At 35.3% G+C, this 144,179-nt stretch overlaps 2 protein-coding genes across 2 annotated transcripts in view; one reads left to right on the top strand and one right to left on the bottom strand.

Annotated features, from left to right (window-relative positions):
- Window positions 1-42,944: 42,944 nt before the first annotated feature.
- Window positions 42,945-111,166, bottom strand: LOC137408032 (PR domain zinc finger protein 1-like). Its single transcript, XM_068094422.1, has 16 exons — window positions 111,069-111,166; window positions 92,614-92,859; window positions 90,006-90,094; window positions 77,437-77,538; window positions 67,988-68,107; window positions 64,524-64,791; window positions 51,418-51,603; window positions 50,602-50,847; window positions 48,194-48,303; window positions 47,414-47,581; window positions 47,054-47,161; window positions 46,580-46,722; window positions 45,047-45,223; window positions 44,190-44,326; window positions 43,806-43,960; window positions 42,945-43,613 (listed from the first exon to the last, which is right to left on the bottom strand). Exons 2-16 carry the CDS (start codon window positions 92,855-92,857, stop codon window positions 43,455-43,457), a joined length of 2,412 nt encoding a protein of 803 aa, XP_067950523.1. The 5' UTR covers window positions 92,858-92,859; window positions 111,069-111,166; the 3' UTR covers window positions 42,945-43,454.
- Window positions 111,167-143,269: 32,103 nt separating this feature from the next.
- Window positions 143,270-144,179, top strand: part of LOC137408031 (uncharacterized) — a 4,785-nt gene continuing 3,875 nt past the window's right edge. Inside the window, exon 1 of the mRNA XM_068094421.1 lies at window positions 143,270-144,179. This exon is cut by the window's right edge and continues 329 nt beyond it. Within this exon, the coding sequence (XP_067950522.1) occupies window positions 143,270-144,179 (910 nt within the window).

Here is a 144,179-nt window from a genome sequence, read left to right as displayed (position 1 = left end):
TAGTATTACTAATAATAATCATAATAATAGTAATGTTATATTATAACAACAATAGCAATTATAATAATAATAATAATAAAAATAACAGTAACAGTAGTAATAATAATAAAAATAACTTAAAAATAAGGAGACATGGCAATGGATGAAGAGGGGATGTCTCAAACGAGAGACTGAAAGCCTGATCATTGCTGCCCAGGATCAAGCATTAAGAACCAACTATAGGAAGGCCAAGATAGAAAAGTTAAAAAGCTATCCAAACTGCAGATTGTGCAAGCAGAAAGATGAAACAGTGTCCCACATAGTCAGCGAATGCAGTAAAATCGCACAGACAGAATATAAAGGGCGGCATGACAAAGTGGCAAGTGCAGTGCACTGGAGCATATGCAAGAAACATGAGTTGCCCCACACAGAAAAATGGTACGACCACCCTGCAGAAGCTGTATTGAAGCATGAGAAATTGAAGCTGCTTTGGGATTTCAACGTGCAGACAGACAAGGTTATTGAAGCTAGAAGACCAGACCTGATACTAATAAACGAAGAAACCAAATAGTGTCAGGTCATAGACATAGCGATACCTAGAGACACAAGGGCAGTACAGAAGGAAAACGAGAAAATTGGTAAATACAAAGAGCTTGAGTTCGAGATAAACAGACTGTGGAAGGTAAAGACAAAAGTGATACCAATTATAGTGATTGGTGCACTTGGAACAATATCAATGAGGCATATAGCATACCTGGCCAAGGTAGGAGTGAACATATCTTTTGATACTATACAGAAAACAGCCATCTTAGGGACAGCTCACATATTGAGAAAGGTCCTCTGTTAGTGGAAGTGAGGAATCGTGTTGGATCGTTTGGCCTTTTGTTAAAGCCCGGACTCGACACAGACTAAAACTAATCACCTACCACCACATGACTGTGAAGAAAAACTCTTACAATAATAATAATAATAACAATAATAATAGTAACAACAGCCACAATAATAGTAGTGATACTTTCTTATATGCACAAAATATCTTAAAATATGCAAATACGCATTAAGTTTAAGCCCATGGTTGAAAGCGTGGCAAAATAAGGGTAATAGGAGACACAGCTAAAGAAGCCACAAGGAAATGCTGTAATTGAAGTGATTAAGATTGTCTACATGCCTATGAAATTTATTTCATAACAAATGACTTTTTTATAACTTTGAGCAATGTATTCATGCATAGAATGGCAATCATTTTTGTGTTACTAGATGTCTTAAACAATTCTTTTTATGATTACGAAATATCACAGCCGGTATAAATGATAAAAACGGTAGGTTTTTCCTATCAAACTAAATTTTGTCAGGAGTGTATTGCTAAACATTTTAGATGTGCTGTGCGTTTTCCAAAAATGTGCTAATTTGATGTTTCAAAAATTTTAAAAACTTAGCAAAACTTATATGTATTCATTTTTTATGACTGCGAATAAAAAATAATTGAGTTGTTTAGAAATGGTAAAATCGCTTCTTCTTTCAATATACATTACTTCTGCTTAATTCATGAGCTATTCTGTGATCAGCTGGTAAGATTGGTAATTATTGGTTTTTGAATACACAAAACTACTGAAAAAAAGTTGGGCAAGAAATAAATCTCAATTTATTCTACAGTTGGTTATAACGATAGAAAAACTCTTATTCTATAAATGTTAAAAATTATCCCTTTTAAAAGTTCTGTATTTGGAAATAGCCATACGCAACAATTTTTGGTTTTTGTTTATTTTTAACTTTTTGATGTAGCTAATTGAAAAAAGTTGAAAATAGTTATAAACAAGTTGAAAAAGTTAATGTTTTATAAACTTATTTTATGAAAAATATGCTAATAAAACTTACTTTTATACAATAAGTTCTATGAAAATAAAACTTATTTTTATTTTACCTTACAACATCTATTATTTCAATTTTTAAACTTTATATCATAAAAAGAGTGTTTTGTTGAAATAAATTAGGAGGAAAAATGAAACTCTAAAGGTGTTTAAATTTAAATGTGAAATCATTAGCAAGTAATGACTAAATATAGTCTGTTTTGCTACAATTACAATGAAAAATTATTTGATATACGATTAAACGATTTTAGTTCGTTTCAGTGTTAACATCATAAAACGAAAATATTGTATAAAAATATAGAATGGTATAGAAGCCCATAGTAATTATCAAATGCAATCACTGCTTGGTAAAAATGGTAGCACATGTTATCGACCAATAAAATGAGACAGTGATATTGAAGTTTTGTGGAAACGTGTGAGACAGGCAGCATTGGACCGAAATGCTCATTGCTCATCAAATAACGGATGTTTACTTAGGATATCTCCATTTGTGATAGGATTTTTTCAACGCAGTAATAATCACAGATATATTGATACTAAAGGGAAGCATTGATGCACTTTGACTCGAGTCATTTTGCTTATTGAAAACAGAGAACCAAGTCCATTTGTCTATGGTGACAGTTAAGAGCTCATTCAATTTTACTAGTAGGATGCGCCGAGTCAATTCAATTCTACAGTAAGTACAATATACCAGAAAATCGATTCAATTCACTTATGACTTGAGCTTGCGCAAAATGTTAGTATTTTTTATCAAAAAGTATCGATATTTTTTTAACAATTGCTTTTGTTTTTTATGTTTGAGGTGATCTGATTGCCAGGATGTTTTAAGATTTAAATGGATAAAGCTTGATTGCAATTAAAACGCTAATATAACAATTGCAAAGAATAGAAAAATATTGATACTTTCTGAGAAAATCTACAAAAATTTAGTGTAATATAATTATTATTAATTATTACTCCAGCAAGCATATTAACTCTAATGCCTATTTATAGTTAGAACACAATACAGTAGGGGTTTGAATGAGTTTTTACAAAGAGTTTGCCCCTCAGGAATGTGAGCATTTACCCCAAAAAAATTCATTGCTTTAAGAAAACTATTTACTCTGTTTGAATGTCTAACCTTTTGTATTCTGAGAAGGCAGCATCGTAAGGATGGCGGAGTAAAAGCACGCTGCGAACGGACAGCGCACAAATTCCCTTGCCTATCCACCACGGCTCGTGTGACTTAAAGAACAGACAGCGGCTAGTTGTCACATGCTGCAGACTTTGATGCTCGGGCCCTTTCTGCCGATCGTAGACTTCACACTCGGCGTGTCGCTTTTCTCTCGGCCACGTGTACACTAAAATGAGTTGATTAAAATAGTTTCTGGTTGTACAGATGCTCGACAAGAAACATAAAACTATAGTTTTACTAGCTACATTGAGCAAACATACACGCCAATCAAACCATACTTGCAATAGTGAACCTGGTGAAAAATTTCAAAGTAGTAATAATAATTTTATTATTATTTTAAAAATAAACTACATATTAATTATTAAATTTCATATTCTGATAATAAACAATTCAAAGCTGTAAATAAAAGCAGTTATACAATTAAAGTTGTACCAAAAGTAAGGATACAGATCCAAAATGGTCGCTTACTAAAGTTAGACTAAAAATTAAATCTAACGTTTTATGAATACACAATATCATTTCTCATCTCTTTCTTATGAATAAAAACAAAATTACAAGTCAGTCAGATTAAATGAATCTGTGTAATTATTCATGACAGTTTAAACTTACTGCTAATTGCTGTCAACCACATGATCCAATCATTTCCACTTCCTGTCGCACCAGATATGTACTGCAGAGGAAAGGTGAGGGTTTCTTCCTTTTCATGAGTAGACAACTCTTGGCATTCCTCCTTAGATACAGTTACATTACGGCATACTGAAATATAGCTGTCGAGGTGCTTTACCTCACTTTCAGTTGGCTCATGGCTGCTGCCTGCACAAATACGCTTGTTTTATATCATAGAAACAAAATGATATATTTACAAACTTGTTTAGTACCTGTATGAATATACCATTTGATAAGTCTATTATCAACATAAAAAAACAAGATTATCTCGTCTTGATGGAACATTTCATATGTCTGCACAATAATAATGGCATTTGCAACTTCAGTAACTATTGCTACTGACTCTAAATCAGTTTTACTTTATGAAAAAGTTTGTTATCTTTTTTGAAAAAGCATTTTTTGAAAACAGTTCCTAGTTCGAGAGTCACATAAAAGGAAAAACGTTAATTCTATAAATCGATCTTAGCCTTTGCTTCTTAAAATTGCTGTCTCAGTGTAAAGAGGTTATGCAATATCACTTGGTAGGTCTACGGTCCTTCTTTTGCCCCGCTATGATTTGATTCCATGTGAGCTGTTATATTGTTAGAATCATTTATCACCAAGTAAAACTTTTTTATGTGAAAATATAGCTTTCTGATGAATACTGAATGTTTTAATTTTGGACATTTAGCAAAAACTTTCATTAGTGGAATTTTATAGCTTTCTCTTGCAGTCAGTGACGGTAGCTGAGACTCTCATTGTGGCTTACGTATATGATGGTAGATCTTTAATCAGCTCAACTAGATTTTAAATAAATTTAAAATTTAAATTAAACTTTAAATATATTTAAGTTTATATTTAAATATAAATTTAAGTATAAATTTAAATATAAATTTAAATGTAAACTTTAAATTTATATTTAAATTTCAATATTAATTTTAAATTTATTCTAAATTCATTGTAAATTCCACTTTTTTAATTTCTTTTCAGCTACATCTTTATAGCTGAGTCTAGGCCTTTTTTAATTTGGTTTACTATTGCCCTCCTTGAAGTGACCCCTACCCTAATCCATACTTCATGCCATGATCTCGAGCATTACTTACGGATAAGTTGATGAGGAGAAACTTTGAATTCTTTTTGCAGGGCGATGAGGCTGATGAATATGACCAAACAGACAAGTATAGCACGTTTATAATGAAAACGCATGCTACTCCCAGGTAATGATCTCCTGAAAAATAATTATATTTGCTAGATTAGGCACAAACCTTTTACATTATGGATCGCTTAAGCAACTGGCTGTACAAATGTAAACACAAATAACGACTAAGCTAGGCTGTCAGATAAAAATAGGGGATGAATGAACACCTCGTTCTTCCTATCAACTGAGTCGAAGGATTCAATGGCTAATGCAGTCAATCTACCAATCCCAGACTGTGTTGCTTTTGTGTTTTTTCTCATATTGGTATTAAACTGACTTTGAGTGGACAAGATTTTAGTGTATTTGTGTATGGTAAATATCTCCTACGCTAAAGTTTGATTGACTATTAAGGAATCTTTGAATTTTCTATTGGGTACCCCTGAAAATTGTAAGGGAATTGTAGGAGAAAGCCCTTGGTAATAGGAGAATTATGGTAGTTAAGGATAAACTTAGTTAAAGCATAATTGACCCTTTCCAGTCTATTCTGCTGGTTTTAAACATAAACTTGCAAAAAACTTTAGTAGATTTTCTCAGAAGGTATCGGCATTTTTTATCACTTTTTGTGATGTTTGAGGTGCATGATCTGGCTGCCAAGATGTTCAAAGATTAAAATCGACAAAAGTTGACCGCAGATTAAACGCTCAGATCAAGGAAAAGTGAAAGTGCGATTATTGACGTCTATAATTGAAAAGAGACGACAGAAGAGAGATACGTAACGCTGCACCTTGAACACAATAGCCGATATCAACTATAGCAACATTAGCAACTAAAGACGTCATTATGCACATCTTTTTCTTCAGAGCAGTTTAACCGCGATCAAGTTTTGTCGATTTTAATCTAGAAACATTCTGGCACTCAGATCACCTCAAGCATGAAAAATAATCACAAATGATAGAAAAATACCAATTCTCTCCGATAAAATCTACTAGGTTTTTTAAGGCAAGTTTATCTTTAAACACATATCTTTCACGGTGACAGCAGTTGAAGACCTTTGCTATATTAGCAGCATATCAACGCAGTATCTGAATAAACTATGATCAAAACTTGCACCATAGTTTGCCTTTTCTTAGTAAATATTTAAAAAAATTATGATGAATAATAAAGAAAAAGCATTGTAACATTAAGCACCCAAAAGTACTCTGAAAACATGCAAATTACCAAATTATTTAGAACGTTTCCTTTAAATACAGAAGCAAACTTTAGCCTTAAAGCTACTTTAGATTAAAAGATAAAGATTGGGTAGTGCAACTGGGCTCTCTTCTTACTCCTAAAAACAAACTGAACAAGAAAGATATACATACAGTTTGTTTTATAAACCAAAGCAGTATGTTGCTCTAACTTTGTATACACCTCGTGCAACTTACCGTATAAAACAGGACAATAGATATGAGTGACCCAATCAACTGTTTATATATGAGCAATTTTTCTTGTGGTAATCAATAGTCATATTTTACAACGTGTTTTCCAAAAGGTACCACACCAAGTAAACTAACTAAAGAGCATTGTACAGAAAAAACAAGAACGAACAAAAAAACTATTCTCTAACTAAAAAAAACTAATGAATGGACTAACTAATATAATAATGTTAGAACTGAAAGCATAAAATATTATGTAAAAAGCAAGCTTGAGGATTGATATGAGTATTGTTTAAACAAAAGCGGACAAATATAAGCTCTGTAAAAATAGTTATGTATGATGTAAAAGTGCGGATCATTTTACACGTAAATGAAAACTTTCCTAACAAATACTATGAGAGGATTGAAGCTTTTAGAATGGAGCCTATGGTACTGAGCCCAGAGCCCAAGCTGAGCACATTTGCTCACTTTGCTGTAATGACAATTATATTGATCAAAAGTTTGCTAGAAACAACTAAGGCTGTCTGCTTCTAATCAGCTGAGATGATGAATGCTGACTGATATCTTTTAATACTGTAAACTTGATAGACATTAATTTACCCATCAAATGCAAACACTTTTTTTTGGTCAAAGCTCTGGAGGCAGACTTTTCAAAGTTCGAACTACAACTGTTCATCTCCAAGTTCATTCTGTTTGTTTTAAAAATGACCTCACCTAAGATTTTAGTAGATTTTATCAGAAAGTATCGGTATTCGTTTATCATTTGTGATTGTTTTTGATGTTTTAGGTGACTTGCTGTATTGGGAGGAACTTTTAGTAGGCCAAACATGGACTTTGTTTAGTAGTTCACTGTAATCGATTACAAAGCGTACGATCGTCACTACATTTATCGCAAGTAATATCTACAATTGACGGAGTTCTCATCACCTAGCAACACGATTGAGTTGGAGGCTAGCGAGCATACTCATTGGATAAGGACTTCATTGTGTGCAGAACTCAAGCAGACTTGTGAAGCAACGCTATGCTAAAGCATGAAGAACACCGCGACGTACACACATTGTCCAGTTTTAAAGTATCAAACCTAAGTCAGTAGCTGTTGGTCAGTTTTCTTAATTAGATCGAACTCTAAAAGGACCAGTAATTTTTCTAAGTAGAAACTAACTTACTTATTTCATCTAGCTTTGAAATTTATTATAGTTATAAATGTTTTGTCAATTTACACGTATAATCTACTAATATGATTGACAGCACGATGTGTTAAGATTAATAAAGAACCAGAACATATATCTTACCATCCGTTGATTTTACTGGATATGTACAGAGCTATCAATACAGTGAAAAATTATCACGCCAGACAGAGACAATCAGCACATCATGGACAAGCAGCTACAGAAGCTCAGAGAACAACGCATCAACTTTCTCACTCGGGTGAACACTATTTCAACTCAAATTAAATTAGCTATAAAGAGACATAAACCAGTCGACGACGCACTAGATAGCCTACTGGAAAAACTGACGAAAGTGCTTGCAGAATAATCAGCTGCAAACACTCTTTATGATACGCTGCTGAGTAATAATGTAGGAGATAATTTTTCTTCATACAAATTGACTGCGGGTAAATCTGTATCTGAATTCATGCAAAGTGCTCAGACAGAATATGACAGTGCTGTAAACTCTATAGTAGAATATGAGAGGTCTATTAATTCTCAGTCAGCTTCGAATTTGAAGCTTGGTATTCATTTATTGTTAGAACGTAATGATTTTATGCTTGAACAGCTAGATGGTATTGCTAATAAGGATGTCAGTCAATCTCGGGCTGCTTTGGTTTTTGTAGAGATAGACGGTTTTATTAGTAAACTGCAAGATAGTGTGCATAGCTTAAACGCTTGTAATAGTGCTGAAGAAAATAGCGAATTATTTTCTGATGTAAATAGGGGTATTATAAACTTAGAGCACAAGGTTGTAGTATCTAAGCAAATGCTTAGAGCACAAGGTTGTAGTATCTAAGCAAATGCACTCTCTACTTACAAGTTCAAAGCAGGTAGTAACGCCTCAGGCTAATCAGTCACAATCTGAAAGTTTTGCAGATCACACTATTACACCAGTCTCACTAACAATAGCATCGCCTACCACTACTTTTAACATTACCACCACTTTCGGTGGCGACAACTCCACCTTTCTCACTTCTGTATCATCAAACACTCTTTAGATTCTACACTGCTTCCCGTCAACCAGAAATCAGTAATCGGAACCCTAAAAAATACTGGGAAAACTGTGACAAATAGAAGAAGTGACTGCACCAGAACTGATAAAGACCAAATCCAAGACATGTTAGTCAGAAAAGAGGCTCATAAACTTCCACCAGATAAAACCCAGAACTTGAAAGGTTCAACTTTCTACATCAGTCATATGGCAGTCGAAAATCGAAGGCTGTCGACATCTCAGTTAGAACTAAATGCAGCCCTGGTTGCAAAAAAAGGGCAAGAAGTCATAGAAAAGGAATTGAGGTTTGATTTTGACAGAGTTTGGAAGCATTGGAGCAGTCTTTTAATGTCAATTATGATTATCCAAACTGATCCGGACAAGAATGGTATCATTCGGCGAGTAGACTTACAGTATCAGAACTTCAGCACAGGTAAGGATTACAAAACTTATACAAGTACTTCTGTTGTCATGCATAAACTTGCCCTGATATTTCCAACAGAAGAATAGTAAGTATCACATACAATAATGACATATTATCACATCTAGTTGTAACTGATACCACATCTGAACACACACATTGACACATACTGGTCGAATAGCATATCTGCATTTTGATTATAGTAGTTTGTTTAGGTTAGACACCCGTCAGACATTCCCTTGTGTTTATTTGCTTAGGTATTATCACCTTGTGCTAGTTAATGTTTAGTATTTTCCCATGTTTGACCAACCCCTACCCCTTCGATGTATTGGGAGGAACTTTTAGTAGGCCAAACATTGGCTTTGTTTAGTAGTTGACTGTCATCGATTACAAAGGATACGATCGTCACTACATTTATCGTAAGTAATATCTACAATTGACGGAGTTCTCATCACCTAGCAACACGATTGAGTTGGAGGCTAGCGAGCATACTCATTGGATAAGGACTTCATTGTGTGCAGAACTCAAGCAGACTTGTGAAGCAACGCTATGCTAAAGCATGAAGAACAGCGCGACGTACACACATTGTTCAGTCTTAAAGTATCAAACCTAAGTCAGTAGCTGTTGGTCAGTTTTCTTAATTAGATCGAACTCTAAATGGACTAGTAGTTTTTGTAAGTAGAAACTAACTTACTTATTTCATCTAGCTTTGAAATTTATTATAGTTATAAATGTTTCGTCAATTTACACGTATAATCTACTAATATGATTGACAGCACGATGTGTTAAGATTAATAAAGAACCAGAACATATATCTTACCACCTTTGATTTTACTGGATATGTACAGAGCTACCAATACACTTGCCTGCCAGGATGTTTCAAGATTAAAAATTGACAATGCTTAGAAACGCTGAGAAACAAATACATGATGAAATCACACTTCTAGTTGCTTTCTTTGTTTTAGTTGATATCGGGTAGGCTACTGCGTTTAAGTTCCGGCATTACGCGTCTCTATTCTGTCGATATTTTTGCAACTATAGATGTCATATTAGCACTTTTTCTTGTTCTGAGCGTTTTAACTGTGATCAAGTTTTGTCGATTTTAATTGTGAACCTTATTGGCTGTCAAATTACCGAACGCATTAAAAACTATTGCAAATGATAGAAAAATACTAATAATTTCTGATAAAATTTACTAAAATTCTGTGCAAGTTTATCTTTAATGATAGTTTAGGGATGGGATTCAGTAATAAGTTTAGACTGAGCTCTTATTTCGTCAAAGGGGTAAACCTATGACCTCAATTATACTGTACTTAATTCATTTAGTGCTTTCTCTGAAGTTACTCAAATCAACCATATAGCTGTCTGCCACCCAAACAAACATATTGCTACATCCTGTAATAAAGAAGTTTTATATAGAACTTTTATATTATAAGTTTTTAACTATCGGGAAATGACAACAAACTGTAGCGAAAGGTAACATTGTTAATAGTATAGCGTATGTTTGTTACTAACAAGTTGAGGGTAGCATGAAGTTGAAAGAACTAGACACAGACAGATGGTAGGAAAAGCTAGAAAACAGAGTTGCATGGAAGTCAGTGATATAAGCTAAACTTGAAGAAAGTCATAGAGAAAAAGAGACAGAGAGGAAGAGAGAAAAAGCGAAAAAGAGGGAGAGAGAGAGAGAGAGAAAGTGAGAGAAAGAGGTGCTTATTATCAAGTCTGTTCATAAAAAGATAAACTGGTACTAAATATACAAAATTTACCTGCAGTCCATTAAGTGCTAGGGCATCTGTCTAATTCAGATGCAGTTGCTAGTGGTGCAGCACAACTCGTACTAGTAATGTAAATGCTATTTACTAACTGAACACGAATTTGCGTTCTTATGGTTATGAAACAAATTGATTTGAAGCATTCAAAGAACTGAATGAGGCGTGCCTTTGTTGAGGAGCAGTTTATATTTACTAGGATGATAGGCTGTACGTGTACTTGCTGCGTGAAGTTTATTATTAGCAAGAATATTATTTATATTGTTTATTATTATATATATATATATATATATATATATATATATATAAAATTGTTTCCTCACCCCGGATACCCCGTATGGGTGGTAAATTCTGCTCTAACTCGGGTCTCCTACCAGGGACCTGGGAGTTTGAGCACTGGCCTCAAGATCTTAGCTGTTCCCAATAGCGCACTTTTCTGCAACTCACCTGAGTTGATTGTTGTTGGTATCTGGGCAAGCCACATTTTATGTGCCGGTGTTATTGCGCCTAGTGCCCCAATGACTACTGGGATTACAGTTGTTCTTACATTCCAGCATTTTTCAATTTCTTCTCCAAGAGGGAGATATTTCTCTACCTTTTCTTTTTCTTTGCTGGCTATATTGTAGTCATTGGGTACTGCTATATCTATTATAGTAGCTCTCTTGTTCTCCTTGTCCACCACCACTATATCTGTTTGGTTTGCTAAGACATGCTTGTCAGTTTGGATGTAGAAGTCCCAGAGGATCTTAGCGTGGTCATTTTCATTGACCTTACCAGGAGCTTCCCACCAGTGTTGTGGTTTATTAAGGCCATACTCATTACATAGACTTCTATACACAACACCTGCGACATGATTTTGTCGCTCAGTCTATGCGTTCCCTGCTAGCTGCTTGCATCCACTGATGATGTGTTGGATGGTCTCAGGTGCATCTTTGCACAGTCTGCATCTAGGATCGTCTCTAGTGTGATAGATTTTCATTTGGAGTTGCCTTGTTGGGAGCGCTTGCTCCTGGGCTGCCATGATTAGGGACTCTGTATTGGCCGTTAGGTTTCCTTTGTTCAGCAACATATATATATATATATACATATATACATATATATGTATATATATACATATATATGTATATATATATATATATATATATATATATATAACTAACTAGAGTGTGGAATAGGTTAATTTTACTTATCTTTATTCTAGATTGATGTTTTATTCTGGGGTCACGACAGGTCTGTTTCGTACTGGTGCACTCTTCAGGTGACTTGTGTTGAAGACTTGTGTTGACTTGTGTTCAACACAAGTCACCTGAAGAGTGCACCAGCACGAAACAGACTTGTCGTGACCCCAGAATAAAACATCAATCTAGAATAAAGATAAGTAAAATTAACCTATTCCACACTCTAGTTAGTTATATATATATATATATATATATATATATATATAACTAACTAGAGTGTGGAATAGGTTAATTTTACTTATCTTTATTCTAGATTGATGTTTTATTCTGGGGTCACGACAAGAATAAAACATCAATCTAGAATAAAGATAAGTAAAATTAACCTATTCCACACTCTCGTTAGTTATAACACTCCGCACTTTTTAGAGCGTAGAGTGCTGTTAGCAGTAGGCCTGACAACTTATCTATTATATATATATATACATATATACATATATATATGTGCATATATATATTTTCTGTACACAAATTTGTTTACAGTTCAACCAAAACACTGGTTATCTTTAATACTTTATTTCTTTTAAATATTTAATATATATGTACATATCTATACAAAACCACAAATTTTTATATGTCAGCTATGTATATATACTTATTTTTATATTTGATATAAAAATAAATATATATATATAATAAATATTTTATATTTATTTATTTTATATACATTCATACATAGATATATTTCTTGATATACAAATCACAGTGTTTGTCTTTTTGACAAACACTGTGTCCAGTTACAGCAATTAAAATCTAGCTATGAAAAATCTGCATGGCACTAGATTTGATCTTGGGACCTCCAAATCTAGAGGCAGGAAACTTAAAGGTTGAGTTGCAACAAAATTTACATTACAGTTATTTGGTATCAAAATGTGCACCATGTTTTACTCTGTTGTTTTGTAGGTTCAAAATATGTGGAAATGTGATTAAAAGCTCTTAATAGCTCTAAAACAAACAGTCAAAAAAATGGCCGAAGGTTGGAATCCCTTATTTTGATGATGTATTCAACTCGACATGGTTATTGTTTTGACACGTAAAATGAAAGGCCAATGAAAGGCTCAATATAAAGCATTTCGTAGCACTAGTTTATGACAAGCACTTCAGGTTCTACAGGAAAGCTTCATCAAATATAGATGCTCGTTTTTTTACAGTTTCGTTTCACCTTGGCCTAATCATCTAGTCGTAATCTGATCATGTGACCCATACTTCCCATCAAATGGCGCAGACAATTTTTGCAGCATCTTTCGAACATCACAGTTGAATAACAAGCTTTTCATGTTTTTTCAGAGAATGACATGCACCCCCCTCAAGCTAAGGTTAAAAAGTTTAAATGATTTTTAGGCTAAGTTTTGAGATATTAGAGCTCAAAGTGACAGCATTACAATGATAATAAAATATAGACACGTAAGGATAATAAACATGGTTTTAGTGAACGCGTGAAGTATATTTGTAACAATATTTTGAAGAATGAGGTTGCATGAACATGCAAACAGAAGCACATCTTGTTCAACTACGTCCCATTTGAGCCGTTTGGAGAGGGAAGCCAACCTACGACCGCTTTCGTGATGGCGGCGATTAACTGTTCGTTGTTAAACTTTTAGGAGCTTGTAATCACATTTCCACATATTTTGCACCTACAAAACCACAGAGTAAGACATGGTGAATCTTTTCATACCAAATAACTGTAATGTGAATTTTGTTGCAAGTCAACCTTTAACCACTAAGCTATGCGAAATACAATAGATTTATTTGACAAATAGTCATTACATTGGTTAAGATACTTATGTTTAGAGCGCTTGCTTGAGGTTAATAACTAGCACTGTTGACCGTTACGCATAATGATTGTTAAGCTGGCCTAAAACGCTAGCATTGGTTTTGTAATGATTTTAGTAAAGATCTAGCTTTTTGAGTAAGTTACTCAAGTTCATTAGAAAAAAATCATCATGCTCCATTTCGTAAGGTGAAAAAAATTGTATTTCAGGGTAATCAAATCTTGAGGGTGCATTGTATTGTTTTAGTAGAGATTTTAATAAAAATCTAGCTTTCTAGGTAAGTTACTCAAGTTCATTAGGTAATTATTCTACTACCCATACAGTCTATATATATCAATCTCGCAGTTTGTTGTCTGTCCTCTGTCTGTAGGTCCTCTATCAGTCGTCTGTCTGTCATTCGGTCTGTCCAGTTATCCTTCGTTTTTCGTGACGTCATTTTATCGTTGTCGGCCATCTTCATAGACAATTTTATCGTTAAAAACACAAAGCTTTTGCAATGAACTTTTGAAAACAATGCTTTTGTTTACCATTTTTTTAGTGTCAAAACAACACCAAAAAGTACTATTAAATAAATAAAAAAATGATTGTTTTCTACAAATATGGCAGCTTTTTTGTGAACGAGTGCATGTGCAAACGGCTTGATGGCATCAAAAAAAACGATGGATAGTGATTAGTATCCAGCAATAAAAAATCCGCATCATAGAAGAGTTGATCTCGGGGCTTCCCGTTCACCAGGTAATAAAATAATCTATTGCGCTATGCGAGATGCTATAGATTTATAGGTCGATATGAGTCATCATTATCTGAATTAAAATTTGCATAGCAAATCTGCATCACGGCGATATGTCACTAAAGCTTGCTCTCACGGCTCTTATTAGTAAGTTGAGCAATATGAATAATAGCATACTCAAATTAGCCGCTACTTACAAATTACCTCATCCTGTCGTCATTTTAGGAGTTATCTTTTCCTTAATTTTAGAAAGAAAGATAAGCCAATCAGAACATGGAGGAATCCACCAATCACGTGACAGAAAAAGATATTTTGAAATCCACCATCTTGTTTCAATTGATATCTACAGCCTGATGACTGCGAAAGCACGAAACTGCCAGTAGCTAACCAAGATACATGTTAAGTGCTCTATCTAATTCTTTACTAATTTATACCGCTCCATTCAGTGTTGAGCAATGTGGTGTTAGTTTTACTTATGATAAGTTTTAATATATACACATATAAATACATATACATATATATCATGTAGCCCTTCAGTTATGCAAAGCTAGAGATCAGATGTCTATCTGTCGCGCAGAGCTTGAGACACTGTGGTATGCCTATAGAGGATTTCTTTGGGAACTGCAAGAGAACCAATAAGAGGTGAGCTATGTTCCGGATGTACGCACACTACAATGTTTTTTTGCGTTGAACATTGTTTTATGACCCAAAACATATTGGCATGCTAATCACATATTTTATTGAATATAGGCCTATATCTGAGACAAATTCAGAGACTCCCTTTTATGTCAGCCCTTTGGTTTGTCGTATTTATATGATTCATCATTTTACTTTGTATATTCCGAAGGCTTACTGTCTGCGTGGAAAGAGGATATTTAAATATAGGCTGCAAAAAATCCTAAAAGTTCTCTACTAGCTTTCAGAAAGTTTCTACATATTGATCGGGCGTTTATTCATCACCGCTTGAGAGTAAAATTAAAACTAAGAAAAGCTCTCGATAAATGAAAATGATAATACTCGATGTGTACAGATTTGAAGTGGCTAACACACTTCACAGCTCAATCTAAAATATTGATCACTCTAGTAGATCCAAACAGAGTAGACGAGATTGAGCTTTGACTGGAAGAAAATTGAACCATTCTAGAAATTATCCAACAAACCACTAGATTCTTTTAGATAAAAGTGAATCTAGCTCGAAGGTTATAGGGGTAACCATTTTACGAAAGCGACAAGTTCTGTCATCAACCAACTTTTGACTTGCAGAAAAATAATGCGAGTTTCTCATCATGTAACCTTTTCATCATTATTAATTTGTTTATTATTACATTTAATAACATCAGTTTTTATTGCTAGAACTTTTCAACCCTGGAGCATTTCCTTTCGATACTCTTAACACTGTCTCAAAATGATGGCTGAGAACCAACTTGTTAATCAATAGTTATCTACTCTCAACTTTCTATCTGTTGACATCATTATGTAACTCGCTGCCAAGGGTGCTAGAATTTTATCAGCAAATAATATTGCAGTTTTTGCTGAACATAATTTCAAAGCAAAATAAATTTATCAAGCACAAGTAAAATGGTGCTTCTATAATATCGCAGACAAAGCGGTTTTTTTTGAAAAACTTGGCAAAATAACTGACATACTAACACGAGGTAAAGAACTCAAAAAATGCAACGTTAGTTAACTATCATTTGACGATTGGCTTGTAAGACCATTAGCCAGGTTCTGGAGAAAAACTTTTTTTAAGAACTGTTTTAAAGACTATATTATTTGAATAACGTTTCAAACAAGTTTAGAGTTTCTCTTGGTAGGTTATTGGCTTTTAAATCGATGACTTTAACAACAAGAGATCTGACCTAAGAAGCCAGTCAGCAACATGAAACATGTCATCATTCAAACATGTATTTCTCCAAGAGTTCGAGGAATATCGCAGCAAGTCGTACCAGCAGCCATCAGAGAGGACTCCAACCGCAAGATGCAGTGAGTCATTATCATAATTTGTAGTGTTAGTTTCGGTTTCACTTGTTGTTTTTCTTTAAGTTTTTATATGTGCTCTGTTAGCACATATAAAAACTTCATCTCTATCATCCATTAGAGCATGCCCTGTGCTCTAATGGATGATAGAGATTTCTTTAATGAGTGATCAGTAAAATTCAGCATCGATAAATCTTTTTACCTCAAAACCTCAAAGGGAAGGCGTGACTCTGTTCTTATCATTGGGCACTAAGTTGCAAAGGAAAAAGCATTGCTGCAGCATCTCGCAATGCAATAACTGGAGGGCTGCGTTATGTTACAAAAGCATTAGCCCCCTCGACTCATAAATTTTTTTCAAAAGCTTGAGGTACGCTCTTTTGATTAGAAAAGTGATAAATTTCTTTTGAGGCATTTCTGACCTAGCTACTAGCAATCCTATTATAGTTTTAGACAGATCTGTTCAGCAGAGAAAAAGGCTGACTGTAATCGTGCAGATAAACATTTGAGGCGTGTGCTACTGTCAAGGATATCTTTGTTCCAAAACATTGGTTATGTTTGTAAGAAGTTAGAATAAAGTTTTTGAAGAAAACATCAACAAAAGACAGTTGTGTGAGCTTGTTACTAAGCTCTAGGGTTTGTGGTTTGGGTAAATTCACTTATTATTTATGAAGCAAAAACTATTTAATTAACTTTGGCGTAGAAACAAAAAACATTTGTATCAAAGGGATGAATGTTTTTCATATCAATGTTTACTGTAATGAGAGTTGGGCCCATATGTCTGTCTCAAGCAAAGGTAACAGGTTGGAAAAAACTGATTCCTTCTTACAGGATTCGAACCTATGATTTTCAGCATCGTGGTCCAAAACTCTGACACTTGCACCAATGTACTTCATTCAGCCACACAAATGATTGTGGAGCTGGTTATTACCTGTGCTTTATCAGCACACCTGATGATCTCTCACCACATGCCAGACTACCATGGTGCAAATCTTTACTATAATAGTAGCCATGTTTGCTTAAGAACTATAGAAAAAATATTGCCTCACACTGTAATCAAACCCTGGATAACAGATTCAAAGGCAACAATTTTACCACTACACCACTCTGTACCACACCGTACAACTTCAAGGGATAATCATTCTGATTACTTATGGTGATTTCTCGCAGTGCACAGGACTGGCAATGGGTACTAGTGTTGGGCCGGTATATAATTTAATGCCGGATAGGATATCCTTGCACTTTTTTATCGGTTTTCACGGTGTCGGTATTTTCGGTATTTACCATCTTCGGTATCCTTTGCCAACTAAGAAAGTTTGGTATTGTCGGTATTGTAGTTCGGTATATGGTTTTCAGTATGTGTTTAACTTCAGCTTACCTATTGCCCATTTTTATATAACGCAGGTGGGAATAAATCAACTATAAAACGTATAAATATATCAAACGTATCAAATATCAAACAGGGGTTTTATCAAGTATAAAACGTAATATACATTTCATATTTGATAAATTATAAAATGTATATTACGTTTTACATTTTATCAATGTAAGACGTAATATAATACTAGATACCTATAGGTAAGCGTGGTAATGTTCGTTGAAGAAAGAGTTATAATATAATTCGCATGTGTTGTGTTTTCAGAATTTCTGAGAAAAAAGTTTTGATTGCCAATGTGCGCTGAGAGACTCTTTTTGATTAGCGTGTTTGCCAAAGATGCTTTTTCTCATTCATTTTTCTCATTTCTTTCTCATTCCGTTACATTTCTTTCATAAGCAGCTCATTGTGCGGGAGATTCTCCCGTGCACACGTCGATGGTAATGCTGTAGCCCGTCAAATACAACAATCTATCCAGATAACCATTTACCGATAGGCTTTCACGGATAAATACCGATCATATCAAACCGGCTGCGGATAACTAGCTGTCACCGAAAATGATTGGTTTTCTGGATACTGATAATCCCTTGGTGTCGGTAAGAGCCGATAACTCCTTACCGGCCCAACACTAATGCGTACTCAGATTAATAATAGCCATGAACACAAAACTATGGCTACTTATGGCTATTATGTTGCAAGAGCAGAACTGCTATGAAAGTAATGTTTTCTGCAAACGTTATACTGAAGGTAAAACCAAGATATGCCGATTCAAATTATCAACATTTCAATGTTTCAGGGTAAAAAGAAACTGGAACTTAAAATAGACTTGGGGCTAAACGCTGGCTCATCTAATCACACAACCATAACCGCTGCTTCTAAAGGAGAAGATCACTATGCTAAAACTAAAGCTAAAACTAGCCTACCGGCAATCAGACAAAAGACTATCAGGCTTGCCTTCACGAGAAATAATTTTCGAACTTCTGCCAAATCTAAAAGGTAAACTTCTTATGTACTCCAAATAAAGCAAAAAAGAATGGCACTAGTTATCTACATAAGTGGCATAAGAAAATTAAATATCGTTTATACATGTAACTGTAGGCTATTAGACTTCGTGAACTCTACTAATTAGTTTTTGCAAGCTCCTAATGAAATACTGTTTTAACCTTTTTGATTTCAGCACAAAAACAATTGCTGTCAAAACATTACTTGAAACTTCTAAACTGGAACATGTAAGTACATGTAAGCACATGCAATTACATGTAAGTGCATGTATTTACATTTAAGTACATGTACTTACTTTCATGTACTTGTAAGTACATGTACATGTACTTACAAGTACAAGTACATGTAGTTACAAGTACATGTAAGTACATGTACTTACATATATTTGCATGTATGTACTTATGTAAGTTAGTACATGTAAGTACATGCACTTGGTTACTTGTACTTGTAAGTACATGTGCATGTACTTACAAGTACAAGTGCATGTACTTACATGTAAGTAAGTACATGTACTTACATCTACTTAAACTAGCTAAAAATCAATTTCAAAATCTTTTGTTTTTTGCTGACTAAATTTGTTTCAAAAAATCGACCAAATTTTTATTTAAACATTTTCAATTTGCAAATGATTGCGACAACTAAAGCAAATCAAGTTCAGCTCCACGTTTTTGCCCATAACAAGCTTGCACACGGTAATAGCCAAAAAGAATGAAGAAAGCATTTGTGCATGTAGCATGATTTGCTCATTTGTGAAAGAAATCGCTAATCACAAAAATCATCTGATAACATAAAAGGAAAGCAACTAATCTAGACTCAGTTAAATTTACAAGTTTTGTCTGAAAGCTGTTCCTTGCAACCTTAGCTTAATAGAAAGAATAATAATAAGAATAATAGCTTAACAGAAAGAAGCTAGAATACAGTTAAACACTTGACTAAATATCTTTAATTATATAGCAGATTCATAAAATTCAAGCTTATCATGAGCATCAATTTTTGTTTTGTGTTCTAATTTTATATATTTTGGTTTAGGTTTCACTTAAAAAGTGAAGAGATGGTTAGAAATCAGCAACAGAAGCAACAGCTACCTGCAGCGCCTGTCAAGAGAGGTACAGCTGTCTACCACTACCACTACAATATCACAGACTCTATTGTCAACTTTAACCAGCCTCTTATAATTAAGGAAAGGCCAGCTCTCAAGTAAGTGAACCAATTTATATTATAAAAGGTTTGTGCATGAATTAATAAAAAATGCACTTCAAAGATGATCTTACACAAAATTTTAGTCAATTTTATCAAAAAAAGTCGGTATTTTTCTGTCATTTGTGATTGATTTTTATGCTTGAGATGGTCTGACTACCAGGATGTTTCAAGATTAAAATTGACAGAAATTGCTCGCGATAAAACACTCAGATGAAGCTCAAGTGCGATTATGACATTCATAGTTGCAAAGAGACCGACAGAATAGTGATGCGCAATGCTGCAACTTGAATGTAATAGTCAATATCAACTATCGCAAATGATAACAACTAGTGACATCACACCGCAAGTACTTCTTTATGAGCTTTTGAACCGCGATCAAGTTTTGTTGATTTTAATTTTGAAACATTATGGCATTAAGATCATCTCAAACATAAAAAACAATCACAAATGATAGACAAGTACCGATACTTTCTAATAAAATTCACTAAAATTCTTAGCAAATTCATTTTTAAGACATTTTTCCCATATGTTAAACTGTTAAATACAACCTCCCACCCCAAAGCTATGAAACCATAGATATTAAAAATTGCAAGGATTCACTTAATTCAAGGCTTTTTTATTCAAAGCCTCAATTCAAACTTAATTCAAACAACTTCAAAGCCTTCAAACTTAATTCAAGACTTTCAAAACTTTTGGTACGTAACTACGCTGGTCTAAAAGCAGATGTTCGTGAAACTGCGGTGTTGATTTTCAACGATGTATCACGGATCATTGTTTTCTGAGTTCAAACATTCATCTGATGGTCATCTCATCATTTTTGCCACTTTCCCCTTTTATGTGAATTTAATTTATGTACCTAAAGATTAAATGTTTGTGTCTAAAGAATTTTGGTTAAAGAATAAATTTTTTTTACATATTTCCACCATAAAATCAAAATGAGTCAGCATTTGCTACAAAGCAGATGTTTAAAACTGTCAGTCTAATCTACTTTATAAACACAAAAAGCATATTTAAACTATTTCTCACGGTTATTTGGAATATTTTAGTATACTGTTCTAATAGCCAACTGCAGTCCGCAGAAAATATATCTAAGTATTCTAATGCATGCTACAGTTTTTTGCTTTTACTAGGCATCGGCAGCAGGTGTCACTGCCACTAGTGGCTGCACAAAAGAAGAGCGACAATGCAACAGGGAATCTCTATGTGACCTCAAGTATGTGATGGTTTCAGATGTACATGGATATGCAAAAATATTGTTAGCACGCTTTACAGAGGGAGATAATCGGGAAATCTTTTTGTACATCTACAGTGTGATTGCTACTCAGTTTGGTGACAAACCCTTTCTACAGAATGACACCGTATATTTTATATTACTTTATTGGTAACAATTTTATTTTAAACAGAATTTTTTTACAAATTATGCCATACAAAAATCACTAAAAAAAAACAAAAAAGTAGGCAGCAGTTAGGCAAGCAAATCAAATAAGTTTCTTATTTTGATTTCTTTGATTTATTTGATTTTGGTTTCACAGTTGATTTCTTTTAATATTGTAACTTTTGGTTTCAAACAAGTGGCAACGATTTTGGTGTTTTGTAATAATAAAATGGCCTTATTTTTTAGGTTAGGTTTCAATGATACAATATTTATAATCTCAAAATTGAAAGACTCTTTGTACAAAAAAGTTGTTTTAATTGATGATAAGTTTCAATGATGAAAATTTGAAATAACAAAAATTTATTTTTAGCATTGTCACCTTTTAGAGCCTTTTTCCAATAATTTATAGTTTATTTTAGTAGAACCAAAAAGAATATAGTACAGTATTAAAGATAATCAGTGTTTTAATTGAAGTGTAAAGGAATGTAGGCAACTTTAACTATTTTCTTTACAAAGCTCACATATATACATTCTAGTAAAACATTCTATTTATTCTCCTGTCTAGCAAACCATTGTTCTTCGTTTCTCCTGCTCATAAAAGGTAAGTTACACTATAATGTTAAGAAGACTTGTATAAGGTAGCCTGCTTCCTAGAGCATAGGTAAAAGTATGATGACGCTCTTTCTTAGACATCCACTCTGTAACTAATGTTTTAGTCAAGTTATAGATAATTTGCTATATAGTTTTTGTAGGTAGTTTTTGAACAATAATAATTATTTCAAGTCTTTTTTCAAATTAGAAACATGCTAAATATTTTTTTGTAAAGGTACAAAACAACTAGCCTTTGGCAAAAGACAATGTTTATTTTTTTATAATAAATAAAAAATATGTTTTTTCTTTGATTAGTGATAATTTAAAAGAGTTACCAAATTTGAATAAAAGGTGTCTGTTTCAGCAAAGAGCAACCATATTCAGCTTCCAACACAGTTAGAGGACATCAGTGGCTGCTCTACTAGGAATGGTTACTCACCGCAACAACCTCTAAATGGCAAGGAGAGGTCAAGGAGTAGAAATGAGATTAACAGTTTATCTAGTGGTTAGTGCTCTAGCATTAGATTTATTTCAGGTGTATTCTGTGCATAGCAGTTCAGTTTAAAGTTGTTTGTTCTTACTGCATTCTCAATTCAGTTACTACACTTTATTAGAGCACAGGCTAGCATAATACTTTCATAGTAGCTGCAAAGGATTTCCTCAGGCACCTGTTATGGTTGAAAAAATGAAGAGGTTGCTTTGGGACTTTGACAGAATCTGAACGTTTGCTTTTCAGCTCCTACTTTGACCAAAGAACTTTTCCAATAAGTTTGCTCTGTATCACATGAAAATTAGTTCAAAATATTTGAGAGATTGTGGCTACCAAATGAAAAATCTGTCAGCAACCCAAATGTCTTAAATGGGTGCCCAGTTCCATTTTGTAGTTAGAGAAAATTTGTAAGATTGAGTATTTTTCTCACTACTTTTGTCTTTTTAGGTCAAGTTTGTAGGTCAAGTTTGTAGGTCAAGTTTGTAGGTCAGAATTGTAAAACAGTGGCCCAACTTATTAAAACTTTTTTATAGGCAGACCTCAGTTGACATTTGTCTGTTTCAAAGCAGTTCACGGAGCAAGCTAGGAACGCAGATTAAAGTTGTGTTGGTGGTTCTTCATCCATCGTGTTTTTTGACGTCATCAAGTCGTTTGCGCATGCGCTCGTTCATAAAAAAGCTGCCATTTTTGTAGAAAACGATCGTTTTTCTTTGATTTATTAGTACTTCCAAGTGTTGTTTTGATACTATAATAAAAAATTGCGAACAAAAACATCGTTTTCAAATTATCATTGCAAAAGCTTCGTGTTTCTAACGAAAACATTGTCTATAAAGATGGCCGAAAACAATAAAATGACGTCACGAAAAAACGAAGGATAACCTTGCATAACCTTGTATATTGCCTGAATGAGATTATAAACCGATATAAAAACTAAAGATTTTGAGTCATTTTATAAGACCCGCAAATACTTGATATAAATAGTGATGACTGTCAACAGGTAAAGATGCCACTGAAGAAAATGTTGACAGCTTGGAAAATGATGCACTCCTTCAGGACTTTGTAGGCTCAGATAGCTTGTCTCTTACATCTTCTGAGGGTGAGCTACATCAAATATATTTGGAGTTGTGTTTTCATGGTCTAGTGTACTTATATTTTACTCTTTCGTTCATATTAGTTGTTGCCCGTTATAAGTTTTTTTTACTATAAAAATTAATCTTTTACAACATTCAAAATTGTATACGTTGTCTTTTAAAGCTTGTTATTGCTGCTACACCTGTACAATTCAGCGTCTTCCTTTTATAATGTTAGAATGTCTGTGAAGCTTTTACTAGAACATTAAAAGTTTGGTGTTTCCCACATCGGCGTTTGATTGAATTTGTGATTTGTTTATTTTAAACTGTACATTTCTTTACTTAATGTTTGTAGATCAGCTCAACAACATCTACTTCAAGCCCAACTTCTCAGGTATTATCTGCTCTTGTTAAGTTGCACATTTACATCGCTAAATGAGGTAATTTTTATGTGTAGACACTTAGTGAAGATCAAAGATTTAACTAAAATTCTCCTAAAACAAATAACTTTAATGTCTAGTAAAAAGTTTTCAAATTGTTGACAAATTTTCTATCTCTAAACTACATGCATGCGTGTAATTTAAAGATAGAAAGTTTCAGATGCATCTGAAATTAACATTGTTTTTAATATAAAATTTGTAATCATCATATATGCGGCTGTTTCTTGCAATATTTAAAAAATCATAAATACATCATTTATTATTTGGCTTTTGCATGTTTTGAAAACTGCATCTTACATAATAAAAAAAAATTTTACAACAATTAAATCGCTGTTACAGGCATCTCAATGTAGTTCTCTGTTACATCATTCTGGTTGTTGCTCCACATATTGTCATGAGGTTTCCCTGTTAAGAATTTAGAAAACTACTAAATCTTTTATGGCTTAGTTTCCTTTTACAGTATTTCCTATCTGGATCTACAGCGTCTACCACAATGTAGTTTCACTTGAAGATGAGCTTACATACAATTTTAGTAGATTTGTTAGAAAGTCTTAATATTTTTTTATTATTTGAGATTGTTTTTGTTGTTTGAGGTGATCTGACTGTCAGGATGTTTTAAGATTAAAATCAACAAAACTCGATCGCAGTTAAAACACTCAGATTCAAGCAAAAGTGTAATTATGACATCTAAAGTTGCATTTCAGCAGAGAGACCTTTGGCAAAAAGACTGGAAGAATAGAGACGCATAACTCTGCAACTTGAACACAATAGCTGATATCAATTACGAGAGTGACAGGTCTTGACAGTTGAGTCGAGACCTGTCAACTAGTTGAGTAACAGTCACTCAACTAGTTGACAGGTCACTCAACTAATAACGCAAATGCGACACATATTTTTCTTCTGAGCATTTTAACAGCAATCAAGTTTTGTCAATTTTACTCTAGAAAGATTTTGGTAATCAGATCACTTCAAGCATTAAAAACAATCACAAATGATAGAAAAATACCGATATTCTTCTATAAAGTCTACTAAAGTTTGTCTAAGTACATTTGAAGAGTGCGCAATAGTTACTATATTCTTAATAAGATTGTGATTGCACAAACTCATTTCATCAGAATATTGAGCCGTTATATTTACTATTTACTAGTAAATTAGTAGCTTAATGTTTATCTTGAAAGAAAATCCAGTAAAAATATAGAGAATTTCACTTTAGGTCCTCTTGGCTCATCTTCACCAAATACTCTTCAGCATCAGGTGTCGGTGGAAGAGAGAGAAGTTAAAATTAAAAACCAGAAGCCTCAAAAGATGTCAGAGATGTTATTGGAGCGTCATCAGAAACAGGTCTAGTTTGCAATGCTAAAGATTTGCTTTTATCAATACAGTTATGATATTGCCACTCAATCTATATTGCTACATTATGTATTTACATTTACATTGGCCTGAGATCTTTTGAGATGCTATTCCCTGCTAAGTGTCATATACCTCTGCTTTGTTAGAATACAATAACTCACATGAATGCATTTAAAACTGCAGAGGATGTCTGATGCTGGTTTTGTTCATGAATGATTTCCTCACTGGAAATTTCCATAACTTTATCTCAATTGCTAATTAGCACATTTCTCCAAAATTGTTCAATAATTTATATGCTTTAGCAATTTTCTCAATATGATGCAAATATTCAATTTAATTTTCTTATTATTTTGCTAGAACAATTTGGATGCGTAAAATTTTAATACACATAATGTTCCTGTTATGTTACTGATAGACTTGAAAGAATGTTTTTGATGATGCTACTAAAAAAACAACATACTTGTAGTAGTTCTAGGATATTCTGCAATTCTTTAGAAGGCGCAAGAAGTAGAAGTCTCTCTCAAGCTATCATTTGCAAAATGGGAACTGAACATAAAATTTACTTTGAAGTTCTTTTTTTAGATGAAGAAAAGATTCCGGCAGCCGGAACTCTCATACGTTGACCACTTCCTCAAAACTAAAGATGTTGAAGGATTTCATGCAAGATTAACTGAGAGATTTAGTTTACTATCCAGTTGTTCATGGTCGACAGAGTCAGATAATGAATGACTAACCTTCGACTAACAATCGACTAACATGCAACTGGCTATCCCACTGTCAAGTTAATGGCTATCTAAGAAGAAACTACTGGCTATCTGCCAAAAAATTACCGGCTATCTACTATCAAATTACTGGCTACCTACTGATAAATCCCTACTAACAGAGGGCAAATTATTGAGTGCAACTACGGTTTCATTTAAATGTACATGCGCTCATGAACGGATCAGGCATAGAAGTCAATATGAACACTTTTCAGTATGTGAGCATGAACGATCCATTGTTGTGGAGTTCGGTATTTAGACAAACGATGAAGCTATCTAGAAGGGATGATACTGTACCATTTTTATATATCTGTAGTAACAATGATTTTATTGTACTATATTATTATATATGTTATTATACTATAAATACCCTTATATTAACAGTAGATGAGACATTGCATTCAAAATACAATATATATACGTAATTTATATATATAATGTATATTAATATAACAGATTAATACATATAGACATTACATTCAAATAGCTGCACACATCTAGCAAGTCATAAAACATAGAAAAGGAATCAGCAAGGAAGAGCAAGGAGCCTAATAAACAAGTCAACTTATTATTCTCAGCTAAGCAGGTAAGCACAACTCCTACCCTGCATACATTATTACAAAATGTATGACATGACATTTATTACAAAATATAGAAGTGAGAAAACTGAGCAAGCATTTAATCATTGGATGGTACAAACCAAACTCATTTAAAATGAGACTAGACAGGTTGTGCACAAAACAGTCAGTGTGAATTGCAGTAATCAAGATTTGTATATACAAAACATAAAACATACCACAAGCTAACACAATATGATACATTTGTCATGTGATACATCAATGACAATAAATTATGATACATAAATTCAGCTATATGAAAAAGATACAATATTTTTTTAAATGTGTTGAGTCCAAATATATAAACAAAAGCTTTGTCAAAATAAATCTGCTTTTTGCTAACCATTAGTAAAAATTAAATTTAGATAATTTTGGATTTACCCTTCTCCGTTTGCTATAAGTAATTAGTGCATTCAAGTTCTGCTAATTAAATTTTCTATAGCTGTTATGCAACAGTTCGTGTAAGCTTATATCATCAAACTAATTAAAGCTAAAGTTTATATCGTAAGATCTTCGTGTTTCTAGGTTAATTAAAATTGAAAAGTAAGGCGCTTGCATAAGATTTAAACTATTTTTTACAATAAGTGAAAATATTTGGTCTAAAATTTGAGAAAAATGTTAAAATGTCATGATATAGGTAGTAAATCAGATTAATTAAAAGTTAATTAAAGCTAAACTTGCATTGTGTGTCAGTAAAACTTTACAAACGTTTTTGAGACTATCTGTCTAAAATTGTTTATACAAAAGGTTAGCCTGTGCTCCTGTGCTTTAGGAAATACTCTGCTGCATATGCTGACCAACGACATTGTAGCTAAAGAGTATGAAAAACCAATCCATTGTTTTTTTTACATCATCACCCTGTTTGCACATGCGCTCGTCCACGAAAAAGCTGTCATCTTTGTAGAAAACAATCGTCATTCTCTTGATTAATAGTACTTTTTGGTGTTGTTTTGATACTAAAATAAAAAATTTCAAAGCAAAAGCATTGTTAGCAATAATTAATTGCAAAAGCTTTGTGTTTTTAATGATAAAAGTTGTCCATAAAGATGGCCGACAACGATAGAATGACGTCACGAAAAAACGAAGGATTGGACATTGCTGTGCAAAGAAATGCTAAAAGTATTTAAAAAATTTAATTGGATAGTTTTGAGAAAAATAAGTGAAAGTACTTATGGCTTGTATTACAGAAAATTGCAAATTTTGTTTCACTAAAGCTAAGACTTTGAGCGCTCTGTACCATTATAATTTCTCAAGTTAGCTAACTTGCGAAATTCTTAAACCCTTAAGACTTAAGACTCGCAAGGCTTGAAACTTCACTTAACTCTTAAGACCTTAATTAAACTTTACCAACTCCCAAACTCATTTAACATTTCAGCTTCTTAGAAGGTGCGATTAGCATTTTATTGATTTTTAAGTAAATTGTTGAAAGAGAATTGCTCGATGCCGTCAGCGTCTCAGTAAATACGTATTTAGATAATGACGGATGAAAGGAGGCAGCGATGTCATACAACTGAGAAGCATTCTATTAGCATACAGTACTTGCTAGCTAAAGTTCTTGAAGCACTTCTATGTATCTTTTCGACTTATCGTTATATCCATGAGGAGTTGTGAAAACAGACAGATATCCGAATAAAACTTTGGTAAAAAGTGATTATTTTGAGTAGTCAATCTTGTATTGATAGTTGATAGGATGGTGTATATGGGAGTGATTTAAAGCTGGTATTAGTGATTGTACATTGATATAGCGTAGTGTTGTTTTGAACTTCATCTGTAGCATAGCTAGCTATGTATCAGCAAATAATCAGTTTTAAAAACTCTGTATACTAGTCAGTAGTTAGGAATACAAGCTCTGTACACTAATCGGTAGTTAGGAGTACAAGTTCTGTACACTACTCAGTAGTTAGGAGTACAAGCTCTGTACACTAGTCAGTAGTTAGGAGTACAAATTCTGTACACTAGTCAGTAGTTAGGAGTACAAGTTATGTGCCCTAGTCAGTAGTTGGGAGTACAAGCTCTGTACACTAGTCAGTAGTTAGGAATACAAGCTTTGTACAGTAGTCAGTAGTTAGGAATATAAACTCTGTACACTAGTCAGTAGTTAAGAGTACAAGCTCTGTACACTAGTCAGTAGTTAGGAGTACAAGCTCTGTATACTAATCAGTAGTTAAGAGTACAAGCTCTGTACACTAGTCAGTAGTTAGTAGTACAAGCTCTGTACACTAGTCAGTAGTTAGGAGTACAAGCTCTATACATTAGTCAGTAGTTAGGAGTATAAGCTCTGTACGCTAGTCAGTAGTTAGGAGTACAAGTTCTGTATACTAGTCAGTAGTTAGGAGTACAAGCTCTCTACACTAGTCAGTAGTTAGTAGTACAAGCTCTGTACACTAGTCAGTAGTTAGAAGCACAAGCTCTGTACACTAGTCAGTAGTTAGGAGTACAAGCTCAGTACGTTAGTCAGTAGTTAAGAGTACATACTCTGTACACTAGTCAGTATTTAGTAGCCAAAGGTTGGTTGATATGCGAGTTGATGGTTTCTTCCAGGTTCAAGCTGCTGGAATACAAGCTATGTGATCAACATGTTTTCTTGCTTTACCAACCAGAAACGCCAAAAAAGTACAAAGATAAACTTTCTGAAAAGGTACTAATTTATGTAATTTAATCCCTCTAACACACAATAGAACAAACCAAAGCAACAAATAAGCAAGCATACATGTAGCTATTAAAATTCAAGATTCAACCAATTTGAAGATAGTTTGTTACTTAACATTTTATTTTGCGACGAGTGCTGTCCGTAAACTCAGCTGCCAGGTCAGAATACCTGATTGCTAAACCAGTCATAGTTGCCGCGGTCTGTAATACTATCTAAAAGCTTTGTTTAAAGTGTTCACAAAAATATGATCAGCTCATGTTTTATATTGTAATAGTACAGGAATTACATCAGCTCTGTGCAAAAAGGCGAAGTTATCTGATATAAAATCAACACAATTATTGAATAGGTTTCATCGAACTATTTTACACTGCACTTGCTGTGGTTTTACTTGTTCTTTGTGTTGGTGCGATATTGAAAGCTGATATAAGGAAGTTTGATTAATCGTTGCAATGGTAATTATGTTCCTTTCTTAAAAGGCAGTTGGTCTAGCGCTAAATATAACAATATAGCAAACATGATTTATTTGTGGAAGAGTATGCTTCAAATATCTCTAAGCGCAATGGCTCATTATCTGCTTTCGCTTGGCAGCAAACGAAATTAAGTAAATAGCTAATATAAACAAGGAAATAGCTGCTATTTTTTATTTATTTTAAAATTATACTGAAGGAAAATATATTAAATGGCTTATTTTGTATAGTACTAAAATTATATGTAAATAAAATGCTAAACACAATACAATTTATTGTTGAATTTTTGTGAACAATTCCAGAGCCTATTAATGACAACTCACTGCTGTTGAAACAAGATTGAACTTTAACAAGTTCTGAAGAAAGTTAAAATTTTTACACTCCACTTTAGCTTAAATACGAAGTTTAAAGTTGTCTTCTTTTTAAAGGAACAACGGCTAATTAAGATAGCATTGCTGAAATTATCCAATGCCAGATAAGTATCTTTTAACTTTGCTTAAATTTTTCAATTTCTTTTATTTGCATAAATTATATAACTACATTGGTACTTTGATTCTGATCTAACCAAAGATATGAACTGTTAAAGATAGTTTCATTGGTTTAAAACTGTTTAAATTTTGGCAAAAGCGTAATTAGCTGAGAATTACTGCTAAAGACTGCAACTGCCTTCAACTACTAAAAAACAAACTTTATGAAATTGTGAATATGGGAATTCTTAACCTATATGATAAAATTAGGTACTAAACTTCAAAATACATTTGGTAATTGATAAGACGCAAAATGGGATTATGATTTTTTACATGTTACCAACTTACTTATTACTGAAAACAACTTACACTTCCTATAGAACTTATGCCTACTCTAATTGGTATAACTGAGCTTTCTATTAAACACACAAGAAAGAGCACTGATTCTACTAAACAGATTGACATAAACTAAATGTTTGTTAGCATTATTTAATGAAGATGTACACATGAGAGACGCATGCATGTGGCCTCATACAGCGACCTGGAATTGATTGTTTACACGCTCAAAGCAATACTTTTTAGCTCAGACTGCATTTAGATAGCATAAAGGTTACACTGCTGGAGACAGCAGTTGACTCGTTCATCGCTGATCACTGCCTCTACAGTTATGAGTAAATTATTTTCTAGACGAAAGACGCGTGAAAGACTGAGAAAAACATCAACAGGTAAGCCTTACTATTTGTTTTTTTTTGTTGAACGTTTTTTTCCTTTTTTGTTTTTCCTGCTAAAATCTTAGATTTAGGTATACATATACTTGTATTGGGCAACCTATAATCATTTTTATAGAAATAATGTTTTACATATCCTGCCACAAAAAAATAAAATAAGTCAATAAATAAAAAGGTATTGTCATGTGATGTCATAAACGCAAAAGTTAAAATTCGCATAAAAAGCCTTAAAAATAGTGTTCTATTCATTAAGCTGTAACATATGGTCAAAACCGAGTGAAATTTTAAGCTTTATTTGAGTGTTATTAAATATGATATGTTTATAAACTATTATATGTTTTGAATTACTAGTTTATTTGTTTTTAATCCTTAACGTAAGTATTTCTTTCGTTTTTTTTCTTTTGTATTAGCTAACTGACGTCTATTAGATGCCAGTATAGAGCATTACATAGAGTATTTGATACCAGAGGCCTTAAAGTTGCTGCATTATAAAGTTTATACTCTCACTTATAATTCCTTTCACATACTATTTGTAGTTACTTTTTGTATGTTATATTATTACAATACAGTACTATTTATAGCAAATTCTCAAAATTCAATTTTTAACCTGGTATAGCTACTATTTACAGACAATCTATTTAAAATAGCGCAGTCAGTACTGGAAAGGAAAGCTATCAGCCGTTGTTACTCGCCACGCAGAAACAGTGTTTCTTGTAGTCCGACTTTGAACTACGATTCAATATAGTAGGCGAGGTGAAAACTTAACATATTATTTTTAATATTTTAAAGGATAGATAATTACCTAAGTTTTATATTTAAAAGATATTATCTTGAAAAACATCAAAAACTAAACTATGAGCATTTCTAAAAAATATCACAGTTCTATGGAAATATTTTTCTAATTTCAGTAAAACCCTGGGCTTCGTAAATATATATACTGCTGTTTTGCTTACAGGCAAACTGCAATTAGCTTATACATGTATCTTCAACTTATATTCTTTTCATAAGCAATTTTATTCAAGCAAAGTTTTACGGTTTCATAACTTTCGTGTTGGCTTTGAACAAAAATTCTTACTAGTTAGATAGCGTTCAGGCCTGGTCAAGTATGCTGACGACAGCAACAGAGGGAGGCTAAGTGGCTCCTGCCATCACTTATCATGATGTCTATAGTAATTTCTAGTAACTGCTGGTTATATTAGCCTTTTACTGCAATCCGTATACTATATCATAAAACTCTGATTGTATTGTAATATTTCTGGATACTTAAGAAATAATATATATGATAATTAAACTGCTTCAGAAAAGATTGCTACGTATGGGTCTCGAACTCGTGACCATTATGTTAGAATACTGATACTTTACTTCTTATGTTAATTGACCATTTCCTCGCATTGCAGAATAATCTGTCCTAAAATAATTTCTTGTAAAATTTTTAAAAAGTTTTCCTGTGAAAGAAAGATATCAGCAGACTCTATAGCTTATTAAATGCGCAAAAGCAGCTCTACTCCCAGTAATGCCCGGCTCGGTTGGCAACCCTGAAACTTGTACTTTTCGTATATATAAGCACCGATCTTTCAATTAGAAATTCAAGAACCCATATTTGCATGTATTAAAGGCAATTGCCCAAAATGAACGCTTTCATAGATTTTTTTGTGAAGCAGTTGGCATTGAAAAGGAAAAAAACTCCGAGCATCGCTGGGCTTCATGGTAGTTCCTTATAAACACCTAAAATGCTCAGCTGAATGTAGCGAGTTCAAATCCTCTAGGCTGTAATATTTTTCCAACTTGTAACCCTGCCTTCTGACTACGTGTTCTAAAACATTGGAGGGTCCAGTTGTTCGGTTGCCGGGCTGGTAAACCGAATATCATGAGTTTGAATCTAGTAGGAATAGGAAACAAAAATTTTTAGACAGACGACAGACACGCTCTTATTATAGCAAAGGTTTTTGAATATATATGGCAATATGAATTTCACTTGCTCAATAAACTGCAAATTAATATATTACTTTCTCGAATGTGTTCATAATAAATCAACTTTTTCCAAAGAACCTTTTTCTGACAAGTAAAGCAAACTTCCTGAGTAGAATAGTAAAAATTCATTTCTAGTGATGCAATCTTTAAGTTCAATGCTTACTGTCATCCTCAAGTCAAACATCCTTGACAAAATAACTTAATTTATAGAATAAAGCTGCTGCAGTATTCATACTTCGCCGCAAGGCTTGCATGATCAAACGGTAGAGAAGTGAGAGATATATGCAGCCACACATTCGATGGTAGATTCAGCTGTCAGCTATTCTAAAATTATCAAAATGATATGGCTGCTGTCACCCGCCCGAAGTGTTTTAACCCTCTAGAGACCTTTGATAACCCTTTTACATGTTTCAAATGTCACTCCAGTTAGCTCCATATTACTAGCCGGCTTCTATCAATCATTCAAAATGTGATGTGCCTGTCTGAAACGAGCTGTCAATACAGACATTTGGCTAGTTTCACTTCGTGAGGCACTTTTCTTTTCATTCACTAATAAGGCTAGGCTAAAAAAACCTCTCAATTTTTTATGTCATAACCTTGTTTTCATTTGTGCGAGTTAAAGATTAACTTACACAAAATTTTAATAGCTTGTATCGGAAAGTATCGGTATTTCTTTATCATTTGCAATTGTTTTTCATGTTTTGAGGTGATCTAACTGTCAGGATGTTCCAAGATTAGAATCAACAAAACTTAGCCGTTGTTAAAGTACTCAGAAAAAAAAAATGTTTGAAATGGCATTGATAGTTACTATCGTGCTATAGTTGACATCGTCTATTGCGTTCAAGTTGCAGTTGTATTCTGTCTGTCTTTTTACAACTATGATGTCATAATCACTTTTTCGATTGATCTGAGCGTTTTAGTTGCGATCAAGTTTTGTCGATTTGAATCTTGAAACATCCTGGCAGTCAGATCACCTCAAACGTCAAAAACAATCACAAATGATAGAAAAATGCTGATACTTTCTGATAAAATCTACTGAAATCTTGTGCAAGTTCATCTTTAGTCACCCTTTGAAAGTCTCAGAGCTCTTTCTAGGCTCTGATTGTTCAATTTAGTTGAACATATGTTCATTAAAACTTAATGCTCCAAAATTCACGACCAGTCAAGAATGAGAAAACAATTTTACTATAAAAAGTTTTGTCTCTGTTTGTCCATCTCTCCAAAGACAGTGTTAGAACTTTGGATAAAAGACGGTCACGAAGTATGTAGTAGCTAAAGTTTTCCAAAAATTTATTGTGCGAGAGTAATGTTCCTTGAATTGTCTGTGACTAAGAATAACCTCTCAAGCCACTATTCTCTGATCACACCTTTTCTTACTGCGCTTGTTGTACACTCCGCAGTAACAGTCAATTTGAGTAGGCAGTAAGGCAAAGAAAAGACCATGAGAATTTTAAGTGCAACTCATGACTGGGGGAGTGGTGACTGGAAGTAGCAAAAGTGAGTTTAAGATGAGTGAGTAGCAGAGCATGCTTGTTTGAGAGCTGGAAAGGAAATGAGAAATGCCAAAAATTGGTTCATTGATAAGGAGTAAATGATGCAAATATAGAGTTGCAATATAATTGACCAAACTTTTGGTAGGTTCATAGGAGCTTATGGCAAGCAGTTGTCTACATGTCAGGTTATTATCTACACATACATAATAGTGCAATTAGGTAGGATAGAATAGTTGGAATTAGGTTCGCTATTGCTCAGCTTAGCTAAGCCACTGAAATCAATTTTGCCAACTAACTAATATCTTAGTTAATTGGTTAACTTTTGAAAACTCAAAACTGGGGGTATTCCACTAGAAATAAGCTTAATCTGTGAGCTGATCAATAACTATGCTGGCAAGGACCAAGCATAAAGTCAGTCAGGATAAAAGGCGATTGATAAATAATTGTTAATTTGCTAATATTAGATAAAAGGTTTGAACAAATATTTGACCTTGAACTCGAAAAAAATTTCTAACAAAATTTTTTTCGAAATGGTTTTGCTTATTAACTGAAAGCATAGGTTTTAGTAAAAATTAAAAAAATTAAAATGCTGAAATTTTACTAAAAATACAAACTAACCTGAACTGAGTTAATTAAAACCATGTCAAATATAGATTAAAGTGTTAGGTAATGCACCTCTTTTTGATCACCTCTAAACATATCAACAATGGGGTTCCCAATTTCAGCTCATGACTATAGTGAGAGACAACTCCTATTGTAGAAATTCAAAGTGAAGAATTGAGACATCAGTGCTGTCAGACAAGGTTCAGCTCTTCAGAACACGCCGATGATGTCGATGAGTTGCTGGAAAACCAGAATGCAGGAGAGGGTTGTCTCTCAGTTGGTAAGACACGTATCGCTAGTAGTCTGAGTACCAGAATGCAGGAGAGGCGTGTTTCTCCGTTGGTAAGACACGTATCGCTAGTAGTCTGAGTACCTCAGTCTATAAATCTAATTTTAGCTGCTCTACTGTGACTCGCGCGGCACTTACCAGAGCCTCATTGAACCATGTTACATATTTTACAGCAGCAGTCAGTGCTTAGATCTGCAGGCAGTTGTTTGCTACTGGTGGACTATTCCTTCTGCCTTCAATGAAAATAGCATAGACCCAACTGCTGTGTATTCCCAGCTAATGGGCTTTAATTTTGAGTAGTAAACTTGAAAATTTTTTAAAATGAACTTACACAATTTTTTTTCGATTTCATCAGAAGGTATCAGAAATTTTTTTATCATTTGTGATTTATTTTGATGTTTGAGATGATCTGATTGCCAGGATGGATTAAAATGGATAAATCGAGAAATGACATCACTAGTTGTTATCGTTACAATAGTTGATATCGGCTATTACATTCGAGTTACAGCATTACACATCACTATTCTGTCAGTTTCTTTGCATTTATAGAAATCATAACCATACTTTCGTTTGCTCTGAGTGTTTTAATCACGATCAAGTCTTATCGATGTTAATCTTGAAACATACTGGCAGTCAGATCACCTCAAACATCAAAAACAATTACAAATGATAAAAAAATACCGATACTTTCTGATAAAATCTACTAAAATTGTTGTGCAAGATCATCTTTAATATATTTATTTCTTTTAAATGAATTAAAAATCATGAGCCAACAATAGTGTTGTTTATCAAAATAGGGTTAACAGTGGTATTATTTATACTTTATTATTACTTTATTATTGAAAAATTGAAACAGAAAAACAAGCTTACAATTATCATAAAAAAAGCATTTGTCGTCTAATCACTTCAACAATCATTAATCACTGTGTAATACCAACAATGTCAAATTACAAAAAAACAAATGCACATATACTGTAAAGAACCAAGATGCCAAGATTTGGAAAGATCATTCGTTGGAAAATGATACTGTAAAAGAACCGACCGATTTCCGCCACTAGCTCTACAAGGAAACAAACCACTCAAGTGCAAGGCAATATATAAATATATATTACTCAAATATATAACACAGTCAAGAGTAAAAAATAGAATGAGACTTCCAGATGCTCTTATGGCTTTTTTTATCTCTTTCGTTCTGCCCCTCGGTAGCATAATCAACTCAGCAGCCGACCTTCAGCTGACCGGAAGTATTACCAGGGTCGTGTTGTCTGCCGAGTCGGAGCTTGGCCTAGCCGGGACGTCGGCCACCTCGAGGTTGGCATCTCTCTGGCATCCGATTTTGGCCTCGGTGATCGTTCACTACGATACCATAAAACGTGTATATAACAATAATTATAACTCATGGGAACTTTTCTTTAAAATTATCATTTCATTTGGTTACTTTTGAGCTGATAGACATTTGCAATAACTAGCTGTAATTGGTAAGTTCGCATTTAGAATTTTTGTGACTTTCTCTCATATGTTTGTTTACCGAAGTAATGGCTCAATATATGTAGGCCTACTGTTAATTTATCAAAACGAACTTATACTACTGACAAAAACACAAGGAAATAGTTTTTTATTTTTTCTTAAAATGAAAATAGCCGAAACTCTTTGCATGGTTGTTTTTCGTAGTTTGCTGAACATGTGATAACATTCATTATGCTAATAATCTCAAACTTGTGTCTGTTACAATTGTAATTATGCTAGGTGAATGCTCAGCATTGAACGGGTAATAGAATAATTACCTAATGATGTGGAGTAACTCATCTGAAAAGCTAGATCTTTACTAAAATCTATACTAAACAATACCCAGATTTTGGGTCAGATTAACAATTGTTATGCAGTCAACATTATGGTCAACAGTACTAGTTATTAACCACAAGCAAGTACTTTAAGTAGGAGTATCTTAACCAATGTAATGACTATTTGCCCAATGAATGCATTGTGTTCTGAGTAGCTCAATGGTTAAGTTAGCCACCTCTAGATCTGGAGGTCCCTGACTATCTGAATAAAACATTGAACAAGGAAAGTTAAATATTTATATTAAATAAAATTAATATTCAATTTATATTAAATATAAATTTTAAAAATATTTAAATATTAAATGTGAAATCTTGTACTGCTATTAATTATTTCGCCTTTATCCTTACAGCGGTTTGAAATGCAGGCTGTTTCAGTAAGCTGCCTATCCGTGGTTAGACCCTTGACATATAATGTGTGATTGATTTTTTCTTAGAAAGTCCTCAGAAGGAACAGTATGCAATGCTAGAACGCCCACGGAGATTGATCGCTCAACATTCTGTTGACAGTGAAAATTCGACTAGTCCGAAACATTCTAGTCGAAGAGGATTGGTGAGACAGGAATCTTTACAAAGAAGTCCGTCAGAATCAAAAAAAAGCGAATACGGATTCATGAGTAAGCTGGCGAGCAAACTTCGGCCGATCGTCGGTGCATCAGATGAGAATCAGGCTGAGAATAAGGTAGGAAAAGATGGGAAAACTCCGCAAAGGAGTCTAGATAGTGACAGCGGGAGTAAGGAATGCCTTGTTGAGTCGGCAACTTTAATTCAACCAGCCCGATCACGTAGTAACACATATGATCCATCAAAACTGTACAACAGAGTACGCAGACATAGTTCGGGAACTCCATGCATTGTGTCACGGATGACTTCTAATGGCGCAAACATAAAGATCAAAGGCTCAGAACATCACTGTCAAAAGACGATGGCTAGTTCAAGGCGAAGGGAAAGCTATGGTGACATTTCCTATCGGCAGCCGAAGCGTTCTGGGGAATACAACCATAGTTCGTTAAATTTTCTCAGAGCAAACCCCGAGCAGCAAGACAGTAGTGGACAACCGAGAGAGATCAAGAGTTTTGGTCATTTGGAGCAGCTAAAGCAGAAGCTGGCAGAGAGGGGAGAGAAAATACTTCAAATAGACGATGAGAGCGAATCGATGAAACAAGCCAGTAGAAATCTTTCGGACTCAGCTAATAAACTCGCTGAAAAATACAAAAACAAAAAGTGGTATGATTGGTAGGTGGTGTCAGGTGTCGAGTGTCGGGTGTCAGATGCCTGGTATCAGGTGTCGTATGAAGTAAACATACTATCGTTGTTATTTTAGTCTTCTTAATGTGTTAGTCGACTTTAGTATCTCAAGTTTGTTAACCAGTATTAAAGTGCAATATGTATATGTTATATATTATATACTGTATGTTATGTGTTTACATTATATATTGTACAATTTAAAAAAACAGCCTAACACTTTTGTTGATTCACCACGTTCAGTTATAAAATAACTCTCATATAATGTGAAATGTTAGTATCCCAGTGAAATGTTAGTTTTCCCACTCACTGTGGGAACACTGCTACCAGCCATATCTTGAGCTGCCATAATTGCAGATGGGAGCATAGAAGTGATTGCAGTTTGATACTCTCCCTAACACCACCAATGGTCCTTGTATGACATAACCCCTGACCCTTGATTTAACCGCTGACCTACTATTCTAATGTTAGCATCCTAATCACTGAATCACAGCTGCTCCTTAACCAAAATAAAAAGTAATTTTATGAAATTATACAAAGACACAGTTCTATGCTTTTCCACGAACGGCTGAGCATAAAATTGTTGGAATAATTCTAATGACACTAATATCTAATAGCAATAATATACAAAGCTATTTAGTATGATTGCCTCTAAGCTAATAGCACCAAGTTCCGGGATGTTCTTTTGGGACTGATTTGTGGTTGTAATTCGTTTTAAACACCCAGTAGCCTTCCTGTGAGACAAGCATGTTTAGTGCAATGCACCTCTGAATCACGGAATGTAAAGTATGTTTTCAAGAAAATGCTATCTTTATCCTTTTGATATTTCGTTACCAGATTTATAATATTTTTATTTCAGTCATACCGCGAGCAGAAACTTGACAGCCTGCTGGCATCTATAAATAGAGTACTCAAATAACTTTCCGTTTCTGTTCAGCAGTTAACCTAACAATTCTGCGAAAATCTTCTGCTACCAGTGTAGCAGAAGGTTTCCAGCTGTCAGAAGCTTTGCAGAAGGGTCATTAAATGGCTATAGCCTAGTTTTAGAGCTTGCTACTTTTTTAACAGTTAGTTTTTACATTAGCTTATATATTTCTCAAAGTTTGTGTGTATGTTTGTATGCGTGTGAAGCTACAGCTATTAAAATCTTGGAATAAAGAATCTGTAAAGCAGAGGATTTGATCTCGGAACCTCCTGTTTGCCAGACCGGCACCTTATTAACTGAACCACACTAGGCAATATATGCCGCTATATGGGAGCGAAAAGGTGGCCCCTTTCGGTCACGACGCAAAGTCATGGCATAACGTAGGTAGCGCTTATTAGTAAGCTTATTCAAATTGTCCATTGGCAATGTGCCAGGCTAATAACAAGTGGCAGGCAACTCTCATTACCTCTCATTCTTTATAGGATGATTTTTAATACCCGGGCAACGGCGGGTAGAACAGCTAGTTAGCTTATATATATATCAAACTTCAGGAGACTTAAGCGATTGTTTGGTATGGCCATTTTAAGATTTTTCAATTTGTATTTCTTAGCAAAGGGTAAAGTTGCTTATAATGCATTCTTTGCACGCATACTGTTGGAATGACAAAAGATGGAAAAAATATCTAATGAGAAACAGGATACTAAATGAGCGTTTAATCCTAGACACATCCATAACCATGGAGTTATCCTCCACCGCTACTTTCAGTGATGTCTTACGTTACTGATACAAAATTTCATCAAGCTGGGTGCATCATAATTTAGGCTCTCAAACATCTCTTATCATATTCAGTGGTGACCAATGTTTATAATTGCAATAGGTATATCAGGGCAACTTTAAAGATTCTCCTAACACTATTGTATGAATGAATGAACTTACATGAACTGAAGCAAAGAAGGACAATAACAGCAACTTATCCATTTCCTTATATACTCCCAATCCTGCCCAATACTACCTAACCTACTAGCTTTATCCACCAGCTTTATTCACTCATTGTAATTGCCAAGACCACCTGCATTGAGCTCAGACGCCAATATAGCCTGAGCCTAACAAATCCCATAGTACAACAAACACCTTGAGGGTAACAGACTTGCTTTGTTTGCAGTTACGCTTTCTTTTGGTAGACAACTTCAAAAATCAGTAAAATTGAGCAAGGTGCCTACAACGCTGTAGATAGTTTAGATATACTAACCATGCAAAATTAGTAAAATCCAGAATATTTTGCAACCAGTTTTAAAGAAAGATATTGGTATGGGCAAAAGTAGATGTTACATGCTTTGTATGTGTACTCACGCAGGCCTAAAACGGCTGCATTCTATTGTGAATCCAAACAGAAGGCTATTATTACATAGATCACATTAAGTAGATCATATTAAAATATATTTTAATATTCTAGCCTTAAGAAATGCGGAAGACTGTTTTTGTTCCATAAGTATAAAGATGCCGATGATATAAAGATGTCAAAATGCCTAAAACTGTATAAACTGTATATACTGCAAATGCCTGTTGTATGGAAGGTAGGCTATTTTGAATTGAAAGTTACCCTACCAGTCATCCTTGGTAAACGAGTTTGTTTGCTATGACTCTACCTAGGGAGGTAGTGTGAGGCAGTATGGCAACAACAAGGAGTTATGACTCTACCTAGGGAGGTAGTGTGAGGCAGTATGGCAACAACAAGGAGTTATGACTCTACCTAGGGAGGTAGTGTGAGGCAGTATGGCAACAACAAGGAGTTATGACTCTACCTAGGGAGGTAGTGTGAGACAGTATGGCAACAACAAGGAGTTATGACTCTACCTAGGGAGGTAGTGTGAGGCAGTATGGCAACAACAAGTAGCTATGACTCTACCTAGGGAGGTAGTGTGAGGCAGTATGGCAACAACAAGTAGCTATGACTCTACCTAGGGAGGTAGTGTGAGGCAGTATGGCAACAACAAGTAGCTATGACTCTACCTAGAGAGGTAGTGTGAGGCAGTATGGCAGCAACAAGAGTTATGACTCTACCTAGGGAGGTAGTGTGAGGCAGTATGGCAACAACAAGGAGTTATGACTCTACCTAGGGAGGTAGTGTGAGACAGTATGGCAACAACAAGGAGTTATGACTCTACCTAGGGAGGTAGTGTGAGGCAGTATGGCAACAACAAAGAGTTATGACTCTACCTAGGGAGGTAGTATGAGACAGTATGGCAACAAAAAGGAGTTATGACTCTACCTAGGGAGGTAGTGTGAGGCAGTATAGCAAAAACAAGGAGTTAACGATGAATGACTTTTAAAACCTGAAAGAAAAGACCATGAAAATCAAGCTGACGTCTTCAAACAGCTAATCAGTTTGAAAACATTTGCATCGATTCAAAAGCTACTTGGTTATTTTCCTATCATGAATTATGAGCATCCAGCATTGACGAAGTACAGTTGATGTGAGTCTTTCGCTGACACATGTTTACTAGAAAAGCTCACAAATTGATTAGTCAGATACCGCTGTGTGAAACCCGTCTTAGACTTTCTTTGGGTGGGTTGTGCTAATTTTGAGCTTCTGCAGCACTGAAGCCGTTGTAGTCGGTTGCTTTTGCTGACGACCCTTATGCGACCTTTGACCTACTGATCCTAAGCCAGTAATCTAACCATGGTACCACTTTCTACATTTTTGCTACAACAGAAAGTTAAAATGCATCTAAATTGCTCCAGTTGTCTATCCATGTTTTTTATATGATAATGCCACAGAGAAAGTAAAAAACTCCCACACCACAGCACTATCAAGGCTGATTTTCCATCATCGAATCTATTTCATCTTGCGATGACCACAACTTTCACAAATTCCTATTGCTGTAATTAGAATATCTAGCATCAGCTAGCTAGTGCTGTTATATCACAATTAAAAGCATTTATATACCATAGCTATTGCGGATAGACACCCATTATTGGTGGAATTTAAACTACTAGAAGGAAAGACGTGTCATCATACAGTAACAATTAGGAATGTTTATGGCCTTTATGATGAATCCGTCATTGGTCAAATTTGACTCAAACATGAAACTAGAAAACGGAACCGTAATTTTGTTGATTAAGAATTTACCTTTTCTGCTTATCGCATGCGAGTTAAATCCTATGTTGGACTTGATGCCCCTCAACTACGCAATGTATTTGTTTTCTGACTTCTCTCAACGTGATCTGAGGAATTGAGGCTATACAAGAGTTCAATAGAATTTTTCAGCCATCCATATTGAATGTTCTCATCTATGTAAGCGATAAATTCACTTTTTCCGTTCCAGTTAACAATTTGCTGTTTAGATTCTGGGCTGTTTAAAAACTTGTGACGTTTTAAATTACTTGTGAATTTAAAATTTTAAATTCGTGGCAACCTTATGTCTCTAACATTTTGCTGTCATATCTATGCTTAAAGATTTTTGCACAACTTCAGTGCCATTTGTTCGGCATAAAAGGCACCTTGACATTGCGTAAATTCATTTGTTTCAGACTTGCAAATGTTATTGTGTATATGTTATTGGTATTTCAGTATTGAAACAGTCTATGTCATTTTGCTAGCATCATTATACAGAACATATTATAGAACTGTTAGAGTTGATAAAAAGCACTTTGAATCATGGTTTACATTTATTGGATATTACGAAGCATTGTCAAACACAATAAATGGAAACAACATGCCCTGGATCTAGCAATGACCTCGAGAGTTATTTCTCCGCTGAGTAGACAACCCCACGATATAACAAAACTGTACAGATTAAATAATATCAATACGGTAACGATTAGCAGTTGAAGCATGTATATACAGTTGCCCAGAATGTGGCTGCTGACATGCTGAGATCTTTTGATATATTAAAAATAAAAGAAATATTTTAAATCTACCGGCTGTTTATAAACTTTTAACATTGTTTCAAACACCCTAAGAAAAATAGTGCACTTAGTTGTCATAGTTACTGGTATACATAAACTTGAACAGGAAGTGAGCGTGATATAAATTGTTGATAAGTTTTGATGTGGCAAGAATAAATATAACGGTAAAAGATGTGAAAAGAAAGATAAAAGGAAAAAGATTACGTGACTAGAGGATCACCGACAAAAACTTACAATAGTGTACGAAAATAGAAATATGTAGAGTTTCTAGGCTTGTTATGAAGCTGTCAGTCTATCTACGCTATGGTTGATATATAAATGCCTAGGCTTGACAAGGTGGTAGGAGTTGCCTTCTCCGCTGTATCTTAATGGAGACAACAACTCTTTCTCTGTCACTGAAGATTGTGCTGATTGTACTGAGCTGGTATCCATTGCCTGTAATTATAAGAATTAGAGCCCATTTACTTAAATGACAATTTCATGTAAAGACAGATAATCTTAGATTTTTAAAAAAGTGAAAACTAAATTTTACAGTTTAGCAATACAGATTGTGAGCGAATTTTACTCAACATTTGTGGAAATCGAAGATTGAAAACAAGAAAGGTGACCAGTGAGCCTGCTTCTTACCTCATACGCTGAACTGGAGTCAATCTCGCAGTCAGACCTATCTTCTGCAGTAGATGATCTCCTACTACCAGCCCTTTCCTTGAACTCAGGAGGAGAACTCATATCCGATGAATGAACTGTATGAAACTGACCCAGAGGCATGTCACTCTCACAACCTGCAATTTAAAAGAATACTTCAGAATAGCTTTATAAGGCCTATATAAACCACAACTCCGTGTCAAAGCTTCATAGACTGCTGATAAAGTCGACAGCGAAGCGAATTTGGCCACAAAACTGTAAGAAAGATTGCAATGAAATGAGGGCCAGTAAAGCAACAATGATTCATACAGGTGTGAAATGATTCAACACCTCCAATGAAATGAGAGTAACCCTAGGTTCACTTACCGGTGTCCATTTTAAATTCTTCTGTCTCATGAAAGTTAGCCTCATGGCTAGCCGTCTCAAAAATATGGCTGAATTGGACAACTGACTCAGCGCTGATGCAATTGGATGCCTTCCAGTGTGTCTTTAGGCCACTCGCGCTGTCAAAAGAAAACTATGATAAAAGCAAACATCGTATAATATTTAGAATAAGCATACATCACAAATTTATATTATACAAACATTTTGACCCAATTAAATTATGACTGACTTGAAGATGGGACTAAACTTCATTGTTACTAACAATAAAATTTAATCCAGCGACAAGAGTGAGAATAATATTTAATATATTACAAATAAAAATCAACAATTAGGATTTGGCAGCACAAAGTTTTAGGTGCCGGAATAGCAAATACGAGGGGAGTTGAAAATCTCTACGCATACCAACTAGCATAATCAGAACAATTGCAAGAGAGACGAATTGAAATCTGCAGTGCCACCGAGTACCTTCCTAATCACAACCTATTACCAGTTGCATTTTATGCAAATCAGTGAAATCTGTTCACAACTATTTAATTAACACGTTTGAGATATAAATGAACGCTACATCGGTCACACATCTGAGTAACCTCAACAATCCGAGACATGACCAGTCATGATGGCTTTTGATTAGTACGTGCAATCAATAAGGTAATTGATTGATATAAAAGTCGATAAATTAAGGTTGCTGCATACACCTGCAGAGCGCACTAACAAATCCTTCATCTACTATAATTAACTCTCCCGACATGCTATCTATCTCTTGCTGCCCCGGTCACAACTATACATTTTTTAAAGTAAAACAGGTCAAAGCGAAAGTATGGTTCGGCTAGCCCAAGTACCTGATATATTTTTTGTTGCACTTGGGACACTCGTATGGCCTCTCGTTAGTGTGGAGGCGTTTGTGGAGCTTCAGATGCACAAACTGAGTGAATCTTGCTGGACACATTTTGCAGTGAAATGGTTTCTCACCGGAGTGCAGCCTCATGTGTGTTTTCAGGTTGCTCGTCGAGCTGAATCTGCAATTGATAGAGAACTCAATGAAGAACCACATTTACGCCGTTCTTGATGTTTTGAAAAGCTAAAGTCGAACGACCTTGACACGACCACGCCCTCGATGTAAGACCAACTCACACCTGCCGTAGAGTTTTAAGGACCAAAGAAGTCAATGACATGCAAAAGAGAAAGCTTAAATGTTTGGTATTACAGAACCGCAACTCGGATAACATACTGCAAAAAACGAGAGACCAAATGTTATAGGCTAAATCATAACCTGTGTCCTGTAAAACTTCTGTTATCTGAAGTAGTGTGAATAGTAATAATCTCGCCTAGAAAGCGGATGACAGGGTGAATCAGAGTGACTAAGGTTAGCTTTAGTTCTGAGGACGACCTTAAGAGAGGAATGTAAGCATCCCGTTTCAGTGAGAAACTCAATCCTCAAGGTGGTTAGGCGGTCGGTAAGTAAAAGGCTCTTAATGACTTCACTCTTGTGTTTGTTTACAAAACACATTCACTGATTATAGCCAATAATCCGAAGTGAAACATGACAGAGGCATAAGCCAAGACCCGATCACTCAACAAATGAAACCGTTAGGACCATCGGCTAAATATTTTAAGTACTTTCATAATATCCTTGAAGACGGTAAGAGGGTGGGATGTTGAACACAAATGACACGCATTAAATACGCTCCATATTATATAAAAAACTAATTTAATTCAGCGCTATGCAGTCTACACCCATCTGTTGAAAAACTCACAGAAAAGCTTAAAGCTCGGTCTAATCTCTCACAATTCCCATACTCTCACTGCCAGGCCCGCCATAAAAACCTAAAGCCAGTCTGCATCTCGGGTCACAGAGCTCTCTAGCCATAGAGACGAGACTGTGGCCAGTTCGCTCTCTCGACGGCACCGATGGGACAGCTAATTACGCTCTAGATGAAAGTGTTTATAACACATCAAAGGGTTTCCGATCATAAACAGGAGGTAAAGCGAGCTATAGCCATTGTACCACACCGAGGCCTTGATGGGTGGCCATAGAGCCAGCCCTCAATGTTGAGAGGTGATAACATAAACTGATGAGATATGATCTATTCATTGCAGTGTGAAGCCCCGACGAGACGTGTTGTGATTCACTTCATAACACTTCCAGTCAAGGAGTATCGAAATCATTTTAGACTGCAACAATAGGCCGGGAGAGTCAAGTGCCAGCACTTGTTGAAGCACTATCTATACCAAACCACACAAATTTTAAAGTACTCCATACCCTACCCGGATGTACAATAGAATGTAAATTATGATTTTGTAGGTTAACAACTAAAAGGAAAATAACTGCTCTGTATATATAGAAAATTAATATAATATAGATTTATATGTACCTTTTTTTACAGACTGCGCACTCGTGTGGTTTCTCTCCGGTATGCACGAGATTGTGCTTCTGCAAATGGGCGAGCTGCGTGAAACCCTTTCCGCAAGTCTTGCAGGAAAATGGTCGCTCGCCCGTGTGTGTTCGCAAGTGTACCTAAAATATACCAAACCAATTTAGTTTAAATACACATTCGTTAAAACGGAGATCAGTTTTAAGAATACAAACCTAAATAGTCAGTTCTTTATAAAGTTTAAAAAGAAAATATAATATAACTACAGTAGGTTTAATGGCATCACATCTAATGGCAATATATAGGCTTCCACAAGCAGATATACACAGACAAACAACAAAAAACTTTGCTAAAAAAATAATTAAGCCATGAAGCATAACAAACTTAAGCCCAAGGCTCTTCTCCAAAATGCTTTTACATTATCTTTCCCTATCGGAGGACAGTTTGACCCGATGTAAGCCAGTCAAAAGTTACCTTGAGATTGGACAGCTGCCCAAATGTCTTCAAGCAGACGTTACACTCATAGTGCATCTTTCCATCCTTTTTCTTCAGAGGGTATGGCAGACTTTTGTACCCACGACCCTGTAATCATATAAACCCATAATGTTACATGAAAACTTGAACTAATAATAATATCTATATAATAATTATTAAACATAATAAGGTAACAGTTATGCCAGCTGTAAAGCTCTAAAACGTTAGACAAGACATTTCAAAACAGACAAGTCGAAAGCTCCGATCCCAAAGTGAACTTTGTTATGTCCTTGACACGATACAACACTCTCAGAGCAAGGTAAGCAGCTTAACAAGAAAAAGTGTGCAGTGTCGACTTACCATCAAGTCAAAGCGAGGAGCATGGCCTGTTTGTTTGGGCTTGGTAAGATTCAGGGGCTGTCCGGGCATGTCTGGGCTCCTCATCTGAGGAGGAGAGTGGAGGAATACGGGAGGGGAAGGGAGGCCGGAGAGCTGAGCGGTAGACTGGAGAGCCGCCTGTTGCTGCATCTAAATAGAAATGTTTAAAATATGTCATAGATTGCCGTAAGTGTTGAAGCTGACAGTGAATGTAATCAAAAAAGATAAGTTACAGAAACTGATCAGTGCGGTAAATTTAAAGACATATACTAAAAATAAACCAAATTTAAGTAGGTTTTATCAGCAAGTATTGGCATTTTGAGCTTTCAATCGTTTTAAATCTTGAAACATCCTGGCAATCAGATTACCTCAAACATCAAAAACAATCGCAAATGATAGAAAAATACTGATACTTTCTGATAAAATCTACTGAAATTTTGTCTAAGTACATCTTTAAACAAAAGAATAATACAAAATTGAAATTGCGCTTTAGCAAAATGGGATTGCTTGGGCTGCCTTGTCTTCAGTTTTAATCTATCTGCCAGTTCCTAATGTTTGCTAATATTATGTCTTTTTATATGATGATGTATTATCTCATTACAGGGCAGTAAACTCACACAGACACACACATTCCATGACTCGATGCTGGTGAACAAATCCAAACAGGTCTACGTTATAAGTAAGATAAAATCTTTAATCTGTGACAGATAAAAATGGCAATGTAACTTCATAGAGTTTTTCATGGACATAGGCAAGCCTTACCTGATGAAGAAGTCGTGACGTATGTAGGTAATGCATGGCAGCGTGGTAGGTGTTTGGATTATACAGCGCTGCCGGGGATGGCGCTGTTGCTGGCCAAGACAGCGCAGAGCCTAAAAAACATATCAATTAGCTATCAATCTAGGTAAATTTTTAAACTCATGTAGTCTGAGAGGAACATAATAGCCCAATTTGTAGCTATTAAGTTTAATTGGATAGATGGAAATGAAGACATCAACGATGACCATCAGTGATTTAAAAGCAGGTCTAATGTTTAAATAACATGAATTGTTAATTAAATAATAAAGATTCAGATGTACGATTAACCTTTTACCTATAATAACAATTCATATTATCGGCTATTATCTCATTTGAAATCCTTTCATCTGCAATTCCTTCGAACATTTTTAACACATTATACACCAGCTGGGATTCACCCAATTCATCAGGAACTTCCATTACATAACATAATGCACACCAGCGCTCATTACGCATAGTAGCGGAGTGGACTCATCAAATAACTTTTAATTTTAATTGGATCAATCTTGCCGGGAGGAATGGGGATGGCATCCGAGCCAATCAAAAGTATTTATGAGGTCAGAGCGCTGGAAGCATTCATCAAATACAAGTACAGTACACTATAGTGAAAGCGCTGGTCGATTACCATTATCAATCTCGGCGTGGTAAAAATATCGCGTCTCCACTGGGTTATTCGGTGCAGCCCGTGATGAGCTGACACCAAACTAACACCTTCACCTCAATCTTTTTTCATAGAGTAATTTAAGTATGGAGAAAGAGAGGAATATTGGTGCAGATATCAGGAGTAGCAGAGTGCAAACACACCCATAATACAACATTCCTTTAAACTCTGGTTTGCAGAAACCTCAGCCCCTAGGCTAACAATGGCCTAGAGGGAAATTGTCTCGAGATAGAGGAAGCTGCGCAGAAATGGAGGACAGAGGATGACCCAAAGACCAAAGCGAACTAAATATCATTCTAATTATGTTTCAGTGGCTGGTCAGATGTTGAAAAGTAAGAGAATTGTGTAGCGGACCACTCTAGATATATCTGATGTTGTTGTGACTAAAAACTTTCTTATTCTTTTGTTGGTTGTCAAACTGGAAGTCAGCTCTTATTACGAATGCCAAATCTCCAAACAGAACTTGGTTTCAGTTTACCCCAGGATAAACCTAAAAACCTTTCAAGGCCTTGTCAACATTTAGAAGGCCAATAAGAACGATGACAAGGCGCGTAGAAAACTGTCAATCCCTTTTCCGGAGTTGGCCGAAATGCAAAAATCATAGTACGACTATAAGTTTTTTCATCAATTTTTTAACATTCAACCGATTTCAGCTCATACAGTCTTCTAATAGAGTTTTATGAATAAATTTTAAAGAATATGTCATTTAGTACAAGAATTTGTAAACCAATCAAAAAGCTCAATTGAAACACCTGCGCAGAGATAGGTAATTAGGTGCGGACAGGAAAAGAATGAAATATATATAAAATAACAGTGAGAGTCAGGCAATTACATGATAGCTTCAAACTTCTAGCAAACCAATCTAAAATAAACCTTATTATTTAAAATAAATATTCTAAATAAAATTATTTAAAGACTGACACACAGCTCAGAGGAAACATTTCTAACTAAAATTCAACCATGAATAGGATATGAGAAATAGATTGAATACTAAATGGTGAAGAGAGTTAATGCTGTGGTCAGAAGGAAAAAGGGGGAGTGGTAAAGGAGAGATATAAGGCTATTAACGTGGTAAGCATTCAGTGCATAGCGGTATGTCAACAGAAACTTTCTGCTCCTGTCATTCGCGGTTAGCATTCACAGAAACCTGCTCCGGCTGTCGCCGTTAGGGAAATAGAAAGTGGCCAAACGAAGAGAAAAAGACGCATATCATTCTTCCTCTGATCTCAACTCTGTGTGAGAACCAAACACCGCCCTGCTACGGAGACTAGCTCTGCTGTATAAATACATTCTTTGTGGGATATGCTAATTTTCAATAATTTAGAATGCGAATGAGAAACCCCATTGTCATAAATAAATAATATTCAAAAGGTAAATACAAGTTATGTCAATGAGTCCACTCGACCTCAATTTTTGACAGCTTCCTTTTGTTAAGATGTATAACTGACATCACCCATCTTCGCTTATCATACGCAAAGGAAACAGTCACTGAAACATCTGACATGTAGTGTCGGGAGAGCTCAACACCAGCCTGCTAGTGAGCTGTTTGTTTTTTAACCCTCTTTTCTGCACCAGATATTTTGATAAAGCACTCTGATACTTCCTGTTTTACCTAACATATGCTATTTATATTAAGGCCGTGCAAGTCATTTGGGAAATCTGAAATTTGCAGACAAATGGTTTGTAAATCTGAGGCTAAGCCCAAACTTACCATTACAAAAAGGTGTCACTCCTGGCAGCATGTGTGCGTAAACTTGGGATAGAATTGCTGATGGCAGAGCTGCCAGACAATGGCCTTTCATAGAGTCAGGTAATCTCGCCATCTTGTCTGATGATGTCACTATCGCCGCGTTGGCTTGAGTGTTTACCGGGGAATGTTTTCCCTCCGCAGAAATTTTGTGTGGAAGCTTATGGAAGTCAACTTGCGGTGTGGGAAACTCGATTTTCAAGTTTAGATCTAAATTAGACATTTAGATCGTTAGCCTTAGTACTAACAAAACGCTAAACGGCTATTAAGGCTAGCAAAGCCGATGTAAATATGAAAAGAATCCTAGTCTGCTAGAACATCGAAGTCAACATCTAGAGAGAGCTCAAGATTATCAATAGGCTCTTACGATGTCTTTAGAACTTGAACCAGATACTCGTACTGATAGTGACAGTAATTCAAAGAATTTCAATTTTAAATACCAGAATATTATCTTTTGGCTATCAACCAATAACTGCTAGTAAGGCAAGCAAACAGTAAATAATCCCAACTAATATATCATGATATGAAATATAAAAATAATACAGTTTCTTGTCAATATTATTACTCTTAAATTTGAAGCGGCTAGCTTAATAATTTAATTATTTTTATCTTAATTCAAGATGAAATAAAATGTTTCCAAATTATGGAAAACTACAATTCACTTTACAGATTATTTCAAATGATTGCAGCTACAAATTCAAAAACTGCTATCGGTCAGCTTTAATCCTGTCCTATTGCAACATAACTACAAAATAGCCTGTGATCTATCAAGTTACTAACCCTTTTTCGAGTACATAAGCTGAGGGATTGAAGGCAGACTATTGGGTGATACACCTCCGAACGGTTGTAGATGTGGAAAGGCTGAATCGTTATCTTTCAGGTAGCAGTTCATAGGTAGGAGAGGACCATCGGCTCTCATTTTCTTTGTCGATAATGTAGACGGCTGCGCAAGGCAGTTGAGTTTTCCTTCAAAAGATTTATTCCAATTGTAAAAACAATACAAACTGCCAGTTCTTTACCGATATGCTTCGTTGTCAGTTCCTAAAGTAAAGAACATTTGTGAACGAAATTATATATAGGCTATCATTCATAAATATTAACACAAACAATATATACACATATATACAAGAAAAAAGGTGTTGCAACCAACCACGCATTGCAGTGAGCTTCCCTTAAAAGACCAAGATAACATACATCCTTACCTGTAAAGATTAGCTGACTACCTCACACGAGTTCAGTTTAGGAATGAAGCCCAGATACAAGCACTTATTAATTTATAGAGAGTAGATGGAGACAGAGGTAAGTGCGCTGCTAGCTATGGTGAGAGTTGTACGTGAAATGAAAGTGGGGTTAAGTAATCAGCGAGTATATCGGTGTACTCAACCAGATCAACGTTCCTTGTCCATCCACCATTATTAAAACTAATTTATTACAATAAAAAATACTTAATTATACGACTAGGCTAGCGAGGAACACGTGTTGCATTACCATAAAAGTACCCAAACCATCCGTAATATACAAAGAATGTCAAATAAAGAAGTGGAACCCTGGTAGAGTTGGATTTCCATGGCTTCACAGCACTGACCTGGAGTGCAGTAGAAAACTCTTGCACTCGCTGAACCCGCCACCAAAACCAAATTACTTTTGCAGATTCTCGGGCAGCCAGTGAGAACGGCTACTCTACAGTTTATGCTGCGTATCTGTAGAAAAAGTGCAGACCCTTAGAAGAGTGGCTCTATGATTACAGCATACGTGACAGTGACAGAATGGTATGATGAACCAGGTGACTTGAGAGCGAGTTTTTAATAGTTGCAAAATAAACGAAATAAAAAACAACCCAACCTTATGCAGCAGATGTTATAAAAAACTGACTCTGTGATTATTGTACGCTTGATGCTTCGAAGGGAGTAAAATAAACATGGTGAGTTGAAAGCAAGATTTTTTTGTTGCAAAAAAACAAAAATCAAAAATCATCCATACCTTGTGCAGAAAAGAGACGTTGATGAAACAAAAGTGATAAGAAAGTTAAGCCGTCAAAAGAAACGTCAGAAAAGCGCAGTTTAATTGTGAAGCCAGCTGGTAATTAATTAGGGAGGCAAATGAAGATATATTGCCTTATATTTAAGCTAGATAATTGAAGAAGACACGGCAAGACGCTTGACTGACCAAACCAATGGACGAATGGAAATCAGAGGCATAAAGCAATCACAATGCTGATAACTTTACTGTTGTAAAGACAATGGCATCTCGTGCAAGACATTAAAGATTGTGGTACAGGAAGGAAAAGGAATAGCTAGGAAGGCTATGTGGCTATGACATGCCTTTCTGCCTGAAAGAAAATGGCTAAGGAAATCGAGATAAAGGTTTTGGTAGTGCAAAGTAACACACAAAAGGCCACTAAGCTAATCAATGCGTTAGAGACAAATACAGATCAAAGAAATGCTATGAAAATCGAGTAGCGTTAGTAGCGACAAACCAACTAAAAGTTTTTTTCTACAAAGAAACTTTGCTGTAAAACTACTATAAAAATGCTTGCTTGAAAATTAAGTGTACAAAGGGGGTGCTCAATCCATAGGAGAACCGGATCCAATATGAAATGTTATTTTCCATAAGAGAAGGATCCAATATGAAATGTTATTTATATAAAGCTGGCCAATGGTTAAACTATGTTATATGCTTTGCAGGAAGGTCATAGTGTCAACTATTATTTGGAGATTCCTTCAAAGGTGATATAAAAATTGAAATTGATTAATCTTTAAGTCATGAAAACACAAGATTCAAACTTCAGTGTGAACGCTGAATTTCTTCCCAAAATGCAGAGAACTTGTATTCAGACATCCTAAAAATCTACTCCACATTCTGTAGTTTTGAGCTGCACCAAAGACATATTCATATCTCAGTATTTTGTTATCAGCGCAAGTATATTTTACCACTTGGAAAGTTTTTAGTAGTTGGTAGTCTACGGTCAAAAAACAATATTATGTAAAAAAATATAAAGTCGCGGATAATAAGTTCCCATGTTTAACTCTTAAACAAATGTCTACAACAAACGGAGATGCTGGAAGGGTTGTCGCTGACTCACTTAGACAGCAGGTAAAAGTATTAAAATATCTATAATTAGCCAGCAGACCAGTATAGGACTGCATACCACAGCAGAATGTCTTGCAGAATGTCAATTTTGCCACAAAATTCTCCACTAGCTCTAATTTTAGAATAAGAACAGCAGAAAACAGAGTTAATCTCAGTAGTGATAAACAATTAAATAAACTGTGCTGTCTACAGGCTGCCGATAAACTAATTGCTATGATATGAGCACTTTGAACAGAAAGCAGGACTTGCTTGCAATTTTAGACACATGAAGTATATTAGTTATTCTAACCTTAGTTCCATAATAATAGTATTTTAAAATAAGCAGTTTATCAAGCAATCTTTTCTCCTTGCTATTGGAGGATATTTTTAGAGTTAGTATATATATACAGCAAGTCGTCGACTTGCGACTGCATTTGGTTCCGGTCGGCCAGTCGCAAGACAATTTGGACGTAAGTCGATTCTGTATATTCTGTCGACTCTGATCTAACTTAAATGAATTTAGCTTACTAAACACATACTTGAAGGAAGTTTTAGTATGTATTTTAGTAAACTTCAAACTTCTAACTAAAATTTCATCATTTATTTGTTTGCGAATCTGTTTTTACCATAACGGATAACGCTGAACTTGCCATGGCGAGTAACGTATACCTCTTAATAATGTATATAATCAGTACACATATTGTCAAATTTTAATTTCGAGAGAAATTATTGCTGATATCGTGTGGCAGAAAAAATTTGCCCTTACGAAAAGATGAAAAAGCTTAATGAAAATAACAAAAAACTGCTTACGCAAGGCCTCGCACTGAGCTGCCTGGCCTTGCCACGAACGTGGTCGTAAAGTCTGGTGTACGTATGTCGGATAGATTGTAAGTCAATGACTTACTGTACAAGTTACCAAACAGCTGTGGTGTAGCGGCACCTAGGTACGCCAGTGGCAGAGCCCTACGCTGGGCCAACAGACAAATCATGTTTCTATAGGACAGCGATGGTTGAGCGACGCCTTATGTCAACAGAAATTTCTACAGATGAAGCAACAGGACATACAAAACCTATACAATCGCACAAGTATGACGCCGTTGTTCGCTAAGGCAGTTTCCATAACACAAAGATGGCGCATCGCATGGGTGTTCCACTTCCAAATAGCGACACTGAATCAAGACGGAATGAGAGCGATGCAGCTGTTTCCATGATGGCATTACAGCACCACATGGGGTGTAGCTGCGCTTTCGCTATATGGAAACTTAGTAATAGTGAATATGTAGCCAGACAACGCCTACACCACCAGCATGTTGAAAGGAAACGATGGTAAGATAAGAGCTACGCTGAAGGTGAGTGAACAGACAAAGACGGCAGATGAATCTAGGAGCAGACGATCTCTCAATATAGAAACTCACTAAAATGCTGGTACCTCTGCCTGTAGAGAGTCAATGACATATTCTTACCTCCACAGACATAAGAACTAAAGAAAAAGGTAAAATGATTTCACCACTATACACATAAGTCATTTATACCAATGTGACTTGAATACTTGGTGTGAGACAGCGCTAGACATTACTCATATTTAGGTCACATACAATAAAGTGATATTAAAAAACAGAGGTGACCTGGGTGCAGCTAGCAATGATGTAATGTACTGCTGGAATGATCAGTCAAAGGGTCAGCCATCATTTAGTATTACGCTCTTTTTTATTTGTCTTGCCAATGTTTTGCAAGTCTTTTGTTCATTTCATGGCTAGACGCTGACGGAGGTCATGCGAGTCAGTCCTGCAGGGCACTCGAAGAGCAGCAGCATGCTTGGATGACATAGCTTACTCTTTCCCCTTTTACATGGCAAGCTAGCCAACTAAAGATCATCAGCCATACCGATTCAAAAATTATTTCGCCTTTGACCACTATTAAGTGTTAAACGTGATTGTAATAAAGGCACTCTTTTTAAATTTTAAAAAGGTGTAAATTAGCTAGCGTTTTGTCGTACGAGTTATTTCAGCAGCTTATTTTAGACTTCTATACGAAAATTAGGATGTTCGAAAAAGACTACCGCGAAAAATGGCATGCTGTCATCAACAAAACTGTCCAAAGCGCAGCAATGGTGTGCAACACTATTTTTTGGCCCATTCAAATACACGCCAGGTGGCCGACTGCTTCCGGAAAATTTCTTCTCACAGGTAAACCCTGTAGCTTGTAGCCTACCAATCTGTCTTACCTCTGTGTTTACCCTATACCAATGATATATATGAAATCAAGATGAAAGATGATATAACAACAAAGAATTTGTGATACAGATGTGAGTCTTCACTTGACACGCGCATAGAAATGCGTCCATATTTGCAAAACGAAGTTTACTTAACTTTCTCAGAACCCATGACACCCGATCACTTGAGACTGATTAACAATCAATCAATAACAAATGAACAGCTATTTATAGAAAGCTGTTACTGCAAAAAGGGGTTAATGAGTCCATTTTGTAAGTTCACAACAGAATATGCACCCTTTGAAACCATATTCAGAGAATATGAACCATGTAGGCCTACTGGTTTTTCCAAATTATTTTAATAAATGTCAATAAATTTCAAAATTGAGTTTTCATTCATCAAATCAAACAAATTTTGTTACAAAGCTTTATGAAAATGTTGAACCAACTGGTTAAAAATACATTGTTCACATAAAATACATTTTTTAAAACAGATAAAAGGAGGATAGGCCTATGTCAAAAGTTTTTGATCAGATTCTTGAGTTTGTGATAAACGTAGAGATGAGAATTAGGTCAAATATGACATCATTTACAAATTAAAAAACAAAATGATTTACTCAAAAGGTTGGCACAATTTGCATGCACAATGAGTTTGTTTCTAGCGAGACAAGAAAATTGCACACGCTCTAGTTACTTATATTATATGCAACCAGTACAGCCACTCTTTGTGTTAGGCACCATACAACAGGTAGGAGGTTGCCTACCAGCCCCTACCTGTAATTCTTCATGCTGAATCACAAGTTGATGTTTAGAACAGAATGTCAAAATTTCAATTCACAAATTTAATGATAAAAGCATTCTTTTCCAATTTATACAATGCTTGTATAATTTGCAACTAAATATTTGGAACATATTAGTCAGGATTGATCACCGTATGATTCCGTAGCACTTGTGATGAGCTCCCTTTACCTAGATCTACTCCAGCTAAACGTTGCATGTAGATACAATCATAGAAGTGTTGACAAAGACTAGAATTTGTGGCATGTAGATACAATCATAGAAGTATTGACAGACTCTAGAATTCGTGACAACATGTAGATACAATCATAGAAGTGTTGACAAAGACTAGAATTTGTGGCATGTAGATACAATCATAGAAGTACTGACAGACTCTAGAATTCGTGACAACATGTAGATACAATCATAGAAGTATTGACAGACTCCAGAATTCGTGACATGTAAATACAACCATAGAAGAATTGACAAAGACTCTAGAATTCGTGGCATGTAGATACAACCATAGAAGTATTGACAGACTCTAGAATTCATGGCATGTAGATACAACCATAGAAGTATTGACAGACTCTAGAATTCGTGACAGCATGTAGATACAACCATAGAAGTATTGACAGACTCTAGAATTCGTGACAACATGTAGATACAACTATAGAAGAATTGACAAAGACTCTAGAATTCGTGACATGTAGATGTCTCTCGTGGAGCACTGATTTGACTCGTAGAGCTACGAGTTTTGTGTCAAGCACTAGGAAGTGTTTCGTTCACTTTGGTTCTACCGCAATGTGGAAGTACTCTGGTGAGATTACACCAGATGCAGAGGGGCGCACAGATTCGCACTAGAAGACTCTTGTTTAAAATAAGTTATCTAATAATTTGATGAGACTTGACAGTTTCACTCCTTCACCCTGCTAAGACGTATTTAATATTCTCAGAACAAAAGAAGCTTCCCAAGCATTAGCTATTGCCCAGGTTCCTATATTTAAAAGCTGTCGAAAGTGAGAAGTAACCCAGTACCCGTAGACATTGATGACGCATTACGTTATGGAATGCCTGCGTAATCCTACACTTATTAACTCTGCATGTAATTGAAAAAAATTATTTAATATTTTAATGCTGGCAAAATTAATAAATCTAGCAAAAAGCACCTGGTTAACGTTGTCAAGCGGAGAGGGCACCTGTGGGAAGATGCAAACTGATCATGCCTTGGCACTTGGTGCAAAGCAATAAAGTGTAGCCTCAACGAGTGAAAGTGAACGTATGGAGAAGTGCCAACTAGCCTCAAAAGTGATGAGATAGTGTTATATTTGGTGATTGTAGATATTCAAACCGCGATCATTGTTGGTCGACCAAAACCATGCACTATGTTTCCTGGGGTGGCCAAGTGCAGATTGTGGGCTAAAATATAGCTATTTATCACTTGCCATCATTTGGTAACCGATAAGATATGTGATAACTTCTAAAGCAGTTTTAATCATACATGGAGGATTTCAACTTTATACAGTTTTTCTATTTCAACAGACCAACTACAAAAATGGCTTGATAAAACCTATAGCGTAGAAATCGATAGTCTGATGTGAGGGAAGAAGACTCTCTTTGGCATCTGAGTAGAACAGTTGATTTGACTAAGATAGGATGAAGTGTGAGGTAGATAAGACCAACAGATGTATCAGAGTAGGCATAAGAGAGACCCACAGAATAGAGACGCGTAACGCCTCAACTTTAAAGCAACAGCCGATATCAACTATAGCAACGATAACAACTAGTGATGTCATACAGCACATATTTTTCTTTTGAACATTTTAACCATGATGAAGTTTTATTGAATTAAATCTTGAAACACCCTGGCAGCCAGATCACCAAAAACAAATTCACCAGAAACATAAAACAATCACAAATGATAGAAAAATGCTTATATTTTCTGATAAAATCTACTAAAATTTTGTGTAAATTCATCTTCAAAGCAGGTTTAAATTACTTGATTTACTAACAAATACTTAATATATATTAAAGATTTGTTATATATTAAGTATTTAATGGCAAAATACATAAAAGTTATGACTAAAGTGGGTATGTTATGACCAAAGTGGGTATGTTATGACCAAAGTGGGTATGTTATGACCAAAGTGGGTATGTTATGACTAAAGTGGGTATGTTATGACCAAAGTGGGTATGTTATGAACAAAGTGGGTATGTTATGACCAAAGTGGGTATGTTATGACCAAAGTGGGTATGTTATGACCAAAGTGGGTATGTTATGACCAAAGTGGGTATGTTATGACCAAAGTGGGTATGTTATGACCAAAGTGGGTATGTTATGACCAAAGTGGGTATGTTATGACCAAAGTGGGTATGTTATGACTAAAGTGGGTATGTTATGACCAAAGTGGGTATGTTATGACTAAAGTGGGTATGTTATGACTAAAGTGGGTATGTTATGATAATTTCTCAAGTTAGACGAGTAGCTTGTACACTACCTTCTAGACTGCATAATTCTCTATTTTAAATATGTTACATGTAAGCTCACATGCCTACAATACCGAGATAACATGCCAAATGCAGCACGATTACATGTTTATTTTAGTATGACTGAGTGACTAGTGTAGCGCAATTGCATGCCAATATGACACAGTTGAATGTCTATATAACACAGTTGAGTGTTTCTATAACACAATTGAGTGTCCATATGGCACAGTTGAGTGTCTATATAACACAGATGAGTGTCTATAATCTCATACTATCAATTGTACTATGACTAAAGGTCCCTTACCAGGTAAAATCATTGCATGCATATTACATCAAGACTAGATATGCAGTATGTCGTGACCATGTGTACATCATGGTTACATGTCTATTGCAACACTGCTATGCGGTCACTATAACCCATCACATTCCACCATAGCCAGATTTGCTATTTTAGTATTTCAAGTGAAATTGCCACGCTGTCGTCAGGCGCTGTCGTCAGGCGCTGTCGTCAGACGCTGTTGTCAGAAGCTGTTGTAGATGGGCATCTCAGCAGTCGGTAAGGCCATTGAATCACCGTTTTCATTGCGCCGATGATAAAAATTTGGAATTGTGCGTACATTGAGTTATCGTGTGACAAATGTTTGAATTTTAGCCTAAACACCTGAATACGGCATCGTCGGTTTTTAGTATAATCATCAGGCCATATCATTTCTACTACAACTAAACAGCTGTGGTGAACACCACTTGCACTTTTTTACCTGAAGTGACACACTAGCTGCGTGCCCATTCAGGTGTGCGCCAGATGGAAACGGCAAAAACCAGAGTCAATCGAGTTTTGTTACTCACAAATTTTTTTCAAATATTTCATTCTTGCGAGAAATGAAAACGACACTTGGAGATGTGCTAGAAAATGCGGAGCAAGCTATTCCATTTTAAACATTTTCCACATCTCAGTCATTCCTATTTCGAAAGCGTGCTTCTGAATGAGACAGAAGTTTGCCGCTTTGACCTCTGGAGTAGAATTACTTATATTTTTTAATAAAATGCCAGCATTGATCCGCAACATGTGAAAGTTTATTGAAACACGTATCGCATGCTAACTCAATGTGCCCACAACTCCAAATTTGCACAACAGAAATATAGCGAATAACTATCTTTATTGCTATATAGTACCAACCCTACAGCCTACTCAGACATATTGCTTTTCATTTTTATGACTGAATATGGAACAAAAAATGTTCATTTCAATCTAAATTTTGTAAGTTTTATTTCAACCCAGGATGTCTGGGCCTAGGAGCTTTTAGAATAAATGAGATGTATCAAGGATTAACCAAAATCAATATGTACACAAAATGTAATTAGTCAGTCAGGAAAACGCATAGGAGAGATATGGTAATTCTTTTAGAGTTATGCAAAAGAGCTCATAGACTTGCTTAGACGTGCCAGGATTCAACTAATTACAGATCCCTTGCGAGAAATCAAAGAATTTGAAAAGGCATAAATAACTTAAAAACAACCCTCAGTGGCGATCAAGCCATTTGACAGCGCACAGCTTCAAGCTACAGACATTTTAACCAACTAGATATTATAAAATATGCAAAAACGAATCAGGAGCCATCTTTAGAATAAGCCATAACCAACTCCCACCTCTCCACAGCTATCTGAATTTGTATAATATTTAAATATTAATTTCTCCCCAAATATATATAATTGCTTAAAGAACAGCGATTTGGGACTTGCGTATAGCTTCAGGGATTCAACTATGCCAAAGGAGAAGTCGAGGAGCTGTTGGCAACGTCCAGCTGGTTTTCAAATGCTATGAACTAGAGATCTGACCCTTATTATCGTCTAAGCATCAGTGAAATTTCTCAAAAAAACTGATGTTCAGTTAAAACTCTTCAAGATAAACTGACATGTTGTGGCGGACGTTGCATTTACTTTATTTACTCCTATATGATTTATACTTTCTTGTCCTTTTAAATATCGTGATTCGTCTCCCCTGTCTGTTGTATATGCTTATTTCTTATTACTCTGTACGTTTTTAATCGGCGACGCCAATAATTATTTAATCATACTTATACTTCTTCTTATATTATTATTATATTCAGTTTCGACCGTGTGCTATGTTTTTTATTTGTTTTTGTACATATCCACCATCCTTTTATATGGTAGTAAATTGGGTGACTTGGCAAGATGGGCCAGGCTCCCAGTGGAGTTGTGAATGCCTCTGTTGTACATTGATTGTGGCGCTTACAGTCAAATACAAACTTATTCACTTCGAACTCATACACTCTTTCTCTGCCTGAAACAGGGGTGGATTGCAGTAGCCAGTTAAGGGAAGGCGCTTGACCTTAACAATGTGATGAGTGTAGCACTGCTTTGCAATCAAAACCATAGGAGATAAATCAAGCTGGCAGACAACTATCAGCCCTATGGGACCATTTAAAGATGAGTTTGGAAAATTTTTTAGACGATTTCATCGGAAAGTATGGGTATTTTTCTATCACTTGCGATTGTTTTTAATGTTTGATATAATCTGACTGCCAGGGTGTTTCACGGCTAAAATCAACAAAACTTGATCGCGGTTAAAATGATCAGAAAGAAATATGTTCAAAACGATGTCACTAGTCGCGATATTTGCTATAGCTAATATCGGCTATTGCATTCAAGTTGCAGAATTACAATTCTCCACTCAGTTGGTCTATTTACTACCATAGACGTGATATTGCACTTTCGCTTGAAAATGACCTTTTAACTGCAATCAAGGTTTGTTGATTTTAATCTAGAGACGTCCTGGCAATCAGATCACCTTAAACACCAAAAACAATCGCAAATGATAGAAAAATAACAATACATTCTGGTCAAAATTTAATAAAATTCTGTGTAAGTTCATCCTTAGGAGCAAGAAAAACAACACCTGCAAACAAATGTCACTTCCACTGCTGATGTCACCTGCTTACTTATCTGTGGCATCAGACACCTTCATATAACATAAAGCCTCAACTCTGTGATAAACATTTACCAAAGATATTTCTATCACAAAAGCGAACTCTTTTATATTTCCTTCCTAGTATTTAATAAAGGACACCTTTGGTCAGTCAGTCATATCGGCAGGCAGACGCTCTCAGGTATTGAGGTGAATAAATACTGATATCAGTGTCAAAGACACTTTCAGAGTAATTCCATGCGGCGTGGTGCCATTTGTCACCATTGGTGAAGTGGATATCAAAGGATGAGGAAAACGCGCTTGCTTGATGGCTACATCTACGAGCTAATGTTAAATGGTAACCCAGTTAATACATATAGGCGGAGCTTAAAATTACAAAAGCGAAACTATCTGATTACATTGTTACTTTACATAAACATGTTTTTTCAAATTACGAATTTTAAAAAGACTGAATTTTTGCTTTAGCAGTCACACTGTTTTGCTGTAATCCAGACGCTTTCATACACGCTATGTCATCATCTTATCCCACTCTTAGCTCGTCTAAAAGCGTAGCAACTATATACAACCATATCAAACTGTCTACAAACACTGATTGCCGAGATCAGAGATTATCTTTGTTGACAGCAAAGGAAAGTCTCAACGAACAATAAGCTGTTTCCATTCTCTTTGATATAGAGAGCAGGAATCCCACAACAAAGCAAACACGGCGTCTTATTCGACACAGGCCAGCAATCATAAACAGTAACATAAACATTGTCTCATCGGCTTGGACAAAAATTTTCTTTGAGTAATTGTTTCTTTTCAAAAAACTTGTGATAAAAGGAGCTGTGATTTTCTATATGGTTCATCTGAATCACTATGTGATTAATTTAATTGTCTTTTTAATCTACTTTAGTCCTAATGTCTGATCACAATTTTTACAGGTATGAAAATGTATTTATTGCAGAAGTTAGCCCTGTAGAGTAATTCGTAAACTGACTGAAGGATTACTCTGATCAAATAACCAGAATGACAACTCTCAATTTCAATGATACAAGGTACTAAACTCAATCGTCGAAATCACTACTAGAGTTCAAAGGTCAATCATTTGGATACATAAGGTTGCTGACCCGATAAAAAGTTTTAGCAATGAAATGCGAATTAAATCACATTTTGAATATAAAATTATAAAGTAGTATCCTTTTACTAAGAAAAAGTCACATTCATGATTTTCGCTACAGTGTTAGTAAATGTGTGCAATTTGTGCATATAAATTGGAATTTCATTTGAAAGGTCAAATTTATCAGAATATAGCCCTCGTTCACACTAGCAGATAATAAAGGAATATATTGGATTAGCCATGAGAAGTGTTTTGCATGAAAATACTTTTTCTCCGTGGCTGATTGTCAGATAGGAGCTCATCCGCATAAAACAGTCGAGGAGCCAGAAACATGTTTTATCAGCATCTCTACCTGCCTGATATAAACACACGAGATGAACCTTCGCGTACCCGCGACTGTGTGTCACCGACAAAGTGACACTAGCTCTATCAAGCCCAGAAGATAAGTGAGTGGAATAGCTAAATCAGATAAGCCGTCGTCGCCCTGCAGTGCTACGACGACTCATAATAATAAATGTTATCACTTTTTTGCATTTATGGGTGACTATTCTATTATGCGAGAGAGAGCCGTTAATTGCAGGAGATAAGGCGTGGATGAAGCGAAGAGCCAGTCAACAAACAGATTAAGTAGAGATCGTTTGATTTCATGCTCAATAACTTTCCATAACTTGTCAAGTGGTTGACTGGAAAGAGCGGGTACCGTAAAGCCCCAAACAATCGCCTGGGCTTGAGGTATGATGATTCAAGGAATGCTAATAGCTTGTTACTTTGTTCCGCTGTCTCATGTTCTACTATAGATGAAAAAACTTTGATGTACCTACATGTCCATGTAAACATCAGCATAACTTCAAAATTGGAACTCAATGAAAACTCCACTACCAGAGAAACGTATGGAAAACCAAGAAGAATAGGTAGGCTATTACGTAACGTAGGCGAATGCGCAACTCAACTGTTAGATAACTAAACCAAGATATATCTCTTTTTTATAACCATTGTATGACTTTATTGGATGGATAATCTGGCTATTGCGCAATTCGTTCTACGTGTGTTGATGTGACACACGTAGTACGAACCTCTGCAGACAGAAAAGTTTCTTTTAAAAAAGAAAATGCCGAAATGATGAAAGCGAATGAAAAAATATTTAAAATTTTATAAACTGACAAAATTCTATAATTCAAACTCTGTGATTATAACTCTACGATTATAACTCGATGTGACCAAATTCCATCATTCAAACTTTGTGATAACTCTATGGTTATAACTCAATGCATATAGCGGATAGAAGACAGATGACTTACTTGTTTTTAGAGGGCGACTGTCTGCAGTGTCCTCGACTTCCTGGTTCACTGAAGCGCTTGAGTGGAGGCCTGATGCTGAGCCTTTCTCAGCTATAGGAGAACTAAGGCTATGATAGCCACTAGATGTCGGCTGTCTAATAGGACGCTCTATTTTTAGGTTGGGTAGAGAATCGGTACACGGAGAAGGCGGTGGTGTTTCATAGATATACCGCAATTCGGTGTCAGGCCTGATTGGTGCAATGGTCACGAGGTATATCTGCTTGTTAGACTGTAACCAAGAAAGGGCAGGCTTTGAGAAAAGGCACGTAAAAAGGTGAGAAACGAAAAATTAACAGCTAAGTTTTTGTATCAATCCACAACCAGGTTTTTGTAATCGTTTAAATGACTGGAAATTTCTAAACTAATGCAAATTGCGAAGAACTCATAGTTACCATGGACAATGTGAGATCGATCAGTTGAACGATCGACCTAGTTATGAAAACTGATACCTAATAATATTGATCTAATTTTATTTAGGTCAATAGACGTCTCATTTTAAAAGTTGATAAATGCTGAGGTAGCAACTGTAGCAGCCATCCAGAACTGTGTCAAGGTCGGTAACGTAAGGTTTGCACATTTATCAAAATGTGCAAACCTCTTTTGTTCTTTTAACTAATTTTGGTTTTTATTTTTATTAAAAACATTGTTACCTGAATTATCTAATTTTCCTGTGTCTTGTGCAACAAGAAACAACCAAAGTTACGACAAAAGTTAAGTGAATGTGGACTTTAATGGACAATATTTGCTCAAATAGATTAATGATCTTCGCAAATGTAACGCAACAAATGTGTCTACGAAGTTCTTATCGGTCCTTGCTGGCCTGATGCAAGTCCATAGGTATATTATTATCTACCTTCTAATCTTTTGTTGAGCAAATTCTGTCACACCTGGTGACTCATTTAAATATATATATATATATATACATAAAATAGCTGGAAATGAGTGAAAACTCCTCTGCATTAAAATATAAAAATAGCAACAACGAAAAAAGGAGAGAAAAGAGAAGGAAAGATGGGGGAAGGGAGGTTAAGAGAGTGAGAGATGGTGAGATAGAGGGAGGATGAGAGATGGGATGAGCAGGAAAGAAAAAGAGGGAGGGAGTGGAGAAGAGAAAAAGAAAGGAGAGAGAGAGTGAGCGATGGACATAAAAAGTAAGGAAAAGACAGAATGAGAAATAGAGAGAGCGAATGACAGTGAGTGGTGAGAGGAGTGAGAAAGAGGAAAGAGAGGTGAAGAGGGAGAGAGAAAGTGAGAAAAAGAGAGAGGGGGAAAGAGAGGGGAGAGGGAAAGAAAGGGTCCGGAGGAGGGAGAAAGGATGAGAGAGAAGAGAGTAAAGAGTCATGTCTATCACAAGATAAGGTGAGATGCTAACAATGTAATGACAACTCCATCGACTCACTTTCACAAAACTAGTATTTCACCTATTGCGTTGACAATTGACAGACCTGTGGCCAGAACTAATGCTATCTATTGACAGGCATCCATCTACCCTCTATTCCTGTATAATTGATCATAGCTACTTCAATATCACAGGGCAGGTGCTTTGATCTATTCTTGTTATTGTGCCACCTAATAACTTTATTACTTGTCATAAAATTTGATTTCAGAAGCTCGGATAGTCGTCTCGCCATCCAGTTTTATTCACCACGCAACATCAAGAGCTGCAAGTTGACTTCCGGGACCAATGTGGTATCTCAATACTATATTGAGACGTATTGGTATCTCAATACTGTTCAATAGTATCTTTCAAACCATAGTTATAACCACATTTCGAGGATAATTACAATCAACAAAATAAATTGATCCAATGCTTTGTTACAAGTAGCAAAAAAAATAACTAGTCGTAAACACACTTTTGAAAAAAACTGGCAGCTACACAATAAAGTGAACTTTCACAAAAGCAATTTACCTGGTATTACCTGCAGCTTACAGAATATGTATTGAAATCTCAAACCGCCAGTTTTAGGCCAAATTGCTGTGTGTAGAAAGATGCGTTATTTGGGAAACCTCTGTTGTCTATGTATACATTAGATCAATCAAATGATTTGTTTTCATAAAAAATGAGGTAACAGCTATTCCATATCTATATTAATAAATATACTGTCTTTGTATGTGTGAGCGTTAGCCTGCATAAACGCTAACAGTTTCCATATTGTTTGGTCAATTTCACTCCTACTTCATAGGCGTATGCTTCAAGCCTTCCACCGAGTTTCCGAATTTATTTGCTTTCAAAACTAGTTCTTGAGAACCAGCCTCTCAAATACCCAACTCCCAGATTAACCGCTAGTATTTTATCGATAATAATAATTATATGCTTCGTCAGCTTCCATCAGCATGCCTCTTTATTAAAGACAGTCAGTCACCCAGCAATGATAGTTGTCTTTTGAATAAAATGCTCGTCCTGGTAGTGAAACCTAAAGGAACCTGAAAAACCTAAGGTAAGAACCTAAAGAGTTTATTGTTTGGAGGTAATTTAGCTTAGAACCAAGGCTATTAGAGAGATTTGATCTCAGAGCAAGTTGATCACAAATATCTAGGCTATGTACACATAGAATGAAGGCTATAGTTGACATGCAACAAACCACTTGGCAAATTCACTATGGGAAACCGTGAATGTAATAAATAATTATATACAATACGATGAGCTGACAACTCCAGAAACCTTCGGTATATTAAAAATTCATGCCTACCATGATTAATAAAATAATTTTTTATAAAAATGATTGCAGAAAACCAATTTTAAAAACACTGTAATAGTACTGAAATGAATCAAATAACTTCTGTTTTTATATGCTCCTTTATATAACTAGGTTAATTATTTGCGATTTTACATCAGGTATAAAATATAGCTGACAACTACCTCTGTGTCTACATAAATGATTTTCATTAGTTTTATATCGCCTTATCTACGATATAAACTTTCTACTGGAGCATAAATTTTGAGTATCAAAACTGCAGATAAATTAAAACTTTAATAACAAGTGACAGACATGTTTAAACATAACTTTCCACAGTTGATTAATGGTCAAGGTAATCAAAACCAAATAGCCAATAACCACGTTGTTTATGAGATTATAGCATGTTTGCTCTATTTCCTAGAAAACTTTATGCGCCAAAGAAAAGCGTAAATTTGGAAAACACGAAAGTAAAGATTTTTTATGAAATTTTAGGTTTTTTGCGTGATGTTGATACAGACCGAAAAGCATAAGCAATGCAGGGTATAAGTTTTTATGTGTCACATGTGAAACATGTGTCACATGTGAAAATCCCATCCATGTGCATGCCGTTTGCTTGTTGATACTTCTTGTAAAACTATCTGCATAATATATAATGCACTTTATAAAAAAATCACTGTTTTTTATAAACCACTCTATTCGTCTGATGAAGTAACCCATGTACATGTAAGATTTGAAAAATTCGCTCACCTGAAAAGCGACGAGGTTAACTTGTTCTTCTTGGCTCGCTTTACGCAGAAAGTGAGTCCAATTGCCCTCTTTTGCATCTGAGGTGTCGAGCCTGTGGTCCACCTCTCCTCCATGAACAACCTGCAGCACAACGAAGCGAATGATACTAAACGCACGAATCTAGCCACCTCAAAAGCCGCAACAAAAACTATTGCTTAGAAATATGAACCACAATGTAGAATTTCCAACATACATTCAAACCTCTCTTCACGATCACAAAAATAGACAAATTTGTAAATATACGATGCAAATTCTAGGAAAAAATTGACCACGCAACAAAAAGCGATTTTCGATTAACGACATGTAAAGTTTCTCACAAGGTTGCAGTTTTGACAGTAAACTTAAAGAGACTCTGACAGCTAAAACTAAAAGGTTGAGTCTGAAAAATTATAAAAAAATACATGAACCAAACTAATTTAAACTCTACCACAGTTAGAGTGAATTGGGGAGGGCATCTCTATCCCACATTTCATCGGCAAACTCACGCATTCCTGAGGCTATGCTTACATTGAAGTGCCACTAAAGAAAAGTGCATACAAAAACCTTTTTCTGTTGATTATTAATTTATGATCTTAGATTGCAAATATAAATAAATTGGTTCTTTCACATTCAGTTTTTACATCGTTCTATATAATGTATTTGTTTTAATGCTATGTTCTGTTACCCGTAATATTTATTGAGAGTTATAGAAGGTTTTCAGCGTGAAACGAATTGAACGAATTAGAGCGGATTCTTATGGGAATATTTGCTCCTATATGAAACAGCTTTAACATGCGAATCAGAACTCGGCTAATAACAATTTCATTTGTAAAGGTTTGACTGTACTTCAGTTTAGCGCAGAGCAACAAGATAATGTTCTTATCAGTTGACCCACATACCTACTTCAACTCTAAAAATAGGTCACCATATGATAACCAATGGAGTGTTAGTACCAACACCACCTTCAAGGGCTCTATCACTTACATACCGGTCTATCATTCTGGTTAATTATGACTTGTTGAAATAGTTACAAAGCCTGTGCAACAATTTAAAAACTAGCACAGCTTGTAAGCAATAAACTATTTATAGTTTAATATTTTATTCAGCAGAAAGGGATACAGTATCCCAGTTTTACTTTTTAACAAATCTAAAAATTGAAAGTGTGATTTTTTTACTTGTCACTATGTGACCTACTACACCAACAGCTTTGAAATCTGAACAAATTGGCAGAAATTGAATATATGATCAAGCAAAATAAGGGAAATTTAATTTCAGCATATAGGCCTATATATATATATATAAAAAAGTTTTCACTTTTTACAATTAAAAAAATTTCATTATCATCTCTCCTTCAAAGTTTGGCTGCATGGGGCCACATTTATGGTAGCATTACTAAGAACTGCAAAAAATCGCTCCTGATTGTTACACCAAACATGATATGTGCCCATGTATCTTGCAATAACAACACCGCAGATATATTGACCAATGAAATTAGTGCATTAGGATTATGTTTACATATAAACTTCGATTTGCATTAGACACATGATACTGTATTTTTCCAAACATGTGCCAACATTGCTGACTTGATGTAAAGCATAGTGTATAAATGAATAGCTACGCATATAGATAGTACTTGTGTTATGTCTGTGCTTGATGTTTGTCAACTTTGTCAATGATAGGTGATATCTAAAAATAGCTAGTTAAGGCAGCAGATTACTGTGGTCGCTGGGCATACTTGTACTAGGAGTTATCTTCTTTTTCTTGTTAATACATGAATAAAAGTTTTGATTGGAATCAAATTGAGCGTGAAATGATCGAACAAAACCTTATTATTTAGAATTATTAATTTCAATTTTGCTCTTTATCTTACTGGCATTATGTAGTGTCATTAAATAATAACTTGGTTGCATTCTAGCGATTTTTATATATTGCCTACAGTAATACCTCACGGCTCACCTTTTAGTACATTGTGAGGTAAATAACAGTAAATAAAAAGTAACGGAAATAAACAGAAAGAAAATAAAATACACATCTCTCTCTCACACCCTGACCCAGTGAGATCCCTCCGTGAGCTAGCAGCTGCCACAGTTAGCTATCTTTTATTACGTTTGGGGAAGCACAAAAGTGCAACACGCTTGTGAACCCCTTCATGATGCTTCTTAAACGCCCACGACCTGAAAATTGTCTAGTGAACCTATGAAAATGGGAAAAATGCTTACGATTATTGGAAGTGAATTGAAATGTGACTGAAATTAGCTTTTGTTTGACAGATTCTCAGTTATCATGAGAGACAACAGTCCCGATTGATTGCGTAGAGTGAGCGATTGCTATAATACCAAAGTTTAAAATGAGAACACGTCACATCTGCATCCATGCAAGAAATTAATCAGAGTAAAATTCTACATCTAAATGGCATGGCTGAGCAAAAACAAGATGGTAACTTCCGGAATTTAAGAGGAGCCAGTAAGGCAGTAGGGGCAGTTGCGGAGCGCATAAGATAAAAGAGGATACTTGTATTTCAGACTCATGTATATATGACAACTTTCATGCATCATAATCAGTAATGACTAATAAAAACCAAGCACCTCTCAGTGAATGCCATAAACACTGGCACCATCAGATAAGAGGCACGGAGAGCGCGGAGAGAACCATCAGGCTATACAATCACTTGTTATTCCATTTCAAAGACACAGTCTGATAAGCTGAGTGGGAAAAACACTGAAAGACAATAAAAGGGGCCCAAAATCAGTCGTCAGAGGAGACAATGGTTGATGTTTCGTGTCATTTCAACACTCACTCTTTCATTCGCAGCCGAGCGCGTTGAGGAGGGAGGGGCTAAGGCCAACCCGCAGTTTCCAGCCCAATGAGGATTGCCGTTAGACAATCAATTGCGATTCTTAATCGAACAGCGTAGCAAGTCATTGGCTGTTAATTGCTAAAGATCAAAGACAATGAGTTTCAGAGACCATACGAATGTAATACAATAGTTTATGGCTGGCTAACCGAAGCGTTACAATAGAAATCTTCTGACAGCTTGGCCTTTCCTAAGAAGATGCAAGGAATGATGCGAGAACGAAAAGCTCTATTGCACACACATTTCTAATTAGTTTCTGATAATAAAAAAGCATTAAAACATATTCTCTGAAATATTTAATACAAGGTTAAACAATTTTTCAGATTAATTCAAATGCTTAAGTTTGGCATGGTAAACGGGAACACGAATCTACGAAGAAACCTAAGGCGGATGTTTGTAACCAAAAATCATTTAGGCGAAAATAGTAGATTCTTAAAGGTTCCATGGTCATCAAGCGATGTTGGGTTTCATAAAATCATTAAGGAAGAGAATCGATATGATTCGTTATTATATCTTTTGATACCTCCCTATTGGATGAAGCTAGATCATTGCAATAAGCCAGTGTTCCCGAAAAAGTAATGATGTTCAGTCTTACGAAAAATATAGCTTACTTCATCGTTGACTGAGTCAGTCAGTTGGATGAAACAACCAGAGATATTTACGTATGGCTTGACTGCGCAGACGAAATGAATGTTTTGTTTCATATGAGATTTGTGTGAACTGAGCATTAGATAGTTTGCCTGGCAAACTGATAGATCAAAGATAAATACACTCCGTTACAAACCTTGCATTAATAGGTCGCTATTCGTGACACAAAGTTTATCTAGAAAAGATTGATACAGAAAATAGATACAAAAATACCAGTAAAGATCGACGAAATTTCAATCAATATGATTATGGAAATCAGTCCTATGAAAAATATTGCTCATGAAACCAAGTCGGCCTGAGCGATCAACCTAATTGTATTATTGTCCTAATTGCATCGCAAAGCGATCAGTATAGTCGATAGTTTGCGAATACACCAGTCATCCGTCCGTGATACCAACTGTGACATTTGTTGTGACTTGTTACATCAACACATACAATGAGACATCATGGATTGTATTAGAAACGGGTCGACTCTGGGAAGTGACAAGAACCAATTGACAAATATCACAGCTTTACAATTGACTAGAACCAATTTTCTAAATCTACTAAATTTTTTGGAAGATCTGTCTGAAGTGAAACACCAAAACAAACTCAGAGAACACCAAAACCATCTTTATCGATCGCTCTACCAGATTTTAGTTACTGGAACATAAGGCGGGTTTAAGCCCTTCTCTATCAATTAAATTGATAATTAAAACAGCTAAATATAAAAATATATTTGCAGTTGTTCCCTCCTGTAAATGAAAGCGCGCATTGAACCCATTGCCACTTTCCAAGTCAGATAGTTTACAACTGCCAATGCAAAACTGACAATCAAATATTTTACACGAAATTGTTAGATATTTGATAAAAATTTCAATTACTTCATCATTTTTCGACATCATGAATGGCAAGGTAATAAGTTGATGGTACATTTAACATATTCATCCTACATACGAAATACACCCTATATGCCATACAAATACTTTTAGAGATATAATGTACCTTTAATAATCCTTGAGACAAACATTTCATCCTGCATACAAAAATCCGGTCACCAATCATATTAGGCATTCATTGAAATAACTCAACTTGTATTTCTTTCAGTTAGTGAGAGTAGAGGCTGCTGTGAGCTGTCATAAGCACATATCCTCTTTTATTAGACAAGTCTAAAGATACTTATTAGGAGTTGTGCTCTTCCAGTTGTACAGCCACATTAAGGTAGGGTGTAGGAATGGAAGAGTTATAATTAGTGTGTATCAGCCTTTCTATTACATGTAAGTCCAGTGTTTGTATTCATATAGACTACAAGATGTATGCTCTTTGATACAAATAAAATATTGGCTAAACTTTAATTCATTGTTTACCACGAGCCGTGTAGTCCAACTTGGCACAGCAGTGGCGGTGTGGCTTCAGTATGCTCCGTACCAAACGTTTCTGATTAATAAGAAGTAATTAATTAGCCTATCATTTATATATTTAAATAAAAGAAAACACTTATCTGCCTGCTTTCTGTGTTAAACCAATGAAAAACATGTTTACAAGCTCACCATGAGCGTAGTTTGCCTTTTTCTCAGTATTTTTTCCCGTGATGATCAGCTGTGTCAGATGCATTACAGCTATCAGATTGTAGACCCATTGACTTCCAATGATTATCTATTGAGCAATGGTACTAGTGAAAGTGATTATTATATTTTTAACAATAACACTATACTATAAGCTAGAGTAATAGTGTTAACTTGCATGACTTGGAATACACTCAGTTGTTAGTCACGGTGATTGGAGAAGGGACTGAATAAGAGTGAGCGCTCACTCTGAAACACATTTTTTGTTCCGCTTTTATGGCATCGAATGATGTAAAATTTTATTCTGATTAATTTGGTACCAAAATCTCATTCATTTTTACTGTTAAAACAAAAGAATGGCTTTATCGTATTCAAACATGGTCTCATGCATAAAGTGTGTTGTTAAAAAGTCATTGTATTGGAAATAACCAATCAAATAACCTTCTAAAAATGAATCAATTATATTGAAAATTTTATTGACAGATCATAAATTGCATGTATTCACCTTGTACTGACTAATAGAAACAATTAATTGGTTTTAAAGTCCAATTGCAATGGTTTGGGTGAAAATGTTTTTTATAAAAATCTGACTCCATGCAAATATGATTTAATTCAAATATGATCAACAAATGATAGACACATTAGCAGACTGTTAGAAATATGTCCAGGTATAGAGAAGACTATATAAATTGGATCGATACAATTTTCAGAGCAATCCAGTCACAAAAATATTACTTAAGGTAAAAAGTCATCTGTGAAAAAAATTGACCAGACAATTGCGAAAAACTAGTCATAGTATCGCGCAGTAAAAATCTGACAATATGAAAGTTCGGGAAACAATATATTTTATAAATGACATAATTTAAAAATAAAATATATACATATTTTCAGATCTTTACAGTATACATATCTAAATTACACATGACTCTGGTTATGCCATTACAATTATTTTTTAGCATTCATTGATGTTTAGAAGAAGAGGTCAATTGCGTTGATGAAGAAGAGTGGATCTCATGAAATGCATTAGACCTATAAGAAACTATTGTAATCTCACATTTTAGCAACATTGACCTTTCAAAAGATTGGCCAAACTTTGGTCCCAGACAAAGGCTCATTGAACAAACTTTCTACTGCAAGCAATATATCAAGATATTATAGACAGGAATATTGACCACGCTGTGTCATATTGAAGGTGAAAGCAAAGAATTAAACTAAAATTGGTTGAATTTAACACTTTAAAGTATTTACATGACTTAAAGACAAAGGTTACTAGCTCGACTAACCCTACCACTACACCTAGGAACCAGTTTGATCAGAGTGTAGTATGACAATCAGGCTACCACCAACGCAGCCTCTGCTGGCAAAAACAGTAAAATCAGGCCACATATTTAATATCAAAGATCCGCCTGTTGTTTGGTGTTCCCTTTTATTTGTTCAGTGACGCTGGCACGTTGACTGATATCAAATACATCAATGAACCGTATGACAAGGTAGCCATATTAGTCATCCAGACAATTATCAGATCCTGATTGTCTCATCCGAGAGGCAAAGATTCCACTTAATATCTTTTTGCTAGTTTCAATGAAAAGTCTCAAGTCAGATTAATCTCAAATGAAGAAAACAAACTTCAACTAATGCTGATCACCCCCTACATGTAATTCAAATAATAATTCAAATACCCGACAGACTTGAGTAGGCTAGAAATATTGTTGTTTAATAGATAGTTGTTTTAGTTAATTTAATTTGGGCTTAATTTTTCAAGTTAATTTTAATTGGAGAAAGTAGCCTTGTTTACAGAAGACATGGCTTAACCAAAAACGTGTTTTTTCATAACAATTCATACACGACTTCCTGCCCGTGCAACATATTAACAGCGGGATATTTCAGGAAACGATTTATCTCTGTACAAACACAACTATGAACACCATGTTTCCACGATGCGGTTAGTCTTTGCATCATCGTCAAGAAGGAAATAACAAACACTTGCAAGACAAGTGAGTTTCGTTACTCACAAATTTTTATCAAACGTCTCACGCTTGCAAAAGATGGAGATGGAACATATGAAACATTGCCCCACAAGTGAATCCATTTTAAACATTTTTATACTTTTAATATTTCAAAAGCATGCTGCTACGCGTGACAGGAATGTGCCGCTATGACCTCTCGCAGAGAATTCCTTATCATTCTAACAAAGCGCCTGTGTTTATCAACAACATGCGAATGTATATCAAAACACATATCGCACAGCAGCTCCAAGTGCACACAACTCCACTTATCATGGAAACATAGTGAATGACAGTATCACCCAGCTCGCTGCTCTGCTCTCAACTCTTATATGCAAAAGGCTGCCGTTGTAGTAAAACAATAAGACTAGCTACTTACTAGCCTCATGCGTACGACTGCTAAAACTATTACCCTAAAACTAAATGATTCTCAAACAAGTCAGCATTCAATCAATCAATGATTGAGATCGAGCACACACTAAAGATATTGAGCACTATCTACAAAAATGTACTAACAGGCGGCTATAATCAGCGAACCATATTGTTTAGTAAACCTAAACACCCTCACACAAGTTTAAACAAGCAGAGAAAAAACAAAAGCGTTGTGGATACAAAATTTAAAAAATCGTCACACTTATAATCGATTTCGTTTGTTAAAACTTTTAAATGCATAAATATATACAATTGTGAAAATAGGAAGCAAAATTGGGAGTTGCGATTCAACACAATGCATCATATGAAGGTTTGACAACTTCTGTAAAAACAGAGAATTTGTCTTTGAAGCAATAACAAGCAATTAAAAAAACCTTTCCGCTGGGTAAGTCTCTAAAAATGTTCGGATATCGTGTAATTTTTTGTTGACAATTCAATAAAGTTGGTATTCTACGAACGTACATGGCTTGAGCTGATATTTACTAGATGGTTCTGGGTGTGATGCATTCTATTAAAGTAAATCACTTTGTTTGGAGCTTTTTCCACACCCTTGTTCAGACACAGTCTAACAATTGCCCTTCATCGCTCCACTGTAACACTTTACCATAAATGAAGTTTGGACTTGGTTGCAGCACTCCATTCTTTGCACGTGTATACCTGTAATACTTGTTAGACTCTGCTACTATACGCTTCTACAAATTACTTCCATCTTGCTCAGTAGGAAGGAAGAAATAATCAGAATACTCTAACGGTGGAGTATCACCAAGTGGTGTGAAGTTGAATCTTGAGAGAGGAAATTTTTTAGAGCGATGAAGACTTTTCATCACCTAAGTCAGTAACATTTTTCCAAACATTAAAAGCCTGTGTCATTATTTTCATTTTCTCTGTGTGATGCTTCATTTTTTGATCACTCGGTAGTAGTAACTGGTATATTAGAGCTAGTAGCAGAGGTGTTGCTTGTATTGGAGTTACTATTATGAGGCGCAATTCTAGTATTCACAACAACAGCACAATTGGATATAGCATTATCATCATCCGAGCTACCATAACCATGACTTTTCTGTTTATATTCTAAGTTTTTAGAGTTGACATCGCTACTATCATGTGAATTATTGTGATGATCAGTCAAATGATCATTGCAGGATCAAATAAAAGTTTTTTCTTTTGTTACAAAAGCCAAATCGATTGCCGACTGGTTTTTTCATTTTTGCAATGAAATCGCGATTTTGTATTTGTTTGGCTTGTAGCAAAAATAAATGCCTTTTAGATAATCGTTTCATATCATAATTGATAGCTAAATATCTTAACGACAATATTTTAAACTTAACCTCACTCATATGCTTTTTATTGTTACTAGACCACGTCTTTCCAAATTTCTACCAAAAACTATGCTTATGTTGTTTTCTCACTGAACTGATAAATGACGTTTATGTCGTTTCGCGAGCGAAAGGGTTGAATGTAAGTACCGTACTTTTCGGACTATAAACCGCACCTCTATACAAGCCACATCTGCTTTATTTTCCAAAAAAACAATGATAAAACAATACATAAGCCGCACCTTTGTATAGGCCGCAGAACCCGGGTTTTTAACATGGCAGCAACTTTGCTGTTTAAAATGGAACAGTGCCTAACGACACCATTTCGTATTAATCGACGCTTTTTAACTTAGTGCATAACGGAACAGTACCCGTGAGGCATTGTTTCGTATTTTCTTTCACCGCTCAGAGATTAATTAGAGATTCTGGTTGATGCGCCCTAGCGATGAAAGACAAAGCCACAGATTAGCTGCACCCTTATATAAGCCGCATGGCTCAAATCGTCAGAAAAAGTAGCGGCTAATAGTCCAAAAAGTACGGTATATAGCAATAATTTCAAGATGAAACAACTCTTCAAGGCACATATGCTAGATGTCTACAGATGCATTTACGATTTAAAAAAAATATTCCTCACCTTCCAAGGAGAATCGAATGCCTCATCATCTGAAATATATCTTCCTTTGACCGGACCGAACCTTGTGGCAGCTGGGATTTCTTGCTGACTCCATACAGACAGCTGCAAAACATACAAGGATTTGTTCGTTTACATTACTTTGTGTAACGTTAGGCAAATAGCTGAAAGGAAATAACAATAGTTTGGAATTGTCCACACATGAACACATTTTTTGATTTTTTAGAAACCAAATAACCTAAGCTATGTGACACACGCAGAATCATGGACAATTCAAATCTTTACTATAATCAGAGCCGTATCCCTCCAAAGTCACGCATAGTGATTAGGAAAGAGACTGTTTGTAGTGAGATTCGAACTCGTGACCTTCAGCCTGACAGACCAACACTACCAGTTGCACCATGTTGGAATTTTGGAATTACCAGTTGCCACATTTTGGAATAATTGCGCAGTTAATCATTACACTTGATCTCTAGCGACGCACCGGACTACCACGGTTCTAGTGCGCCTGTCTGTCTGAAGCCGTGGCTGTAGGTTGGGAAAAATGATTGCATTGTTCAGAATTTGGACTCACAACTTTATGCTTGCTAAACTGACACTCTAGCAATCACACCAACTAATCAACTTTTCAGATTTCAGAATATTTGTGCAGATACTCTCAGTTCTTTGTTCGTGTACCTGATGATCCCTTACGGCACACTTGGCTGCCAAGGTACTACATAATGTTACATAGTACCATAGTAGATAAAACAGAGTATATGTGTATAAAAGTGAGTCCAGCTAGAACTCGTGATAAAACATATAAGGTACTTCGTCAACTAAAATGGAGGTGTAACACGAGGACAACAGCAAACGCATGAAAGACAAACTATCTACTCCAAGCAAAACGAACTTTCACCTAACTTTCTTCTGACCTTATTAGATTACTAGGTAAGGGCGGGTTGTTGAGAAACTGCATCGATGAGCGGTCAACACAAGCAAGATCGGCAGCGACTAAGGCAGCCAGGGTAACTCACATCTACCGATTGGCAGATGAATTGTTTTGATCTGGTCAGATGCTAAAGACAAACAGCCATTTCCTATGCCATCCATTAACAAGCGCATAGTTGTTATGTAATCACAAAAACAAAATACTTGGCTATTATATAACAAAAAGCCCTAGGGTTAGCTGAGTGCAGCGAAGAGGTCAAGCAAGACACCCGCTCTATCAACTCCGGCAGGTCAGCCAAGTATTATGTAACACAGCAGGCATGCCACGACTGACAAACAATCATTTTTTGCCAAGCCGAGTAACAGACGTACATGTAGAGAGCTAAGTCAAAGCTTGCGAGAAATTAAAAATAATAGAGAAGAGCTTGAACATTGACCGACAGTCTTGACAGAGACAAAGATCAATTGGATGCTGGTCTGAATGAAAACATTCAACGCCTGTATGTGGATAGAAAGTAAAACTTGCTAGTAAGTTTGAAAGGACAACTCCCCGATATGAAAAGAGAACATTTTTGAAACAGGTATTCATCCAAACAAAAGAAGTAATTATACACATTTACATAGACAATTGCCACAACTACCTACAGGGTAATAATAGCAATACCTAGAAGGTGTTAATTCCCTTGTCTTTGAGGTGTATGAACAAGCAAACATTCGCTGACCCTTACATAACAAAACTGGTTCCAATGATGCACCATATTTCATAGTGAATCCAATTTAAATATTTTTAAAGCCCTTCATGATTGAAAATCATCAACTAGTACCTTTTTTAAGTACAAACTCAGTGACACCTGAAGGACACAAATTCAATATAGTCCACGATTTTCTTCAGATCTTAAAATATTCATATTCCTATATATATTGTATTTGATTATATTTGATTTCGAAAATATTCTCAAATGTTTTTTCACGTATTTCATCAAAAAAGATGCAATGAGATGTAAGAAAAGTTCTACAATGTACAAAAGAGTTTAGGAAAAATCAAAAACGTTGACTTGAATCTAAATCAGAGCAAAGCATATAATGATAGCAGAAATAGACCAATGTAAAGTTATCTTAGACTTTTCGTAGTTAATATAAACATGAAGGTTTTGTTCGACATTAATGCCTTTCATTCAGAGCAGAAGTAAATGTGTCAGAGTTCATAAGACCACATCTTTTTAATAAAATGTTGATACATTAAAAAGTCGATAAAGTCATGAACCAACCACGCACCAGCAAAGATCAGCAAAAGTTAGATCGGCAGAACTTAAAAAGCCTATCAATAAAATATTGCTCATGGATAAAAGTTGCCAAGGAAGGATCGACCTGATATGCAAAAGGTAGTCATAATGCTACCAGGCATTAAATATGGTCCAAATTCGCAGGCACACGAAACCGGAGTCATCTGTGGTCACTACCGACCTTGACAGATGGTCTACTTAAAATAGACTTAACTTTTGAGGAGGGGAAGATCAACTGACAACTACAGTGATATTATATTTAACAAAGATCTCTTAAAAGATAGATAATACTTGGAACATGGACAGCCGCAATGTAACCACTTGAACAAGTTATTGCACAGGCTTTCACTTGACACTGGCAACGGAATCAACACTGATAGTGGGAATCGACACTGACAGTGGGAATCGACAATAACAGTGGGAATCGACACGGACAAGGGGAAACGATGTTAACAGTGGGAATCGACACTGACAACGGAATCAACACTGGTAGTGAGAATCGACACTGACAGTGGGAATCGACACGGACAAGGGGAACCTACGCTGGCCGTGGGAATCGACACTGACAACGGAAGCAACACTGATAGTGGGAATCGACACTGACAGTGGGAATCGACACTGACAGTGGGAATCGACAATAACAGTGGGAATCGACTCTGACAGTAGGAATACAGACTGACATTAGGAATCGACACTGACAGTGGGAATCGACACGGACAAGGGTAACCTACGCTGACAGTGGGAATCGACGCTGACAACGGATCAACACTGATAGTGGGAATCGACACTGACAGTGGGAATCGACAATAACAGTGGGAATCGGCTCTGACAGTAGGAGTCGAGACTGACAGTAGGAATTGACTCTGGCAGCGGGAATCAGTCATAAAACAGTTAAATGTTAAATATGTTTATCTTTCTGCTTAGGCAGTCTGTGTTTAACAAAAAACAAGTGACATTCAATTTGTCTAAATAGAATGGATAATTTATGAAGAGGTCGTTGAGGAACTTTTGAGTTAGTAGCGTATGTTTGTGGATGGTCTTCTACAAAGTCAATCAGTGACAGAAAGTTCTATAGAAGGCTCAATTTTTGTATTAATTGAATCAAACAAAGGCCAATAGTGTTGATATATTAGCATGTACCAGGAAAACAATGACTTTAGAAAGACTACAAAAACTTTGTCTTAGAAGAGCGATACCTAATACAGATAATTACAACTCCTTGATGAAGACCCTTGTGCTTGATAAACTTTTGATATTTTTTAATCTGCTGTTCAAGGTATCAACAAACTATCCATCCAACCATCCACTTCATAGCTACACCCTAGAAACTTAAACCGCCTAACACACTAGACATAAACTTGATTGTTCTATATTTAGAACATCCTTTTATCATGAGAACTTTTTTCAAATTTTTTTCAATTTTTAATTTCCACGTTATTACTGTTCCTCATGGCCCTAACTGCGTCTGTCGTCATTAGCTGGTGAAATAAAATTAAAATCAAAGAATTTTAAGATATACTGAAAATCTATCAAACATACATGTAGGTTTTTATATGTCAAAGATTGGTTTGCATGGAAAAATGAAAACTTGTGAAAACGTCATTTTTCTTATTACCAAAGTCATAACTCTATGATTGCATTAGTTATAAAATATAGTACCCTGAATGCCAGTGCACTGTATGAGATCATCGGATGTAATAAGTAAAAGCACAAGTAGTTCAAATACAGCAAGGTGGTTGGTTGGTGCAAGTGATAGTGTTGGTCTACAGGCGAAAAGTTGTGAGTTCAAATCCCATTGAAAGCAATATTTTTTCTTAACCTCTAACCGTAGCTATAGATGAACTCTTATTATAGTAGATTCATTTCAGCCTCAGAAAAACTTCTTAGGAAGCGGTAGTCTAAAAAAGGATGCAAACTTTTATTAAAAACACATCGAACTAAATCACCCGACTGTGACCGTCTTGCTGTGAAAAATACACTATTCTAGTCTATCTGTAAAGTGTATTTAATTGAATAAGCCGCTGTCTGCCGGCTGAGAAAAGCATTCACTACCGAAGCGCTCCCACAAACAATCCTACTATGACTGGTCAATGTCTCAATTCTGACCTCTACTCTAAACACAGACATAATATCTCAACCAAATCACTTTTTGTCTAGAAATAATTTTATAATCTGTTAGGTTCAATCTCTACAATCTGTTGCGACAAAGCATGCCGAAGGCTCCGCCAACTACATTGCGAATGATTATGAATACCTTAAAACCTATTAATAAATCTAACATACTACTTAAATTTATAGATTGTATGCTATCTGTGATTTTAAAATAGTTGAAATTTGAAATAGAGTTGTATATCCCACAAAAAAGCATTAATTTTTTGATAGAAGCTCTTACAACAATATATTTTTAGTACAAAACCATTTCATAATTCTATTATTTAGTGTATTATTCCGATGGCATCCATTTGGCTCCGAGTTTTTCTATATATAACATGCCATATTAGAGATGGATAGACAGATATTTCCGCATGATGTCAAAACAATAATTAAAAACATAAAACAAGAAAGAATATAATTTAGGAATACTTTGCGGAGAAACAAAAAAGACCCAAACGTTATCCTGAAAAGTTTCAACATACTTTTAAAAAGGTTTGTACTATATTGTATGATGTAAGTCGCAACGTAGAATTGGTTTTATGATTAAATGACATTCTCATAGCTTAAACTCAAAGTCTATCAAAAGTTGTGCCAAAAATTGTGTCTGATTACTAAATGAACAGGAAAAAACAGTCAGTCATATTTCGTATTATTTTTAGGTCAAGTGAAATACATTATTTTATTTTAAGTTCATAAGATGATAGCCATTCTAGATTGAATTGATACTTTTTAAAACTAAAAATATTTTTTTAAATTTATCATAAACCATTTGTAGACAATATATGACAATGAGAAATACCCTCCTTCCAGAGATTTAATAAGACTATCTCTGGCCAACACAACAGAATTTAGCTCCAACTAAACAAACAACATATAGGCCTACCGTACGCGCTCCTACAACGTAAATAATCCTTTCCGGTAACATTTACGTTTTAGGATTTTACTTCAAAAGAACGGTGACTTGAAGAGGTGTCATTCAGTCTTGGCTACTTTTCAATGAATAAATAAAATTTCAGCAGTGGGTATAAACTACTTTCCTATAACATACTAAGTAAGTAAGTGTGTTAACAATAATAGCACTTGCATAAAGTGCATAGAGGAGTAAATGTATGTGCAGCGGATGTAGCAATTTTGCACGTACACAAATACGGGCAAATGAGAATAAATACAATATATTTTCTATATATTTATAAAACTCTGATCTTCTTGTAATCTCGCTTGATAAGGTCGAACTGAAGGAATAACATCGCCGGTAATAAAAGTAGCCTACTACATGAAAAATTGCAATTATGACTCGAAGTCGCTATATTCAGCTCCGCATATTGACCCCTTACTGACTGTACCAAGTCGACTGCCATTGGCAGTCTATTTGCAGAATAACCTTTACTATAATAAGAGCGATGTGCTGCGATGCTAAAAAGGCTTATTTAATGCGACGCAAGCATTATGTTATTAAGTTATGTAATTAGTATTAAATTATTTAATTAATTAAATTAAATAAACTATTTAATTTAATGCATGGCTTGATTGGCAAGGCAACCTTAGCATTTTCTTTCTCCATGTAAATGCGTGACAACCTATTGAATTGGAACCTAAAAAAAGCTCCTCCACCTATGGAGAAGTCCCTTCAACGAATGCATCCATGGATTGTTGTCACGGAAGCGGTATAGCAATTTGTGTTGAAGATAAAAGAAACCCCGGGCAACACTGGACTTACTGGCAGTATTTTTTATAGCTTTGTCTTTCTCAGACCTAAAAACATTTCAGAAACTACAGAACTCAGGCCAGCCGCTTGCGTAACATTCAGGTGTATCTATTAGCGATAAGATTAGCTCCCACCTGTGAAAACACGGAGACAATACTATGCAGACGAGAACAATGCTGCCGTAGACAGTAGACAATGAATTCTATTTTTTTAGCTTACACCAGAAGTTGTAAAACAAGCAAACTTTGACATCATCTACTATTCTTGATGACAATAAAAGTACAGCAGGAACAACCGAATCCCTGCCATATGCTCATCGGGGAGGAATTTATAGATACTTTCCTTGTTCACTACTAACAGGCATTCTTTTTAGATACCATTTCAAGGATAATCTCTACATGTCACATGTGCTGCCAAACAATGCGCTTTTAATACTGGGTTATCACTTCTTTCAGTCGCCATGGTACGCTGAAGCGATGAAAATGTAGACACTTCCTGTGCACTAGTCATAATAAAAGATGAGTCATCACATTACATCGACCTAATATCGGCCTAGTTTGTAGGTTGCTATAGTCATTTTTAAATTTCATAATAAACTTGTACAGTAACCCATCCTACTTTGTCTGTTATGTTCCAGACCATGAAATTGGAATTTCTGCGAAATTGAAATTAAAGTTTTTTGAAGTATGAGCAACGATTTTATACTTTTAGAACACTTGAATTGCTTTTTAAACTTTGCCAATGACTATACATGTAAGTACATGCACATATCATTGTACATGTGGTATACATGTACAGAACATTGTATATATAATACTGAAAGCCGTAAAAGATTAATGAGAACAAGCATGAATGAGACAAAAATCGAAAATGCTAAGTCAGTGCTAAATATTGTCAAGCCAATCAGCATAAGACTATCTAAAGGCTGGTTCACACTATACTGCCGTTGCCCTTTCGGCGTTCATCGTCGAGTATGTGCACTGTGACCAGATGGCATCGACGAAAAAACTCGGATGCCTCAGAAAAGTTTACAGCTGTCAATCTTCCCGATAGTTTGCCAAGCATCGACGATGGCCAGTATTATATGCACCATTCCGTCGATGATGACTGGTGTCGCGGATAGCGTGATCTACATTTCCGATTGTGATTATCGCTGCGGGACTAGTATTTGATTCGAGCATGTGACAAGAACGAGGTTTCGTTGGGAAAATTAAAAAAAGTGAAAATGGAAACAAACAACCGAGTGTATTTTTGGTAGTGCGAACATTATGATCACCGATGATCACCGAAGTATTTTGGCATCAACCCCAAGATACAGCGATGTAGTGTGAACCAGCCTTATGTGATAAAAGCGATGATGTTCATTATGGCCATATTCTGTACAATAGTTAAAAAGAAGACTTGAGCTATTTTTGTAAAATATTCTATTTGTAATACAATAACATCAACTAACTGTTGCTAGGATAATTTCCTATCAATAGACCGACCGTGTGCTCCACATTCATGCCATAGAGACGAAACCGACAGTGTATTGCTTTATGTATCTAAATGAAGGCACCCTCAGTGAAGACAATGCCCTGTAGTCACATAGTGACATAAAATATACTGTACTGATGTACACTACTGACTCTTCAATTTCGTTTCAAAATAAGGAAATGACTGTGACTTTTAAACACAATATTTCGTTACTAAATAACAACGAAGAAAGTCAGGTAATCAGCAATAGCCTGAGAGAGAAGAGAGGCCGTGAGCCTGCTTTACAGCGAAGCGCTGATATTTGAAGCCACGTAGTAGGAGGAAATACAGTACATCCATACCCTACTGTTCTAGTTTTGTAAATACCAACACTTTCTGCTTGATAGGGTTGTGATGAACAGCATGCTAATTTTATATTCCATGAGCGTCCAAACTATCAATTGGTTGACAAATTGGCAAAATACTATCTGCTGTCGCAACGTGTGCCAGCTCTTAACAAAAGTGACATCCCTGTTGGATCACATTATGTAGTAAAGTCCATTCTCACCGCCAAACCATTATTAAAATCTTGGATCAGAGGTGAAGGTGCAATGACTACAGGACAGCCTGATAGCTTATCACATCTTATGACCTTAATACAACCTTGATACTTCATACATCACTTATCCAGAGCAATCATATTTCGTTGATCAACCAAAATGATTTGGATGCTGCCAAAGGTATATCAGATGCTGCAAAGCTCCTCCATCCCTATATCAGATAGCAGATAGAGTAGACCCGCTGCCGCTACGGAAGACGCATTGCCAGGTGTTACAAGGAGTGAGCGAGTGAGTGTGGAATGTGGCGCTGACAGATCAGATAGTGAGCTATTGTTCATAGGTCTGGATGAATTCGATTTCACAAACACAAGTAAACAGCGCAGACCTGTAAGAGTACAGCTACTAGTTTTTGGCAGCGATTATTTTTTGACTTGAAAGGCAAAAACGAATTGGCCAGCTGTCCAATACAATAGATGCATCAGGAAGACATATTTAACAATTCGTTTACTCACGTTCTGGCCTAAACTGTCTACCATCAAATTGATTTATCTGCCAACTAATCAGTACAAGTGAATGATCAACGAATTCATCAGCATTGTCTGATCAAATTATAAATAACCGAGATATCTTAGGTATTCTCTCAAACAATACAAGATGACAGTCTGATAGTAGTGATGAGCCATTGAGCTACGTATAGTCACAGCAGACAGTCGCTGTCCATGACTAACACTTGATCAACCTTTTAAAGTAGCAACATTTGTCCTTGACACATCAAATGCTTGATCTGTTTTATGCCCTCTCCTTGAAAAAATAATTTTGTATTAAGACGAACACGGACTGGTACGACACGGTTGACAGTGATAGATGACTCACTGGCATGTCAGACATACTTCTTGCTTTGCGATGTTACAACTGGTTGTTGCATGTTTGGGTCAATCGGTCAGGCTGACTTCCTTCGATCAGCTTTTTTTGTTTTAACGAATCATCTTTCAAATGTTATTGATCTTATTTTTGCTGATATTTGCCGGCATGATTTTGGTCTATGGCTATATAGTTATTCCTCACTACTTAGCAGTTTAGCTCTCACAGCTTCATATTAAATAATAAATTACATAAAATCAATAAAAACTAAATCAGGTATATCTCTCATATTCTCCCCTAGTAAGATACTTTCACAAGGATCACGGTGATAGCCGTTGTTGCAGTTCGGTGTTTTCCTATACCGTTCCATGAAGTGTAAAAGTGCAAAGTGCTCGTGTGTTGTGGCACCCTTCAAGATAACCCTTAAAATCCCAGATCCTCGAAATCAGCTAATGAAACTAAGAAAAAGGGAAAAATGCTTACGATCACTACAAAGCGACTTTATTAGTTACTATATCATGAATTTTCTATGTTTCAGGAAGCTGGCGTATCAGCCCCGAATAACTGCGACAAATAGAGATTTTCGTATTTCTATCAATATTTTAATATATTGAACGCTCACTGATCAAACCCGATCTGCGTCCTCTAGTCAAACTACACATCACGAATATGTGCTAAGACAGTTTTACATAAACACAAAAGTACTACCTAGTAATCCTCAAGCTGTATCCATGACCTGAAGGTAGACCTTAAATGGGTAGCATCTTAACTGAACTGCATCTGGCATGTAGGACAGAGCATGGACTCAAAAGGCATTCAGAATCTACCAGTCGAATGATACATGGAGATATAACGATAGAGATACACAAATGAAATTTATTTATTTCTATATTTGTATATATTTTGTCTTTTGTGTAATTTTAACTTCAACCTTGTTAGTTTTGTTTTTAAAACTTCAATGTTTTAGGAAACTTGAAAGTATTTCCAGTTTGGAGTCAAATATTTACTGAAATTTCACATTTTATGTAATAAAATTCACATATCGAAACGAAATTGTCGAAATTCATGTTTCCTTAACAGTTTTTATTCAAATAGCATAATGGTTGCTGATCTACCAAGTATGCAGACTCAAAGGGCAAGTAAAGCGTGTGAATAAATTCACAGCCTTCTCTAGATTTGTACGTAAAATGAAAAAATAGTAAGGAATCCTGAATAATTGACCTGAACATGCAAAAACCAGCTGCAACATCGCAAAGCAAGAAGTATGTCTGACATGCCAGTGAGTCATCTATCACTGTCAACCGTGTCGTACCAGTCCGTACCAGTCCGTGTTCATCTTAATACAAAATTAATTTTTCAAGGAAGGGGCATAAAACAGATCAAGCATTTGATGTGTCAAGGACAAATGTTGCTACTATAAAAGGTCGATCAGGTGTTAGTCATGGATTGATTGGCAATGTCTTTTAGGTGATGGAGCTTTCTAGCCTTTTCATTTGTCGGCAGTTGATCTTTATTGCAATATATTCCGTCACGTTTGTAAGCACAGATGTGTGCGTAATTGTTGGTTGAATACCCGCGTAATATTATGCCCCCGTACCGCTCTATGTCTTCTGTGATGATACTGTAGGCAGTAGTCTAATACTGGCCAGCAGTAGGTGTCAGTTTAATCAGCACATTCAGGCCAAAGTAACCTGCAGTACGTTCCATCAACAGCTACCCATAAAAAAATTTGATTTATTCTCGCATTACAATGACATCTTGTTAAAAGCTGATAAGAACAATTCCTTATAAGGAAGAAAGCTTCAGCGGTCTCTTCTGAAGGTTTATAGTTTGTGTTATTTAATTCTGCTACTTGCCATAAATAATAGGAAAATCTACCATAAAAAAGAATTTTAATTCCTTTAGCAGCCAAGGCAAGGTAGGATTAAATTGTAACTTTGTTGAGTTTCTTACATGCTTGTCAGCAATCAAAATAGAGATGAAACGAAGTGTTTTAACATGAAAAGTAGAAAATTAGCAAATGTACAAAAATGTCCTCAATTATTACCAAATATTGGATCAATAGATCGTGATTAACACAGAAGACAGTTAATGGGTCATAGGGGAGCAACTCCGAAATCAGGACCTGTGTTGATCTTAGTTTTTGGAGTCAATATCACACTAAAGTAAAGCTGACTACTGATGAGGGGTGGAGGTGGATTGGGCGGTGCTCAAGAATGTATATCTGAAACTTGTAAGCCTCTGATTCGGAACCAGGGCTATGGTAAGTGTTTACAGTCAAACTCTACTTGCAAATGTAACATAATCCTAAAACTTCTTCAATGCTAAGACCATTGTATGTTGAAGCAAAGACTTTTGTAAGGATATATTGTGATTCCTTAAAGTCATTTCAACGCTCAAAACAGTAAATATCTCAAATAAATACATAAACCATTAAAATGGGTAAATTTTTATATAAAAAACATATAAGCAATTAAATGTACAAACTTGAATGATAAAAGTAAAATTAACAAAATAATAATCAACAAAAAGTGATGTTATGCTCTCTTATCTTAATGAAACAAACATGAATGAAAATGCTTGGGTTCCGGTGTAGAGTGTTAGCACTACTCAGTGTAACGTACTCTAACTCGCACTACATACAATTTGAATTAACTTAATTTATGTAGCTTTTAATTATCTTTTGTTTAACTTTTAATTTTTATTAACATTTTTTATTTTTACTTAAATGTTTCAAAAAATTTTAGGTGATAAAAATTACTTCCTATGTCGTTACAAATATTTATTAGTTTAAACTTTGCGATGTATGTAAAAACAAATTGTACGCAGAGACGTTTGACCAACTGAGACATGACCGGCGCAACAGATGAAGATTCAGAGAGATTAAAACTACAAACAAAACTCTTTTGTGGAAAACTTGGGGTAAACTGATGCCGATGTTGGAATGGCCAAAAGAGTTTGCAGACGATTTTAATGATCGAAATGAAACTAATATTCCATGCTGTTTACCTCTTGCGTAGCAGAAACTAGTTCTTTACCCATTCACAAAAAGTTATATCTGCAGTGTCAGCTTTATAAATTATAAGTTTATTTTGCATCATTTGCTTTTTCTAAAACAGCTTACTCACTCATATTTGAATAAAGATTTTAAAGTAATATGTAAAAACTTTTTTTGGTTTACTCGATTTTTCAAGCAAATCTTTTATGCTAAAAGCTTTTTATAAATTTAATCACTTCTAACATGAAACAATTTGGATCAATAATTAACTTGGCCATGCCTAACATAGTGTTTGCATTTTATATGTCACAGCTTTCCAGAATGTGACGTGAAAACTTACAGTATGGGGTTCGTAATAGTCAATTTATTTAATAACATAACTTCACAATTTGATTAACTATGACCAATGTAATACGCTTCGTCTAGTTATTATACAAATTCATAAAAACACATCCTGATTGAACAAATGGCCCAACAATAACAAAATGCATGATGTTTCCAGACGAGGCTCGGACTGAATATGGTTCAAATGCAATTATGCCGGAATAGTATTAAGAAAAGCCTAATGCATGTATGTGAACATAACTCCCGGTATTAAGTGAAACCAAGCTTCCGTCCAAACTTACCTGTGGTCTAGAAGAGGAGGCGGGCCGAAGATCTAAATTAGGAGGGACGCTGACCATTGGCATCATCATGCCTTCCTTGTACTGCACTTCTGCAATGCACATTTTGCAAAACATCAAAGGATTGATTAACCAAAAACTTCCTCAAATATTCCAATTTAAAATCACCCAAAGCGCCTCGGCATGAGCGGATGGTACCAAAAATGTGAAATTTTGCCAAATTATGAAAAACTCAACTGATCCCAAATGCTTTATCACACCCTTGGGCTACATTTATCGTCGAATTAAAAAACTTATTGCCACAATGAATTATTATTGGTTGAACAAGTAGCCTACAGCAGTCAATGAATCAGCTTAAAATCATAAACCTAAAAATAGAGCTATTATCTACTTCCCTGGACGGGTCATCAAAAATAATGATAAAAAAGTTACTACCGCAACTTGAAGTGAAAATACGCTGTTTTTTGTTTACAGAGTTCGGCAAGTCAGTCAATTTCTTTAACAGTTTCTACTGGTATAATAGTGCTATAGCATACAAATGTTTGAAAACATTTCAATTGCATCCTTAGCTAAACTCTAATAGCTGAAACTAAAAAACTGAATCTACAGAAAAACTATATTTTCTACAACTAAAATATAAAAAGAAACGAGGTTATCTATATGGAAATGTCATGTTTCCTATAGGGCAGGGGTCAGCAACCTTTTCCACTCAAAGAGCCATTTGGACCCGTTTTCCGCAGGAAAGAACACAATGGGAGCCACAAAGCCTCTCTGATATTTTAAATTAATTAAAAATAAATATTATGTGTAACGTTTTTGTTTAGCTTTTAATGCTTTTATACCATGTGTTTACATTATAAACCAAAAAGGGGTGGCATGTATATTGATTTGTCTGCTGAGAAAACAAAATTACACTTTTGCAAAGAACAATAAAATAATTTTGGCGATTTTATTGGCACATAAATTGTTATAAAGTGTACTACCTGTATTAGTGTTGTTGTTTGTCAGTAGTGTTGTTGACATAATATCAGAAAGTATCTCGTAGCGATCTGGCCGCCCGCGCGAATCTGGTAGTACATTTTTCATACTTTTATGTTAAATGTAAAGCCATGTGATGATCATGTGATAAGGTACTAATAATAATATAACATAAACAATGACGCATAACAACCGATAAGGTTTGATTTACCACCATAATTACAATTTTATAAATTATATTATAAATAAGATATAGTGATAAAACTTTTATATTTTTTACGAAAAACTTGGCATATGGTTAAAAAAATGAAAAGACTCCAATGTCAGAGTAAGCCATAGCGAAGGGATGAAAGAGCCACATGCGGCTCCGGAGCTGCAGGTTGCCTACCCCTGCTATAGGGAGTGTACTAAAAAAATGGAACAACAGAAGGTACATGTAATTGAATTTTCTAGCACAACCTGCTAACTTTCGACACGGTTTTGGCGTAAGACATTAGAAATTTTGACAGCCATTTGCATTATGAAATACAGTAGCCAACTATAGCCTGAGATCTCTTAAATCTGACAATCACTAGTGTTACATGCTATGAATTTTTGAGCTTCAAAGTTGTGGTTTTGATCGTAGGAATGATGAAGACGTATTTACATGATACGCAGAAGCGGTTGCAGAACTTGCAATTATTCGTAGCTGATGAGTTTACGAGCTACGAAGAAATTGTCACACAACTCGACGTTTTAGTTTGTTGCGTTCTTAGCTACAATGGGGCGAATAGCTTATATCGCGGCTGACACTTCTAAAATGCGTCTAAGGTCAAATGTCAATGTGTGTAAGAAATTTTTCTTTTAAATTCTGAGTTAATATTTTTTATTTCAGAGACAATACTTTTAAAACACATGCATTAAAAGCAGAGATGTGTAGAGATGCTGCAAGGACGTCATTGACGAAGACGATGAAAATCTAACCTCCGATCGCAAAAAATTTGTGCAATAATACGAATATCGGATGTTTACATCATACGCAGTACTTCGTTGTTGATAAGATGTTTTTAAAAATACCCTCTTGAACCGGAGGTTTGAATCGCTTCAAAGAATTAAAGATTCAATGTTTTAAACCATTTTACATGCTACAAAGATGATAAATATGACAAAACTTCGTAGCGTGTAGCACTAGTGATTATCAAAGCTATGAAACTTGTAGCAGATGTTTACAGCAAAGACATAGCCTACCTTTGTAATATAATATATAAACAACCTATTTAAAATTTATTTTTCTGATTCAATCCTTAATCGAAAAACATAAAAAATAAAAATATTAATTTACATTTGCCTAAATGACAAAAAACCATTCCTTTTGTATATAGTTGGTGATCAATTTGGCTAACTTGGCAAAAATCGTATAGGGTAAATTTAAGTATATACCTTTGTTAACTGTAGTACATTTTTATTCAACAGCATAATAGCAACTAAGGTAGAACTGCTAGTGAGCTTAGGTAGCAGTTCACTCTATGGTTGGTAGTTCACTCTATGACTTGTAGTTCACTGCATCCCAAAGATAGACTGTTTCTAATTTTATGGAGGTTATATAGTGAAATATCTTACAATAAGTGACAAGATATAATAAGATACGAGTTACCTTTATCGCTGACGATGTAAATCCAGCTGTGCTGACTTTCAGTTGCGTGCGCTGTCCTCAAACACTCGCTGCTGGTGTCAAATGCTGTCGGGTGAACAATCAGGTTGTCACCTACACGCAGATCTCTATATCTGCTGCCAATGCCTGCACTCCTCCACTGCGGTTTGTTTGTTACAGTCACAGATGCAGCGCTGTCTCTAATAAGCTGAGGCAGCAATTTGACCCCGAGGTCAGCATTGGCCATAGCTAACAAATAGACATCATTATCTTTGTTATGTAACGTAATCAAGATGATTTTGGCATGGAGTCAGCTTATAAAAAGATATGAGCAGCTGCAGACCTGTCAACAGGTGTCAACAGGAGTAGCAAGAGATGCAGGTTCTCTCAGTTGACTCAAGGAGCATATGGCTAACAGAAGAGACAGGTTTACAGTAGAAATCTAATAAAGTTATGGAGCGACCAGTGAATTTTAACGCTTAGATGAAAGGTTTGGAGTGCGATGGCTTTCTCCGCATGACAAGCAGAAGAATGAATCGCCATAAACTGATAAGCAGTCACAGTTCCCGTCAGCATTGTAGCAATTAAGTAGACAGACCTGAATGAGTTATAGCGACAGCAAAGGTTAGACACACCCAGCGCACTCTTCAAGTGGTGGCTCCAAAAAAAGCTTTTTGGACCGATGCCTGTGCTGATGTGCTTGGTAAATGGTTCAGGCAACACGAGCCCTGTGTTAAACAGTTCACAACATTTTTTATAGCCTTTGCGTCTCATTGGCTAATTCTGTTAACGATTCACAAATTATTTGCGTTTCTGAAAAGCACACAAATGATACGCACCACATTACGTTAGTTACTTTTGTGACCCGCACAAATCACCAAGAATCCTTACAAATAGCCTAACATGCAGTGTCAGTACCCAATATACAACAAAGACCAGCATTATTGAAATAGCAATCTCATCTAGTACTATCATATCCGTGATCCATTTATACGCTCCTGTGTAGCCAACCCTATAAAATGACAGCCAATGAGATATGTTAATGATAAGTTATTAGCAGTTTCTTTTTGATGTGACACTTCTGACTTGACATAAAAATGGGCCTTCAAACCAAATGTGTAATCAGTGTCTTCAACAGATGTGCAGGTCGCTGATCTGTTGAGCAGTTGAGGTTGAAAATATATGGCACATCTGCGAGCCAGGTCTGATGGACATACACACCAAGCGGGTCAGACAGTTTTTGTTGGTCAACAGTCACTAGGCCTAAGGCTTAACTTTTCGTTGCCAAAGAAAAGATTCTTGTTGGTTAGGAGATAAAAAAAACAAAGGCTAAGATTTGACGCTTGGCTCAAGCCTTATAGATTTCCTCCTCTCTGCTAGTCAACCTTACAGCTCGAGTCAGATAATTGCTACGTGACAGTACTTAGGAAAATCTTGCAAAGAGTACTTTAGCCAAAATTTAGAAGTTGTTCTCTCCCAAGAACATGCCTAACTTCCACAATTTATGACATAGCATTTGGTTATGATTGTAATAACACCTATAGTACATTACTAGTGAAGAAGTCGATGGTAAAGCAGTCCTACTTAGACATCTTGATCGTGTCATTGGCTACAGCTGATACAGAAAGTTGAATTTTATAATTGTTTATTACATCCAAGAATATCATTATTGCGACATGAAATTCTAAAGATTGGTAGACACTATATCGCAGTATGTCGGCACTAAACCCACAATACATTAGTGATCTTCTGTAATAACATTGCTCACATGATCACAAACCGACCCGCGACTACATCGGAGAATAGTCAGCGACATGGTGTTCTCGTAATACCATGCGGTTGCCGAAAGGACGAAATACTAGTCCCGGAGTAACTATCATGAAGGGAGATTTAGATTAAGCACTCCGCGACAGCCAATTACCGTTGCAGAAGTGGTGCGCATTGCGCAGACTGTCATGGATGTGCGGCAAAAGATTGGAAAAATTGGACAGTTGCAATGTTTCCCGACATGTCTGCGTCTAGCAATGTCATCGGTTTCCGGTGCATATAGTCGACTAATAATCGCCCAGCGGACAACTTTGACATACGGTGTCATAGAGTAAACTAGCCTTAAGACCGTATAGCTTGGCATAAGCTACTGAGTATGTGAAAAGGAATGCTTCTTATAAAATGCATCAGCCAGCAGGTATGTACCAGAATGGATGAACCACAAATGGAGTATCTCATTGGACAACGCCAACTGGTACGTGCAACTGATCGGCGTTCAGCATTTTTTTCGAACACCCTATTTTCATTTATAATCATGCTGAAAACAAGATATCTAGAAACTGAAAGACATAGCAAAACTGGGCATAGTACAATAGTTAATGGATATCGGCTACTGTTAAGCCTGGTTCCCATATCGATTGCGAAACCCCGGCGGTAATCTTGCACAGCAAAACACTTGCGACGCTAGGCGGCTTCTGTTCACACATAGCTGCATCGCTAATAACTGCATAAAAAAGTTCACTCGCCATGCCAATTCGAGGATGGTAACCTACACTTGTACAGTGCATTTCGGGAAGGTTTTGCCTGCGGCTCTTCGCGAAATTTGAACAGCGCTAAACTCTTGCGTTGACCGCTGGCAACAACCGGCGTGTAGGTTCACATTTCACCGCGATACCTGCGGTGCTGTCACCAGTGCTTTGCGGCGTATATGTGAACCAGGCTTATATCAACCCAGCGTCCAAGAAGCAAAGCCGTTATTGCCGGAGCTTATTTTTCCCAATAACAAGTAGATGTCTGGAGAACTACAAATGACCAATCTTGATGCTTCAAACTTGGCTGTTAGCAACTTTGGAAAATTGATTGCGGAGTACAGCTGTTTGCATTTGATTTAAATTTCATGTTTTATTTTATCTCTTTTTATTATGTGACGGTTCCATTTATAACAAATTTTGCCGATCTAACCGGTCTACATAACGCACGAAAAATTGGGAAAGTGTCACAATTGAAGTTTTATTTTTATAAAGCCACTTCCTTCCCTTTTTTCAAAGATATGGGATGAGCTACTTGCAGTGATACTGCTCTATCACTTGCAAAAAGTAGAAAATATTTCTTTTCATATGCCATGCACCAAGCTGGTACAACTCCAAACGCTTCATGTAACAACATGAAGGAGTATTTCTTCGATGGAGCTAGTTATCGAATAGCACCGGAGAGAGTTTAGGAATTTTCTGTCAAATACACAAACAGAGAAACAAATATCACCAAAAAATTCAGGTACTAAATATTAAGAAGCTAAGTTGCAGCAAAATACTTGTGGCCCGACAAGAAATAACTTTCAAATGATCTGTCAGGACTTTTATAAATATTAAATCGATTTGATTGGCTGATTATTCCTGGTTCAACATCTTACTTAACGATTGCTAGTCGAGTTAAGGTAATGACCTTATTTCATATAGATCAAGGTTTGCAGTTTGCTCTAGGTATAGCTATGAATTTTCACCAAAATAGCGACATAAATCACCCAATGAATCGTTCAATCTTACTTAGCTTGATTGGGACGATATTGGCTTGGAAAACGGGAGGTTCCAAGATCAAATTCAACATAAAACGGACATTTCATTCCCAAAATTTAATAACTATAGTTGGACAAACCGAATAACACACACATAAACATGTACCCAAACTTCGAGATTTATATATATATATATAGATAATGGTCATTTTCATTTTAGTAACACATAAAATGTTTCATACTGCTCCCTAATGCTAGCATTTTATGGCTAGCAGTTCAAACCATAATTCTACAGTTAGTAGTACCTCTATGCTAACCGCTCACTCTATAGTTAGTAGTTCACTCAACAGTTGGGTGTTTATTCTAAAGTTAGTTTACTCTATGGTTAGCAATTAACTCTATGTTAGCTGTTCATGCTACAGACAGGTGTTTATTAGTTAGGAGTTCACTCCATGGCTAGTGAGTGTAACATATACCATAGCCAGAGGTTAACTCTATTGTTAATAGTTCATTATATGTTCTAAGGCTCAACTACGGACGACTCTCCACAGGAAGTCAATAGGGCATTGTTTAAGCTCTCGTCGAGTCTGAGTGGCAGAGATGGCAAGCTCTGATTTATTATGTAATAACAACTATGCTTTGCGCAAGATTATTTCATCAAAATATCGTCGCTTTATATCAACACTTCATCTTGGAATTGCCAAAAGTGAATTACATTTCTCACACTTTATCAGTAACGAAAGTGCAAATATTTGTGGGCTCAAAGAATCTGGAGTCAAAACAAGATCACGGCCTCTCGGATGAGCCATTGATGATTGTAGATAATTGACAGAAGACGAAACAGACACAACTACATGTCTAATTTATTTTATTGCTAGTGTAAAATATCAACACTACAATCTTGTTGCGGTCTTTGATTCTATATTTCAACAATTAAATACAAACTCAATTGTTCCAAGATTTGAATGTCACAACTATTATATGCTGGCACAACTATTCTTACGAGAACATCGTATTTTGTTTAATTTGTACAACAAACTAAAAACTGCAATGATAAATACTTACGGTAATTAAACATGGTATCAAAACAAATGCATTAAATATCACAATGTAAAACAGATATAACAAAATAAATTAATAATAAATAAAAGGTATTTTTGTTATAACAGAGAGACAAAAATGGAAATGAAGGCTTTAGCTTATGTTCGGAGGTAGAGACGATAATGAAAACATGTGGCGTAACTCATTCACTTTAAACTAGGTCAAGGTTAAACTAAGCTATAATTATTGTTAATTTTATATTTTTAAATTTCTCCAACATTTTCACTTTCGCTTAGTAAACAGTGATGTTTTGGGAGACGTAATCGACTGTATCCTAGAAATTACGTTAAGTAGTAGAGTCAAATATAGGCTTAAATTTTACATCATACATTGTGGATGTTAGACTGCAATAGCAAGAATGCTAGATAGCAAGAGAGCCCAAGAAACACCAACTTGTTAAAAAACTACAAAGTTTTCATACAACGATCGTGTGTACGACATACGATGTCGATCGTGTATCGACATCGTATGTATCGACATCGTGTCGATCGTGTATCGACAGGCCCTTCTATGGCAGTGCATTGCCATCGTGGAAACATCTGCGTCACCCTCATTCTGTAGTAATTCAGTGTCGCTGTTTGGAAGCGAAACACCCGTGCGAAGCAATATTTTTGTGTCATGGAGACAGTCTTAATGATCAACAGGGTCACATTTGCTCGTGCGCATAGGTCTCGCTTTCCTGTTGTTTCATATGCAGAAGTTAAAAAGCACTACCTTGACATAAGGCATTGCACAACCATCACTCTACTAAAGCGCTCTATGAAAACACGATCTTCTTGTCGGCCCAGAGTAGCGGTTCGTCACAGAGACACCAAGTCTTGCTACAATATTGCTATCTGAAAACTTTAAAATAATATAACAAAGGACCTCTTCAATAACCTATGCGCAAAGATAGAAATAAACAGGAGTTTATGGTTAGGCCTAAATAAAGAACGGCAGCGGGTGCAAAGGGCAATGTGTGTGACATCAAATGCTCTAAAAAGCTTTTGCAATCTTGTTATCATCTTCAAGCAAAATGATATTAGAGGCGGTAACGCGAATGAGAGCTATATAAAGCCAGACCTAATCTTATCAAAGCTGTTGAAAGTTTTACGACTAGCGGAATTGGAAAGAAACGAAAGATGAGAGATGAACACAAGTGATGCTCACACGAACAAACAAATATAGAGACTTGCAGGAGAACACTCAGAAGGTCGTAAATGAAAATATCTGTAAGTTTTACGATCAGCCAAGAGCCACTAGAGAATGACAGAGACTAGAGAGCTAGCCCGTGGATCCTGCAATGAAGCTGGCAGACTAACCGGATCCGATGCAGCTAGCCTGATGCTAATGGGTTTTAAACATTTATGATGTTCAATTGAAATTTCTACAACAACTTTTGAGGTGCATTTATGGTCTTTTGATGGCTGAAAACAAAACTTTTAGATTGACACAGCAATCATGTACTTCTAATCGCTAATTTGCTACTTGGCTGGGAGTCCTAAAAATCCTACATGTATGAAGTTAATCCAATCCAGTGCTTCATTGTGGAAACTGTTGCCATAAATATTATATATATATATTATATATATATAATATTATATATATATATATATAATTATTGTATTGGACAACCCATAGCTGTTTTTAAAGAAGTAATTTTAAAAAATTGTATGTCAGCAAAAAATAAATAAATAAAACAGAATTTCCATTTGGCGTCATAAATGCAAAAACAAATTTTTTTTCAAAGACTTGAAACTGAAGTTAAAAGAATTCGTAATACAATTGTTGAGTGCATCTTCTGGTGAGTACAAAATATTATCAACATGCCATGGATAGCTGGTACAGTGGACCCTCGCCCTACGATCTTAATTCGTTTCATTGTTGACATCGCAAGGCAAAAATTTCGTATAGAGGTGTATAGAAACCCTTAGTAAATTTCTAATGCAAACACCCCTTGGTAAAAATCATCAAAATTTTATATACGTACTTGTACATATTAAAAATTATTAACAAAATAAATATAGCATCCTTAGTAACTATAGTTACCTATACGTTAACTTTAGTGTATTTATTGGTTATGATCTACAATAAAATGTAACATTACTGTATGATACTGTACTATTGTTTTGCCTCTAGTCTGTTTCTGTTTTTAGGCTGCTGAATTGTTAATGAGAAATCCTAAGAAAAAATTGCATAAGAGTCCTCAAGTATGTTTTCAAAAAACCCGGAAGAAATTAATGCAGTTGTCAAGCTTGAGAGAATACTTCACTGGTCTAGTCAAAAGTAAATACGAGTAAATATCATATTAAAATAACAAACATGTTTTTTAGCTTTCACTTCAGACCCTAAAGTATACTGGCCATTGTACAAATTGTAGAGTGCCAGACATTGAATGTTATGAAGTTCTAACTTTTACATCTGAAACTGATGCCACAAGAATTCTCATCAACCACGGCTGACCACCACAAGCGACAGTCTATATATTTGAATGGCTAGCCATGAAAGTAAACTATTTTATGCAACCAGCCAAAATATTAGCTAAATGTTATTGTATCTTGGTTCTCATTGGTCCTAATATTCAAGTTGGCCTTATAAACATCTCTAAAGCTGTAATATTGGAATAGATGGGCCTATCCACCCAGAAGTAGCTAATCGTTTCCACATGGTAATCAACTTTCCCATCAATATAACTGAGTACTTTCGAAGAATAATAAACAGCCAGGAAGTTATTAAAATAGGAAGAACTAACCACCCGATAACAAAATAATTTTATGACCCAGACTAATGAGCAGACCATAGAATATGTTTAATCATGGTTAGACGACTCAAATGCTCCCTCGATTAGATTTATCTTCTTTCACATTTAACAGGCTTTAACAAAAGCAACAAGACTCCTCCCCAATACTATTACATTACTAACTTTTAAAACACTTTAGTTCAACTCACTCAATATTAACAAAAGCAACAAGACTCCTCCCCAATACTATTACATTACTAACTTTTAAAACACTTTAGTTTAACTCACTCAATATTAACAAAAGCAACAAGACTCCTCCGCAATACTATTACATTACTAACTTTTAAAACACTTTAGTTCAACTCACTCAATATTAACAAAAGCAACAAGACTCCTCCCCAATACTATTACATTACTAACTTTTAAAACACTTTAGTTCAACTCACTCAATATTAACAAAAGCAACAAGACTCCTCCCCAATACTATTACATTACTAACTTTTAAAACACTTTAGTTCAACTCACTCAATATTAACAAAAGCAACAAGACTCCTCCCCAATACTATTACATTACTAACTTTTAAAACACTTTAGTTTAACTCACTCAATATTAACAAAAGCAACAAGACTCCTCCCCAATACTATTACATTACTAACTTTTAAAACACTTTAGTTCAACTCACTCAATATTAACAAAAGCAACAAGACTCCTCCCCAATACTATTACATTACTAACTTTTAAAACACTTTAGTTTAACTCACTCAATATTAACAAAAGCAACAAGACTCCTCCCCAATACTATTACATTACTAACTTTTAAAACACTTTAGTTCAACTCACTCAATATTAACAAAAGCAACAAGACTCCTCCCCAATACTATTACATTACTAACTTTTAAAACACTTTAGTTTAACTCACTCAATATTAACAAAAGCAACAAGACTCCTCCCCAATACTATTACATTACTAACTTTTAAAACACTTTAGTTTAACTCACTCAATATTAACAAAAGCAACAAGACTCCTCCGCAATACTATTACATTACTAACTTTTAAAACACTTTAGTTTAACTCACTCAATACTTTCTGATTTCTGTCTTCTCATTTTTGTTTAACATGTAATGGAAAACGTCATTTTGTTGTTGATTACCAATGGCAATAAAAACTTACACATACATCCTATTCTCTCAGTTAGTCTGTATTATAGCAGAATCCATAATCTTATCATATATGGAGAAAATTTTGCTGCCTCCAATATCAACCCAATTAGTTTACAGTCAGCTATCAATTGTCATCGTTTTTTTTTTGGACGTCATCAAGCCGTTTGCACATGCGCTTGTTAGCGAAAAAGCCACCATATTTGTAAAAAACTATCGTTTTTCTATTATTTAATAGTACTTCTTGGTGTTGTTTTGATACTATAATAAAAAAATTGCAAACAAAAGCATTGTTTTCAAACATTTATTGCAAAAGCTTCGTGTTTATAATGATAAAATTGTCTATAAAGATGGCCGACAACGATAAAATTATGTCATGAAAAAACGAAGGATTGGTCTTCAGATATCATTATAAATGTCTTCAACATCAGTGTCCATTTAGCCGAAAATTTTAATATCTGAAGACTTGTTGAAACAAATTCCTTTTTGGCGCAGAGTTCGAAAGTCACACAAGTGCCATCTAGAGAGCCTACTAGACACCACATCAATTGCTAACCAAAGCAGGAAATATAAAAATGTGTGGCATAGTGTTTCTCTTATAAGAATGGCATTCGAATAACGACATTTCCTTGGGAACCGCATATCGCTTCAAGTTAAACTAACCGATGTAAACCACAGTTCAAACGAATCCTTCACTCTTTTATTCAAAGATATTTAATATTTGAAGATTAGCTACCAGCTTGATGCAAACTCTTGACATCGATTTGGCAGCGGAGTAAACTCGGGTCAATAACACTTGCATACATCCAAGAACATCTGACATCAATTGGTTTCTTGCAGCAAGTCACAGTACATGAACACCTATCAACATCTTCCCCTCACAGGATATGTTACAAACATGTGGCAATCAGTCAGCAAAAGTACTTGCAAACCTTAGCTCATGTATGCCCTAATGTACCAATTTTCTAGCTAATATTTGTCTCAACACACAAAAATAATTTCAAAACACCATGTAACACCACAGCATCATAAACACCATGTATTACCACAGCATCATAAACACCATGTATCACGACAGTGTCATAAACACCATGTAACATCACAGCATCATAAACATTAAACCATAAATACGAGTTACACTGTATATCTCTGTCATGACCTTTATCTTTGAACATAAGCATTGCCAAGTATATACAGTAACAATAAAAGTGTTTTTTTATTGTTTATTACTACTGTAAAACCTTTATTTGAACGCCATGGCGGTCTATTTTTCAACCCTTCCTCCATAGTGGCGTGTAAATAAAGGTGACATTCGAATACAGGTTTTATGGTATATTTAGTTACTTTTTCTATAATAATGAAATTTTTTACTTTTAGCGACTTAAATATTTTTATTATGAAGCCTTTATTGTAATGTTATGCGTAATACAACCAAGATTTATTAGGATATTATTACAAGTTTTTGCCCTGTGAAATGAATTACAGCGTATGCTTATAGTAAATTATAATCAAATACTAAATGAATTATTTAACTTGGTATAAACAAGAAAATATTTGACAGTCACAAAAGACGGACGAGCAAAATGGAATCTGAATTGTTCCATACCATGCACTATATTGTGGATGATGTGAATTTGGAATTGTAAACACCTGGAGTAACTGTGCAATGAGTGTTTCAAGGGGCACTGCATTGCGGATTAATGTAGGCGCTTTGTTAAAAGAGATAGGATTCTATGCCAGAGGTCATAACGGAGTACTCCTGTCTCGCTGAGCAACACCCTATTGAAATATGAAAGACTAAAATGTGAAAATGTTAAAAAGGGAACAGCTTGTGTGGAACTTTCTTGCGCATTATTTGCAAGTGCCATCCCATCTTTCGCAAGCATGAAATATTAAATAAAAATTGGGGAGAAACGAAACTCGCTTGACTCGCGGATTTTCGCCGTTCCCATCTTCCAGATGACGAAAACCTGCAGATTATTGGGGCCATGAAAAAAGTGATGCAGAAAAAATCAGAGCGGATGACCAGAAATAATTGTAACAAATCATTTTCAACATTCAGTTAGCGCTAGGAAGTACGCACAACTACAAGAAAGCTTCTTTTGATCTGATTAACAGGCAGACCCCATCCTATTTCCTAGCAGCATTTCCAAGTCTCATTTGGCATTTTCATGATGTCAAAAAGATAGGATTACCAGCCCAAAGGCAATCCAGTCTTGTTTATATAAACAAAACAGCACTTTTAATTAATCAGCGTAAATAATAAAATTACATTACGTAACGTAAGTGAAACTTGACTGGCCAGAGAATAGCCTACTGGAGGAAAGGTTAACCTTAACACAACATGCAGACCAACATGACGCCATAGTTGAACTATAGCAAAAGTATAACTGAGCTGGATAAGAGAGGTTAAGAAGGATGTAAGCATCTCTTTACATTACCCAGCTATCTTGATAAAATAACAAAAAGTAGGAACTCAAGTATAGAAATCTCAGGAAATCTTTCAACCTTCGACAAGCACAAGATGCTGACATACTATTGGTTACAGAAGAAGGGCAAGCATGGTGTTGTAGACTTCAAGGTGATTAACATGAACCTAATACGAATAAATTTGCAGATTTGAGATTATGCTTGTCTCTTCAGTTTTGTATCAAAGCAAAAGGAACTATTACAAAATGACTTTATATTTACCAAAAAATAGAAAGGTTTTCATCGCAACCAGAATTTGACAATAAGGTACAAATGACATAAAGATGGTGCGATCTAATCGACATGCCATGCACTGAATGCGTCGTTGTCCTTAGATATGTGAAACATCGATGTGTGGCCGGCCATCTTTTAAGACAAACCTTTCTGGTCCCACACATACAGATTGTACTTAAGAGTGGGAGAGTGGAAAGATTTATAAAGTACAATTATACGAGTTAGTATTTCTTCCTGACAGCTAGTTTAAGACAGCTATTGAAATTGCATTGAGAAATTTATTCCAGTAGGTACGGAGCGCCGAACATATAACCACAGGCACCAACCCACCTTTAGATAACACACGGACAAAGGAACTCATTACATCACTAGAAATGTCACAAAAAGCAATTAGGAAAGCAATCTCTACACAAAAAGTATTTTAAACGAAACAAAAAGCAACAAGCTGAAGCAGATCTGAAAGCATAACGAAATGGATAGCCTGTTTTTTTCAAAGAATTAAGCGAGGGTAACAGCCTCTAATTCCAAGAAACTTACGAGAACGCAGAGTCTGTTTGCACCATTTTAAGAATCACTATAAACTTATCAGGCAGCGACAGCAGGACTGGCTGGCAGCAAATTCCGATATCAAAGCATTTCCTCATTGCAACTAACTGAATGCAAATAACGAATAGGTTGATATAGTCTTTAGAAAGTGGAGGATAACGGTGAATGGCTAGATAAAGCAGTAACAGAACAAACACCATTGAATGGCTGCCATGACCCCTACAAAAAAGGAAGCTAGGAGGACTGAAGCTTCTTGTGTGGCTAACAGCTGGTCTTTTGGTACATAAGGTGCTCTAATGTCGTACAATTTTTCATTTGACAGTAACAAAGCTAGACGAAAATGCAACTAGAAATCTGAAGAGTGGTTTTGACTGAATTTAGTTATGGGGAGGCGATGACAGCCCATAATTTGGGTACTCAGTGTTTTTTTACTCCTTTATACGGGATTATAATTAGACTCTAAGGTAATGCTAGGCCAGGTTCAAGCAGTTTTTTTTATGTAAAATTACTAAATTTCAACTCATTTGAAGTTTTAATTTTTTTAACTAGCTATAATGTACATGTATAGGAGAAGACAGCTCGAAAAACAACTTTCATTTATTGACCCGTCAAAAGAATTGCACATTATTTCTTGCAAAAGGCCAGCCCTAGTCTCCAAATGCTTCGACCAATCACGATCGACTTTTGGAGTAAAGATCTTTTGCTAGCAGTATGTGTAGAACATTTCAGTGGTACATTGGCAAAGGCACCAATAATTTTTTCTAGCTCTAGATTTGACCCTCAAGGACAAACCTTGTTCACACATCCTAGAATATTTTACTTTATTCCCTACCATACAAGATGAATTTATGACAGAAGTAAAATTTCGCGAAAATTGTCTTTTCATGCATATTCGCTGATTAAATTATTAGCGGATGAACACATTCGCGAATAAATTAATCCGTAAAAGCAGCTAGCAATAGAGTAAAAACTTCGCGTGTGTATACCACGTGTTTAGATTTCTGTCTTGCTGAAAACTTTATGTCGATCATGCTATGCTATAAGTTTTTGGCTGCATCCAGAGGTTTTCATGAGTGTTCATCAATTTGGAGGCCTTTGGTGAACCAAAAATTTGTGGTAAGTTGTGAGTTTTTTTCAACGTAAAGAACTACAGGAGAGATTTTTTCGATGATGATGCCGTGCCGAATTCCGAATAACCTGTGACAACCTTGAATAATTTTGTAAAGAAGTGTGATGCATTGGCAATGGACTTTACTCAAAGCCTTGGCGATGATTTTAAAAGAGTTTAGAACTCAGCAACATTTACTAACTGCATAGCAGCTAGTTTTTAATTTGAGGAAATAGTTATTCTCTCTTGTTAAAAATGAAACTTAATAATTCGCGGAATTGACTGTACGCGAACTCGCAAATTATTAAATCCATCCAATAATTTCATCTTGTAGGGTATATACTTTTACTTATTTATACTTGTACAAACCCCTTAAAGCCATGTGTTTATACTTGTACAAACCCCTTAAAGCCATGTGTTTATACTTGTACAAACCCCTTAAAGCCATGTGTTTATACTTGTACAAACCCCTTAAAGCCATGTGTTTATACTTGTACAAACCCCTTAAAGCCATGTGTTTATACTTGTACAAACCCCTTAAAGCCATGTGTTTATACTTGTACAAGCCCCTTAAAGCCATGTGTTTATACTTGTACAAGCCCCTTAAAGCCATGTGTTTATACTTGTACAAACCCCTTAAAGCCATGTGTTTATACTTGTACAAACCCCTTAAAGCCATGTGTTTATACTTGTACAAGCCCCTTAAAGCCATGTGTTTATACTTGTACAAACCCCTTAAAGCCATGTGTTTATACTTGTACAAGCCCCTTAAAGCCATGTGTTTATACTTGTACAAGCCCCTTAAAGCCATGTGTTTATACTTGTACAAGCCCCTTAAAGCCATGTGTTTATACTTGTACAAACCCCTTAAAGCCATGTGTTTATACTTGTACAAACCCCTTAAAGCCATGTGTTTATACTTGTACAAGCCCCTTAAAGCCATGTGTTTATACTTGTAAAAACCCTTTAAAGCTGTATTATATATAAATGCTCAAAGAAGATGCAAGGAAAAGCAGTACTTTATTTGCCTCAGAAATGGATTAGCTGTACTCAATAGAGTAACTGAGAAATTTTCCCATCAGTTTTTGCACATTTGTTCTCTATGTAGGGGTTCAAACCCTGTTAATTCATTGGTCAGCTGCCTTAGACAATAACACACAATTATTACATTACATCAAATGACCGGCCGATATCGTAGTTGTTTCTCGACCAATGGGAGTTACAACGGATCCTCCAAATGACTTAAAATTTAGTGATTCAATATTTTTTTTGGGCAGTCCATAATCTTTTTATAAACAAAATGTTTTACATATGGTGCTGCACAAAAAGATAAAAGAAAGGTATTGCTATGTTGTGTCATAACGTAAAAACAACAATTTATCCAATGGAAGACTTGAAACTACTAAATTTAAGTATACACCTCTTATCTTTTAACAAAATATCAAAAGAATTAACGATAAAATTGTCGAGTACATATTTTGGTAAGTACAAGATAAAGTCATCACATTGTGATAAGATTACTTAATAACATTGTGTTGACGGATTGTTTCGCCTGAACAAATTCCAACATGACCTCTATGTATCCTAGAACACTAAACAATAATGCTAAAAGCTAGATCAGTTAGAAGAAAGCAGCTAAAAGAAAACAGATGCTTCAAAAACTTAAAATTGGGTGATTCTACATAAAACACTCTGCTTAAGAACTCGCTGTTAATAGATTCCTTTACCTGTCCATGGTTCAACTGTACCTTTAATTATGCTAGTCACACACTAGACTACCTTCTTATTTTTAATAGATGTATCCTAAAACCCTCTCACACTATCTGTTTTAACTTCTACTCTCTGAGAACTCTGAAATACCAGCAAAGCTTTTTCTTAATTTTATATGAAGAATCATAACCACTATGGTTAGTAGCGGTCATGTGAATTATTTTCATCTGTTATTATGACTTGTTTGTAATATAAATCAGCAAAAAAATTTATTTCTTTATTAATAAATTTTACACCCAACACTGAGAAGATGTCGCAGTGTTTTGCACCCATGTGCAAAGCTGTGTGCCTAATGGCCACCATAGAAATAAACTTGCTAAAAATCTTAGTAGATTTTATCAGGAATGGGTTTTTTTTATCATTTACGATTAATTGTTTTTTATGTTTGAGGTGATCTGACTGTCAGGATGTTTTAAAATTGAAATCAACAAAACTTGATCACAGTTAAAACGCTTAAACACAAATAATACAATACGTGTAAAATAACATCACTAGTTGATGTCATTGCTATAGTTGATATCAGCTATCGCATCCAAGTTGCAACGTTACGAGTCTTTATTCTGTCGTCTCTGTGCAACTATAGATGTCACAAACGCGCATTCGCTTGATCTGAGCATTATAACCGCAATCACATTTTGTCGAATTTAATCTTGAAAAATGCTGGCAGTCGGATCAACTCAAACATCGAAAACAATCACAAATAATAGAAAAAATATCAATCCTGTCTGAATTATTTTATCCTGTCTGATAAAATCTACTAAAATCTTGTGCAAGTTTATCTTTATGTTGGCCTTTAGGCACACAGCTTTGCAACTGGATGCCTAAAATTTACTCTGGTGCATCGAAGAGCGTAAAGAATTAATTGTATTACCCGAAGATAGTTCAACTATTGTAATAAGAGATAATGGTATTACAATCTTGGGAGTTGCTGCACCTTAATAAAGTTGTTTACCCTTATAAAATCTAGCAGGCACCATACTACAAACTATAGTATTACAGTCATCTCTTCCCCCACCCTAATGTAGCAGTATATACCTTTTATGGTTAATCAGACACCTGCAATAAGTAAAAATCCCAAAATAGAAACTAATACTTAGTCATTTTTTATTAAGCGTAAGCATTTACCTCCTTTTCTTATGGTTATTAGACAATTTTGAGAAACTGTATGACTGGATTACTGTAAGTGAAATCTAAATATAGCTAAAACTCAACTACGTTATTATTTACAGTACATAGCTCCAGCAAGACGAAGAGCCAAATTTAGCTGAACAATCCTAAATAACTTAAGTTTAAGAAGAATCTCCTCTCACTAGACTTGTTTCCAGTTAAAACTGTTATTCATGTATTCACAAAAGAGAAGATAACTCCTAGTACAAGTAAGCCAAAATACCACTGTAATTTACCTTAACTAGCTTTTTTAGATATCACCTATTAGGATGTGGGAATATATGACTGCAATGCAGCGATATATTGTAGTCTGTAATAAATAAGTTCTTTAGGATTGGTCAATGTAGTGAATACTCAGGTTTTTAGAATAAAACTCAAGTGAAAGACAACAAAAGTTGACAAACATTTAACACAGACATAACACATGTACTGTGCAAGTATGCTGCCATAATCTAATAAAGCAACTTCTAAGTATTTTTAGATGTAGCTGAAAAAACACAGTTGCCATTCCATTTTTTTTAAACTGATTTTTTCTAAGCAAATTTGTCTGCCATTTCATCGTTAAATGACATGCCATGATAAATCATAATGGCTTCAGTAAGGAAGACATAGTGAATATGTTGAGTCTTATGCTATAGCCTGAGAATCCCACGCGCATGTTTCTGTTGTGTGAGAGCCACAGAATAGGGCTTAAGCAGATCCATAGTGAAATTTAGCATTATGAAAAAATCATATCATAGCATGCGCATAGGAGAATGATTATCTTCTAGTGCTGATATTCACAGAATAAAATAAATGAGACCTACTTTACTGTAACCGTGTATAAGATGAATGTAATTTGATTTTATCTTGCATAAGCAGTAAAACACCCAAAATAAATCTGGGAAGTTTTAATACATTCAATTTAACATATTTAAATTAGTTTGTATATACATGTTTAATAAGGCTAATTAAATTAAAAAAATTTCATCACCAAGACAACTTTATAAGCCACTATATGAATTCTCCAACAGGACACATCGGTTACCCCTTTTCAAAATACTGCAAGTTCAATGTTTACAGTCTGAAATATATTGCTGAATATCTTTTTTTACAAACCTGATATGTTTCAGGGTCAAACAATCAATTGGTTCTGTTTAATTCGATTTGATTCCACTGTAGCATGAGTTTAGCTCTTGAAATTACACGAACGTTCTATGTTTGTGCTGAGTTTGCTAGAAAAGATTGGCAGATGCTCCTCCGTACAGAACTGGAAGTGTTTGATCCAAAGATATCAGTTTAGTACCTGAGGGAAAGTCGTCTCACACAGTGTTAGGCTTCACTTAAAAAACAGACACGTCGTTGTTTACCGCTGAACCAACCATTGGCTTAGTGTAATGCAGTAGTAAGTACATGTACAACAAATCAACAAAATAAATCTGCATTGATAAAGACGCGGAGCCGCCTTTATCAATGCTTTATCAGCTCTTTTGAGCTCATTTTTTTCGGCGTTCAACTTATTAAACCTCCTGTAACAAGCTACAAGCAATGTTAAATAGCTTTACCTTTCATAAAAGACTGAGATTATTTTACAGGCTGAATTTAGGTAATAATGGGTTTCAAGACACCCGTCTCTCTATCGTTTAAATCAGAATAAACATGCCCAACTTCCGTTCCTAAAAAGCTAGCATACGTCACATATTTATGGGCGGAGCTTGTTGTGCCGATTGTGTTGTTTTCGAAACCGATATTGAGGCGCTGTAATATAGCCTTCATGACTTTGATAGTTAGTGGATCAATCTTTATTTTTAGTACAAAATCGGAATCAGCGTGTCTGATTTACCTAGAAAAAAAACAATAAAAGCTGTACGTAGCAGTTATGGTTTAATTACAATACAAAAAGCAAGTAAAGTTAGCCCCAGTCAGCAATAAACTAAATAAACTAAAATTAAACTAACTCAACTAAACTAAGCAGACAGCGTGCCATGAAATTATGCTTGCACTGATTGCTATGTAAATTTTTGAAAGATCAACAATATGTGATGGGATATATTTCAACTTCTTGTACATTTTGTCCAGTTGAGAAACAAAATCTTTAAAACAAGAAATGCATAAATGCATATAGTATATCATAAAAAGATTTACTTTATCCAAAAAATGTAAAAATTGTCTAACATGGAGATCATCAAACGTTTGTAGAGGAAGCGTGGAAAAACTTGTTGAGTTCATCGTCAAACATATTTTCTAATAAATCTAATGGTACCGGCTCTTAACTTATCGCAAACTAAAATTCTGTTAAAATTCCCGATTATATCCTTATTACATTAAAACAGATTTTACGCAACTGCATGAGTGTGAACCATGGATCAACTCTACAAGTTTACAAGAACCGCTCATGCCACCATATTTGTTCCAACTATTTGGTAACCACTGTAGTTGGAAGTTGACTGAGTACATGCGCACAATTCCCACAGCCGAAAAAATAAAAAGACTTTCCTAGTTGTTGATAGGATAAAATTTACTATAACTTATGCCATACTTTCTAACTAATTAACCAAAACTTCTGTGGAGAAACTTATAAAACTTATGTGAATACTGTGGATTTATCAGTAAATAAAAATAATCATTTGAACTTATAATAGTAGACAGTTTTGTAAAATCAATTTGAAAATTTTTTAAAATTTAATTTCAAATTTGAGTGACTTACCACAGAAAATCTGAAATTATCCAGGAAGAGTAATCGTCCGATTCCAGCAATGGACTGGAGATGAATACACAACACAGTGAAACAGCCCCTCATCGATCTTATCTGAATACAAATAAATTCATCTACAGTATAACCCCATCAACGCGCTGCAGTGTTCACACTACCCACTCATACTTATCATGAAGGTTTGTAAAACAAACGAATCTACTCTGGGATATATTAGTCGCATTACTGACTGAATGACTTTGAAAACCGTTAGAAGTTCTGCAGCCATTCAAACAGACAACAACGGCGCGAATCAGAAAGCTATAAAGCGATTGATTATCTATTGAGCCACCACTTGACTTTCCTGACGCAAGACAAACAAGACACAGAGTAATACGCAGGAGTTAATTCTTGCAAACTGGTATAAAGACCGAGCAATTCGTAAAATAAACAACCTGTTCATAGACTTGATTACTGCCATTGGTTGGACAAAGGAAATGTTCACTGATAACCAGATGGCTCCAGAGGCAAACACGAAAGAGACATCTTCTCTTCATTTTCAGCCTACTCTTCCCCAGCATCAGTTTCAATCTTGGTGCTGTCAGAAAGTAGGATATCATATTCATTATACACGCAAGCGTCTCGAACATACATTCATTTATGCTGTTTTTATTAAAATTTGTAGAAGTACCTTGCATGCAGGCTCACTGAGGAGGCCGCCAGCTAAAACAAAAAAATGAACATAACACACTAGATGGTAACTCTAGGCTTCAATGCAAACTTTTTCTTTGGGGTTGAAAGTACAAGGGCAGTATATTCATAGTCAGGAGAAATTTCAAATAAAAATCACCTCATTGAAGGCGAATGAAGCACTGAATCAACTTTATCTACATTATATTAAAAGAAATTTCAAAACAATGAAATACAAAAAAAATATCAGTCAAAAACATTCCATTGAGCGAATACGTAAAAGGTAGCTAGCAGCATACGATGTGAAACTTAATTTTTTTCACATATAACTTTGAGTACTATTTTACATTTAAGTTTACATTACATCTGCCAGACAATGATAATGTGAATACAGTCCAACCTGGACTCGCAACTACCTTCTACATACTATCATTATTGGCATACGACACAAATTTTGAAGGTGTATTTGCTTCAATACGAGGTCAATGTAACAAATGCAATGTCTGCAGTTGCTCAAACCAATGCAGTGTTTTCAAGATAACCTAGGTTTTTACAGTCACCTAATCTACATGGTGAGTTTAATGCTATCTGTGATTACTTGAAATAGTTATTGTACTTTGATTACAAAACTAAATGATCCTAATACAGTGTATTCCTAAAAGAATGCATGCTGCAACATCGTAGAGTGTCAGTACACAAGAATATTATTGGAGCAGACTAACGCTACGATGAGACTTGAATGTATTTTATTATGTATATTACTTTACTGGCAATAATTTCATTTCAGACAGAAATGTTTTCCAAATCATGCCATACAAGAATGGTAGAAGGAAAAAAAATTGCAACAGTTAGCCAATCAAATAAATAGTATGACATATATATGTCCTATAAATATGTCATATAAATATGTCATATATATATATATATATATATATTTATATATATATATATATATATATATATGTCATATACATGTATATGACACATATATATGACATATATAGTATGACATATATCATTTAAAATACTTCTCTCAGTTACGGGAATGAATATCAGATGCTTGAACCGACAAGCAAAATTTACACATTCCAATATTTGCTTCATAAGATGAATCCATCATCTTTGGCAGCAAATAATCTTTCAAGAATGCACCATACTTTGTTTAACCTTTGAACCCTGATGGTCGGTATTTCGACATTGCGTTGTGTGTGTGTCAGACACCCTGATGGCTAGTATACCGGCAAGCATGCGGGTCTGTTTACAAATGCTGTTTCTAAATAACATCATAAACCAATCAAATTAATTCTTGTATACGTTGTTAGACCGAAAATTTTACTTCCTTTTTTTATTTTTTTCAAATATACTAATCTACTTTTTTGTTATTGCAACAATTTTACTGGGACAATATCACGAAAAAACTTGATACAATTCAATTCTTTGTATGTGATAGATGATTGTGATGCAGATGAAGAATTATGTCATATATTTGGATATATTGAAATTATTACATATTATATGTGATAATTTTATTGATTACATGTATTTTGAGTAAGAAAATGATGATGACCGCGTGCTTGATAGATATGATGCTACTGCAAAGACTTTTAAAATTGGTTAAAATCGTCCGAATTTTTTGTGGTTTAGCCCATATGTTATATTATATATATTATATTTATATGATATATTATATTTATATGATATATTATATATATTATATTTATATGATATATTATATATATTATATTTATATGATATATTATATTTATATGATATATTATATATTTAATACATTATATATATTTAGTGTTGTTTATGTTTTTATTTACTATTTGTTGGTTTGTTTATTTATCTATTTAGTGTTGGACAAAGAGCTGCCTTTTACTCAGACTAAAACATGAATGATTCTATACTGTTACAAGAGGAGACTATTCCCAATTAAAATTAAGTTGTCTGTTTTGTATGGAGTTCAGGAAAATGTGTAAAATGTGTTGCCGCCACAGCTTCGGCAGGAATCTTCCTTTGCTATACAAAAATAAAGAGAGGTAGTACCCTGAAAACCATATTGCTTTTTACAAAGTTTATCAAATTACCATAAACAAATTAAACAAGTTTGTTTGATGTTTATTCTTGTTTTTATTAATAAATGAATGAAAAAATGTTACTATAGCTGATGTGCCTTGAATGGTCATGACCCTTGCAGTCCACCATAGTGCGTACAGGGCAGGTTTCCAGTTGTCTTTCCCTGATATCAGGTTAAGTTATGAATAAAGGTAAACTTTTAGTATCAGTTTTTGAATCACTTCAAAAAGCGGATTAATCTTGATGTCTTAAAAATATTAGTTTTAATATTACATCATCTCCTAACTAAATATTTAGAATTTAATTAGAATTTCCATGAATAAAAAGTCAATCACAACAAGTCCTGTCTTAACTACAAGCATTCCAGCAGACAGCTCCAAAATCATACTTTTGTCAATACGAAGCTGTAGAGAGTGGTGCAGCAATGACAGCGAATGTGAGAAGTATTAATTAACATAACAAGCATTTAAATTTCTGTCAACACTGATAAACCTCACCACAATAGATTAACAATTGCTTTCCTGTTCCACTTGCTACTCTCACCATGGAAACCTCGCTAACCCCACAGATAGCGACGGATGAAAGTGACGTAACAAGTAGCTAATAATAGTTTGAGTTCATGATCACAGCAAACCAAATATGGCTTCTTATCAAACCTGTTTTTGCTTCATGCGAGAAGAGAGGAAAATTTATGGGAGTCATCTCCACACAGGATATGGAGTTAATTATGGAGAATGCGTGTGAAAAGAGTTGATGCATGATTTTTAGAGGTAGTATTTAGTAGTAATATACAGAGTCGGAAGATGTGGCAACACATACACCCGCACTGATCAAACGTGAGGTGAAGGTGTCGTGTTTAATGACCACGGTAAGCTACATAAAAAGAAAAAAGCTGATGCATTTTGATTGGCTAAAAAGGTTATACTCCAACAAAAATAATGTCCATTCTATTTTATTAATTTTCATCCTTGTTCATATATAAATAGTTGTTTATGTGAAGGTGCGTCGTCATTGTCGTTGGAAAGCGAGTTTAAATTAAGTCCACTTGCGAATTCACTTACCCTACAGGATGAAACTGTTCGATGGATTTAATAATTCGCATACGGTCAATTCCGTGAATTATTAAAACCCTTGAATAATTGGTTGTATTTTTAACACAAGGAAGAATAACTACTACATCAAATTAAAAGCTAGTCACTAGGCATAGTAAACAGCTGAGTTCCAAGCTCTTTTAAAATCATTGCCAGGGCTTTGAGTTAAGCCCATTACCAATGCATCACACTTCTTTACAAAATCGTTCAAAGTTGTCACAAGTTATTTAGAATTCAGCACTGCGTCATAATCGTGAAAATTTCTCCTGCAGTTCTTTACGTTGAAAAAACTCGTAACTTACCACAAGTTGTAAGTTCAAGTTAACCAAAGGTCTCCAAATCGATGAACATTCATGAAAACCTCTGGATTCAGTCAAAAATTTATAGCTTGGCATGATCGACATAAATTTCTTAGCTAAATAGAAACCTAACCACGTGGTACATGCACGTGAATGTTTTACTCTATTGCTAGCAGCTTTTACGAACTAATGTATTCGCGAATGTGTTCATCCGCAAGTAATTTAGTCCGCGAATATGTTTAAGTGCTTTTCACTACAAGCGTTGCTTCAGACCGGTTAACATTTTACCAAAAACATCAAAAATATTTTAATAAAATTCGCGAAAGGCCTACTAAAATTGAGAAAGTTATGGAGTTTCCAGATTACACCTGATGATCTCTCACGATCTCTCATAGTACACCGGACTGCCAGGGTACTAGTCTACTATGAAAAGATAATTCTCGCGAAATTTAACTCCGCAAATAATTTCATACTGTAGGGTATAAACAACCGTGACAGGGCTTGAAAAATGGCCATTTTTATCAACAAAGATATTATCATTTGTAACAGATATGTGAAGGTCGCAGAGCCAATTGGAAATGTCCACAAATTCTTCAAATTTTCTTATGTTAGTAAACCTGAGGATGTTTCAAGTTAAGATTAATTTATGAGCTCGATTTTTGTATGGCTGATTTTAACTTTTTCGTGTGACCTTTTTACAATGCAAATAGCTGCACCAAGATTAATGCTATCACAAATTACGGATGACCCCTGATCCAATTAGATAATTAAAAGGCTGATAATCCTTCAACATCGACAAGAAGAAATCCAGCAAGTCAGTTTCACACGATTCAGGCCAACTACCATGGGTCATTCGGTGAACTCCAATATGCAATCCTTTCAAAGCATTCTGACTGCAAACTGTCATAATCGTTTCTGGTCTCAGCATGCTTAAAACAAGTACAGAGACATTTCATCAAATAATTTCATCAGCGTGTTTATGCAGATATTTCCATCACCACAATAGATATGAACTATGCTAGTGATGTACACACCACAATAGATATCAACTATGCTAGTGATGTACACATTGATGGGTACAGGATGTTGAGAGATATACTTGAGAACCATGTCTTGATTTTTCTTGTAATAATAGTTTGTAATTAGTCAGAATTGGTAAGTTCATAAATGTCAAGGACAGAAACCGAAGGGACGTAAGTGCCAAGAGCACAAACACTAGAGGTACGGCCACACGTAACGAATTTTTCGTTGGTTCTGACCGATATCACGAAAGGAATGAAAAACACAATTATTCGGCCAAAATTCACAGAATTGTCAGAGCTGTGCATGCACACCAAAATCGTTGACGAAACGCTTTTAATTGGCTAAACAAATTACTAGCGAGCACGATTCTAGCAACTTTCGAGCTACTAGATACATGTAGCGCACAAATATCTGATATGCAATTTAACCAAAATGTCTGATGCTTTAACCCGATGGACAGGATGCATGTGTTTGCATAGTTCAATAATGACTGAAGTTTAATTTGTTACTGATAATTGTAAGAACTTCTAATTTAATGACGGCAGTTTTAAAAACCTGCAAATGTTGGAGGCAGCCTAATGTTCCAAATAGTTACTTTTGGAATCATTATAGCGCTTATTATATGAGTCGGTTCGTCTCACAGCGAAAGAAAAAGTGCCGAGGTTCGTCTAACAAAGAGTATATACGGCGATGTGCAAAGTACACTGCTACTGGTTGTAGATTTTGCCAATAGCCAAAAATTATATATCATTTTGTCCTGCTTTCAAATATGTAAACCAATCAGTTGTAAAATTATGTTTTTGAATGAATATCTAGGTAAATTCGGAACATTTAATTTTTTAATGGCTGTACAGATATGATCACAGCACAAAAATTTCATCGTCTATTTCATGTCATATACAAAGAGGTCTAGATTATTTTGCACACAACTGTACATGTAGCTACAACATTTCACCAAAACAGATTTTTACATTCAGTGAAAACTAAATGCTATGAAATTCTAATACTTAAATTTTGATGGGCCAAAAGAGCTTTAAAATTTTAAAACTAAATATTTTAAAGCTTATATTATTATTATAATATTATTATTATATTAAAGCTTTAAAATTAAATATTTGTGTCACAACGTCCCTTAGATCATAACTGCCTAAAAACAACAAAAAACAATTATTATCTGCATATTTGTAAACGAATGATGTAATAAAATTTGTTGAAAAAAGAACAGGATTTAAATACAAACTTTAAAATGTTAAACTCAAATCTATTTGACCCCTTGATTCCTTAGCTAAAAACTACAAGCGAGTTTAAATTTAAACTGTGAAATGTTTGTTTAAAAGCGGTTTTCCTTTCATCCGTGAACTTACTTTTGGACCTTGGTATTTGTCATGATGCAATACTCTGATAAGCCTGTACTCACATTTGACGGAGAATATATGGCATGTGATCATTGCCCGTGCTCTCACCATATCGTCGCAGTGTGAGTAAAACATATTCTAGACCCGACTTTCAAAGCGAAAATCGGCCGAGAATCATCGCTAAAAAATCTATAAACTGTATTTAATGTCGCTGTCAAAAAGGGTTACGTAAGTTTGTGTGCAGGCACCTGGACCCAATGTCACAGCGCATGGCCGGCTTTGTGCAGGAAAGCAATTAAAGATAGGTGCCAGATGTATGGGGCTGATTTCTTCTCATCAAAAAGCCATTTCCAAGGCATTCACACGAGAGAAGGGATAAAGCTGATTTCTTGCCTTACATAATAATAGACTATCTCAGTCTTCATTTTCATTAATCTCCTCCAGATGACTAGCAACTTTTATCACTCTCTTGTTAACTAAATGTTATGCATTCAAACTTGTGAATTTCAACAAAACAATCATTTCAATTTCAGCACAAGTAGAATCTTAACACTTATCAGGAGATATTAAAGCATATAAAAGTTGTTTACGATATGCCTAACAGACCGTAATTTGATCACCTGATATATATATATATATACATTATATAAATATATATCAGGTGATCAAATTACTTCTTGATTACAAAATAAATCTTGCTTCTATGAGAGCACCATGGTGTTTACAGAAAGGTTTCACTGTATATATATATATATATACATAAGACTATATATATATAATGCTATATATAGCATGTAAAAGTTGTTTACGATATGCCTAACAGACCGTAATTTGATCTCCTGATATATATATTATATATAATATATATGTATAATATATATATTAGGCCTATAAATATATATTATATATCAGGTGATCAAATTACGGTCTGTTAGGCATATCGTAAACAACTTTTACATGCTATATATAGCATTATATATAGCATTATATATATACAGTGAAACCATTATGTGAATGCCGCGGTTCTCTATTTTTCAACCCTTCCTCCACAGTGGCGCTTTACTTGAGGTGACACTGTATTTTTCAAACACCTCGTCAGAATGTTGAGAAGATAAATTTAAGCCTTTCACAAGCGAACCGAATTTCGCCTATATTTCGTACTTTCTTTCAGGCGGAGCAATGTTAATCCTTTTGGATGCAAGAAATTTGCTAACTTTCCTCTAAATTGTCGTGAATCTTTAAATAAATATACACAAGGAATCTGAAACATGTCTCTACCAGTTGATATCAATTGCTTGCAATTAACTTACAATGATCTTATTGCCTGTGCTGCAATTTGTTGGAGCGTTAAAGTTTTTTGTTTCATTCTAAATTTGAAGCATATTTTCATTTTACAATTATATTTAACAAAGTTGCATAAAAGCTCATTGCACTTATTGATATGTTTGCTACAGTTTGCAGCCAAAACTAGTTTTTTATGTGCAATAGAAGAAAAGTTTCAAGAGTGGGTCCATTGTAAGCCGAGTTCATTTTCCGCAATGATACTATCAAATGATATGCTATAAATCTGCAAATTTATAAGTTATATAATAATAATCTATTAAATGCTACAAATATATATTCAAAAGCAAAGGGCATAAACAAACCATATTTATAACACATTCAGAAACAAAAATTTACATCTTTGAAACAAAAATATCAGCATCATTTGGTAGAGCAGCTGCGTTCTGATTATTGCTTTCGTTTGAAACCATTTCATATTCTTCCGGCTGTTCTGTACCTTCTACAGTGTCTGCTGACCTCAACTCTTCTTCTGTACAGCTGAGTTATACTTGATATATTCAAGTCCAAACAATTGCATATGCAATGCCATTTAGAATAAACACTTCCCACGCAAATAAATAGAAACCATATGCAACTGAAATAGCCTCAAAATTTTAGCCTCCAAATATTTATTAGTACAAATTCCATAGTGAATGCTAAAACTTTTTTCACATACATCCAAGTATCAAGACAGCGTTAAACAAGGAACTACTATTAGCCTGATACAGTTGTTAATTATTTATATGGTGGTAAATTCAAAGTTTTAACGAAAATAATGTAAAGCTTTGGAGTAAGAAAATGGACGCCGGTACAAACAGAAACAACAAATGAATTGTTATTGATGTAATCAAGTCATTTTAGTATGTGGACATTTTTCTACTGATTACTTGCTACTATGAGTTGGTAAAGATTAGGAATGTGAAATAGCGACGTTCAAAATAGATGTGGTGTTTAAATAGAGGTCGCGTTCAAATACAGGTTTACAGTATATTGAAAGGGTAGCGTAAGGATGTTCCCAAACTAATTGCTAATAGTGCAAACTATCTGGATGGAATCTTTTCTATAATACCAGCCAAGCTCATCCGACGCCACACTTAATAGCTACGAAAAAGATCGATTTCAACAGGATTAAACTTACAGCTTTTTGCTTGATAGACCAACATACTATCACCTGGATCAATCGACTGACTGCCTTCGGAATATTTGTGCAGTTAGTTATTTCACCTGGCGATCTCTCTCGGTCTCTCATACCGGACCGCCAGGGTACTAGTCTACTATTAAAAGAAAACTGTGTGGCTCTAGTCTATCAGGTACAAAAGTGGTGAAAAATGAAGGTCATTCAGAGGTCAAGTTTAGTTCAACTCATCATGGCATTTTATGCTGAAATGGCTCAGCATAGTTTAAGTGCTTTTCACTACCAGCGTCGCTTTAGACCGGTTAACATTTTACCAAAAACATCAAAAATATTTTAATAAAATTTGCGAAAGGCCTACTAAAATTGAGAAAGTTATGGAGTTTCCAGACTTCAGAAAATTGTTCAGGAATAAGCATGACAAGATATAGAAAAACTTTAGATGTCGCCATATGCCTCTTCATGGAGTTATCCTCTCTATACAGTTTTCAGCAACATGTGATGTCACAGTGATTGTTCTAAAGATGACCGGTGAATCAATGCAATGTAACATTAGTAGCAAACACCTGAAGGTCTTACTACACACTGACAAAATGCATCGCAGATATTTAGCGTAGATACTTGCTGTGGCTACACAAACTAACGCGACTAAATGATGTACTGTGCTAGAGGATAGATTGAGCAATGAGAATTGGTCTCAGTCATATCAAAGCCATGACATCCTTGCTGGATTTTTCAGTATATTTGTTGAAGTATAGTCGGCGTATTTGTGTTGTAACGGGTATGGTCATAGATTTGTGATCCATAATGCTCAGATAAAAACGCTAGAGGTCAATGATGACAATGTATGAAAATACTTCAAATTTATGACATAAATTGAACTGTGAAAAGATATTTTAACATATTAAATCAACGAAAAAACTCACTGAAATGTTTTATAAATAATTGCAGTTTATGCAAGTGACCTTCGTATACATGTTACAAGAATATTTTGTTCATATATAAATAGCTGGTAAGTGAATCCCAGTTGTCATCATCGGCCAATCCAGGACAGACTAGTACGAATTGGAAAGAAATAAAATTGAATCTACTTCATAATATTCAACTATTTCAGGCAGTCACAGTTCGATCTATCTCTACCGATGTAGACCAACATGCTCGTTTCAACATCGACAATGCATTGACTACGCAAGAAATGAATTTTTTCGGTGTGTGTAGCCTTGAAAGGTTTGCTCTAAGGCGAAAGGGCTTATACAAGCGAACTTACGTAAACCTTTTTGCTGTCAAAAAGGGTTAAGGAAGTTTGTGTCTACACACAAACTTTTTGACAGCGACATTAAATACAGTTAATAGATTTTTTAGCGAGGACTCCTGGCTGATTTTCGCTTTGAAAGTTGGGTCTAGAATCTGTTTTACTCACACTGCGACGATATGGTGAGAGCACCGGCAATGATCACATGCCATATATTCTCCGTCATAATGTGAGTACAGGCTTATCAGAGTATTGCATCATGACAAATACCAAGGTCCAAAAGTAAGTTCACGGATGAAAGGAAAACGGCTTTTAAACCAACATTTCACAGTTCAAATTTAAACTTGCTTCTAGTTTTAGCTAAGGAATCAAGGGGTCAAATAGATTTGAGTTTATCAAGCCTTAAAACATTGACTAAAATGGTTATAAAAATCTCAGGCTAAGACCTTTTGTGATGCACCAACTACTAACAGACCCTGCTAAACATGGTCATCATGCCCCCTCCTGCATTACTATAAGGTAGAAACTGCTGTAATTGGAGTTCAAACAATTTAAATTTATTTTTTTAGTTCAAACATTTTACGCCCTCAAATAACAGGTACTCACGAGCAGCTTTAGAGAAAGCTTGTTCACTTTTTGCATTTTGATAATTCTTTTAGATTCTCTACGGGAAACACTTACGCATATGGAGTATGTGCAGGGCATTCCAATTCCTATCACGTACACATCCCAACCGTAGAAGAATTGCGTTATGTTTCAAGGTTTAACCCTTTGGCAGGGGAAACGACCAAAATGTCGTTTACCGGTTGCGTGGGGAAACGACATTTATGTCTATTTCGGTAGACGTTTATAAAGCTGTCGCCTAGTAACGTTAAACAAAGGATATGAACACTAGAAAGTTGTAAATATCATCAACAAGATATCAGTCGATGATTTACAATATGAAACGATTATCTGAGAGGCGTTGCTTTGTGCTAAAAGCTAAACAAATCGCGCCTCCTTGGAAAAGAATAAAAGTTGGAAAAACCAGTCAACATCGGCACGACTTTCAAAACGGTAAAATAAAAGATTATTTGATCCTGCGATCGTTAGTGATTTTTTGTCTGATCAGAATAAAAATAATTCAAATGATAGAAGTGATGTAAACTTTTTGGACTTTTAATATACTTGGAATATACAGAGAAAACGATCGTTATGGTGGCTCGCATGGCTACGTTATAGCGTTTGACTCTACCGAAAAGAAATGTTTCCAAGCATTTTATACAGGGACAATTGCACATGGTTGTATTTTTTTAGTAGTAGATATTTGAATGAATGTTTATGTACAAAAAATTTTGTTCATAGAAATAAATTTAAGATTTGAGCTATGCCTGTTCATAAAATATCGATTTTCTTGAATTTTCAAAAATAAATTACATGAGTTGCGGTTGTTTTTGGGCGGCTTATACCTGGTCAAAGGGTTAAAGTGCACAAAAGCAAGTCATGGAAGCCTCATCTTATTGCCAGTAGGTGAGTGTATGTCTTTGTATAAGGCATCAGTAAAAACTGTAGCCTAAGATGTTTATACGCGGTTAATTTTGGTTAATTTTGAACATACACGTTTAGTGAATGCTGAAAAACATTTTTTATTACATTACCTCAAATCAATAGAATGATTACAGTGCCAATCACATATCGTTGGAAGAAGTATGTAGAAGACAACTCCAAGTTCATAGACAAAATTATGCCTCAACAATTGATAGTTTTGGGTTTGTGGAGGGACCTTGAATGCACACTATAGTGAATATTAGCCCTTTCGCAGGCAAGTTTTTTGGGCTATTTGAGACCCCCTGGGCAGATTAATTTTTCATAAATTGATTTAAAAAAAATCCTTGATACACTTTTATTTATGATATTAAATACGTGTATTAGGTTTTTATTATACAGGTAAATACAAATAAACATTTTCAAGTCAAATTCTTATATAAATGTTTCTCTAGCTATAGTAATTTTGGAAGCATTTGCCCTTGCAGAGGCCTACACCGCAGTCTTGACATCATGTGTTTAATCTTGTTCCTCTTTGCCTTTGCCTATAGCCTTTGGAGGACGCCATGACAGTAAAAAAAGTTGTTGTACTCGGGGAAAATATTCAGAAAGCAGTAACAGAAGTATAAATAAGCTACAAACAAAAATCTCCATTTTATTCAAATATGTTTTTATTTGGGATTTTTCGTTCGTTTAGTATTGCAAAAACGATCGTTTTTTTCTCAAAACGGCTAAGTTTTTGGTTGTTAACAGATACTAATATATTGTAGTTTACTATTAGTAAAAACAGTAAATAAAAAAGGCAATAAGCTAACTAGAAATCAATTTATAAAAAACGTTCGCGTGGCAACATAATAGTCGCTCTTCTGCCCATTGGTGTCAGTATCGCGAAACGACAATAACGTCGCTCTGCCTGCACAAGGGTTAACAATTACTGTAAATTATATAAATGTTTTAATGAGTGTGAGCAATCCGTCAAGGATAGTGTATGCTGTCTGCTTAGCTTACCGCAAATAGAGGCTGTGCGATATTTTTAACAGCATTTTTACACAAACAATAGCTCTGTGATCTTGGTTTGACAAGGGAATCTCAACAACTGGAGACATGCTGAATTGCAGAGAGCAATTTATGGTTGGATGTCATTCCTGGCACGACCAGTAACCTTATTTGGAAATCCAACCCTAACCTGTTGTTTGCAGGTCAAGCGTTCTAGACCACTACGCAATGGCTGCTCAAAAATGGTTTAAGATTTTACACTAAAGGAAGTTTCGGAAAAGTACCTACTATAATCTGCCACTCCAAATGAATGTCTTACGGAACCTGTCATAGTTTGTCACCATCTCAGAGCCCTAGTTGCGCTTCTTTACGAGTCAGGAAAGCTTATGTAAGGATTAGGCGTCTCCTCTGCAAACAAATAATACCATTTCATTCAGCACGAGCGTGTCACTAAATAGTGATTACATTATTGCATAAAGGTGATCGGAAATGATGTCTTCGCCCTTTTGATGAGCAGAAAATATTGCAGAATAATCTGCAGGTGTGTGCTGGCTTTGATTGTGTCAACTTCTAAGAATTTGCTTTAACATACAGTCATACCTCTACATACAAGTACCTTAACACACGAAAAACTTGAGATACGAGCCGACTATCAAGCTAGTTTCTTCGTTGCTATACAAGTTATCTTTGAGATACGCGCCGGTTGTCAAAGGCTACAATATAGCCACATATTTGAGAGGCTGATTTCGAGAACAGCATTGCTAGGTTTTTCTTCTCAAATCAGTTTGAAAAAAGTGTTTAAAATGTTGGCTAAAAGTTATAGTGAGCACGAGGTAAAACATGGCTAACGGGAAACAAATACTAAAAAATAAGACGGAAAAATGAAAGTAAGTTTAGCGAAAGATTAAAACTTAGCTTCAAGTGTGTGTTTAGTAAGTTAAATTCATTTAAGTTGAATTCAAAGTTTTTTAATGTATAGGGTCACAAAAGTTAATGTATTGAACATGTTGCTCTCAAGTCTCTCAGGTTATCCACAATGTTTGTCATAAAGGTAAAAACTATATAAAGTAGTGTAGAAAGTGATGTTACACATTATTGCAGGTTATAAAAACCAAATAAGTAATTCTTACTTTTTAACGCATGTGCTGAATTACAACAATCAAAACATGTTTTTTATTGTAATACCCTGTTTAGGTGTTTTTTTTCATAGTATGCTAACAGATTAATTTTTAGTTGAATAGTTTATGTAGGAAATCGTGCCTTGAGATGGGAGTAAATTGACATACGAACTCAGTCCTAGACCGGATTAAGCTCGTACGCCGAGGAATGACTGTACATACTTTTTAATACAGTAGATGACCCTGCAACGTAAACGATACTTTTCGCGAAAGTATACATTATAGAGATTTTACATTATATGAAGTGTAAACTACGTGTAAATAGCCTAATCCGTTCTAAGATCTTCCCAAACTCCCCCTTTGGCCATTCAAAATAGAAAAATAACTTAAATTCCTAATTTAAACCCTAACTGTCACGTACAAATTTTATCGTTTGTACTAGGTAAATCAGACACGCTTATTCCGATTTTGTACTCAAGATAAAGATTGGTCCGCTAACTTTCAAATTAATGAAGGCTCTTTTACAGCGTTTTAATACCGGTCTCGAAAACAACACAATCAGCACAACAAGCTCCACCCATAAATATGTGATGTAACCTAGCTTTTGAGGAATGGAAGTTAAGGGATGTTTAGTCCAATTTAGAATGATAGAGATGAGTATAAACAAAAGTGAATTAAACATTACATTAAACATAACTTTTTAATTTAATGACTGTACAGTAACTGTATTATTATCGGTTGGTACCGACCACGTTTTAGTTTTCCCCTATCACTTTCCCTTGGTTTAGGGTCTGCGATTATGATAATCTAACGTTAAAGAGAGTGCAGACCATCGACGCCAAACTAAGTCAAGTTTTTTACTATCTTTCTTGACAGCAAGGTCTATGCTGCAAATAAAAAATATTTTGTATGTCAAAAATAAAGAAAATATATATAAACACCTCAGATACCCCTATACGCCATTTTTCCTCAAAAATGCAGCAAGAGAGATAAGGCTATATTTAGGGCTAACTATGGGACCCTAGTTATTCGAATCGAATTTGAGTACTTGCACTGACTTGATGCTCTACGTTACAAAGCAACAACTACCTAATTTCTTTATGTTCAGTGGAATCTACATTATTATAAGTTCACGTCATAGAAGGTTTCTGTTACAGGAGCACCTACTCTATACGAAATGGCATTCAAGCAAACATGACTCTACATCTGAATTATTTTATAAGGCATAACATTTGAAGATTTTGGACACATTTTTGTAAGCGAAAATGAATAGGCTCTAGACGAAAATGATATAAAAACTCTAAAATATATGTAGCTATAAAAGGTAAAACCATAAAGGGTGATTTCCGTTACGAGTTTCGAGTTATGCCGCATTCTCTATTAATATCTCTTTCTCTCTACATATGTAATATTAAAAGATGAACTTATACAAAATTTTAGATTTTATTCAAAAGTATTCGTACTTTTCTATCACTTGCGATTGTTTTTGATGTTTGAGGTGATATGACTGCCAAAATGTTCCCAGATTGAAATCTACAAAACTTGATAGCGGTTAAAACACTAAGATTCAAGCGAAAGTGCGATTATGATGTCTTCGATTAGTCGCATTTCAGCAAAGAGACTGACAGAATGGACACGCGTAATGTTGCAACTTGAACGCAATAGCCGATATCAATAACTAGAGAGACAAGCAGCCGTAAAACCAATCATGTGATTTCACATGTATTTTTCTTCGGAGCGTTTAAACCGTGATCAAGTTTTGTTGATTTTAATCTGGGAACATCCTGGCAATCAGATCACATCAAACACAATAGCAAATGATAAAAAATACCAATACTATCTGACAAAATTTACTAAAATTTTGTGTAAGTTCATCTGTAAAGTTGCTTGGGATGCTCAACATGCATGAGGTACACAATGGTTTACACTTGAGGTATTTGGGGCCCCAGTGTCTTCTTACAATCATAAGAGAAATATCTAGCTTTTGCCTAAATTAGGATACACGAGATCTGGAGTAACTCAGTAGGAGAGGATCCTTCGACAAGCTCAGCTTAGCTTGAGATCCTTATAAAAAGCTCATTGTCTGCAGCCATCTTAACCGAACACTTATCTTATACCAAACACCTTTGGTGTAGCAAATACATTTTATAAGATTCGCACAGGGTTAAGGAAGAAGTCAATCAGCGATTGCCGAAAATGACATGTAGATGATAACTCCAAATTTATAAATACTCGTAAAATGAACTTCATACTCCATAAACATTTAAATTGGGCAACTTATATTTATAAAAGGATTGGGAAGACAACTCTCTGAATTTGTTCGTATACCGATATATTTGGGTTTATATAACAATTTTTAGAAGAATATATGCTCATGACAATTAGACATGAGTGAGCATGACTCCGACAAAAATCAGCTAAAAACACTCCAAGTACAGTGCGTTCTTGGGTTACAATGACCTTGTCATACGATATTTTTGCCTTATGATATGACACACTATATTTTTTCATCCTCGCTATACGACATTCATTTCACCATACAATATCGACAAAATTTCTTTCGAAATTAAAATTTGGTAGTTGGTATACTGAATACGACGAAATAAAGAAGATTTCGATATGCTATTCGCCGAAATCCCTCTCACAACGCCTGAAAAAATACAATGCTAGCTCTCTCTCAGTTCAGCGTTATTCATAATTAGTTATAATGAAAAAGAAATCTGAAACAGATGATAAAATTTTAGCTGAAGCTAAATTTGAAGTTTAGTAAAATACATACTATAATTTAGCTAAAAGTATGTGTTTAGTAAGCTAAATTCATTTAAATTAAATTCAATGTTTATGTTATATGTCTGTCTCAAAGGTAAGAACTCCCTATGGTACGTACTGTACATAGTAGGTTACATTGTAATGTTACATTATATTGCAGACTATAACCCCTAAATACACTAAAGTTACTGGAAGTAATTATAGTTACTATGGTTAACATATTATTTTGAAACGAATTTTTAATACATACAGTACGCATGTAAAATTTTTGATGATTTCAGCTGGGATGTTTGCATTAGATATTTACCATGGGTTTCTATACCATTCTATACCACATTGTTGCCTTACGAGGCCAACACTAGAATGAATTAAAATTGTATGACGAGGGTCCATTGTATAGGAATTTTTTGGTAATAGCATTTCAAACCAACACAAATCTGCAGTCCCATTGTTGCTATCGGTGGCTTTTCACAACAAATATAGAGAGATGGTTTAAAAAGAGAGGAACGTGTACTTCATTACTCATTGACAACCCAATTCTGTCTGAAATATTAAAAAACTAGAAACGCTGAAGTTGAAAATAACAAATATCATTGGCAGACTTGCCTGATTGTATAGTTTCAGCTAAAAAACTCTTTGTAACTATTGATGGACAATACTGAAGAACTTATGCTACTGTGAAAAAGGGAACAACTCCTAAACTTCTTAAAGCACCAGCTGAGAATAACTCATATTGTAATCAATGTTACCTAGATTCCCTTTGTGCTCCACAGAGTCTATATTCCTATCATGGCTGTGAAATAATTTCACAAGACATACTTGAGGCAGCGCAATCGGTTAAGATAACCTACAAAAATTGAGAGAATTATAGGAATTATCCAGTTCAGCAAAGCACAACTCCAAACTTGAGAATACAATTAATTCAAGCCAAAATATTCCCCTGTTCATGCTTGGTCGAACGAAGGATTTAAAAAGTATATTTTGTAAAAATGATAAAAAATACACAATAGATTGATAGATAAATAAATACCAGATTGATATATAGAGAATAGATTGATAGATAAACAATCGATTGATAGATACACAATAGTTTTTACTCACAACTAGTGAGCGACCTCTACATGAGTATTACAGAAACACACATCGACTGTCATACTTGACAGCAACCATACCTGACGGTACATTGAATGTACATGCATGTAAATTCAAAGTACATATATTCGTGTATGTGCATTCATATGCGCACAAATGTGAATGTACACATATGAATGCACAAGCATGAATGTATGTACTTTGAATTTACATGCATGTACAGGTCACCCGCGGGTTACGATGTTTAACGGTTTTTTCGCCATACGATGTGGAATGAGATGTTTTTTTGGTCCTCCGCCATATGACATTTTTTCGCCAAATGATATCAACGAAAATTTCTTTCGAAATTCAAGTTTGGCAGTCAGTGTGCTGAATACGACGGAATAACGAAGATGCCGATACTCTATTCGCGGGAAATCCCTCCCACAGCGCAAGAAAGAGATACGATGCTCGCTCTCCCTCTCAATGCAGCGTTCTTCGTGTTTAGTAAATGCTTGATATTGGGTGAGTGAAATGAAAATTAGTTAAAAGTGAAAATTTATTGTGTATTTTCGTGTTTAATATAATATTTACTATACACTTTAGATCGTTATACGTAAATAACTATATAACTGCATGTATAGCTTTAATTCGTTAGCCCTGGGTCCTTAGTTGAATGATGGCGTCAGGGGAAACAGAAAACGATCACCATTGCAATGAAACTAGAGTTACTAGGTTAACTATAAGTTAACTATAGTTGCTTAAGATAACATACTATTTTGTTACTAACTTTTATTGAGTGCAGAGCGCATATAGAATGTTGATGTTTTTTACCTAGGGACTGAGTTTACGATTATGAGAGTTTAGACAATGACGTCAGGTTAGCCGTGGTGGCGGAATGCCACGCCTCCAATTGATAACATATTACTGAGACACTACCTGTCATTCTCCAAAAAACCTACTTCAAAAAGTAGCTAGGGTTACTTAACCACAACAATTCCATTTATCCATTCTTTACTTTGTTGGTGACTTCCATATATTGGGAGTTTTCCTTTCCTTAGACATTTAAAAGGATAACTGCAAAATGGTATATCAAATAATTGGTAAAATCCATTTTTTTAATAATAATTAACATTTTAATTATTAATAGAATTTAGACTTCTTTGCTAGTTTAGACTAATATAAAAGTCTTCCATTCAATTTTTTTAGCACTGGTTCTAAGCTACAAAAAGTGTAAAAGGAAATTCAGCTCAATGCAAGTGTATGTCAATTTTCTGAACGTACGCCGCCACTGGAAGTGAGGCTTTATATAAAACAATGTTCACACGATTGTCTAAACTGTTCTATGTTCCACTCAGCCTAGAGGTGTTTGCATTAGATAATTACTACGTATAGGTTTCTATACAACATTTTCGCCTTCCGGTGCCAGCCCAGCAGTGAATTAATGTCATATGACAGGGTGCACTGTACATTCAAAGTACCATCAGTTATGGTTGTTATTTTGCCTTAATGTCCATTAGTAGAATTCCAAGAGTATTTAAGGATGGGAATAAAATGAGTTTACATCCCCAACGTATGCAATATCTCCATAAAACAAATCAACATTGTTTCAGCTATCATAAAAATGTGTTCACATCGAATTTTTGTAATTTTATCAGAAAGTATAAATATTTTTCTATCGTTTGAAATTTTGTTTGTTTAGTCTGGTTGCCACACACCATTATTGCGTCAACAGGTAGCAGAGAATGGGGTCTATAGTAGCTTGCAACTCTTCGCATCTTTTTGACCCAATAATTAATAATTTGGTGCCTACCAGCCTTTTAAATGATAAGCTGGGAATAATTAGCTATTTAAAGGTAAGTAAAAATACAAATATTCTTTTTTTTCTAACGCCGTTAACGATTCATCAAATCAGCCAATCAACTCTGTAGACCCAAATCTGGGTCATTCTCAATACGGTGGATATTTGCTTGTATCGATAGCAGTTAGGTCTTTAGTCTGTTTGTGATATCATTCAGTTAGCTACCAGATATCGGTATAGTTAAAGGTGGCTTTAACTATGTTCCAATGAACCTCTCATGCTCTTTGTAGATACTGCTGAATAGCTCCCAAAAACATTCGATGCCGGACTTGTTTCCATTAGCAAAGCTTATCAGCTTAAGAGAAAGTGGTACTCTATTGTTATGAATTACGCAATCTATAATAGTTAGCAGTGGGAACCAATTTAAGCAGAGATATTAAATTTTTATTGCTACTACCAACGTTAACAAAGCTCATAATAAATTATTATTATTAATCATTAGAAACAGACTAATTATCTAATTGCTATCAATGGGCCGAAATAGCCATCGTAATAAGAAAAACTATAGGTTTTCATCTGTAGAGCTGATTGGTTGATTTGGCTAATTACGGATGGCATAAGAAAAATTGTTTCAGGGTTGACTTGCAACAAAGTTCACATTACAGTTATTTAGTATCAAAAGATTCCCCATGTCTTACTCTGTTGTGTTGTAGGTGCAAAATATGTGGAAATGTGATTACAAGCTCTTAAAAGCTCAAAAACGAACGGTTAAAATTTGTTCCATTTTTCCTCTAAATGCTGTGTAAATGTATTGGTACCTGGTGCCAATGCTTGGCTGAAGTGGAGACCATATAAACAAGAAGCACGACTTTTTACGCCATCTTTTTGGAAGTATAGACACATCTTTTTTTCTGAGCTTTTCAACTGTGATCAAGCTTTGCCGATGTAAATCTTAAAACATCCTGGCAGTCAGATCACCTGAAACATCAAACAAAATCTTAACTTACAGAAATTATATCTATACTTTCTGATAAAATCGAATAGAACTTAATGTGATCACATCATTAAGGTCAACTTTGCTTGGAGCGTTCTGAAATATGAATGAACAGACCAATTGTTATCGCGTTTGTTAATTAAAGCTGTCCTAGCAAATGCAAGCTTTGGTTGCCTCTGATCAAACAAAACTGTGCAGGACCATTGCTCTATTTACTAGGCTACTTCTCACAACCAAAGCTTCTGAAGTCGGCCATGAGACTGGTTCAGATGATATCACCGTATCTCGGCGTTGATTCCACTATACTTCGATGATTGTCGATGATAACTATGTTCACACTATCACAACCCATCCGCGTTTGCATCGGTGACGTAGTGTTTTCATTTTTCTTTTTAAATTTTCGCGAGGAAACCTCTTTGTATTCGCATGACTGAAAGCAAATACCAGTCCCACAGCAACGGTCATAAACGGAAATAAATAAATCACACTATCGCCGACTGCGAATTACCATCGCCAAAATGGTTCACATTTATAAGGCGTTCGTCGATGCTCGGTGAAATATCGGGAATATTTGACAGTTGCAAACTTTTCCGACATGTCCTCGTTGCTTCACCGATGCCATCGGTTTACGGTTCACATAATCGACGATGAATGCTGAAAAGAAAATGCTGACATAAGGCGATATAGTCTGAACCAGGCTGGTTAAAAGCTGGTTTACACTGTATCACCGTATGCCGACGTTAACCACCAGTAATACATCATGATACATCCACGATCGTCTGTGATAGCATATTACATCGTACTATTTAAATCAGCGAATATTATACAATGCGGATACTGAAACGATGAAATACTAGTCATGGACTATCATGAAGGGAAACATAGATTAAGCAATTCATGATAGCCAATCACCATCACCGCAGTAAATCTTAGCAATGTGGAAACATTGCTAGGACTTTGAACTTTAGAAAGGTTATGACTTTACTGATGTGTGTGGTTGTAATAAACATCATTGACATTAAACCTTGACTCTCAGCCATAACACTACCGTGAAGTATAAAAACTAATACAAGTAATCAATATAAAAGTTCAAAACTAGTTGAATGAACAGCAACATCCCCAGGTTCGTGCAGTACAGCCATAGGCAAATAAAAAACAAAAACGTACAGATTAAAACATAATATAAAAGTTCATAATTAGTACCTTTTGCTACCTAGTAAACAACTTTGAGACATTGTGTAACACAAATTCATTTAGTAAATACATCAACAGCTGCGAGTGAAGCAGACTGCTTCATTTTGACTGAGCGAGCTAACTGCGTGTTTGTCTGCTAAAACACGAGTTCAAATCCAGTGTGAAGCAAATTTTTCATTCCTAAAATTTTATCGCTAAAACTGGACATACGGACAGACAGACAAACACTGAAATTTATAAAGATTGAAGAAATCACAAACAAAACGCCATAGGCTTTGAATAAGAGCAAATTTCCATAACACAGTTTTGTGGCTACACTATTTCATTGACCTTTTTTACACAACTAAGGTCTTGCAACTCTTATAGTCTAAGAGATAAACCGCATAATTACGAGTGATACCATGTCTTATGACTGAAAACCTCTTTACTTACCTGCGCCATGAAGAAACCTATGGCGATAGTTAGGATTCTAACACTTCTCTTACAGCTTTTATAGTTTAGAAGGAATGCCACTGAACCTTCCAACTTGTAAGAGCAAATAGTCTTTTCATCGTCTGGTATATGCTAAAAATACATTAAATATACAATACATAAATACAATTAATTAATGCTTCCATAATTCACAGCTATTTTTGTCCCATTCTATATAATTAATTTTGCATCTCCCTATGCAGTATAATAGCAATCTACAAAATACTAAAACAACACAAGAGAATATTTTTAAGGCTGAAACAGACTCGGAGAATCGTTCATGATTACTGTACCTAATTGTTGATGACAAGATAAAAAAAACATTATTTAAAATTGAACTTGCACCTTTGAAGTGATGCAAATGAAAAAGTATAAATATAAAGCTAAAGGTATAAACACACTAGGCGATATTTAGAGCGATATCGCGCTGCTTGGCGCTAATCTGCGCTAGAATTCACCAAACGTGCTCATCCAGAGCGATAACGCTAGACTTTCTCTGCACAACTTTATCGCTAGCAAGATGCATTTCGATTGGTTGGATTTTACCAGAATGCAATTTTATGGCGGGTAATTATTTCTTATCGATGTTCACCAACGTACAGCAGCGACAATTTGCTATTTTGTTAATATTGAAACATCTTCAAAACGAGCACTGAATTGTTCATAAATTTAATAATAGCACTCCCAGTCATGTGCACCATAACAAACAAAAATTACAAAAAAACCAAGTTGAAAACCAACATTTGGAGTCAATCGTTGCATAGGTTGACCATCTTGAGAACAGTAAATATTTAATTTATCAAGTATAAAAACCACTACAAAATAAAATATGTATACAAATAGTGAAAAATATTACAGTTAAAAATGCAATAATCGTTTTTCTTATGTCTCCTTGTAGTGTAGGCAGTGTACAATCCGTGAAAGTGAGATAAGTTTAATAACAAATGCGTAAGTTGTTTACGTTGTCGCCTAGACGGCGTCATATTGACTGACCTAAATTTATTAACAACTCCGAAGAAACTAATGATACGGAATTTTATTGGCAGTTTGTGGGCGTGCCCATTATATCGCTTGCTAGTGAATCGCTCAAGTGTGTTTATGCACACGCTAGCGATATCTCCGCCCTCCTCATGACGCTCGCGATAAAATCGCCCAGTGTGTTTACACCTTAAGACATAAAGCTACAAGTTGATGTAATTGTTGTCTTTGGAGATCTACCCAGTCCAGAGATATAATAGTTTGAGTAAGATCCTTTCTTGGAACTCTCAGATACAGGCAAAAGTGTGATTATGACACCTATAGTTGCGAAGAGACTGACAGAATAGAGACGTGTAATGCTGCAACTTGAATGCAATAGCCAATATCAGCTATAGAAACGATAGCAACTAGTGATGTCATTTCACACTTTTTTTTTCTGAGCGTTTTAACCGCTATCAGGTTTTGGAGGTTTTAATATTGAAACATCCTGGCAGTCAGATCGCTTCCAACATCAAAAACCACCGCAAAAGATACCAATACTTTCTAAAAATATCAAAATTTTGGGTAAGTTCATCTCTAACGATTGTTAGGTTTCTTTGTGGCACGTGTTAGTCAGCAAGACATGTAATTGCCTTAAATACTGATAAAAACTTTAACATAATCTGTTTTCATCTTAAAAAAAACTAATCCAATAATTAAAAATATGGAAAACTAATAAAGAGTTGAGTTTGTAAAAAGTTATGATTTTAGAGAAAATGTGCGAGATGATAAAGAGCATATGGTCTAGTTTTAAGCATTAAGCTATTACGCATTTAGAGCTTAATTCCTCCGACCCTGCACACTCGCCTTTGTTAGTCTAGGTTTATTTTTAGGTACTCTTTTACATGAATGGACAGTGGTTGACTGGTGGAAGGTTAAGTTATCAGTTCCACAATGTGCAAAACATTGAGTATGTGTTGGGAAAAAATTGCGCTGGGAACAATTTGTGTCGAGAACATTCTGTGTCGAGAACAATTTGTGTTGGGAACAATTTGTGTTGGGAACAATTTTTGTTGAGAACAATTTGTGCTGGAGAACAACTTGTGCCGGGAAAAATTTGTGTCAAGAACAATCTGTATCGGGAACAACTTGTGTTGGGAACAATTTGTGTTGGGAACAATTTGTGTTGGGAACAATTTGTGTTGGGAACAATTTGTGTTGGGAACAATTTGTGTTGGGAACAATTTGCGCTGGGAACAATTTGTGCTGGGAACAATTTGTGTCAAGAACAATCTGTATCGGGAACAACTTGTGTTGAGAACAATTTGTGTTGGGAACAATTTGTGTCAAGAACAATTTGTGTCAAGAACAATCTGTATCTGGAACAACTTGCGTTGGGAACAACTTGTGTTGAGAACAATTTGTGTTGGGAACAATTTGTGTTGGGAACAATTTGCGTTGGGAACAATTTGTGTTGGGAACACTTTCTTTTCCACCACAAACATGGTTATAAAATAAAAATACGCTTTCAAGTTTAAAATGAAATAAAATATTGAAAGCTCTAACAAATTGCACAACAGGGCACAGGCTATAATATCATCACAGGAAAATTGCAAGCAATAGATATCAACTGGTAGAGATATTTCTCAGATTCCCAATGCATATTTATTTAGAGATTACGACAAGTTGGAGGTAAGTTAGCAAATTTATTGCATCCAAAAAGGTTAATGTCGCATCGACCGAAGGTGCGAGTGCTAAATATAGGCAACATTCACTTCACCCATCAAAGGGTTAAGTTAATCTTCCCAAAATTCTGAAGAGCTAATTGAAAAATACAACATCAGCCTCCATTTGACCGCCACTATAGGAAAATGGTTGCAAAATAAAGCGCCACTGAGTTCAAATATTGGTCTTACGGTATGTTAATAATGAATATATGTTATAGTATCTTAACCCTTTCGCGGGCGAATTTTCAAAACTTAATCAGACTCCCATGGGCGAATTAATTTTCCAAAAAATCAATTTTTTTTAAAAGGTTCATACACTTTTCTGTGTGTTATTATGTGCATATATCTATGTTTAAAGGTGCATATGTATACATGTATATGTCCATAGGCATATATATATTATAAACAAATAAAAATGTTTAACAGAAAATATATGCTTTTCATAATAATTGTCTATTTACGAATGATATTTCCGAAAGCATTCTTCTTTACAAAAGCCCACATCACAGTCTTTGCACCATGTGCCTATTCGTGTAACAAAGAGCTCCCACAAAGATGTACTTCCTGGATTGACAGGCTCAAAAAACTTGTCAAAATACTCTACTGGTTGAGCATCTACTGGAGTAAATACTGGGCCTGTCACTGCTATAAACTGCTGAATTGTAGGAGATTTATCTCTGTTTATGTTGGTTATATTTTTCCAGGCACTGGCATCACTCCTACTCACATCCTCATCATCACTGCTACCAGCCTTTTCATCACTGTCACTTCTAGATGTAGTCATTCCAATCACAATCCAAACCTGATTCACTGTCATCTCTTGCTACTAAATCTAAAAAGTCACTGTCAGCTCTGAATCTTTTAGTAATTTCGGTACTAGTACTTGCTTTATTAGAATAATCTCGGAAGGTTCTTTTAGAAGTCGCCATGACGGTAAACTAAAGTCAAACTCTCGAAAAATTCGGTAAATAAAAGCCAAAACCGAAGCAAGAAAAATAAGTTGATAAATTATTTAGAACAATTTTCTAATTTTTTTCGAAAGTTTATTTATTAATCACTGCTAAAAACGATCGTTTTTTTTCAACCTTAAAGTTAATTTTTGAAGCTAACCGAAACTACTATATCGTAGCTTGCTATTGGTAAAAAAAGTAAACAAAAAACGGCGTTTAGCTAACCAGAAACTGCAATAATAAAATACGTTACCAAAGCGACAAAAACGTCGCTCTGCCCGCGAAAGGGTTAATATGTTAAGTAGGGGTTTAGCTATATAAAGCGTTTTTTATCGTCATTTTTCCTTAACAGATAAACTGATGTGCCTATGGCAATATAAGAGATGGATGGTGCAGAAGTAGAGGTGGTTTTGGAGACAGTAGAAGAAACTTTGATAATTTAGTTACTTTTACTTTTATGCATAATATTTTTGTATCTATTTTTAATTTCTTGCAACAGCCAATCAACTTTCACTCACACAATTTTGCTTTGAGAAGCTTCCAGCAGCCTATGTCGGAAAGTTTAGTAGTAGAATAAAACATAGACTCAAATTTTGTATTCTACGTTAAAAACTTGGTAGACCCCATAAGGCCACCATAAGTAGAGGCTCCACTGCATTTATTAGCCAACTGTTGATGCATAGTAAGCATGTAATGCAGAGTAGGAAGAAGCAGAGATGGGCACTCAAGTTACACGCTTGCTCGAGCAAGTCTTACGCTCAATTTACAAACTGAAACTGAATTGAGTCTGTAGTATCTTTTACTTACTGTAGAATTAAAATAACTCGGTGTATCCTAAAAGTAAGAAATGAATCGATTCTTTACTGTCATCATAGACAAATTGACTCGATTCTCCATTTTTTAATAAGCAAAAAGACTCGAGTCGATGCTTTTCGTTATTACTACTATCCCAGTATATTTATGATGAGTAATTTATTACTAATTACATTGATATTCTAATAAACCAATCAGTTAACCGTGAGTGCAGGCCAGTAATGCGAGCCACACACGTTTAACATATTTATAAACCTTGATATCACTGCATATGTTTTATTTGCCGATAATATGTAGTATTATTATTTATGTACCACGCAACAATATAGTATAGTTTTATGGTTTGCCTGTGCGCTGGCAACAAGTTTAGCTCTGCTGTTTGAATAGTCATGCAAACGAATGTAACTGCATGTCATTCAAGCATTAGGCCTTTTCCTTTGCAGTTGTCTAAATTTTATCACTCAGGTATCAGTGGTATCTAGTTAACTGGTCTAATTGTTATAAGTTTTTTTGTTTGCTGGCAAGACTTTCTCTCGCTTGATAAGTAGTTTCACTAGTCCGGTTTTTCAATAATTTGTTCAATATTTAATAAATTTATTTTATCAGCTTACTAACAACAACATCCATTCTTTTTTCAGTATTGGTATAATCATATTACAGCTATGATGGAGACTACTGATAGGACTAGCGCTAGCGATGATGCTACCTTTTATTCAGCAGTGCTTGCAGTGATAGGTAGTTTATTATTCATATTAGGTAATTATTGTGCTACATTAAATGAATGTAGTCTAAATGTAGTAAATAAATGAGAGAGGGCATTATCTTCAATCATTATTGCTCTATCCTAAGCTTTTTATTTTTGGTGCATCTCAAACTTTTTCCAACTATCCATTATCTAAACGATTGATTGTTGTAATTATTATCTATTTATTTGTTATTCACAACATTTATTTGTCATTTGCACTAGTGGTGGTTAACATATAAACAACAATTATTACAATAGAATAAATGTTAAAATTTTCTGGTTTGAACAAATAATTGAATAAGTTGATTAACAAATATTCTTTATAAACAACAGTACAGTCATAAAAAAATTAATGAAGTTAAGTATACATAAACAATGCACCCTCAGGATACGATTACCCTTATATACAATTTTTTCGCCTTACATGTGGAACATGATAATTTTTTTCACCTCACCACACAAATCTTTTTTACCACACAGATTCAATAAAATTTTGGCCGGGGTTAAACTCGACAGTCGTGTGCTTATTACATATGTCAAAATAACAAAGACAGCGCAATGCTGCTTGCCACAAATATTATCAAAATGCATGAAAGAGACACGATGACCGATTTTTCTTAGCTCAGCAATTCCCATGTGTAAATCGGTAATATTTTCCCTTTAAACCGATAGCAAAATTGGAGTTGCCATCCCTTCAAAAAGAAGAATTTAGTGGTCAGACAACTTTTCTGCTAAAAAAAATCCGCTTCATTACGAAAACAGCATCTAATCATTCGGGCTTTTTTGCCAAATTAGTTTGAAAAAGGTTTTAATGAGAATGGCTAAAATTATATTAAAAACGAAGCTGGAAACTACTAAATGATAATATTTTAGTGATAAAAAGGTGAAATTCAGTATCATAGTTGAAAATACATACTAAAGCTTAGGTTTGTGTGTATGTTCAGTAAGCTAAACTCGTTTGAGGTAAATTCAAAGTTTATGTTACACATCTGTCTGGAAGGTAAGAAATCCCTACAGTACATTATAATGTTACATTTTATTGCAGATCATAACAACTAAATACACTAAAGTTACTGTAGGTAACTATAGTTACTAAGGTCAAAATACTATATGTTACTAGTTGTTAATATGTACAGCAATTATACAAAATTTTGACGACTTTTTTCCAGGGGATGTTTGCATTAATCAGTTAATATGGTTTCTATACCCCTAAACACGATTTTTTCCCCATAAGATGCCAGCCCTAAAACAGATCAAAATCGTAATCTGAGGGTGCACTGTATATGTATACATATATATATATACATGTATGTATGCATACATATGTATATGTAGACACAGCCAACTTTGTTCAGATTTCATTGCTAATTCATTATATTATTATTTTATTCATTTTATTTTTAATGTTCAGTACAACCACAGTTCAGTACAGTACAGCTCCACTTTAATTGCAAGACTCCCAATTTTTTTACCTTATCAACACATAATTTTGTACCATGAGTGTGTCATTAGATTTGAAAAAGTTGGGCGAGATCGCAGAGTATGCTTTGTTGGCTGTCTTACATGTGTAATGTGTTTTACAACCATAAATATCTAGTAAATATGAAACATGTAAGATGACAGTTGAGTACTTCAAAAGAAATTCATTACAAACACTTTGTCAATCATTTGGAAAGATACAACAGCAATCTGCAGACCCTTAGCCACATTTAAATAGATTCGCATTTTCCAGCAAATCCTAGCAAGTGATCAACATTCCATATTTCAAAACCCCTCCGACAAGTTCTTAAACACAATACTAACAAACACTACCCTTGAATAGATGTCCATGATAAATCTCACATTACACTAACTCAGCTAAGGACCGGCAAGAGGTGTTTGTCCAAGAACCAGCCCAATAACAAATACCTGTGATTTTAACTAAAACGGCGGTTTAGTAGATTGATAAAAAGTTTGAGGAGACCTTATCAAAAGAAAATAGTTGTTCTTTTTTGTGAGCAATATGAATTTAATATATAATCTAGGTTTTAGGTTAAAATAGAGCCTTTAGACGCCGTGGACGGGCAAAAGAAGGCCATCAATTTAATGGTGCTTTATAAATAAACGCTTGCACAAAAACATGCAAAAATTTTTTTAGTGCCATTTAATCACAGCCACACAATATACGTGAAGTTTGGGGTGCAAAGCTTTGATGGTAAAATGTTTGGTGTGCGGATAATGCCAGGGGTGCCCGGCCTGTTGCCTGTCTAGCTTTATGGTTGTGAATAAAATCTTGTATATGTTCAAAACTGTTGATGATCGAACTGTGACCACCACCAGATAAAAACTGTAACATTAAAGACATGCGAGCATTCTTTTGTCTATGCGCTAAGAGTTTGATATTAAAAATGTTGCGTGCCTCCTGTGAAGTGTAAAGTCAGCTAGTAGTACCATTTCCTATGCACTCACAAACTACAGTTCATTGTAATGTCTATAGTTCGCTGCCACCACCGGGCCACGCATGAAACCTATTAACCTTGCCGAAACACATTAAAATATCAGTTATGCCATAATTACACTGCTTATTAAAACATACTCATGCTGCCGCACTGGAAACGGTTTTTCTAAACGACTTCCACTGGTTTCCCTAATGGTGACATTGTACGTGCTGACTCATATTTGCTTTTACATATATATACGCCAGTTTCAGATTAGCCACGCAGTAGCAGTTTTAGTGCTGTGGGCAGCAAGTAACCCAGCACAAAAAGTTTTATTATCAATAAGTGACAAAATTATAAGTGAGAGACTAGCAGGCCTATGGAGGCAAAAGGTCAGTTTTATTATATACCTATATGTATTTTATTTGACTAAATTGAATGCTTTTGTTTTAATGTGACTTTCATGTCAATTATATGTTTGTTTTATGTTATTATACTTTACACTGTAGTTTTATTGTGACATGTACTCTTGTAGACTTCACGGTCTATTCTGGCTATCAGTAAAATAAACAGTCATATCTACCAGAATACGATCAGTTCAGTTTAAACCACCGCAAAACTTGCTGTCATCTCGATTCGTGGCATTTTCGCTACAGTGAAGTCTTATCCTATGGTGGAATAAGAAACAATCAGTAAATCAGCACAGAAGCAACAAATCTTCTGGATCATCAGAAAACAGTCAGCTATTCAACGTAAGAGACATATCGTTAGAATTGTTGAACAATCAGTTATTCGTGGAACGAAAGAACCACAGCAGTCGATCAGTATATCAAGAGAATCAGCATACGTAACATTTATCAGTACAGGACATTATCGTCTTAAAGCAGTCAACTCAGCAAAAGGCAGTTACCTATTGCATCAGCAGAAAACCACAGCAACCCAACTCTCCTCAACAGGAACAGATAAGCAATTTACTTCTATTCTTATTTTTCAATCAGTGTTTTTGCAAGCTTTCTTTTCAAACTTGCAATCAACTCCAGTTTTAGTAACTTGGAACAAGCTTGCTATCAGTCTTTGTTTAGACAATTTGGTTTTGATTTATTTAGAATCATATTGTAAACCGTGCTGGCTAATCTGAAAGGCAGTTACATGAAAATTTGTGTTCGTTAATTGTTAAAAGCAGCTAGAGTGTCACCAGCGTTTGTGGTTTTGGTGGAAGAAGTTTAGTCAGCCGTTCTATTGTCGCTTGCGCGTGAGATGAATTAATAGGCTATTAATATTGGCACAAACTCATCGCAATCCTTACATATTTTGTGGTTTGCTGCCGCGGCATTGTGAGTAATATCGTGCAGATTTGGCAGCAGCAGTAATTAACCAGGTGCAATACTCATCGCAGCTATTAGAAACTTTGATTTTACACATAATATTTGGTGTGCCACCGTGTTGAGTAACGATGGCTGATGAAGAAAATCATGCCCCAAATTCTTTTGAAAATGTAACTGAAACAGAAAGTGCAGAGGCACCATCTGTAAGCATGGCAGCTAGTGAACAAAGTACGACACATTTGAGCAGTATAGATGTTGTAAAACAGCGAAGCTATAGAAAGCCATCTGAAAAAAGTAAACAGAATAAAGCCAGCCAACTAAAGACAGAAATAATCAGTGTGGTTAGCTCAAAACTAGATTCTTTTGAAAAGAGTTTTTCTAGCATAGACAGAACTGATTATGATGCATTGTATACCTATTTGTCTCACCTTGAGAAAGATGATGGTAGTGAAATACAATTGCTTTGTGAAGAATTTTATACTCTGTGTAATAATAAAACAGATGAACAAGTTGAAAACCTGAGAGCAATTTATCGCAGCGAGCGAGAAGAAAATGTTGCATCATTAAATGGGGTTTTGGATGAGGTCGAAGCTAAGGAAGAAGAGGAGAAAGCTTTAATAGAGCAAGAGATGGAGAGACGGCTAGCAATGCTGGAGGAGCAAAGGAAGAAGCAAGCAGAAGCAAGAAGAGAATTTCAAGAACGGTTAAACCCAACACTGAGAAGAGTTACTAGTCAACCACTCAGTGTTGAACTTGACCAATCAGCAGAAGTGGAGATGCCAACAACCATTGATATGCAATCTCCTTCTCGAAGTTTAAATGAGCAGCCAGTTCTCTCTAGGTCAGTTGTGAAGTCGCCGCCAACACAACACGCAAGCAATCGCCTCTCACAGGAATCGACACCAAAGCTCACAAGCACGAGTCAGGAGTACGGTGCTCTAGAACGACTAACAAACTCCATCACAGAAGCAGTCAAAATTACAAAACGTACTATAGTTGAACCGACAATCTTCTACGGCGACCCGATGAAGTTTAGAGATTGAGAATCCGATTTTGATGAATTTCTCGACGCAGAAGGCATCACAACAAGTGCTAGAAAGATGCGCATACTCAAGAAGTTTATCAGTGGCGATGCCCGCCGATGTGTTGAAGGCTTTTTGCTGGATGACTCATTAAATTCGTATACTGAAGCAAGAAAACTCTTACAAGAACGATTTGGGAAAAAAGTGAACATAGCTCGTCATCTGAAGAAAAAACTCAAAGATTGGCCTAAAATAGGAAACAGGGATGGTCAAGCATTGCAACAGTTTGCAGACTTTCTCAGTCATTTACTTAGCGCAAAACAAACAGTCTCACATTTGAACAGTCTTGATGAATCTGAAAGCAACGAAGAAATGCTTGAGAAGCTGCCTGACTGGTTAAAGATCAAGTGGAAGTACCAAATACGTAAGTATGAAAAAGACCATGATGACTACCCCCCCTTCAGCGTATTCAAGGAGTTCATTAATGAGGAAGCTTCAACAGCTAACATCTTGGGAACCAAAGAAAGTACACGCAGTGACAAGTTTTCGGAGCTAAATAGAAGAGCAAATTTGAAGCAGTTGCAAACATTGCAAGCTTCAACATCGAAAGACAGGAAAAGCATGACAACAGAACAATCGACCAAGTATTGCAAGAAGTGTGATCAATACAATCACCATACAGCCCAGTGTAATTTGCTTGTCAAGGCCACATATGAAGAAGCCTTACAGTTCTTTAAGGAAAATCACCTCTGTTTCCATTGTGGAAAGGGTAATCACAAACACAATGAATGCTCTAATCGGTGGAAGTGCAAAGTCTGTAAACGTTCACATCCAGATTGTCTCCATAAATCACGCAGCGATTGGGAAAGTGAAAAGCCTCAGCAGTACAACAAAACAGAAAAAATACCCGTAGCTCAGAGCTCGCAAGCAAGCCCTAAAGACTCAACTCAACCATCTAAGGAACATATTGTGGCTATGGCTAAACAAC

This window comes from Watersipora subatra, chromosome 11 (genome assembly GCF_963576615.1).
Source record: "Watersipora subatra chromosome 11, tzWatSuba1.1, whole genome shotgun sequence".
Lineage (NCBI taxonomy): Eukaryota > Metazoa > Bryozoa > Gymnolaemata > Cheilostomatida > Watersiporidae > Watersipora > Watersipora subatra.
Note: the sequence above shows the minus strand (reverse complement) of the source record. Positions and strands in the feature narration are given on the sequence as shown.

Excerpts from the sequence above, each read along its gene's own strand:
- LOC137408032 (XM_068094422.1), bottom strand. The coding sequence starts at position 92,857 with ATGGCCAATGCTGACCTCGGGGTCAAATTGCTGCCTCAGCTTATTAGA. Across the intron at positions 77,539-90,005 it reads CCTCCTCTTCTAGACCACAG|CTGTCTGTATGGAGTCAGCA; the intron begins GTAAGTTTGGAC and ends TATGTTTTGCAG. Across the intron at positions 48,304-50,601 it reads AGTGACACCTTTTTGTAATG|GCTCTGCGCTGTCTTGGCCA; the intron begins GTAAGTTTGGGC and ends TATGTTTTTTAG.